At 38.2% G+C, this 144,179-nt stretch overlaps 1 pseudogene; it reads right to left on the bottom strand.

Annotated features, from left to right (window-relative positions):
- Nucleotides 1-59,642: 59,642 nt before the first annotated feature.
- Nucleotides 59,643-112,967, bottom strand: LOC133770472 (heterogeneous nuclear ribonucleoprotein M-like; annotated as a pseudogene).
- Between the last annotated feature and the right edge of the window lie 31,212 nt (nucleotides 112,968-144,179).

Below are 144,179 nucleotides of genomic sequence, written 5' to 3'. Positions count from 1 at the left end.
TAAAGGAGTGACTGGACTGGGTCCTCAGAGGGCTTCTTCTACAGCATTAGTTGTCTTGTAGTTCCTGAACTGGCTACTTTTTGTGAAAATATACCAAGACATATGCTTAAGAGTTCATATATATATATATATATATATATAGATGTATATATATATATATACACACATATATATATACTTACACATACACATATATACATATATACATATCTCTATATATATTTGCATTATTAAAATGTGGGGCTGGTAACTCTTGGTGACAGAGGTTGCTCTTGACTGCAGGATGTTTAAGAACATCCCTGGCCATCGTCTACCAGATGCCAGGAGCATCTCCTCCCCAAATCCTAATGACCAACAATGTCTCCAGACATTGCCAAATGTTGTCTGGGAGATAAAATTGTCCCCCAGTGAGAACTACTGCCTTAAAATAACTGGAACAAAAGGGTCATGATTTACCAAGGTTACTGATCAATTATGCCATCCACATATTCTTCTGACTGTTATTAAATGCCGAGAAGAATTTTAATAACTGTCAAATTGGAATCAGCTTGGAAATTAAGAGACAGAGTCATTCACATCCAGGAAATAGAATTATTCATGTTACATGTTGTGCAGATGGGATTAGAACAAAAGAAGACTCTAAAAACCACCTCAACATTCCCTTTTCTGAGACAATTACATGATAATTGGAAAATAATGGACCATGTCTGCATCTAACTCTAACACCATAATTTGGAAAGATGAATATTGGAATGGGAAACTGGCAGTAGGTTAGATGAGAATACTCATCTCATGAAGTCTCTTTGGTCACTTCAATGTGTTGTGAGATACAGAGGCCCAACAGGTAAAATGTTACAGTAAAGATTCTTCCCAACACCAGTTGAGCACCCCATATTGGTCTCAGCTGCAGAATGCAAAACTCACCCCTTTTAATCTGACCTTAAATAAATCAACCATGCAAGGACATAGTTACCCACCAGCCCAGCTCTTGACCTGTCATTACCTCAGTAAACTTCTCCACCCCAAACAACTCTTGAACCTAAGATTTTGGAGAACAATTTAGAACAGTGTTTTCCAGGTGAAATATAATGCAAATCACATATGTGATTTTGTACATTCTAGTTGCTGCATTCAACAATGAAAAAAGAAACAGGTGCAATTGATTTTGATACTAAATTTTGTTTAACCTAAAAAATGCCAAGGTATCATCATTTCAATGTGTAGTGAATAGAAAAAGATCATTAATGGTGTATTTTCATTGTTTTCCCATTAAGACTTTAAAATACAATGAATATGGGAAGGCTGTTGGTGCACTGTTTTAAACATCACCTGAAACATCTGTATTCCATGTTGGAGTGACTGGGCTTGACTCTTGGCATTTCTTCCAATTCCAATTTCCTGCTAACACACATCCTAGGAGGCAGCAGGTGATGGCTCAGTTACTAGAGTCCTAGCAACCCAAATGGGAGACCCAGTTTGACTACTGAGTTCCTTACTTCTGCCTGGCCTAGCCCTGACTGTAATGGGACTTTGGAGAGTGAACCACTAGATGGAAAAAAATCTCTGTCTCTCTCCCTCAGTATCTATCTCTGTTTCTATTTTTTTTTTCTTCTTGACAGGCAGAGTGGACAATGAGAGAGAGAGACAGAGACAAAGGTCTTCCTTTGCCGTTGGTTCACCCTCCAATGGCCACTGCGGCCGGCACACTGTGCTGATCCGAAGCCAGGAGCCAGGTGCTTCTCCTGGTCTCCCATGGGGTGCAGGGCCCAAGCACTTGGGCCATCCTCCATTGCACTCCCGGGCCACAGCAGAGAGCTGGCCTGGAAGAGGGGCAACCAGGACAGAATCCAGTGCCCCGACCAGGACTAGAACCCGGTGTGCCGGCACCACAGGCAGAGGATTAGCCTATTGAGCCGCGGCACTGGCCTGTATTTCAATAAATATAAAATACAAGGTAAATAAAATTCTTTTAAATTTAAAAATGTAATGAATATAACATCATGACCCAATTCAAATTAGCCATATTTCAAGTGCTCAGTAGCCACATACTAGTCAGCACAGGTTGATAATCAATAATAATGTAGACAGAGTAGATGTCTGGATAAAAATAATCCATTTTTGGAGAACTACAAGTGGCCATAAGCTGTATATCATAAAATTATCAATAAATATAAAATAAGTTTGAGATATATTCTTACAGTTTTTATTTCAATTCCTTTTATGATTTCCATTAATTGCTTCATCAACATACACATTATATAGAAGGGTGTTTTAAAATTTCCAAAGTCATTGGAAAAAGGAAAATACAGAGGGAGGATGTTCTACAATTTTTATTGATTTTCAATTTTATTTAATTGTAGTTTACATTACACAAGTCTTTGCTGTTTTTTAATTGGAGCTTCTTGATCTAGGAGATGGTCCTTTTAGTTTTTTAATTTTTAAGATTTATTTATTTGAAAGAGTCGAGACACAGAGAGAGAGAGAGAGAGAGAGAGAGAGAGCGAGCTTCCATCTGCTGATTCATTCCCCAGATGGCCACAACAGCCATAGCTCGACAAGGTTGAAATCAGGAGCTGGGAGCTTCTTCCTGGTCTCCAATGTGGGTGGCAGGAGCCCAAGCCATTAGCAGGGAGCTGGATCAGAAGCAGAGCAGCCAAGACCTGAACTGGCGCACCTAAGAGATTACAGCATTGTAAACGGTGGCTTAACCCAGTACACTACAACACCAGCTCTTAGGACATGGTCCTTCTAACAGATGGGTTATATACATGTTTGGAAAGAAAAATCAAGATTGTTAATTATATTGCTCAGCTCTTCAATATATTTCTTAAATTTTGCTTGATTAAAAGAGTCAAAATTTCTGCTATATAGTTTTATCCATTTTTGATAACTGTATTAGTATTTTCTTAATTTTTGGAGAGGCTATCTGTAATTGCTAGTATTTGGTCATTTCTTAACCTAGGAAACAGTGCTTATATACAATTAAATCTAGTAATTTCAGCTGCCATTACACACACCAACGTTTAGAATCTTTATATCTTTGTAGTGTTTTGTTCCTTTTATAATAATACATTGACCTTTAATGCTGAAGGGTTTTCTTTTTTTATTTTTATTAGATTATTTGTTCTTATTGACACACAATAGTTGTACATATTTATGGGGTGATATTCCTACATATACATACATTTTACGATCAAATTAGGGTAATTGGCTTCCATCAATTCATATATTCAAGATTTCTTTGTAATGTGAACATTCAAAAGTCTGTCTTCCAGCTATTTAGAAATATACAATATGTTATTGTTAACTATTGTTACCCTATTGTGCAGTAGAACACCAGAAGGATTATTTTTATAATAAGGAAAAAATACTATTTAATTCAAGAAAAGTAAACCTTTCTGAGGTTTAATTAACTTTTTATTTTTAAGCATTTTTTGAGAAACTTAATTAACTTTGAAGAAGAAACCAATAATGATACATCTTTTGCCAGCCCTTAGATATAACTTTAGCTTATGAGACATAAGAATTTCCTCCCCTTAATACACTAAAATGAAGTAAATCTTTGAGAAGAAGTTTTACCACTAACTCTCTTAATACAAATCTTTGAGGACAGAGGTCTGGCCTGGAAAGTTAGTGCACAGTGACTCCTGTTGTTAATTTAACAGTGAACACTCTCATGTATGACATCAGTGATTACCCAAGGCTCTTGACTTGAGCTGCCTAGTCTGTGAAAGCATTTGAATCCGCAAACTTCTTCAGTATTTAGACAATGCCATGAGAAAACTGGAAGTCCTCTCCTCCCTTCAGAGAAAAGTACATCTTTCTTTGATGACCACTTCTTTCCACTGAGGTCTCACCCACAGAGGTCCTTCATGTAGGACACATTTTTGCCACAGTATCATGCCTTTCCATGCCTCAAATGTTTGCCTGAGCTTTTCAGCTAGCCTGAAGGACTGATTCTGAGGTCATAGGACTATTTTAAACTATTGTCATTCTATGAGTCTGCTGTATGGACTGCTTCCCATGTTGGAGCATTCACTCCTTTTAATTCTGTTATTCTTACCAAACACTTAATCCTATTTATAGGATCACTTTAACACTTAACCCCACCCATATGTTCACTTTAACAATTAAAATGCTATTTTTATGGACTTACTTCTAAGGGTACAGTTTAAAAATTTGCCATGGGAAAGATTTTCTTTTAAAACATTGCACAAGGTTTAAACATAATAGTTGATAGGATTATTGGCATCTTGGTTTTTTTTTCTTTCTATTGTGTTTTTCTAGTGATCACTTTTTAACTTACTTTCTTCATTTCTTGTTTTCTATAGGACTGATCATTCACTTTTGATTGCAAAATTACATTGATGTCTACTTGGGTAGTGATTATTCTGATTTTTAAAAAATATATATTTGTTGGGAGAGGGAGTAGGAGATGGGATGGTTTGCGGGTGGGAGGGTGGTTATTGGGGGAAGAATCTCTATAATCCAAAATTTGTACTTTTGTAATTTATATTTATTAAATAAAAGTTTTTTTATTAAAAATATTTATTTATTTGAAAGGCAAAGTTACAAACAGAAGAGGGAGAGAGAGAGCGAACTCTAGAGAGATCGTCCATCTGCTGCTTCATTCCCCAGATGGCCTCAATGGCCAGGGCTGGGCCAGGTCAAATCCAGGAGCCTAGTCCATCTAGGTCTCCCACATCAGTGACAGGGGCCATCCTCTGTTGCCTTCCCAGACAAATTAGCAGGGGGCTGGATCCTTAATAAGTGGAGCAGCCATGACTTGAACAGTGCTTTGTACTCATAGAGTTACCAATGTCACAGGCAGTGGCTTAACTCACTATGCCACAATGCTGGCCCTGATGTAGTGATTATTTTTAAACCACTGTCATGGATTCTTGATTTCAAATGTAAAGGAAATTAACAATTCTGGGAGCTGGCACTGTGGCATAGTGACTAAAGCTGCTGCCTTCAGTGCCAGCATCCATATAGGGCATTTGTTTGGTGCCTTGGCTGTTCCACTTCCAATCCAGCTCCCTGCTAATGTGCCTGGGAAAGTAGGGTAGGATGGCCCAAGTCCTTGGGTACCCTGTACCCACATAGGGGATCTGGAGGAAGCTCCTGGCGTCAGATTGGCCCAGATATGGCCATTGCTGCCATTTGGGGAGTGAACCAGTGGATGGTAGATGGTTCTCTCTATACCCCCCCCCCCCGTAACTCTGTCTTTCAAATAAATAAATAAATATTTGAAAAAATTCTGGTTATATTAGTAATTTAAATATTTCAAAACAGTTTACCTCTAATCACAGATCTCCTATCTACCTTATTTCTATTATTTTACTTTTTTACCAAGTTTTTTCTTATACTCCTGAAATTGCTTTTGTGGTGGCTGCGATTGTAAACATTGAATGCTTTGCTAGCTTATGATTTATATGACTTACTCATTCTCTGCTCACCAGAGTTACTTCCACTGAGATAAATTTTCCTGTTCCTCAAGATTGGTCTTTTTATTTCTTTCATTGAAATATATAGTCTTTAATGTCTTTATTTTTACTTTTCTTTACTGTAATACTTCATTCCTATATATAATTCTACACTGGTTGTTATTTTTTGTTAGTATTTTGCAGGCACAATTTGCATTATTTTCTGGCCTCTTTCATATATTCTTGTCAATCAAATTCTAGTTTCTTTGTAAAAGATCTATCTTTTCTCCCTAGTTGCTGTTTAATTTATGGTTGACTCCCTAGCTAACCACAAGGTTCAGGGCTGGGTCAAGCCAAATCCAACAGCTAGGAGCTTTTTCCTGTTCTTCAACAGGGGCGCAGGCCCTTGGGCCATTTTCTGCTCCTTTCCCAGGCACGTTAGCAGGGAGCTGGATCAAAAGTGGAACAGCCAGGACTCGAACTGGTGCCCATCTTGGATGCCAGCACTTCAGGAGGCAGCATAAACCACTGTACCACAGCACTGGCCCTTTAATTTTTTTAATCTCTAGCTTTAGTGTTCTGCAGTTTCACTAGAGTGGATCTGGATATTGACTATTTTTTTTTATTCTGAGTATTTTTGAAATCTCAAATCTCAATTCTGGTAAATCTGCAGCCATATTCCTTTGGAATATTGCCTGGCAATGATTATATTCTCTTGTGATGAACTCTTCTAAATATGTTGAGCCTTGTTTTATCCTATATGTTCACTTACCCTTTCTTTTTCATTCTTATTGAGGTTCTCATGTGAGGATTCATTATTTAGTTGTGCCTAAATAGTTATTTAATGTATTGATTTGTTTTTTAATTTCAATGATTAATAGTTTCATTTTCTAAATCTGTTCCTTATTTCATCATTCCTAGCTAATTTTTAATTCTTTATTTAATATCTTAATCAATTTTTTTTGACAGGCAGAGTAGACTGTGAGAGAGAGAGAGACAGAGAGAAAGGTCTTCCTTTTGCCGTTGGTTCACCCTCCAATGGCCGCTGTGGCCAGTGCACCACGCTGATCCGAAGGCAGAAGCCAGGTGCTTCTCCTGGTCTCCCATGGGGTTCAGAGCCCAAGCACTTGGGCCATCCTCCACTGCACTCCCTGGCCACAGCAGAGAGCTGGCCTGGAAGAGGGGCAGCCGGGACAGAATCCGGTGCCCCGACCAGGACTAGAACCCCGGGTGCTGGCCCCACAAGGCGGAGGATTAGCCTATTGAGCCACGGCGCCGGCAATCATTGTTAATATACTATTTTGTTTTATGCTTAAGCCAAATGTGTTATTTTTCAAGTTCTTTGGGCTCTAATCATTCTGCTATCTATTACATAAACTGGTAAGTTTTAAGAAGAAATTTGCAGTTTGTATTGGGAGATTATTATTACACTGGTTCAATTTTTCACTAGAAACCTATATAACCAAGGGTTTTAAGAGTGCCTCTTAAGAACAACTTTGTGTTTTTAAACTGCAGACCTCAGTAACATTACCAGTCTGGAACAATTTTTTAAAAATCTTTTATTTATTTATTTTCATTTCCTTGAAAGGGAGAATCAGAGCAAAGGAAAGAGCTAGAGTGAGAGCGAGTTCTTCCTTTTGCTGATTTCATTTCCCAAATGTACACACCAGGTCTGAACCAGGCCAAAGCCAGGAATCAGGAGCCAGGAACACCATCCGGGTCTCCCATGGGTGGCAGGGGCCCAAGCACTTAAGCCATCATCACTTTCTACCTCTCAAGATCATTAGCAGAAAGCTGTACTGGAAGCCTGGCTCCTGGCCAGTGTGCTACAATAACTCACCAGGGACCAAAATCTGTGTTAAATATTTTGATTTCTTGTTTGTGATCCATGTGGGTAACAGAAATTCAGACCTCAAATCTATTTTTGATTTTTTATCTTTTAGTAAGATTTCCATATCTCTTCTCTGTCTCTTTAAAGCAAATCTGTGTCTTCACCCTGCTTCACTGAGTAAAGGCTGAATACAATGGAGATGAAGCACTTTACTGAGCCAGATTCATGAAGGATTCTGACTCTGCAACACATGCCTAGCTTAAAAGGCTCCAGTGCTTTGTGTCTCTTCCTCAAGTGTGGTGAAACCAAGCTGCTTTTGCTCTGATGACACAGCTGTTCAAAGGCCTTGGTTTCACGTGGGAATTTTACCACCATATACCTTCAAAAGCATTTAATAATTTTACCTCTGTCTCTCAAGTGAGGGGACATGAAAGCTAATCTTACCAGCTATAAGCTGATGACATATTAAGTATGAAATATTAATATAATGTATTCAACCTTTCACTCCACAAAAATCACAGGTTCAACATGTGCACACAATTCTTATTTGCAATTTTACCTTTGTTCATTGCACCTAAAGATTTTTTGAAAATTTAATTATTGAAAGTTCAATTATACATTAGCAAAACGATATTGTTGCTGCCTAGTTACCTTGGTTTGCCATCCTGTTAGAATCCTAAATGCCCTTTAAACTTTGTGTCATCTTCAACATCCATGAGGTCTAAGACATACTCCTATCCATAATAGTTATTGGTATGCAACAAATTATGTCCATGTAAGGAGCATATAGTTACAAAGGCCCCTAGGGCAGTGCCTCTCAATCTTTAATGGACTTTGGATTCACCTAGGAGATCTCATTAAAATATAGATTCTGGATCAGGAAGCAAACCATGTGATGCCAAGGCCATAAAAAGATTCTGATATGCACTCATTAAGGGGTCATCTCCCCATTAAATGCCTGCCTATCTCAAGTCACTGTTTAAAGGAAAATGTTTTGCAAATACACTTAGTGTTGATGATCAGTTCATCAAAATGCTATTGTATTTCCTTAATAATACCAGCTAGTTCTCCTAAAATTTCTGATCCTGTTCTCTTGTTGTTTAGGCATTAAAATTTCACTTGTAACACTATGAAGAGATGTACGAACATAAGTTATTTCATGTATTTTTTGTGTGCCTCAGTTTCCAAAAACTCTTAAAGTAAATTTCTTAATGTTATTGATAATCTCTGCACTTTCTGCATTCCCAGTATTGACTATTCAGGAAGAACCACAAAGAAGGCACTCAGTACATGATTTTTGATGACCAAAAATGAGCTAATGTACATTATCCAGAGATGGACTCTGCCCTTGGCTTTGTTCTACAGTTTCATGGAGAGAATTGCTCACTACCAGAAGACTATTGCCTGTCTATTATCTATGCAGGGTGCTTTAAAAATGAGGCACAGTCTGGAGAGAAGACACAATGGGGAGTAAGTCTGCTCCCCTCACGGGTTGTCTGTCTCACATTCCTCAAGGTGAACATCTGGCCTAGAGGGAAGCATAGTAAATCACTTCTCCAGCTGTGATGTTATCTAAGGACACAGTTTCTGAGTCTACTGGCTTTGTTACTCTCTAACCTGGTTGCAGAAGAGACCTCAAAAGAACTTTTATTGGAATTCTCTTTACCTTTCTATATATTCTAGTGTATGTTATACACTGTTTCTACAAGAAGATTAAAAGGTAGAAATAGGTTTGGTTTACAAAGCTGAATCTGAGTATCCAAGAATCAAGATTGTGTCAATCCCCGTCCAAAGAAGTACAAAGGATATTTCAAACAGTTAACTGAAAATACTATTAAAAGATAAGTTGTTTTGCTGCAAATGTTTTTGAAAAACACACATCAGAAGGGTCTTCAAAAAGTTCATGGTAATGAGCATGAAGGAAAAATTATGAATGAATTTGAAAGCTTATTTTTAGTACCATTTTCTACAATCTTTTTGAAGTACCTCATGTTTTAATTGTTCCTTTTATGTTTTCATCACTGAGCTCCACGTACACTGATGATATCTGATAAAAATGATGTGTATGCATTCACATGTGGATGATACACACATTTTAAACGTCCATAGAAAATGAGCTTTATCTTTTAATTCCATTTCCCATGACATTTTCGAAGTCTTTTCTTACAAACATTATATATACACAGTATACACATACACATATGCACAGATATATACACACGGGGACTTCAAAAATTGTGTGGAAAAATAATAGAATTTACTTTGATACAAAAAATTTAAAACCCATTCAGTTCTTATAGTAAGCATTTTCTATGAGGAAGACTGCTCCCACCCATGTCGGGGGGAAGAGAAAGGGAAACACACACATCATACACAAACACACACACAGATTTGAAAGAATTAAAATGGCTGGCTTCCATTCCCTTCCTTCATTCATTTTAAATCTTATATCTCTCTGTAGTTTTAAGAAAGTGCTTTAGATCTCTCTCTCTTTCTCTTTCTCCCCCTCCCCCACATCCCTCTGATTTAGTTGTATTTAGAACAATGTAGTGCCACATGAAACAGAAGCTTCGAAGAGTACAATTTGTGAAATTAAGAGATATCTAAAAAGCTAGAACTGGGTTCTCATATTCCTAGTCTTATGTATGTTGGATCAACACAATAGAAAGTCTGAGCCATCCAGGCTCTCTGTTGTACTCCCCATTCTGTGCTTCCCTTGTCCAGGTCAGTTTCACTGATGTCCTACAGTAACTGCGGTGAGAATACCCATGCTCTCTTCCTAGGGAGGCAATCTCAGAGGATTTCATTCAGCACAGAGGGACACTGGGCTATACTGGACTTGCATGTCAGTGTTGCACAATGCATGCACAATGGCTGTACTTTACCTAGCCTTGCCAGAACCATGTTGTAGTGAAGAGTTGGCTATACTCTTACTTCAGATACATTTCAACTCATTCTCTGAGTGGTCCATTCTCCCACTGGAGATATATTGATGATGTAACTTGAATGTGCTTTAAAAAAGGACTAAAAAGAAAAGAAACTTCGGTCAGTGCACCATTCTTCAAGTAGAGATGAAAATAAGAAAGACTGTTGATTCTTCTAACCTAAGGATTCACCTGTTCACCTTTGTAGGTTTATTGTCACTGTCAGAAAATTCTCTGTGCCTGGAGACAAGACACAGAGCATCACTTTATGGATCATTTCCAATCCCACTCTCTGTTCTGTCCCACAGTATGGTGGAAGATCTCGAGAGAGTAGAACTTCCCAGAGGTGTCAACTACAAGAATGAGAGAACCAAATGTACACAGAGAACAAGTAGCTACCATGTTATCAAAACCAGACAACTCTGTGTTACAGTAAACTCCTGGTTCCTGGCTTCCCTTGGCCTTCGAGAGAACCCGCTTAGCAGGAAGCATAGACACAGCCCACCAGACTCTGCCCCAGCGGACAGAGATGTTTCTGATTTAATTTGATCCCATTATCCAGCAAATGATAAGTACTCACTGTACACTGAACCTAGTTTTACAGTAGGAAAGAATTGGGAGAAGGTAGAACTATTGAGATATGATTATCAGATTATGCATTAGATTTCGTTTCTTATTGATGGAGCAGCATGGTGACCTCTGTTTTTAATTTCACAAAGCTGCTGGCATGTGTTGAGCATTAGAGTATACTCTTGACTGATCCTTTATCACCATATGCCCTAGTCACCCATTGAGGTCTGAATTGGCAGTTTACTCAGTGTGCCCCAAGTATAACTTCATGACCACAGGAGCCAGTGTTTTCTGTAATTATGCTCCTGGGCTGTGAAATCTGTTCCCTGTTGAGATTAAGAGAGGAGCATCTGTTGTAGAAATTAGGTTAAAGTAAAGGAGGTAGATGCATTTGTTGACATCTTTAATTTTTACTTTTGTTTTGATTTTCATTGGATTTTGTTTAGTCAGTACATCACCACATGATGAAATGGTAATAATTATAACTATAAGCTGTAATTGGCTTTATTTTGTAGGTAAAAACTGGGGAGACAGAGGTTAAGTCACATAGTTAATAAGTAACAGAACCAGGATTTAATCTAAACTGTCTATACTAAGATAAATACATTTCCACTTTATGTATCATTATATTGTGCCTATATTTTCAATGTACAATGTATGTATATTAAAACAGACAACATTACAAGTTTGAACAGTGACTTATGGAAATTGTATTTTGTAGAAATACATGACCAATTACATAGCAACAATCACCTCCATCTTCCAGGCATTATATTGTCTGATTTATGTGCTATATCTTAACACATACAAGTGAATTTCCATCTCACAAACTAGGTAATTGACTTTTTACGATACTCTCTCAAGGTATCTCCTAATAAATGACCCTGTCATAAATCAAACCCAAACATCCCAAAAGCTACATCCTCAGAAAATACCAATGTGTAACAAATTTTAGCCATATAATATTCAAAATATAAGAATGGTTCATTAGGAATATGAATTGAATGTTGATGAGTTAGGACATATTTGGCAGCATTATAGACCTGGGGTCTAGTCTCAGATTCCTTTGTCTCATTCTACATTTTCATAGCCACAGGCTGAAGTCATCTCCGTATATGTGGTTACAATCCTAACATACACACAAGGTGTGGGGGGAGGGAAGGATAGAAATAGGGAGGAGAGAGGAGAGAGAGAGAGTGAGAGAGAGAGAGAGAGAGAGAGAGAGAGAATGAATGAATGAATGAATGTTGTAAAATGACTCCCAAAGAGTGACAGAATATAAGACCTTGAAAGGAATAAGAGATGAGAGTCTTAGGGAAAAGAGCATTGAGAGTGTCATCTGCTGGGAATGCCTAGTGAGCATCACCATTTGTCTTTTTTCTTTTTTATTTAAGATTTATTTTTATTTATATGAAAGAGTTACACAGAGAGAGAAGGCGAGGCAGGGTGTGGGGGTGGGAGAGGTCTTCCATTCTCTGGTTCACTTCCCAGATGGCTACAATAGCCAGAGCTATGTGGATCTGAAGTCAGGAGCCAGGAGCTTCTTCTGAGTCTCCCATGTGGGTGCAGGGGCCCAAGGACTTGGACCATCTTCTACTGCTTTCCCAGGCCATAGCAGAGAGCTAGATGGGAAGTGGAGCAGCCAGGACTCAAACTGGTGCCCATATGGAATACTGGCACTTCAGGCGGCAGCTTTACCCGCTATGCCACAGTGCCAGCCCCTGTCTTTTATTTTTTCAAAAATCACATCTTGACTAAAGAAGAAGTAGTGGACAGTGGGAGAAATGGGATTATAAAATGTCATATACTGTGCCTAGATACTGTTCAGAAATATTTAGGCTTTGATGATGTTGAGCTTGTTTCAATAACAAGTAAAGAATAGTTTTTATAAGCATTCCTTTAAATGTAGGACAAGGGGTTGTTAGTTCAAGTTCTTCTGGAATGATGGTATAGGAACATGTACAAAGCAACAGTTGATAGAAAGAATCAAGCTTCCATAGCAGGCTTGATGCAGTGTGTACTGCATAGACCATTTCATTGACATGTGGGTGGCCTCAGAGAGAACTCTGGAGACATACAGCAGCTGCATCTTACCTAGGCCCACTGACTGCCAACTTTATATCCTTGATGTTGTATTAGTTAATTCTTTTTTTTTTTTTTTTAATTTTTGACAGGCAGAGTGGACAGTGAGAGAGAGACAGAGACAAAGGTCTTCCTTTTGCCATTGGTTCACCCTCCAATGGCTGCGGCGGCCAGAGCACTGCGGCCAGCATACCGCGCTGATCTAAAGGCAGGAGCCAGGTGCTTCCTTCTGGTCTCCCATGGGGTGCAGGGCCCAAGCACTTGGGCCATCCTCCACTGCCTTCCCGGGCCACAGCAGAGTGCTGGCCTGGAAGAAGAGCAACCGGGACAGAATCCGGTGCCCCAACTGGGACTAGAACCCCATGTGCCGCGCCACAGGCGGAGGATTAGCCTGTTGAGCCACGGCGCCGGCCTTAGTTAATTCTAAATTCAACATTTCAGAGTGTATGTGTGTGTTTAATCCAATACAGACTCCATAAAACAGAGGAAACAAAGATTTTTGAAGGCCTTTAGGAGTGGAAATATTTGATTAGTTTGAGAAAAGGAAGGAGGTTTAGTGACTGGGATTGGTAAGCACATAACAGAATGGCATTCATGAGACTAAATATGATAAAACTAAATAGGAAAGCACAAAGAACATGCCAAACTAACTTTTCTACCTTCCTGATGCAGAAAGTAGCTCCATGGCTATCCTTTGCCACCAAGAGAAGTCTTAGTTATCTAGCATCACTTGTCACAGGAGGTACACAAAGAAATGCTAGTCTTATTAGTAGGTCATCTACTTTCTAGTCGGGAACCCATAGAAAGAGCACAAAATGGCTTTTTCACTTGTGCTATTGGAAAGGTCAGAGCTATATCATGGAGGACACGGGGAAATAATGGTTGAAAGAAATCCTGCAGGCCAGATACCAAGTGGGATCCAAGAGATGAATCTAAGATGAGTCTTGTTTCCAGGAATCCCAAGACTTCGGGCTCCAGAATCCCCATGCCTGAGATGGATGTGATGTTAGGGTAGAGTCAGAAGAGGGAGTCAGTGATTAGGGAATAGTCTGATAAGGTTGATAACTTCCTGGTAAAGGTGATATTTGAGATGTATCTTTGTTTTTATTTTCTATTCTGTGTAGTACCTAGAGTAACAAGGGCATGATGACTGGTGTAAAATGGAATGGTCTGCACTATGAAAGTTGGAGGGTTTGTGTTTGTTTTGCATGTTTGTTTCAAGTGATATACTGAGGTATAATTGACATACAATCAATGAGGTATGTCTAATGTATATGATTTTATAAAGTTGGCATAGGTGGACACTCATAAGACATCACAAAAACAGTATAATGGAAGTATTTATGATTCACAAAATCTCATATCTCAATCTTCCTATTCTCTCATTCCCCTGTCTCCAATCAACAGTCAGTCACCTCTCTGTCACTGTAGATTAGTTTACACACACACACACATACACATACATTTAGACTCATACAGTATGTTCCCTTTTTGTGAAATTTTGTTCAGCATAATTATTTCGAGTCCACCATTTGTAGTACATATCAGTAGTTAATTCCTCTTTAATTTTGCACAGTATTCCATTGACTAGATACACCACAATTTAGTCACCCATTCATTCACTGATGGACATTTGTGTGATATCGAATTTTTTACTTTTACTCTCATATATGCTCTTCTGGCTTGTACTGGTGTATATTGGCTGAGTTCTTTAGCAGGCTCAGCACTTCTGTGTCCTTATTATATTGTGGTTTTATCCTATTAGTCTGAAGCTAGAAAGGCAGGCTTGATCTATCCTGCTTAGTGGCAATTAACTTGCAAGTTGTATATCACTCCATTATCTCCAAGCAAGTAAAGGGTCAGTTACATTTGCAAGGCCAGAGGTTTAGGGGATCTAGTGTTCTAAATTTTTTGAATGAAAATTCATTTTCATATCAAATTTTAAGATCCAATCCCTTCCAAATCAGGGTTCTTGTATGATGGGAACTTAACCTTTCCTGCAACTTCAGTTTTTATTTCCTTCCCAGCTTGTACCAGCCTTTAATATATCTATATATAAACATATATTATATATATATATATGAATATACACAAAAATCCAAGTGAAATAGTCAACAGGTAAATATTAAGAATAAGGTAAAAAAAAATAAAGAAAAATACTTATTGCTAATCTCAGCCAGATCAGTGTGCATCTTTTTTTTTTTAGAAAACTTTTATTTAATAAATATAAACATTGAAAGTGCAACTTTTGGATTATAGCAGTTTTTCCCCCCATAACCACCCTCCCACCTGCAAACAATCCCATCTCCTACTCCCTCTCCCATCCCAGTCTTCATTAAGATTCATTTTAATTATCTTTACATACAGAAGATCAACTTAGTGTATAGGAAGTAAAGATTTCAACAGATTGCACCCACACAGACACACAAAGTATAAAGTACTGCCTGAAGACTAGTTTTACCATTAATTCGTGTAATGCAACACATTAAGGACAGAGATCCTACATGGGGAGCAGGTGCACAGTGACTCCAGTTGTTGATTTAACAGTTGACACTCCTATTTATGACATCAGTAATAAGCCGAGACTCTTGTATTGAGCTGCCAAGGCTATGAAAGCCTCTTGAGTTCACCAACTCTGATCTTATTTAGACAAGGCCATAATCAAAGTGGAAGTTCTCTACTCCCTTTAGAGAAAGGTACCTCCTTCTTTGATGGCTCGTTCTTTTCACTGGGATTTCACTCGCAGAGATCTTTCATTTAGGTCATTTTTTTGCCAGAGTGTCAATTATTACTAGCAGATACTGGTCTTATTGATGTGAAATACCACCACACTTGTAAGTCAGTAAGGCAGACAAAGATGCCTTTTCCAAATGCATTTCATCTTCAAATGGTAATCACTATTTTTTTCCTTCTAATATATTTTCTTCTGGTCTTTGCTTGAATTCACATGTTTATCTTTGCAAAATGTGCTTCTTTGATATAAAGTTTTATATCCTACAACTTGACCTGCCCTTTTATCATAACCATTTCCATGTAACATTCCAAACATCAATTTCAGTAAATGTAAAATTTTTCTTTGTGGAGTTTGTATAATCAACTCTTGATTTTCTAACCTAATGGAAACAAATTTATATCACAAATAAAATTGCTATATAATGCCTGATAGGATAACTTGAATATGTCATTATTACTTGCATTATAGAGAGCTAAAAGGGAAAAAGGAAATGTTGAATCCAAATACACAATCTTGAGTTACTTTTTTCTTCTCAAAGAATTTATTGGTTAGCATTTCTTTGATATTAAATAGTGATGGAGATTATAGCAAGTTGCCTAAAGGTCTTAAATTAAGGAATGATTGATTAATATTTTTATATAACTTTTCCCCATCTCTTTTCATCAATATGGCACTTTAGGCCTTTTCTCTTTTGCATCATTATGCACTGACCTTTCCATTGTTAATGCTTCTATTCTATGCCTGAGTAGAGAGAGTATTTTCCCTCTTTACAGAGATTAGCTGCAAAGAAAATTTATGTGACATTCAAAAGAATTATTTGCAACCTACCCTTTCAAATGCCTTTCTGACATCTAATGATGTAATTGAACTATGTTAATTTTAGGTAGTACTCATATTTGCATAATAAAACTGATTTTAATGTACTTCAAAATATGCATTGCTTCAAAATTAATGTGGAATTTTTTTTCAAAAGATACTATACAACATTTAGTTTCCTTACTCTGTTACATATATATTTTTAAGACTTGTTTATTTATTTGAAAGTCAGACTTACACACACACACACACACACAGAGGTCTCCCATCTGCTGGTTCACTCCCCAGATGGCCACAATGTCCAGAGATGCGCTGATAATGAAGCCAGGAGCCAGGAGCTTCTTCTGGGTCTCCATGTGGGTGCAGGGGCCCAAGGACTTGGCTCATCTTCTGCTTTCCCAGGCCACAGCAGAGAGCTGGATGGGAAGTGGAGCAGCTGGGACTTGATCCAGCACCCATATGGGATGCCTGTACTATAGGTGGTGGCTTTACCCACTATGCCACAACACTGGCCCCTGTTACATATATATTTTACATGTTAAAACTTATAAAATGTGAGTCCATGTCAATACTGTAAGGATTTTTATTCTTACCCATCATCAATATTTTATTTTATTTTCACTGAGTCATTTATTGATGTTTAGGGTACCTAATGCTACCAAAATATTTTTAATACTGGTTACATGCACAGTGACATTTGCTAGGCCCACACTTCTCAATATCTGTTCTTTGTAAGTCCATTTCTTTGGATCAATGAAGGGAAGTATGTGAAATAAAGATTTTGATAATGTAAATTATGAGAGAACTAGATTAAACATTATGTGTTTCTGTCTTACTACTTCTACTTGGAGTCACTGAGAAACAATAGACTAAGAATGAGGAATAGGTAAAAGTCACCCTGAATCATCATGCTATCCTCCATCTTCTCCAGCCATTTACCAGGGAACCTTTTCCTTGCATCATAGCACTGAGTATTCTGGACTGCACTACTGTAAGCAAATCTTGACTATTTCAGGCAACATTTTTATTTTTTGAGTTTTCTGTTTGTATGGATCCTAACCAGTATGGTAAGAATATTATGAGTTGTGGGAGAAAGAATGGTCTGCAGCTAAAAGGGGATAATATAAATGTGTACCAGGGAAGAACTTTTCATTAAGCATCCAAAAATGACTGTGTCATATGCCTCTGTCACACAGGTCATTCCATAATTTCTGTGCAAATCTTGTTGGAGATGTTTCCCATTTATAGAAAGTTTAAGATTTTTTTTTTCTTTTTGGGGCATTGGTGTTCAACACATATTCTGACTCAGATTATTTCTTGGGATTTTGAGCCAAGTTCACTACAGTGTTAAACTAAGCCATCATCATTTCTATAAGTACCTCAACCATGGTCTTTAATAGGTCTCTAGACTTCCATCATGACTCCTAGAATCTGTTCTTGACAAGACAGCCAGAGTTCTTCCTTTAAGACGGAAGTCAAGTCTAGTCTGATCTTCTAATGGCTTAGAATGAAAATCAAAGCCTTACCATGACCTAGAAATACATGTCTGATCAGCAGTTGGCCTCCCCTAACCTTAACTCTCTCAAATATTCCATCTCAGACTGTTCTTGCTATTCCTTAATTACACTAAGCTTGCCCCACCTCTATGTCTTTGACCTTGTTGTTTTCTTCCTGCAATGTTCTTGCCCAAATATCTGCATGGCTCATTCACTCAGTTATTTAGGGAGTAAATGAATGGATAAATCAGTTAATTTATTTTTTTAGTTGCTATTTTCAACTGGGGAAAGCTGACATATGAGACAGAGTAGACAGCACCTGACTGGCCTTAACGCTATGATTATATACATTTATAAGGAAGTGAGCTAACAAAAAACCAAAACCAAAAGTGATCCTAATACAAACATGAAAAATACTTAGAGAACAAAATTAAAGAGAGAAAAAGGGGCTGGTGCTGTGGCATAACAGGTAAAATCACTGCCTGTAGTGCTGATATCCCTTATGGGCACCGGTTTTTGAGTCCTGGCTGCTCCACTTCCCACCCAGCTCTCTGCTATGGCTTGGGAAAGTAGTAGCAGGTAGCCCAAGTCCTTGGGCCCCTGTACCTGCCTGGGAGACCCGGAAGAAGTTCCTGGCTCCTGGCTGCTGGTTTTGGATCAGTACAGCTCCAGCTATTGTGGCCATGTGGGAAGTGAACCAGAGGATGGCAGACCTCTCTCTCTCTGCCTCTGCCTCTCTGTAACTCTGCCTTTCATATAAATAAATAAATCTTTACAAAAGAGAGAAAAAAATTCTGAATAATCCAGTCCTCCACTTATGATAACATAGATGATAATAGACTGAGGGACCGATGGAAATCTCTCTGTTTTCCTTTTCCTTTTGATTGGTAGAATCCACTGTGGTAGAGCTGGAAATGATCTGGCACATCTACAACACACTCCCCATTTTCAAAGTGAATACAGATAAAGAAAATTAAATGATTTCCCCCAAATGTCATAGCCACTATTAGAATAATCATTAAGAGGATCCACATTTTCTGTCTTCTAACTCAGCATGCTTTCCTTGACCCTGTGTATTTTATACTTGGTGCAATACAGTAAGATATTCAGGGGGTATAGGCATTGACCTTGGGCCATCATTGTATCTTAAGGGTAGAAATGAAATAAACATTTGGGTGGGTTTTTTTGTTCAGTGTTGAGAAAAAAAATCTGTTAACAAGAGTATTTTCCTTCTTAGAAATCTCTTCCAAAAATGGCTCCCAGCTTTGCTTTACTTTCAACAAAGTTTCAACTTAGTAGAAAAGAACAGAAAACTGCTGAAGAGACTCACAGTCACATCTTTTCCCATATCAACATTCTTTATGAAATTTAAAATGCTTTAGTAAAAGGTCTATCAATCCCTCTGGCAGAGCTTCAAGCCACCTTTCATGAATAACTTCTGAGCACACCGAGGAATATTTTCATGTGTGAGACACTCCTTAAAGAAACAGAAAGTTTAACAAGAAAAAAAAAAAACATTTTGTTTCTGAGAAAATATGTGATTATTTTTGTGTCCTTCCTCCCGTGCTCTCGCTGATTCTGGTTGATTTGATACTTCAGCTTTTAAGAGGACACTCTGGAGCTTAGTTACGAATGTTTTTGATTTTTAAAAAAGTTATAGTGTACTCAGCCATCCAGTATATAAACCGATTGTAACATTCTTTTCTTCTCTTAGAATGCTTGTAAGTCTCCATTTTCAAAGGACATTAGCTGCCTCTTATGACCCTCAGCTAATGTAGCAGAGAAAAATATCAGAAGTACAAACTTGAAAAACTCTTATCACAGTCGCTTGTAAATCAAACCAAACTTGAGGGCACAAAATATTCTTATGAAAGAAATTTTGGTGAACTCTAAAAGTAATTTGGTTTCATTTTCAAGAAATCATCATGGGTTTTCTTATTGGTGCCTGCTTCCATTCTCATTTTGAATCTATTCTGCAGGACTACGTCAAAGAGGAATAAAGTTTAAAGTAATTGCACAAGGGCCATGTTCTTACTTCATTGTATTGGTCAATGTGCACATGATCAGGTTCATTTCTGTTTTGGGGAACTTATCAATTTTGGCTCCTGTAGAAAATTTTAATAATGGTCATTCAGCATTATCAGCATTTGTTTCCACATGCCAGGTAAACAGAAGCAGTGTTGTATAATGCAAAGTCCATTACAGTTTGAATGAGGTGGTATCCATATAACTTATTGCCACGTGAAGGTTCAGCATGCCTCTCCAGGACTGCCTGGCAATGTTATCTGCTCACTTCAGGAAATCTGTTATATTGAGCTTCTGTCATAATTTGTTAAATCCCCTAAATTCTGCTACAGGATTACTGCTTTCTAAATATTTGTAACTGTAAGTAAAATAGCTGCTCTTCACCCAAGAAATAACCAGAATTATGACTGGAGGAGCTAAATAAATCAAGATGACTGTTTTCCCATGGTAACTTAGGTATGTATATATTTCTATGTACACACATATATTTACCCACACACACACATGTATAACTAGTCAAATCCCTGAGAATTTCAAAGACAGTGAGAATGATGATGTTCTTACCAGAAACCAGAAGCCAGAAAGAGATATGTCAGCTACTAGAAAGGCTGTTTTATGTGAATAATTATAAATTCTATAGATTTGAATAGTCACAATCTTAATTGGAAAACTACTATAAAGATTATAAGAGGTCAAACCCTTTTTTATTTTATTGCTCATGATTATTAATTTTCAAAGAGGCACTGCTTAGTAGTAAATTTAAGAAAGAGGTGAGTGTCCTTGTATAGCAAATGAAGCCACCACTTGGAATAGTGCATTACATATGGGAGTGTCTGAGATTAGGTCCCCTCTCTGCTTCCAATCCTACTTCCTGTTAATGCACACCCTGGGAGGTAGCAGAAGACAGTATAAGTACTTGGGTCCCTGCCATTCATGAGGGACACTTGGCGGGGGTTACTGGCTCCAGGGTTCAGATTAGCCCAGCCCCAGCTGTTGGCAGCATTTGGAGGGTAAACCAGTGTGTGGATGATCTCTCTCCCTGTTTCTTTATCTTTCAAGCAAATGAAAATAATAAATGTTAAAAATAAACTTCGTGGAAATAAGAAAGAGGCCTACTATTTGGTAAAGCATCTTGTAAGACAAAGTGGAATTTCTGAGAGTGCTTCAAGAAGAGTGCATGAAACAGAGATTTAATTGTAGACGTGGTGTTGGTGGTTTAGGCTCCCTCTCTCCCTGCTCTGTCCTTTCCTTTTTCTTCATTTCCTTGTTCTGTTGATAAGAGTATTTCACTTCTTCTGAATAAGACAAAATGTGCTTGTCTCTTATTTCTCACTTACAATTGAGCCAGAAAGGTCACAAAGACATTTTAAAATAATACTTCTTAGCAATATTTTAGGACTGCTGAAATCTCTTAATTCTCAGAGGTTCTACCAGAATCACTAGAATTTTTATTTTATGACAATCTGCAAGAAGAAAAACCATTTTCCTTTTTCTTCCCATTTTTATGTAAGGGAAGAAATAAAGTATCAGAAAGAATAGGATCTGATGGTCTAGGTTAGCATTCTGTCCAGACTCCAAACACTGACATGTGAAAATCTGTTTTACTTATCAGATCACATTCAGAAAGGGGTCATATAGTTCAAACATAGCCTTTAAAATTAAATCAGAAGGTTATCCCCATTTCAGCTCTCTCTGAGAAGAGTCATATTGTACCCTAGGTGCATGTTGATCCATCCTGTCTGTGAAAGTAACTTCATCTTACTCTCTGAAGTGGTCTGCAATCTGGAGAAATTACTACATATTTTAGCTTCTTCCCTGATCTTCTTTCTCACCTTTGAAATCCATTCTTTGCCTCTGATCTGTAGATGGGCATACTTAAAATGGTAAGGTTAATTGGAGTGAGGCTTTTGAATGTCTTCCTCAAAGATCTTTAAATCCTCAAACAGTGGTACAAATAAGTGATTAACTTCTGTCTTCTAGAGCTTACCATCTGATGGCTTACAACTTTTGGCTCAAGGATGAGTTCAAAAAAAAGAAAAGAAAAGAAAAAAAGAAAATATCCAGGTGTCATCTTCGTGTTTACTTGATTTTATTTTTGTCTGTTTTTTTCCATAAAAATTTCTAATTATCATTATTTCATGCTGTTTTTACCTACCCTATCTGCTCCTGGTGACACAAATTATAAATAAACTCTCAATAGGGAATGAAATTGGGATTGTAGTTGCCCTGCCTCCCATTTTTGGACTGAAACTGAAGTTGATCAATGGACCAGTCGGGTTCATACAAACATCCTAGGAGCAAAGAAGTGGAAGCAGTGGACAAAGTAGGCATGGTGATCCCTGTTTTAAATGTGGTATCATATTTTGCCTTTGCAACAGCTCTTTAGGTTAAATGATCCCCACATTGTAGGTGATAAAATTCAAAACCATAGTCAGTTATTGTGACACCCAAGACCATAACATGGAGTTTTGTTATGGATTGAAGTTTTGTGTCACCATCACACAATCAACTCCATATGTTGAAGCGCTAACACAACAGGGTGATGGTGTTTGGAGTTAGGGCCTGTGGGAAGGCATTAGGGTTCAACAAATTCATCAGCATAAGGGGCCTCATAATGGGATTAGTGTTTTTATAGAAAAGGACACCAGATCACTCTCTCTTATTTCTTAAAAGACACAGAGATCATGAGAAGATGTGTTGAGAAAGCAGCTGTCCACAACCCAAGAACACAACATTCACCAGAAACATACCGCAAGATAGCCTAATCTTAGAATTCCAGCTTACAGAACCATGAGAATATAAATGTCTGCTGTGTAGGTGCCCCAGACTATGGTATTTCATTAGAGCAATCAAAGCATCTTAGGCAGGGGATTTCCTTGGTGTTCTATTTAGAAAGAGTTGGAAATAATCTGTGAGACCAGAATGCTATTACAGAAAGTATGGAAGACAGTAGATAGTATCTAAAATATGTAAGGGAAAATTCTGGTTTATAGAATGTTTTAAAATCCATTTGCTGTAAAGAAACTAAGAGGAATCCTCAGAGACCCAAAATCTAGAGATAGGAACACAAGAAAGTGTGAAAGTACTGGAGCAGGATTTTGTCCTCAGGCGTCTGATGAATGGAATGATTGTTAACTGAATGAAAAAGTTAGGGTGTAATCTGGGACCCACCCAAGATAGAAGTCAGAGACCTGAGACTAAAGAGACAAAAAAAAAAAAAAAAAAAAAAAAAGCTACATAACCACATAAGCTAAACACAACTCTCTCTCTCTCCCTCTCTCTCTCTCTCTCTCTCTCTCTCTCTCTCTCTCTCTCGCCTGGCCTCCTATAGAGAGCAAGGGGATAACTATCTGTCTTTACCTCAGCTCAGAGTGAAAGTTGTCTTCCATTAAAATTTCTAAACAAAGACCTATCCTTGGGCAGGTGGAGGCCAGAATTCTAGTTATTTGTGTAGTTTTTACTTTCTCCTGCCCAATAGAAAAACAAACTGGATAGTGACTTTACGTGGTTTTGAGTTGAGCTTTAGGTCATCTTGTATGGTTTTTATCAAAGTTCTGCATGTCAAATCTTGGCAAACCAAGATAAGGGCAGAGAACTATGCTATACAAATATAGAAATGAAAGGGAAGAAAAAGATGGAATGGAATTGAAAATTAGTGATCTTTGAAATGTAGTAGATGTTCTTTGCTAATTACTTAATTCTCACATCCACCTATGAAATAAGCATTGCATTATTCATATTAATATTAGGTCACTGGAATTCAGAAAGGGCATGTAACCAGCTAAGGTACACACAGCAAGGATAAAAAGAAGTCTCAATGGTGACTTGGTTTTGTGATCTCCAAGACCTTTAATTACTTACAGAAAAAAACTATGTTTTGTGATAACAGCCATAACATGTATATTAACGCTTGATGAATGAAGAGTATATATTTCACCTAACTGGTCTTTTGTTGTTTCTGTAGTTGTTTTTATTACTATATTATCCTCAGGCAGCACTGCAAAAATCTTTTAAAATTCCAGGTCCTCAGGAGGTCATTTTCGTGGCCCTGGAAATTGTAAAACAAATTATTGTGAATGGGCTTTTTAAATTGTTTCTTGGCAGGGATTGAATAATCAAGTGCAATGAATTTAATTGATTACAGAAGAATGTTCCCTTGAGCTGATGCCACAACTGTTTTGGATCTGTCTGTGGCTTGAAATGTGAATTGATGCAATGACTACACATTTAGGTTTTGCTATTGGAAAAGTCTTCAATGGGAAAAATTAGAAATGCTTAGAGTTCTTTGAGTTGTTTCTTAAAGGAAATCTTCCAGTATATAGAACTGGTCATCTCCCTACATCCTCCCTACTCAGATCTTACCTTGCTTGCATTTTCTCAATCTTGGGATCTGATTCTCACTGTGAAGACATGACTTAGATTATTCAGGTACTTGTTATTCTCACTCTGCAGTATTTAGATGTAGGAACTCAGTCCACATGCCCAACTCTCCTGCCTCAGTTCTTTGCTTTCTAAATTGGGAAAATGACAATAAAATTAATAACTCAGCATTATACATGGATCATGACAGGTGTTCCATAATTACTAATAAATATTATTACTAATAATAATCACTTTTAGCACCTCTCAGGTGCCATGAGGACATCTGAATTTACTGAAAATTTATAGATATTATCCTTGGAGTGGTTCTAGAAAAATTTTTCAAGATTTGTACAAAAGGAAAGAAATATGTAATAACTGAAGTTAGTAAAAGATGACAGGAAATACTGTTCTGGAAACCTGGGTGTGTATACATGGACACCAGCAGCAGAAGTCACTTCACCTGAATGTCTGCTATGCCATTTGTCTGTCTCATGCTCTCTTCCAGTCAGGCTGGTGCCTGCCCTCCTGTGCTAGTTTGATAGGGCTGCTGTAACAAACTACCACTAACAGTGTGGCTGAACCACAGGACTTGATTGCGTTATAGATCTCGGGCTTGGAAGTCTGAGATGAAAACATGGGTAGGGTTAGTTCCTTCTGAGGCTACTTCAGGCCTCTCTCCTTATCTCACAGATGGCTGCCTTCATGTTCATATGACGTTTTCTCTTTATCTTTAAATAGTTTTTCCTTTGCATATTTACGTGTCCAAATTTCCCTTGTTATAAGGACACCGTCAGATTAGATCAGTGGCCTACCCTAATGCCCTCATTTTAATCTGATTATCTCTGTGAAGACTATCTTCAAATAAAGTCATCTCCTGAAGTCCAGCAGGGTAGGACTTCAGCGTACTAATTACACAGGGACAGAATTCATCCCATACATTCTGCTCTGGGTTCCTGAAAATTTGTATCTTCCTCACATGTGAAATATATTCATCCTGTCCCAACATCCTCTAAAATCTTAAGCCAGAGCCACATCGACTCCAGGTCCAAAGCCTTCTTCATATCCTCTAAATCAGCTACAGGTGATACTTCAGATATGCTTCCTCTGAGGCAAGATCCCTCTCCAGCTGTGAACCTGTGAGAAAAGAAAACAAATGATATGGCTTGGGATCACAGAGTACACGTACAGATATTTAGAATGTAAGCATTGTCCCATAGGGGAGCCGTGTGGTCTGATGTGTTTGCAAGATTTTGTAGAATAATATAAATATCCTGCTTTCCCCCACTAAATACATTTAATACAAAAATTAAAGATGGGGAAGGTATTGCATATGTCGGGAGGAAGAGGGACATTTGAAGCCACATTCTGAAAAGCCTGATGTATAGAAAAATCATTCTTAAATACAACATGGAGTCTTAAAGAGAATTACATCTCCAATCAAAGGCTGGATGACACAATTCTAAAGGGTTTAGATGCAGGGTATTGTATTGATCAAAAAGAATGGTCATGTAATCACAGAGTACCTAAAATCTTGAAAACAAACTCACTAGTCCCCTTCTTCTTGAACACAGTTTCTTACAGAAGGCACCCAAACTACCTAATATACAATTTTGCCCACATAATCACCCTGAAAGCATTTATGTAATCAAAAGCAACCTCTGGGAATGGAAACTGGGATCTGGAAGTGAAACTCAAAGATTTCATCACTGCACAAACAATTTCAAATTAAGCACTAATCAGAGGGGAAAATTAGGTTTATTCACAGGGGCCACTCAAAATAACCCTCTTAATAATGTAGAAATTGGTTGCAGCTAAAGCCCCACAAGTCTAGAAACAAATACAGCAAAGTTGATCAATATAAAATGCAGTAAATATAAGAAGTCAATATAAAATAGATTTCCCAGGTATGAGGAACATGGTTCCAGGACTGTGAGCACACTGCTCAGGAAAGAAAGGATCTTTGGTTTAGCAGAATTTTAGAGTTGTAAAAAGTTATTTGTTTTTTTTTGTTTGTTTTTGTTTTGTTTTTTGTTTTTTTTTTTTTTTGACAGGCAGAGTTAGACAGTGAGAGAGAGAGAGAGAGAGAGAGACAGACAGAGAGAAAGGTCTTCTTTCCATTGTTTCACCCCCCAAATGGCTGCTACAGCAGGTGTGCTGCGCTGATCCCTAGCCAGGAGCCAGTTGCTTCCTCCTGGTCTCCCATGCGGGTGCAGGGCCCAAGCACTTGGGCCATCCTCCACTGCACTCCCGGGCTACAGCAGAGAGCTGGACTGGAAGAAAAGCAACCGGGACAGAATCTGGCGCCCCGACCAGGACTAGAACCCGGGGTGCCGGCGCCACAAGCAGAGGATTAGCCTATTTGCTTTTATTAGTGTCTTAGTCTTGAAATGTCTTTTCATTCTTCCATTTCACTGGTTAGCACAAGTACAAATACAAAGTGATGACTAACCTCTGAGAGCCTATCAGTCAAGTGAAAAAGAAAAATAAAGGTAGCCTAAAGAAAAGAAAAGGACACAGAACAGAAGTCAGTCCACTTGAGGTGGCTTTAAACTCACTTGGAGTTTAATTCAATGCTTAGTGATACATGTAAAAAATGGATTCTCCCACCTGCTCACCACCAGAAACATGACAAATCCTGATACAAACAACTATGAGTGATTAGAGTGTTCTGCTAAGAGTCTGACTTCCTGGGAGTAGGTAAGCAGAGACCCAGCTATGCTAGGGCCATTGTAATATTCTTGCTATTAGCATGGGTGTTCTGAATCTCTCATTTCCCTTTTCATTTTCCTTCTACTTCCCTAATACCTTTTTGGTCACTTTCTTTCCCTTCTTTTCATGCCTCTTCTGGCTCAAGAATTTTGTACCCACAGTGTTCATTCCTGTAGATGATTAAAGAGGTAAAATTTTCAAATACACCTCTCCAATGCCTGGCAAATGAGCCCTTCCTGATCCTCTGTTTATATCGGGGTACCTTTATCCTTAGCCAGAGAATATTTGTTCTCTGGACAACTAGCAAAGAGCATTCTGTCTTCAGAGAAGACACTGTGCCCTTTTGCCCTGAAAGTCCTTTAAAGTTGAGGGGAAAAATTTGTGAATGATTTGAATTCAACCTTATAAGCTGGATCAACTTCCTCTGGTGATACATGATTTTAATAACAGAAGAGACTAGCCAAACTAGATGTCAACAATATCTGATTAATACTTATAATACTTAGAGATAAATAATTGATCTAAAGTTGCATTGGCCAGTTTAATCCTCATAGGCCATAGGTGGCTGTTTACATTTATATAAGTGGAGGTTTAATTTAATGAGAAATTCCATTTCTCTAGATACTTTCCACGTTCTCAGTAGCCAAATAGTTAGCAGCTGCTGCATTGATTAGTACCAGTGTAAGACATTTCCAGCATCTGAGGAAGTTCTATGAGACAGCACTGGAAAAATCTGTGGACACATTGGGAGGGGGTGGACAGACAGGGAGAAATAGACAATGATAAATAAATAAGAAGGAAAATAATTAAAATAATAAAACTGTAGGTCTGAGATGAAGGTTATTTCTCTCCAGGCTCAAGTCAGTCTATAATAGTCCTGGGAATAATACCTTATGAAGAGCACATGTGCCAAAGTACTTGATTTTAAGAGGCTATCTTGGGTCTGAGCAAAACGAGTATAGGTTCTTACTTATATGAGAGTTTAGAATTCTTGTACAAATTAGTTGCTTTGAACTGAATATACTAATTTTCATTTAGGCTTTATTTTTTCAGCCTACCCATGAGCATCCTGGATCACTCTCACACCTGCTTCTTCCTCTGTATCTGAGAATGACTATGGTAATGAGGCTGGGACAGCACATGCATTAGAAGTGAAGAGCATCACTGAGAATGTAGAGACTATGTCTAGTTTGGAAGAACCCAAGGGAACTTCAAGAGAAGTAGTCAGAGTGAGTAGGGAAGGATACACAATGCAAAGTGTTCCCTTCAGGAACTTTACTTCAGCAAGAACAAGAGAATTCCCCCAGAAGACAGGAGTAATGTCAAATGTAACTGTTCACTATGCTTCTTCAAGGCACCAAATGGGCTTTTAAGACACACATTCCTGGGGGACTTAACAATAGATTCAAAATAGGAACTATAAATTTGTTCCCTTTCTACATTTGAGAAGCAGACATTTGTGCAGCTTGTCTTGTAGGTCTGGTTATAATCTACCTGGAAGTTTGTAAGAAAAATGGATGGGAGACAACTCAGAAGTTTCAGCATTTTTTAAAAATTTATTTGACAGAGTTAGACAGTGAGAGAGAGAGAGAGAGAGTCAGAGAGAAAGGTCTCCGTTCTATTGGTTCACCCCCCAAATGGCCACTATAGCCGGCGCTGCACCGATCCGAAGCCAGGAGCCAGGTGCTCCCTCCTGGTATCCCACACGAGCGCAGGGCCCAAGCACTTGGGCCATCCTCCACTGCCTTCCCGGGCCACAGCAGAGAGCTGGACTGGAAGAGGAACAACTGGGCTAGAACCTGGCACCCATATGGATTAACCAAGTGAGCCATGGTGCCGGCCCCTCAGCATTTTTTATTAGTTTATGTGGTTGAGCAACAGGGCCCAGAGTAAAGACACTCATAGCCTCTGAAGTTATTTACAGAAGGCAATGTGGAAAATAGGCTTCCTTTATGAAAAATAGGAATAAAATAGATATAATTTTCATTTATATTTCCTTAGAATAAACTAGCCTATATTTTAACCATTTCTTCAAAGGGAAAATCAGGTCAAGATATACACACTATGAAGGCAGAAAAAAATAACCACAATTATGCCCAGATACTGCCGGAAAAAGAATTAATCTCAAAGTTCTTCCTCCCTTCTCTGTACCTCTGCTTCCAAAACACCACTTGTAAAATCTTCACTATAACTTTTGAAAAAGGAGTCCATTGAACAACCAGTTATCAACAAAAACTTCTTGTCACACATACACTGCTTCCTGCTATTCCTAGTCAAGATGGTTGTCCTGTTCTCCAATAAGCTGAGATTCTGATTTCTTATCACCTTAAACACTGAACATCTGGGCCAGGATAAGCACAGCATAGTGAGATTAGTTAGAGCAATTCAGTAATTCATTAAGGGCTCTGCAGTCACATGGTTTTGACTTGTCACGTGATTGACCTTGAGCAAGTTATTTAATCTCTCTAACCTTCAGATTCCTCCTCTGTAAAATAAGGTTGTTATGAGGATTGAAAAAGTTAATATCTCTGAAGCACTTACTGCTGAGAGATGATAGAGAGATAGATGATAAATAGATGATAATGATGATGATGATGATGATGATGATATATAGATAGAGAGGCAGCTGGGGCACATTGTCAAAGTCTGACATTTACCCTTCTTCATTCATTTGTTTCCTATGTATATGGGTACTAAAGAATGCAAAGAATGCACATGTGGCTAAGACATAGCCAATGCACTTACTTAATTCAATGTTTATCAGGAGACAGACATTTGTAATTGAAGTTTCTATAACCAATAGTATTGGACTATTCATGCTGTTCCATTGGGGCATTTCAGACTAGACAATCAACTAAAGTTACCATTGCTGTGTTTCCTGTATGGATTTTTTACTTCATGTGCAGACCCTAAATCTAGTATGAGTTCCTTGCAGACTAACTCTGAAGAAAGGCTTGAATTCCTCTTGTGCCATATAGGATATGATGTTCTAATAGCCAATGTTATTTTCAGAATCCTTGCTGTGTATCTTCTCTCACCTCAAACCACCCACCAAGAACAGTTAGTTTCTGCTGACATTCAATGATAGTGTCAAACATTCGGTTTGGCTCCTGTGTTCTTCTGGTAGCCAAAAGAATGATCTCCATTGTTTTGTTCTCCAATGCTGCATCTTCCCGGGTGCCTCCAATCTGGAGAGGCAAGAGTAATTGCCAGGAAAGTTTGCTAGGGATGCCTCATACCTTAGGCAGATATTGTTAGGATATCCATGAAATGGTAATGATGCTTTTGTGTCCACTGGCTCTCTCCAGCCCATACTAGGTGGTGAATGACAGGTAACTAAAACATTCATCTCCTGCTTTCCTGCAGCATCTAACTTGGCACTCATTAAAATGTAGATCAATGGGGGATTTTGTCTATTTTAGATTAACAATCTTTTAAAAAGATTTATTTTTGTTTGTTTGTTTGAAGGCAGAATGAGAGAGGGCGAAAGAAATCTTTTATCTGCTGGTTCACTGCCCAAATGGCTGGGACAGGCAGAAGCCATGAGCCAGAAACTGTATCTGGGTCCGCCACATGGGTGGCAGGAGGCTTTTGCATCTTCTGCTGCCTTCCCAGGTGCATTAGAAGGGAGCTAGAGCAGAAGTATAGCAGCTGGAACTTGAACTGGTCCTTCGGTATGGCCTGCTAGTATCAAAATGGCAGCTTAACCCACTGTGATACAACAGTGACCCGTTCAGCAGTAACATTAGCAATGATAGCTGTGATTGCTCTCATTCTTTGAACACCTACTGTGCTCCATGGCTTGCATCAGTTGCTTCTCATGTCATATTGACCAAAACATTGTTCCCCTTTTTCTCAGCTGGGCCAGACTTCAGACAGCCTTCGTGTTACCCCTAGGCCCCGAATCTTCTTTTCCATAGAGCGCTTACTTTGGGAAATTTATAATTATAGATTCTTTCTCAGCTCTTTTGAAATATAAACATTTTTAAGCTTCTTACTGCATTTAGGATTCAGGAATGTCTTTCCCAAGGTCCTGAGAGCCTGCTCTTTGAAATGTAAACCTCAAGGAAGAAAGCTGCCCTCCCTCCCTCCTGTGGGATGTTAACTCACCTATCTCCCAGCTTCTGTGGGATGTTAGACTAACTTTGGTGCTTGCTTTGTGCCAAATGATAAAATTGCTTTCTATCATGAAGGCTAAGGAAAGTTTATTCTTCCTTTGAGTAAAGTCAATTAGCAAACATAATTGCCTACGATAGCACAATCGTAGCATTTAAAACTCTCCAGCCCTTTTGCTCAGTGGAATTGAGTTATGTCCCTCTCTTCTCTACTGTAGGAGTCTTGAATTGAGTCTGTGTTTCTTGTCTGCTTAACTTTATCTCATGCAGTTTTTATGGTGGTACTATATTTATTCTTTTTTTAAAAGATTTATTTATTTATTTGAAAGGCAGAGTTACAGAGAGGCAGAGAGAGAGAGAGAGAGAGAAAGAGAGAGAGAAAGAGAGGGAGGATGGTAGGGAGAGAGGTCTTCCATCAGCTGGTTCATTCCCCAGATGGCCGCAATGGCTGGAGCTGCACCCACCTGAAACCAGGAGCCAACAGCTTCTTCTGGGTCTCCCACACTAATGCATGATCCCAAGGACTTGGGCCATCTTCTACTGCTTTCCCAGGCTAAAGCAGAGAGCTGGATTGGAAGTGGAGCAGCCAGGACTGGAACTGGCACCCATGTGGGATGCCAGCACTGTAGGCAGCAGCTTTACCTGCTATGTCAAAGAGCTGGTCACAGTACTATATTTAGTCTTTAAAAGTATCATTTTAAAAGTATCATTGGCAGGGGGCTGGCACTGTGGCGTAGTGGGTAAAGGTGCTGCCTGTAGTGCCGGCAACCCAAATGGGCTCCAGTTCAAAGCCCGGCTGCTCCACTTCCAATCCAGCTCTCTGCTATGGCCTGGGAATGCAGTAAAAATGGCCCATGTCCTTGAGCCCCTGGACCTGCATAAGAGACCTGGAGAAAGCTCCTAGCTCTTGGCTTTGGATCAGCAGAGCTCTGGCCATTGCAGCCAGCTGTGGAGTGAACCAGAGGATAGAAGAACTCTCTCTCTCTGCCTCTCTTTCTTTCTCTGGGTAATTCTGACTTTCAAATAAATAAATAAATTTTTTTTTAAAAAAGGTATCATTGGCAGATGATTCTACAAGTGAGGAAACTGAGATCAGGAGTTGTTAACTGTCCCAGGATCCTGTGCAATATAGAATGACTTCAGCGCAGCACACTTCCCACAGACTCTACTGATGGGCCTGGCACTCATTCCCCTATGTCACACTAGAATTGCTGAATCTTTGTTTCTCTGAACGTGGAATGGGGATTCTCTGGAATAAATGTTGCTGCCAATGTCATGAGAATGCTTCTCTGAGAGTCTGGGTTCATGTTCACAAGAATGCACAGTTTCCTTAATTGTATTACTGATCTTATACTCCACTAACTCTTGTTTCTTTTCATTCTTTTTATTCCTGGGCCATTTTGCTGAAAGTATCAATTTTTAAAAAAAAATGAATGTGTTGAAACTCAACTCTTGATCTTCCTCACCAAACATCATCTGCCTTCATCACTATTGAAGTCCAAGCCATCCATTTGTCCAGACCCAAATTTCTGGCAACATCTATGGTTCTTTAAGATGTCTCAGCTCCTACTTCCAATTCAGTAGCAAATCCTGTTGTCCCTCCCTTCAAAATATATCCAGAATGTTGCTGTTTCTCTCTATTGCCACTGCTGTGACCCTGGTCTAAGTCACCAATATTTTTCACTTGGGTGATTATGTTAATCCTAGCAGATCTCCTTGATTCCATCCTTCTACCTCTATAGTCTCTTCACAGCAACCAGAGGGATTATATTTTAAAAATGAAGTCAGGTCACATCACTCTAATGTCTTCCCTTCTCACACAAGGCAAAAGCTAAAGTTACCACAGTGGTTACAAGGCCCTGCATGATCTGGCCTTTAAGTGACCTTATTTTTCTGTGCTCTCCTCACTCACTCTGCCTTGGCTATACAGGCTTCCTTGCTGTTCCTGAAACAGGCCAATGTGCCCCCTGTGGGTCTTTGCATTTACTCTTTTCTTAGCCCGCACCACTCTTTCCTGTCCTTGGCAAAGTTTCTTATGTCTTTAAAGAAATCACTCAATGGCCATCTTTTAAACCAAAGGAAGACTTCCTTGATTACTTGTCTTCCCATACCCAGTATACTCCAGAACCCATTTATTTCATTCTAACATTTTCCCAGTAGCACTCCTCACCTTCTAATACCATATATTTTTTTTAACTTTTATTTAATAGATATAAATTTCCAAAGTACAGCTTATGGATTACAATGGCTTCCCCCCCCCCCATAACTTCCCTCCCACCCACAACCCTCCCCTTTCCTGCTCCCTCTCCCCTTCTATTCACATCAAGATTCATTTTCAATTCTCTTTATATACAGAAGATCAGTTTAGTATATATTAAGTAAAGATTTCAACAGTTTGCACCCACATAGAAACACAAAGTGAAAAATACTGTTGGAGTACTAGTTATAGCATTAAATCACAATGTACAGCACATTAAGGACAGAGATCCTACATGAGGAGTAAGTGCCTAGTGACTCCTGTTGTTGACTTAACAAATTGACACTCTTGTTTATGGCATCAGTAATCTCCCTAGGCTCTTGTCATGAGTTGCCAAAGCTATGGAAGCCTTTTGAGTTCACCGACTCTTATATTTAGACAAGGTCATAGTCAAAGTGGAAGTTCTCTCCTCCCTTCAGAGAAAGGTACCTCCTTCTTTGAAGACCTGTTCTTTCCACTGGGATCTCACTCACGGAGATCTTTCATTTAGGTCATTTTTTTTTTTTTGCCAGAGTGTCTTGGCTTTCCATGCCTGAAATACTCTCATAATTTTAAAATTATGATTAGTGTTCGTGATAGGTTTTGTCTCCCTTAGCATGTGAACTTTATCAGGAGAGGAGTTATGTCTGTGGTGTTCACTGATGTCCAGCATTTAGAACATTACCTGGTTCATGACAGGTGTTATAGACTAAATTATGTTCCCCAAATTTATGTTTTGAAGCCCTAACCCTCCAGCAGCTCAGAATGTTACTATATTTGGAGATGGCATCTTTAAAGAGGTAGTTAGCATTCAGTGAGGTTATTGGGAGATGCTAGTCCAATAGGACCAGTGCCCTTATGAGAATATTAAGACCTTCAGACACCAGAAAGATGTGTGCATGAAAGGACAACCATGTCAAAAGGCAGCAAGAGGGCAGCCATGTGCAAGCCAAGGAGAGAGATCTCAGCGGAAACCACCCCTGCCTGATCCCATACTTCTAGCCTCCAGAGCTGAGCTGTGAGAAAATTAATTTCTATTGTTTAAGCTACCCAGTCTGTGGTATTTTATTATTGTAACTGTAGCAAACTAAGAGAGTGAATAAAAATGAATTAAATATTTTCTGAATCACAGATTCTTTAAGCAGCATAATTCTGCATATTTTAAAATTTGACAAATTACCTTTTGACAAATTTTCAAGATACCTTGAAAGTAAGATTGCTGCAATAAATGATTTAAGAATATGGAGTGACTTTCCCATCCACCATTTGTATTTGAAATTATTTTCTTCTCTTTCTATAGACATACACTACAGCACCAATTCTAAGGATCCTTGTAAGGTGACCAAATCTGTTTGAATGCTTAGACCTACCCAGACACTTCCAAAATGTCTGCATTCTCCTAGATGAAAAAACTGTCTGCTTTGTGAGCTACTCTGAATCATCGATAAATGTATCAAAAAATGCAGTGTGCTTTGAAATTCCATAAGAAAAGCTGGCACTTGTCCTCTGCAAGTATAACTTCTTTTGGTCCCCTCTGGAAAACTTGGTTTTATTCAGGCCATCTGAACTAAAGCAAAAGTGTGACTTGGTTGATATTTCCAAGTCAAATCGCTACAACTTTCCTTTTGCATTGATGAGTGTCCTCCACCTGCCTAAACACCCACAATGAATTCACAATGCACCAACCAGTGCATCAGGGGGTTATTTATGGATGGGTGGTGTGCTTATCTCCACTTATGTTGTGCCATGTGCATGCCAGAGGATCAGAGATGTGTTATAGGGCCCTTCTTGTGCATGATTCCCACCCAGGGTTGATCACTGTTGTTGATTAGTTGTAAACTGGTTTATCTGCAATTTATTTTTAACATAGGAAGCATTCATTTGCTCTTTTTCGAATTAAAGTTCCTGCTTATCCATTACCATGTTTTGCCATGAATCCAATGGAACTGCCTCTAGGCCTAAACTGTGGCTTAGTCACCAGCCTTTATGGGTTACCTTTTGCTGTGAACTTAATCAGTCTCTTATCAGGCTCTCCCACTAAAAAAGGCAAATTGCTGAAATAAATGGTGCAGTATCTTATTCATAGTGTTATCTGTGTGTTTCAAGTGAGGAAGAATGCAAAGGAATCAGCCCTGTTGTGGAATTGTTCTGTGGTGCTAAAAATAGTGAATGTTCTACCTAGCAGTTGTTAAGATACCAGAGTGCCTGGGTTCAATCCCATCTCCTACTCCGGACTCCAGGTTCCTGCTAATGTACACCCTGGGAGGAACAGTACTTGGCTTCCTGCTGCCCATGTGGGAGGCTTGAATTGAATTCATCCTTCCTGGTTTCAGTCTCCACCCATTCCTGGCCATTGTGGGCATTTGGGGAGTGATAGTTCTCTCCCTCCTCTGTCTGTCTTGGTCTCTCACATTAGTTAATTATTTTTTAAATGGTAGGGCATTATGCCTGTGGAGACAATGTAGTACAAAACCAAGCCTTATAACATCTGATTGTGGTTTATGAAATATGAAATTAATAGTTAAACTCCTGAGTTTTAGCTGGCAACCATTATAGACGTTATCACAGACATGGTTTTTAATGAAAGGGAATGGATAGGTAATTCTAAGCACAGGCAGAAAAAAAAAAAACAGGCTGAATTAAATTGAAGATCTGTTCTTCAAAACAATTGAAACAATTTTTTACCCTAAACCAAGACATGCAGCTGAATCATGAGTGCTATGGAATAATCAATAATCAAAGACAGAAATGTTTTCAATGCCAAAAGTTTCTGAAATAATAACAGAGAAGGGGAGGATGGATTGTCAAAAATAAATGGAAGAATAGAGGGGCCAGTTCTATTTTTAAAATGGTTCTTAAATGCAGCCTTTATCTAATGATGCTTGACTACCATGTCAGAAGAAAAAAAATGGAAGAAAAAGAGTAACAACACCCACAAAAAGTTTCTTTTGATTGTATTTTCTAAAACATACAGCTTTTGCAACTAGCTTTTCTTTGAAATAGCTATGGTAAAGTGTTGGAGTGTGTGCAAGAAATCCAGTGTAGGCATTTTACTTTTTCTGTGCCTTTTACTTCTGCTGGACTTGAGGCTATACTGATATCCCTCTAGGTTAATACCTTACTGTCAAGGAGGGTGCCCCATAGGGAAGTTCAACCACTTCTTTCAGAAGTTCTTTCAGATCCTACCACTCACTGTCAAAAATTCTGGCATCTTCTATTGGTTTTTCATTCCCTTTTATGTATCTTCTTTTTATTGTTTTTTTTTTCTCCTTCCCTATATGTTTTCCCTTTCCTCCCTGCTGTTCTTATTATCTCTAGTCCCACAGGTTCTCAGCTGTAGTCTTCTTTGTTTTCTATGTTTGACTGGTAACTTCTTTGACTCCTTCCGAGTATCACTAGGATTTTCTTTCAGCATTTTCTTTCCCTCCAATCAATGCCTTTCGTGTTTAAAGCTATGGTGGTCTTTGGTTTGTCCTGTGGGCTATTTGCCTAATTGTGGTAAAACGATGAATTGAGTTCTGCTTCTTCAGCATACTCAAACTGTTGCCATTCATCAACCTGTAGATGAGTTAATATATTTGGGATGTCAGAGGCCAGAATGATATTGAATAAATAGGACTTGGCTGAAAACTTCTGATAAAATTGCCCTTTTCATATGTGGAGTGCAATCCTTTGGTGGTAGTATATGCCAGAAGAAAAATTGTGTTTTAATAAACTTTATTGTTATTAACATAAGCATTCAAGCATTTTTAGAGTATAAATAGGAAATAAATAGAAATACATTTTATATATATATATATAATTTGCTGTTATATAAACTGGTTGATCTTACATTTGTGCAGCTGTATGTAACTGATGTCATGAGAATTCTCTGCAAACACATGTATAACATGAACTGACTTTATTCTCTAAACTCTGTATACTATTCTGGCTCTTCAACAGTCATGTTTGTTGACATGAGATATTTTATTTGTTTGGTCAATTCCCAATTAAATGCTCATCTAATGCAGTGTTTTCTGTGATATAATTTAGTTTTAAATATCTGTCTTTCTCAGTAAGTATTCACTAAAATTAAATGATAATCACTTGTCAGTCAATGATTACAGCCTGTGCTCTAATCTCTTTCTCAGTTATTCCTCTGGCCCTAGAAATCCCCAAGGGGTCTTTCTCACTCTTGTTTCCTCAGAAGCAAGAGCAGCAGGGAAGGACGATTCTGCCTGTGCAACTAAAAGTTCATTGGCAGCAAAGCAGCTCAGTCTTGGACTGGTTACTTTCTCATGAGCCATGATGCATACTCATCTTTGTGTGTACCTCTCATGACAGCCTGTGAGTCAGAAGTGTGACTTCTTCTTACCAACCTCCTCTCAGCAAATTCTGAGAGCTGAGAAGTAGCTGGGGTAGTCACTTCCCTATATCTCTTTTTGGACACAGTCCCTCAGTACTTCTTCAGGCTCTGTTTATTTGGAGCACTCATGAATCTCCAGACTTCTGAGACCACTAGTCTCTAAGCCCGAGAATAGATGCCTACTGCTCAGATAGCCAGTGAAAATGAAAATACAGCACCTCTTGTTCAAAAGTTGTTGAGAACTCCCCAATGGCTACTACAAAGCATAAACTACACTTCTGAATACACCTGTGACCACACAGGTGCCACATCCATGCTATCAGCTCTCCCAGTACTCCACTTTCTGCATTATAAAGGAGCTCCTCCAAGTGCTTGCTCTAAGAACATCCACTCCCATGCCCTCTACCAACCTGTTTATTACATATCCTTGGTGGTAAACTGATTCATCTTCTCCTAAATTGGACTTTATCTGAGAATATCAAATCATCAGTTGAGGTATCTTTGAGCTTGGGTGGTGAGGTATAATGAAACCTGTTTTCAGAAATGCACAATTCATATCGTGGATATATTTGCAATAGTTGATGGTTTTGTTGTTTCTGTAATTGTTATTATTTGGTAAGCTATTTATCTCCATACTCCATAGCTACCATTACATTTTAGGATGTTGGGGAGAGGCAGATACCATACCAAAAGCAGTATCTTAGACATAGAGCAAAAAGAAAAAGGAGACCAATTACATTTTCTAGTCCAGTAGTTATGGTTAAAAATGTGCATACATAGAGAAAAAGGAATGACCATAGTGTCTTCTGCTCTCATCCTTACAGGTTTATTTTGGAAAGGGGATATTGAACCTTTTTCTTGCTTTCTGTCTGGGACTTGAGAACATAACTGCTGTGGAGCATAGCTTCTCACATCCTATCACAGAAAAAGAGGAACAAGCACTGAGGTAAGGTGGAGAGCTCACCTGGCTTGGATACCTGCAGAAATGTGACTTCTAGGTATATTAATTTTAAGAATGACTGAACCTGTCTTTAGGCCCAACCTAATGGACCTGTGGGGAAAAGTGGTAATTTGATCCTCTGACAGATGGTAGGAAGTGGACAGGCTAGGCCTTTTGCCATACAAGGGCAAAGAGACTGATAAGGGTTTGCAACGGTCTCGAGAAAGTAGGAATGGTTAAGTCAGCATGGTAGTGCCATTAGGTCCTGAGGAAGTTGAGAAAGACAGTAGGAGTTGATTATCCTCAGATATCCCTAGTAGGCAACAGCAGAGCCCTGTTTTCTGGATCAGACAGCTACCTTTCAGTGGGCATGAATCAATACCAAATCCAAGGGACAGCACCAGCTCCAGGGATCAAATCCTCCTACTTCTACAAGGTCATATGAACCTTGCCCATGAAACAAGATGATTTTAGAAAGAGGAGGGAGACAATTTCTCAGATGTTGCTGAGCCACTTATATGAAATGAGTTATTAAAAAAACATACATTAGAGTAGCCCAAATAGATCATTAGATGTCAAATGCTCCAATGTAAGAGACTTGTTTAAATCAACATTTAAAGAAATAGTGCCTCAGAGCAAGGTACAGTTGAGTAAAGAACTAAGGAATTCTCAGCAGAGAGAAGAGCAAATGCAAAAGGTTTGATCGTGGGGATGGGGCAGGGGATTTGGAGAGTTGGAGATGACTAGGATGGTCAAGAAATAGCAAGGAATTTCAGGTGGCCACCTGAGGGGCTGAAGGAAGGCATGAGTAATAGGAGAAAAAAAAATTTTTAATGGGGCATCAATACCAGAATAGCCTTGTCAACCACATGAGGACATTGACTTTTAATCTGAGAAAGGAGAACACAGACTCCAATTTAAAAGGTTGGCTCATAGGTGTGACCTGATCTGACCTGAAATGGTAGGAGTTAAATAAAGGGAGGAACACAGCAATTATTTCAGAAGATATTGCAAGAATCCAAATGAGAGATGGTGGAGACTTGAACTGTGTTGATTATGATGGAGGAGAAAGAATTTAATTTGGGGGCATGTTAGGTTTGAGGTACTGATCGTGCCTTCAGGTAATGCAACAAATCTGTGACTTAGCAAAGGAATCTGGACATTTTCAGCTTGCAAATGATATTTGAAGCCATGACTGTATGAGCTCATCAAAAGAGTCAGTGTAAAGAGAGCCCTGGAGCAATTCTCCATTTGGAGGCCAGGAAGATAAAAAAGAACCAAATGAGGAGACACATGAAAAGTGTTCAAGAAAGTAGAAAGAAAGCTGGGTTAGTGTTGATGCTTTGGACATGAAGTAAAGAAAAACTGTCAAAGAAGAGAAAGCTGAAATGTTAGGTCTAATAAGATGAAGACTAAGAATTGGTTCCGTTCAGCTACATTAAGGCCTTTGGTGAGCATAACATGATCAGTACTCCTTTAGAGATGAGGAGGGGCAATTGGTGGAAGATTTAAGAGGAACTAGAGAAAGTTGGAAATGGTGAGCGTATACCACTCAAGGTACTCTGATGTGAAGAGAAATGAGGGAACAGCTTGTTAGATAAAAGTGTTTTCAAGATAAATGATAGCCTTTTTGTATGTTGATGAGTGATTTATTAGGGAGGAAGGTTTTATAATGCAGAAGAAAGAAGAGAGAATTGCTGGAGAGGAAAAGAAGAGATGGCATATAGTATAGAAGTGGAGGAGTTAGCTATAAAAAGCTGCCAGTCAACTCATACATACAACAGAGAGAAGGCAAGCCCTGGCATGCTTACAATTTTCCAGTATCCTTGAGATGTAACAAGACTACAAATACTGTCATTTTAGTTATCAAGGTGAAGAAACTTACACATCATTATTTTCAAAAGTTAAGGATGCAATTAACATGGTGGTTTTAAGAACATAGATCAAGTCAAATAGATGAGTTCTGCCTTTCTAAATTCAAGTTTCTTCATCTTCAAAAGAAATTGGAAGAGGAGATTTTGTCTAGCAGTTAAGTAAACTACATTCCACATCAGTGCTTGCATTTGATTCCTGGATCTGCAGACCTATGGCAGAAGTGATGTCTCAGTTATTGGGTTGCTACTACCCACGTGGGAGACCTGAGCTGTATTCTCAACACTTGGCTCAGGACCCAGGCCAGCCCAGCCATTTCAGGTATTTAGAGAGTGAATCAGAGAATGGGTTCCCTTGCTATCTCTTATAAAATAATTAAAATAAGTCATTTGGAGATCTTGATAGAATTAAGCACAAAGTGGTAGAGCCTAGTTTCAGTTGCCTGACACTATCTTGTCTACCTTAGTGCGGTGTTTTGCTGTGTTTTCCAATCATAGTTACTGATAGCTGGAGCCATGTGACTGAGTGGTGTCCACCTGTGAGCAGAGTGATAAACAGCAGTCCTAGATCTGGACCGCACCGACCCCTGTTGTGTTCTTCCTCCTCTCTGTTTCTTTCATCATGCTGCGTGTCAAAGGCAGGGGATGCACTGAAGGATTTTGAGGCTGCAGAAGCTGGCAGGGCCCCCAGCTGGAAAGAGGATGGACCCCTTCTGACTCAATGTGAACAGGAAATAAACTTAGTGACCTTTATCCAATAAGATTCTGGTATTTTTCATAATACGTGAAAGAATGAATTCCTCCAGCTAAATAAGTAAGTTCTTCATGAATGTTAAACATCATTCTTAATGTTGTTACCCAGACCACACATTAATTCATGATGGAGGTCTGCAAATGTCACTCTTGGTTAGTACTCTTCCATACCATGTATTAGATGATGTAATTTTGTCCACTATACATCAGAAACCATTATCTCTCCGAGAGCATAAACCTGTCTGTGTTAGAAAAGCAGGAGATACTTAGATCTTGTCAGAAACTTGATCTGAAGCCATCTTAAAGCAGAAAATATTATTGCTTTGACTCTTCCCTTTTAAGTTGAAATGTATCCTAAAATAAATAATTGAGGCTATGTATCACTGAATAAATCAGATTATGAGGATCTCATCTATTGATCTGAATATGTGGTGCTCTGAGGTTTATACTGCAGCTGGGTCACAAGGGAAAACATTTCCAGATATAATCTCTAAATTGTACGCACCCAGACAGTGGTGGACATTTTTCAATTAACAATATGATAATTGCTATCCTAGAATTTGCTTAATTTATCCCATTCAAAGGAATCCAATTTTCTTTCTTATACCTTTCTGCTTATTTAATTGGAACATAGCAGTACAAAAAACTCTTTAATATTCAGGAAGCATATCTCAAATAGCATCATGTCATGAATATTCCCCACTGTAAAGTCATATTTCTGCTTTGACCTTGTTGTCATTGTTTTGTTACATAAATTATTCAGCCTGGTATGTCTTATAGATTAAATACTCTGGAAACAAATTAAAAAGCATCCCAGTGGCTTAGAAATGTCAAGCAAGTCTTCTTTTCTCTGAATACCTCTTGTAAAATGGGAGAATAAAAAAATAACTGCACAAAACAGGCAAGGTAGATTTGTTGAGGGATCAAAATGCCAAGCGAAATAGGCACCTCCCCCCAACCCCAAAATATCTTCTAACATTTCTCATTGCTGAACTCACACAGGCATATGCAACTTGCCCACAGGTAGGGAGAGATGAGAAAACCGTACCGTTCCTGTCCCCCAAACCATAAGCTTTTTATAATCAGGGCATGTAGGCTGAAAGGAAAAGAAGACTTTTCCTCAGAAGGCAAACTGTTCAAAGCACCTTTTCCCATGAAGAGGGTTTCTAGAAAGATAATAGAGAGCTGGGGCAAAGCTTTTCAACAACAGAATGGGCTGTGATACTATGAGTCTTGGCCACTGGGGGTTTTCACCTAGAAGCTAGATGACCAATCAAGACCCAAAGTACTGAAAGGAGCCTTAATTGGACCAAAGGCTAATTTACTCATTCCTTCAAAACAAACCTCTGTTAAGCAACTAATTTGAGGATAATCACTGAGAAGTGACAATGACCCTTGAGAAAATACTGATACTTCCATGATATCATCCCTATGCCAGATCCTTTTCTGACTTTGTTAAGTATTAACTCATGTAATTCTCACAATAACCCTATTTAGGTGGTCTTTTTTATCACATCTGTTTCATGAGTGATAAAACTGAGACCCCGAGAGATTAAGTCACATAGACAATAAATGAGATGAGGTTTGAATGCAAGCAAGCTGATTCCAGAATTCTTTTTTTTTAATTTTTTAAAGGATTTATTTGAAAGTCAGAATTACATGCACACACACACACACACATACACCGAGAGGTAGAGGTAGAGGTAGAGGTAGAGGTAGAGGTAGAGGTAGAGGTAGAGGTAGTGGTAGAGGTAGAGGTAGAGTCTTCCATCTGCTGGTTCATTCCTCAAATGGCCTCAATGGCCTGAGCTGAGCTGATCTGAAGAAGCTAGGGTACAGGAGCTTCTTCCAGGTCTCCCATGGGGGATCAGTGGCCCAAGGACATGGGCCATCCTTCGCTGCTTTCCCAGGTACATTAGCAGGAAGCTGGATTTGGAAGTGGAGCAGCCAGAACTAAAACCAGCACCCATATGGGATGCAGACACTACAGGCCGGGGCTTTAACTCACTGTGCCACAGCTCCAGCCCCCAGGATTCTTACTCCATACCCTGCCTTCTCTCTCAAAGGCTCTGAAGCCCAGCAGTCTACCAGGGTGATCTATTGAGAAAGCCACAATCACATTTTGATAAAAGCAAGAATAAAGACACATACAAAGTACAAGGATACAATTGTCTAGGAAGAATTTCAGAGTTGCCTTAAAGCTGTATATCTGATTCTAAGACACACAGGCTATATCACAAAGAGCACAAAGGTAATTGATTTTTGACTCATGCAGTTTGTTCCAGACTTATAGGATAATTCTGTTCCTGGATAGTGTATTCCACAAATAGAACTGTCCTATTTATGCTGAGGGGTGTTCAGCCTCCTCCCCTCACAACTTCCTCACCACAGTTTGCAAAATCATGGAAGGCTGTTAAAGTCTACTAGGAACTCTGTCAGATCTCTTTTCCTCAAGGTAAGGAGAAACAGCCTCATTTAACCATGGTCTAGGGATTAGTTGATGATGATGGTGATGATGATGATGATAATGAAATAATTAATTTAAGCTCTGGAGATCAATTTTACAAGGGTACAAACTGACTTCAACACCATTATGACCAGCCATAGGGAAAAAAAAATGACCTATCCAATGTTCTTACACACTGACTCTCTGAGGTGGTTCATAAGCTCAGTAAGCCTTTACAAGGCAAAACCTGCAAAGCTCATCCAGTAAATACAACTTCAGTAAATATGCCTATTATATGCAAGCTCCACAATTCTCTTTTAGAAGTGCATTACACACTCTGATAAAGACTGATGTGCATTGTTCAATTCTTCCAAAAGTTGGCTCCTTCATAAAAATGGCTTCAGGTAGTTCTTACTGAGAGACACAGGCAGCGAGTTTGTTGGAATTTTTGCTTCACAAATAAACCTCTCTATTTAAGAATAATAATTACCATGGTAACCCTAACAGCTTAGGAACCATTCAGGCATGCAGTTTCTAGGGAGAAAAAAAAAAAAAAAAAACTCAACATTTCTGAAGCATGTTTAACCCTTCAAGATTCAGTGTCCATTTAGATGGCAGAGTCACTTTGGTTTAGCATTTTTCGTTTTAATATATAAGACATGTTTTCACTGGAGGCATCAGGAAGAGGCAGAATGCACAGAATGAGAAATGATATATTTAATAGTAATCTAATCTCATTTAAAGAAGTACATGCCAAAGGTGGCATTTGGAATAGTATTTGGCTCAGACACAGGCAGCATTTTGTCTTGCACATCCAGCTCTGAGATGAGGTCAAGAGTAAGGAACAGCACTGTGATTACACAGTCATTGCAGATATCATACTGTGAGCCATCAAGATTCACTTTTTCCTCATGTAGTATAGAACCCAGATCGTGTAGGACATGAACAATCTTGATAACATAATTTGACTATACCTGAACCTCAGGAGCAGAAGTCCAAGGTTGGATCAACTCTTGTGAACTTTCTGTCTGCCTTTTCTTCTTATCTCACTTTGCATAAAGGCATTTTTCCAATAGTGCTAAATTTGAGAGCCAAATGCAACACTAAAATGTTTGCTGCATGTGAAAATTAATGAGAAGGAATGAATACCTCCCAGAAAAGCACAGTACAAAATAAACACTGAATGGGGTTTGCACAACCATATTAAAATAATGAACTATTAGAGTATAATGAACTAATAGACTTGTGCAAAATCTTAACAAATACTGGGTATTTTTTGCTAGCACTGCTTATTAATTGGTTGGAGAAATTCATTCTGATTCTCTCTTCAGTAATAATGGCATCCTGTTGGAGCATTTAAAAAATCAGAGCAATATCAGAGGAAGAAATGGAAAATTACACTGTCCATGTACAAGAGCATTCGTCTTGCCTGCAACTAAGTGCAAGCTTGATTCATGAGATTCCTTGGTTAATATATCAGAATATATATGTGTATATAGTTTTTCATTTATTTTATTCCATTGTTTGCTATTTCATTATATAATTTAAATTGTATTGTCTGTGAACTGTATAGCTCATCTGGTGAATTTGTTCTGTCAGTAAGATTATTTCTTTTTTGTGTGTCTATTAAAATTTTAATAAAAAGTTTCATCACTAGGCAAGCCAGCAGTACTTTCAGGGAATTATTTAGTCTACATTTTTCATGTCAATGAAGATGGAGAAAAGGCAGATAAAGGGTGAGAGAAGCTGATCTGTGTTCAGTATTCTAAAGAGGATTTGATGATAATGATGAATGCTATATTATTATTAATATTATTGTTTTTTGAGCATTTCCTTCCTCTAGCTATTCTCTCCAGAAGAAAGCAAAAAGGAAAATGTATTGAGGAGAATAGTTGGCAATTTCCTACCCCCATACACACCCCTTTATCTTCCCATCAAACTTGATGCACATCCAGGGCAATGAGCCTCTGAAAATAATGGTTTCTGGCCTTGATAACTGAAGGCAATAAGCAGTATAACCACTGCTGGATCTCATGATGGGAATGAAATAAACTTCTGTCACTACTTTTTATCTTTTTTCCCCAATCCTTTCACACCTTCAAATCATTCTTCATTTTCCAGCCTTTAGCGTTACACTTTATTATTTTTTTTTCTCCTAAACGTGTTGCGCCAGGGTCTACAGCCAGAGGAAAGCATTCTGGCAGACTAAACAAGATCGTTTTTCAAAACTCCTTTAGGTGAGCTTCTTGCCTTTCATTGGTTTGGACCTAGGAAGTTTTAATGGAACTGTATGCCAACCAACATGGTTTCCATCTTCCTGGTGAGATGAAGATGGTGTGAAAACAGAACCTTTCCCAAGTGACCCAAAAGTGCATGTGACTGGTATCCAATACTCTCTCACTTCTTTCATACCTTGTTTTTGTATTTTTCAACATATAGTAAACTGAAGAGATTGCATTATGTCAGGAGAGGTTGGACACCTTGTCTTAAGATTCAAAGAGATCTCGGTTGAGAAGTAGTAAGCAAGGGTACACCTTCACATCTCCTTTTCTTTTCAATGCCATCTTGCCTGAACTTCCAGTGTTACAGGTTCTTTCTTGAGCAGGAAAGCATTTTCTGCTGCAAGGTTTCCACTCTTAAAATGCAAATACCCTGGGGAAGAAAATGCATTAAGCTAGTTATCTCTACGAATCCACATGAATGGTGGCATCTCAACTCATTTTCTAACTTTTCCATACAACTTAAACAGAGAATTAGGAGAATGTGTTTTATTATTGAAAAAAAAAAAAAAAAACTAGGAAGGCTATTGTGATTATTTTAGAATGCTGGATGTTCTCAATGGCAAATATAATTAGGTGAAAAACCTCCATGAGAACTACTGGGGAATTTTGGAGACAAAGTTTGAAAGCAAAAAGAGGTCCAGAAGGGAGTTGGGAGATGAAACTGATGAAGATCACAGTTTTATTCTGTTACTTAGGGCCTTGGTCATTTTCTAGTACCTAGCATCAGGGGGTACAACAGCTCACTACAGAGTCCAGGGAAGAGAGATTTATACTGAAACCTCAGTGACTATTTGTAACATAATCATGGCATATTTGACATGATTTCCAAGTTATTAGAACCGCATATCTATTGTTATACCTTGGGCTTGTGAAACATATAATAACTGTATCCTTATACTGGAATTTGAGTTTTATCAACTTTTCTCTTTTGCTTCTACCAAAGTAGCTTCCCTAAAGTTAATAGAGACTAGGTCATCATATCAAAGTTTTCTGTAGTCAAAAAGAAAGTAAATAATTATATTCAGGCCCAGGTAATTTAATAAATTTTAAAAAGGCAGTTGGAGACATGCATTCTAATAAAGCAACTGGAAAAAATACATCTAAAAAGGGAAAAGTGGAAAACTGGATGACAGACATATTACAGAAGAACGAAAAGAGGAAGACAAGTAAGAGAAGAAAACTTGAGCACAACTTTAGGAGTGAAAAGTGAGGAAGGATGAATAATTTTTAATGAGCTTCCACCTCCTGCCAGGCACTGGGTAGGCATCCTACTTTCTTTTGTCACTAATTCTGACACCATTTCTATGATGTAGATGTTATTATTCTCATTTTAAAATGAAGCACATTAGTATTCATGGGGACAAAAGTGTATCCAGATCACTCAGACAGGAAGCAGCCAGCTACAATTTGAGTCAATGTGCCTGAGATTTCAAATTCTCTGATGTTTTCCTTTGTACCACTTTCACCTTTTTTTGCTCTCTGCAGACTTCTCTTTTGCCACACAACCATTCGTTACATAGATATCCAATCAAATCTTCCTTCTATTCCGTCGATTTAATTTTTTTGCTTTAGTATAAAATATGCTGTCCTTGCGAAACACCTAGTTCTGTGTTTAACTTTGTAAAGCAATGAGTTCAAGGAAAACCCAGCTGTGGGACCCAACCCTCGCTGCTGTGATAGTTGCATTTTATATCAAATAGTCCTCTAATATTCTCTTTGACAAGTAGAATCCACACTCCCTCATGTTAAATTGTTAATGGCTTCCCTTGTGGGTGACTGTTCTGATTTCATCATAATTTAGACTCCTCATTTTATGTCAGTAAAATGGTCTAGAATAACATCACAGCCCCTAGCTGGAGGCACTTGATATGCCCAAGAAACAAAAGTGTGTGCTCCCATAAGGATATCACTTTCTTTCTCATTCTTTCACTCTGTTTCTCTCCCTGGCAATTTTGTATTTTTGCTTTGTCTTTCTCCCACTCTACTTATAACATTTCTATTGGTTTTTAAAATATACTCCAAAGGAATCAGTGACATATCCATATGTAATTGTTTGACTGATATTCCAAAGGGATGTTCCTGATCTCCAAATCTTCAGTTGCAATTGAGTCTACATTTCATTATAAAAATGTGCGACCTTGTTTGGTTAATGTTTGGGATTTCGATTTTTGGAAAGAAGAGGAGAATATTAACACAGTATTTTCTTTTTTCTTTTTATTGCTCTAGGTGGTTTCATGTGTTTGCTTATTTTAAATACTTGCAGAATTCTGTTTGGATGATGGCCTTATTTTGAAAATACGAATTCCTCTAGTTTTCATAACAAGCACACATATTTTTGAGTGACCTTCTATAAAATGCAGCACAGGAATTATTCATTCCTCTCAACATTCTCTCAAAGGCTGAAGTTACTTAAAAGCAAAAGATTTCATTCTTCAGATGTACTGGTAACTACCACAGTTGATGTGGGAAACAAAAGTTTTTTCCAAAACACATATTGCCAATGTTCTTCTCAGACTCAAGGCATCTCAACACTAAATGCCATCCTAGTGCCAACAATAATCAAGAAAATGTAAAAATCAAAACACAGTTTTCCCTTGCATCTTTCAACTGGTCTGTTTGTCATGGATAGGTATATATGTTCCCATGAGACCCCTCCTTTCTCTATCTCTGTGGAAATTAATGTTCTGGAGTCCTGTTTAATGGCCAATCTAGAAAGGCACAGGACAAGGCCACCATCAATTATTCCTCTAAGTAGGATGATCACACAGCTGATCTCTACACCAGGACATTTTGACAGTGACATTGAAAGCTGTATAAACATGGTAGGAAAATAAGCATAAATGTGAAAACAAGTGAATAACTGAGACAAACCCCTAAATAAGCTGAGTTGCATTGCTACGTTGTCCTTTGGTGTAATTAACTTTCAAAGTGCCCCCATTTAGGGTAAAAGATTATGTTAGCGATTCCCAAACTCTTTGGTCTCAAGACTGCTTTGCCCTATTAAAATTAATTGGAATCCAAGCTTTTGTTTATTCTGGTTGTATTTCTCAGTATTCACATGCTATGAATTAAAACTGAGACATTTTAGAAATGCATATTCATTAATTCATTTACAAATAAAAATGCACTGTATGTCTATATTTTGGTCTTTACCAAAGCCAATCAGTGAATGGTGACATTGTTTGTTTTTGCGCATCTCTTAAATGACTGGCATAATAGAAGACAGCTGGAGTCTCATGTTTACCTCAAGATTCAATCTGTTGTGATATCACATGTTATGCAGCTTCTGGAAAACATTCACAAAACAATGAAAGTGAAAACAAATAACATCTTAGTATCATTACATAGTTTTGACCTTGCAGAGTGCCTAACTACACTTTGAGAATGGCTGGGTTATGATGTTTCTCCCCATAGGGGAAGAGGTTACCTCTTCATGGAGTTTCCTAAAACTGGAGGTGGTGGGGAACATGTGATTTGGGGTGCATGTCATGGCACAGCAGCGTGAATCACTGTATGGGACACCTGCATCCCAAGCAGAGTGTAAGTTTGTGTCCTGGCTACTCTGCTTCCCATCCAGCTTCCCGCTAATGTACCTGGGAAGGCAGGAGATAACGACTCAAGAACTTGAGTTCTTGCCACCCACATGGGACATCTGGATGAGATTCTTGGCTCCTGGCTTTATTCTGGGCCAGTCCTGCTATTGCAGGTTTTGGGAATTGAACCAGTGTATGGAATATTTGTTTCTATACTTTCCCTATCTCTCTTTCAAATTTCCTTTATAGGAGAAAGAGGGAAAAATAGAGAGAAGAGGGTGGGGAGAGAGGCATGCCCATATGGGATGCTGGCTCTGCAGGTTGGAGCTTTAACCTGCTGTGCCACAGCACTGGCCCCCAAACTACTTTTTGATGAGCCAATTAGGGATATACCTTATATTTATGTACTTAAAGTCAGAGCATCTATTTGTGATGGGCCAACGGTGAGGTTACTACTGTAACTGAATGTCTGACAATAAATCTCAAAATTTCAGACTAAATTACAATAAACACTGAGATATAGATCTAATTATAATAAATATAAAGTAAAGGCAGCCTGAATACTGGGAAAGTGGTAAGATTTCTAGAACACTTCCAGAAGCTTTTATGAATACAAAACAGCTGGATTGATTATAATAAGTATGCATTACTTGTCTTACATTACATAGTTCTTTTGTATCTTATCCTCAGTGAACTCTCCCACTTCTGAATTTCTGGACTACTGAGTGTCTTATATCCCCTAGGGTCCTTTGCAGATGGTGACCATATACTGTCCTGATTCATCTGCTCTGGCATATCTATTACTAAAGAATAAAATCGGAAGTTCTTCTCCATGGCAGCATCCTACACAAAAATTTGAAGACAAAAAATCTATTCCTGGATCTTTGCCATGTGTCCTGACCTGGACCCTTTGTGACAAGTGTTTAACCTTTAGCAACTTTGATACCCATGGGTATGCACAAAGGAACAGAGCTCCAACTCCACAGTACATTCTCAGCCTCAGGGTTTAGCCCACCTCATCCTCTTTGAGTTATGGATCCCTTTTCTTTTACTCAGATTTATGAATTCAGGCAGTGTCACAGGAATCAGGTAGAACACATAAATCAAATAACACAGGCACATAAGACAAGCTGCAAAATGATCACTGTCCCTTTTCACACTTCACAATGTCAGAGTGAGGATATGTCTAATAGTTTAGAACTTTCAAACACTTAACACCACTAAGTCTCTAGCTTATTAAGTGGGTTTCATTTAAGTATAAGGCATGAGACTGGTTTCATGGATTTCTGCATTCCAAGAAAAATTCATGACCTAATTGCACAATCTAAACTATATGACTCTATTTGTTAGAAAATTGCATTGAATTAGACATTTTCCAAGGTTTATTCTAGTTCTAAAATTCTATGATTCAGTGTGATATAATTGTATTTTTTAAACTGAAAAATAAAATTGTACATGTTTATTATGAACATGATGTTTTGTAGCTTACATTCATTGAAAGATTATTAAATCTAATTAATAGTTGAATTGACTTAACTATTTATTATTTTCGTGATGAGAGCACTCTCCACTGTCTTAACATTTTCTAGGAATACAATACATGTATTGTATACCATGTTGTATAATAGATCTATTTTTTAAAAGATTTATTTATTTATTTGAAAGGCAGAGTTATAGGAAGGCACAGGCAGAGAGACAGGACTTCCATCTGCTGGTTTACTCCCCAAATGGCTGTAATGGCTGGAACTGTGCCGATCTGAAGCCAGGAGTCAAGAGCTTCTTCCGTGTCTCTAATGTGAGTGCAGGGGCTCAAGGACTCGGGCCATCTTTTACTGTTTTCCCAGGCGATAGCAGAGAGCTGGATCAGAAGTGGAGCAGCAAGGACTCAAAGTGGCACTCATAGGGATGCAGGCACTGCAGGTGGCAGCTTTACCGCTATACCGCAGCACCAGCCTCAATAGATCTTTTAAGAGATAATATTTTAACTGTTTAATATTACTTGATAATAATGGCATTGATTATGTTAATGTCTTAAAGACAGTATAAAAACAATTTTTCTTATCAAAAATAATACTTAATTATTCTCAATTGTTCTTCCAAACATCAGCTAATCTTCACTGTTTAGAGACTAAACAGTGATAAGTGACAGAAGATAAACCATTATGTTTATAGTAACAGATTTTTAAAAGTATACATCAAAATAAATCCATGTAAGTGTAACACAGATAACTGATTTTCTACTAAGAATCTGTGTACCTGTGTATGGTTTTAAGGCTATTTGTGGAAACTGATTTTCCAGACAATGTTTCTTTTTCTTTCTTTCTTTTTTTTTTGGACAGTGAGAGAGAGAGAGACAGAGACAAAGGTCTTCTTTTTGCCATTGGTTCACCCTCCAATGGCCGCTGCAGCCAGCGCACTGCAACCGGCGCACAGCGCTGATCCGATGGCAGGAGCCACGTGCTTCTCCTGGTCTCCCATGGGGTGCAGAGCCCAAGCGCTTGGGCCATCCTCCACTGCACTCCCTGGCCACAGCAGAGAGCTGGCCTGGAAGAGGGGCAACCGGGACAGAATTGGTGCCCCAACCGGGACTAGAACCCAGTGTGCCGGCGCCGCAAGGCGCCGCAAGGCGGAGGATTAGCCTATTGAGCCGCGGCGCCAGCCAGACAATGTTTCTAAGTCCATGTTTCCCTGGCATCTATGTAGGTCAATGAAAGTTAGGCACAAAGAATATATACCTCTTCTAGGATTAGCCCATATAAAATTCCTGTATAATCCTTCATACACTCCATCTTGACTTGAGACATTTCTGTAACTATACACTGAAATTTATACTTCCCACCTTAATAGCAACCTGCCCCACCCTCAATTACTAATAACAACTTTATATGAGCAAGAAGTACATTTGTATTTTATAAGCCACTGACATTTTGGAGTTAGTCAAACAGCAATTACTACTGGTATAGTCGGTACAAGTGAGCTTATGTTATTTCTTTCTAAACAAGCCTAAACCAAAAACAGCATTATTTTCTTAATGTTAAAGAACATTTTCTTTTTTTTCCATGAATCTTGACGTGGACACAAATCTGTGAAAATCTAAAGGATGCGTGTTGATTAGAAAATGTTAAATTTGAGGGTGGGCATTGTGGCATAGAAGATTAAGGCACCTCCTGGGATACTTGCATTCCTTATGGGAGCCAGTTGGTATCCTGGTTGTTCCACTGCTGATCCAGCTCCCTGCTAATGCACCTGCACCCACATGGGAGACCCAGATGAAGTTCCTGACTTTGGCCTGGCCCAGTCCCAGCAGGTGTGGCCCTTTGGGAAGTGAACCAGTGAATGGAAGTTCTCTCTCTCTCTCTCTGACTTTCAAATAAATAAATAAATCTTTAAAAAAGTCAAATTTTGTTTAGTATAAGTGCTAAACTTACTTTAATACACTGGAAAGAATTTAATATTGACAGAATGAGGTCATAATAACCATTGAAAGGAAGGCATCCTCTAGTAGGTTAGACACCAAGTAAGTAGGTCTCATACACTTGTTTTTGTTTTTGTCTTTTTAAAGATTTATTTATTTGTAAAGCAGAGATACAGAGAGAGAGAATGAGTTAGAGAGACACACACACAGAGAGAGAGAGAGAGAGAGAGAGAGAGAGATCTTGCACCTGCTTGTTCACTCCCCAAATGGCCACAACTGTTGCGATTGGGCCAGGCTGAAGCCAGAAGCCAGGAGCTTCTAACAGGTCTCATATATGGATGCAAGGGCCCAAGTTTTTGGGGCATCTTCCACTGTTTTCTCAGGTGTATTATGCTGGTGTTGCAGTCCATGGCTTAACCCATTAGGCCACAATGCTGGCCCAGGTCTCACACACACTGAAGTGATGATATTTTCATCTAGGATCCTTCTGTGATGTCAATTAAACCAACTTATTTTCCCAGGTTTTTAAAATTAAAGCTGGAGTTAATAGTTCGTCTTGTCATTTATTTGTTTATAAAAAGTGATAAGTAGCTTTTTAAATGAACAATTTTAACCAAACAAGAGTTTTCACATCTGTGCAGTGAGATTAGACCCTCTCAATGCTGCCTCAGTATGAGCACACCACCAGCCTCCCCCACTTCCTTTCTTGTCTTTTCCTATCTTTGACCAGGCAGTCCTTAGCACCCTTTTGCGGCTCTATCAGAGTTTTGTTTCCCTGTTTTTGTAATACGAATTCAGTATTTTCCCAAATATGTTTTACCTTCAATATGTGCATTTCCTGTAGGAAATCTGAACACAAACTCTTTCTCTGGCTCTCTTCCTAACATACCTTGAATCCTTGGAATTTAGTACCTTTTTTGTTTGAGTTATGTCTGTTAGAGGATGGTGCTAAATCTTGATGTTACCTATATTGTCATATTTGTTTTATTACTTTACAGTCTCAATCTCACTTTTTATGTTGGCTATACTTTGGTAATTTATAGACATAAGAGTCACTAAATATTGTTTTCAATCCTCATGCCAATTATTTTCTTTTGTGAGCATTTTCTACTATCCTATGCTAGTATTGAATTGCAGCATATCCCAGGAATATATGGGATATTTTGTCACATGTGTAAAGAAATCAATTGTTATAAAACATTTTTTCTAAAATCTGAACCTACTAGTTATATTTTGAAGAGAAATCAAGGTTACTTTAACTTCAACAATCAACTTTGAAATTCTGTTATGTTTTCATTACCAACAACCCTCATACATTCTTTTCAAAGCTATTTACTACCCAACTGATATTAAGTATATGTGCCTAAATTTCCATATTTTTGTTTTTAGAAGAGTTGTATATTTGTCCATTTTCAGTCTTCTAACACTTTTGTGATTTCTCATCTTTCTCTGTGATTAATGTCTATGAAATTATATGCAACTTTAGGCACAAATGTATATGAATTCAGTGCTGTCTTTCTGTATCATGACATTATCTTGTCAACAATGTAATGGTCCCTTTCTTAGATGAAATTAAGAGAAAGTTGACTGAATTATGTGTTATCTTTTAGCATCTTTCCTAACAGCAAGCATACGCTATCATTATTAACTTCCTGACTGGAAGATAACTTTAAAAACAGTACTTTTAGTTGATGTTAATATTACTTGGTTATAAATAAATCATATGAAGTTCTAGCCAAATGGATGTTATTCTGATAGTTTCAGGCTTCTTTCTTTTGTCTCTGCCATGGGATTATGTGTAAGTTTTTCAATCACATGCCCATACTTTTTAAAGCTTCAGTTCACATCAAAGCTCTTTATTTATCATTATATGGGTTTAATGAAGGAAATTTTGGAAGGCTAAGAAGTTAAGTGAGAAAAGAATACGACAAGCAAAGAAATTTATCTATGATGCCAAAAGTGAGAGCAATCTTCCAGACCACATTCTTATGACCTTTGCCTGGGTTTTCCTAGTGTGCTTTTCTAAGGCAATCTCATGCCTTGCTATGTGTTCACGTAGCAAAAGCATTATGTGTGTGTATGCCCAGAGCTATGCATACTTGGGAATTTTAAGAGTAAAGGTCAGTGAGCTTCAATTACAACCATGTTCCATTACCTATTTGCCTTTCATTTCCCTTGCCTTGTTCAGTGTCAATGAAATTTCTATCTCAAGAGGCTTACCTGATTTCACATCAAGACTTGGAGAAGGGTCAATGTTGTAAAGCTTCTGAGGAGAGCTTAGGGTCTTTAAATTTGATACCTTTCAATGATTTTCCTAGAATCTAGAATTTTCCTTTAATGAGAAAGATATATGTCCCATAAACAGAAGCATTTTCAACTTTGTGACTTATAGTTCCATCAGAACTATATTGCGTTCAAAGGCACATTTTGATTTTGGTTTGCATCTTATATGTCCACCAGGCTCATGGGTCTCTGTTAGGCCACATGCTCTGTGCAAACTATTTCAAAGTGGAAAGGAACAAACACATTCATACTTTTCTTTAAAAATTTTAAGACATAAGGGAAAATGAATACTGGAGCCAGTAGATACGGTGACTGCAAGACAAGCTTTTGAGCTGTTGCTCCTGGCCATTAAAAAATATCACTGGCCTTTGTAATCTTAGTGGTCTTGTTTTCTGCCACTCCCTTACTGGTATTTACACAACTATTTTCACTTATGTTGTCATCCTTCTCAGAACCAGAAAATTACATATTTCTTTTCTCATTTTGCTCAATGTGCTAAGTGGAAACTCATTTTCCACAATTTGCTTGGAAACAAGAATGACTTTCTACACTCCTTCCCAAGCAAGATCCTAAAGAAACTGTATGCATGGCAATAATTTACACAAGGATTAGATATTAACCATGAAAGCAATATTAACAATGTATTTTCACTTCCCCAAAGCACACTGTTTTTAGGCTAGTAATTTATTTTAATTGAATGCTAAGAGAACTGCTGGCTGGAAAACAGAGAAACATAGTTTAGTTGGGTCTAGAGAATGGATGCAAGCCCAAATGCTCAGAGAGGTCATGCTGGAAACATAATGAGTGAAGTGGGTAAGATGGATTTGTCAGTAAACTGAACAGCTCCAGGCCTCATCTGAGGGGCTATTAAGAGCTAGGAGCTTATGGGCACTTTAGGGGACTTTGGGTTTTCAGATCTTCACGTTTTAAAGGAGATGCTAAAAACCTGGAATTTTATGTGAAGCATTTTGCTTTTCCAATGTTGGCAACTAATGTAAATTATTTTGAAGACTTCTGCACAAAAAAAAGGTTGGGGGGGAAACATACTTGACGACAAGTTAGAACTAAACATTTCCATTTTATAATCTGTTCTAGCTGAGAAAATGAATTTTCCTCTAGGTCAAAATGAATTTTAGCTTTTTGTTACAACTTCATTGTGCATTTTGCATTTTTCCACTGTATTCCCTGGAGTGTCACTATTTTAAGAGTTAAAGATAATAGGAAAATTTGTTAGTGAAAATAGAAAAACATAAATAAATTAATTAAAAGCACATATATACTTTGGAGGCTAGAGAAGAAAACAAGTGCTTCCTTTCTGGGACATTTTGAAGTATGAAAATTTCTTGAGCCTCTAAAAGGTGCTGACATTCAGGAGACACATGAACTCAAGTTCAGCACACTCCATCAGGTTGAAAGAAGGCCATCAACTCTGAGTCTGTGTGGTCTGTGTATTTATTTATAGCAGTAATCTTACAGCATTGGATATGCTCTGATTAGTTTGCACTGTACCATGGCAATCTATTCCATTGTGGTATTCAGAGGCACTTTCTTCATTTTTTTCTTCTTCCTTTTAAATCTCCATTTCAGAGATTTTCTAATTATGTGATGATGACATTATTCTGTATAGGTATAAAAATTTTCATACAGCCAAAATGGGATGAATAGATATGCACAGCTCTCTAATTGATTCTCATTATTTTTTTTTGCATCAGATAATATATATATATGTATTATGTACTACATGCCTTTTATAGGAAAATTAATTAAACTAGTTTACTGAATATTTTCTTATTGCTAAAACTTTTATTTTCTCAAGATCTGAACATAATAAGACTAAAATAATGACATAAATTAATTTGATAACTATGTATCCAAGGCTTATATGGGTTTCAGGTTCATTTTTCAGATTGCAAAGCAACTGGCTAACTTGGTCAACCGATTTTATAGATGTATCTTCAGGGAAAATAATTATCCAAATCAGTTCTACTTGGCACTTATTAATAAACAACTATAGTCCATTTACTCAAATATTTTGGATGGCATAAGCACAACTTTATGAATCAAATGGCCAGTTTATTTGTAGAACATACATGTCAATTCTTTTTAAATTAGGTTAAATAATTTTTAAAAATAAGTTACACTCTTTATATGATATAGATTTAATATTTTCACCTTTAATTTTAAATATTAAACTTGCTCAAATTTGTACAAATAATTTCCTTCCAATATACATATTTACATTTCTATGCTGTAATTTTATTTGGAATTCATCTTACTCATTTTTCTTCTCCTTAGCAGCATCATACATGACTTTTTTATTTTAATTTTAATTATTTTTAACAGATTCAATATGATTTGCAGATACAAGTCCATTAACATAATGATTTTTCCACCTCCTCCACTCCCTCCCACTTTTCTCTCTTTCTTCCCTCCATTAGTTCACTCCCCAAATGGCCGCCACAGCCGGCTCTGCGCCAATCCAAAGCCAGGAGCAAGGTGCCTCCCCGTGGTCTTCCATGCAGTTGCAGGGGCCCAAGCACTTGGGCCATCCTCCACTGCCCTCCTGGGCCACAGCAGAGAGCAGGACTGGAAGAGGAGCAACTGGGACTAGAACCTGGCACCCACATGTGATGCTGGCGCCTCAGGCAGAGGGTTAACCAAGTGAGCCACGGCACTGGCCCCTACTCTCCTTTCTTCTACCTATCTTTCTCTGTTTTTTTTTTTTTTTTCAGTTTTTGAGATGACGTATTTTAAATTTAAATCTCAATAAAAAGGCTTAATACTTCATCAGATAAGTTTAACAAATAAAAGGCAAGCAGACTCTAGTTTAGTGGGAATATAGACAATAGCTATAGACAATACTTGAATGTGTAAATGACCATTTCACTCATATGCATTTTTTATCAGTCATTCATAATTTCTTTCAATGAAATATCACCAATAACAATGTAACATCTAACTATTTCCTGTGTGGTTACAAGATAATAAATAAGCTCATTTAGACTTTCAGCCATTTCCTCTCAACAGCTTAAGCAGAGGAATAATTTTATGCAGACTGCTAAGCATATAATTATACATTGCATTTTTTTTTTTTGTATTCTATTAGTTACCACGGATCATGGAAAACATATGGTATTTGTCTTTTTGGGACTGGCTTATTTCACCAAGTATAATTGTTTCCAGTTGTATCCATTTTGTTGCAAAAGACAGGATTTCATTCTTTTCTGAGTAGTATTTCATAATATATATATAAAAATATGTGTATATATATATATATATGTACACACACCTGTCTCTCTCTCTCTCTCTCTCTCTCTCAATTTCTTTATCCAGTTATCAGTGATGGACATCTGGGTTGATTCCATATCTTAGCAATTGTGAATTGAGCTGCAGTAAACATGGGGGTTCAGATAACTTACATATGCTAACTTCATTTCATTTGGGTAAATCTTAGGAGTGGGATGGCTGGGTCATATGGTAGGTCTATCTTAAGATTTCTCAGGTGTCTCCATACTGTCTTTCACAATGGCTGCACCAGTTTACAGTCCCATCAACAATGGATTAGGGTACCTTTTTCTCCACATCCCTGCCAGCTTTCATTGTTTATTGATTTCTATATGAATGCAATACTAACTGGGGTGAGATGAAACTTCATTATCGTTTTGATTTGCATTTCCCTGATGGCTAGCAATCCTGAGCATTTTAACATGTGTCTGTAGGCCTTTTGAATTTCCACTTTTGAAAAATGCCTGTTTAAGTCATTTGCCCATTTCTTAACTGGATCATTTATTTTGTTGTTGTTGAATTTCTTGAACTCTTTAAAGATTCTGGATTTTATTTAAGGAACTTGTATATATTGTCAAAGTCTTATTCAATGTTAACAAGATGTCACAACTACAAAAAACAAAATGCACATGTTGCAATCTCAATGCAAACAGTCAAATGGAAACACCAGTCATTAAAAAAGTAATTCAGGCCGGCGCCGTGGCTCAGTAGGCTAATCCTCCGCCTAGCGGCGCCGGCACACCTGGTTCTAGTCCCGGTCAGGGCGCCGGATCCTGTCCCGGTTGCCCCTCTTCCAGGCCAGCTCTCTGCTGTGGCCAGGGAGTGCAGTGGAGGATGGCCCAGGTGCTTGGGCTCTGCACCCCATGGGAGACCAGGATAAGCACCTGGCTCCTGCCATCGGATCAGCGTGGTATGCCAGCCACAGTGCGCCGGCCGCAGTGGCCATTGGAGGGTGAACCAACGGCAAAAAGGAAGACCTTTCTCTCTGTCTCCCTCTACTGTCCACTCTGCCTGTCAAAAAAAAAAAAAAAAAGTAATTCAAATTATCCCAAAAAGCAACTGAATTTTTAAACCTTTGTATATCCAGCCAACATGTTAAAATGGTTAACAAGAAAAATTACAAATTTAGAGGTCTGGTGTCAATGTTTTAAAAAGGGAAGTGCTTAAGCATTGCTATTGATTCCAACATCAGTCTCTCAGCCATTCAGCTTCATATCATTCATCATCTGGCAGGCTCGCTCTGCCACTTTTGTCTATTCAAACTTAACCTCACCACACCCTTTGGACTTCCCATTCTCCATCTTTGTGTCAGTATACAGCACATGGCCACATTTGTTGAACTTGTCCTTTAGCATCTTCCATGTAAAAATAAAAGGGAGATTTCTCACAAAGATCTGGCAGGTTTTCCTAGCCACCCCAGTGCATGGCCTCCAGTTCAACCAAAGGAACCTGTGAAGCTTCCTCCAGCATTGCCACATTCCATCTCAATGGCACCACCACTGCCACCCATGAGCAGATGCCAGTGCCCAAGGCTGGGCCCATAGCAGGCCCCATGTATTGCACACTGTTGGTGTCCATGCACTCCAGGCCAGCGGCCATGCAACACATCACAGGGCCCATCTACTCCAGGCTGGCCCCTATTCCTGCCAACACCATGTGCTCCAAGCTCAGGCCTGTGCAATCACTGGTAGGGCCCATGTGCTCCAGGAAGAAGCCCATGCCAGCACTCCACACCAGAGCCAATGTATTCCTTGGTCTGATCCATGTGCTCCATGCTAGAGTCCATGTGCTCCACTGAACCAAATCAGTTCATGACCAGGCCCATTTGCTGGATCTCAGAGCCCACAATTTTTCATGCCATGGCTCAGACCTGAGCCCATGCACTCCATGTCAGCACCCCTGATTTGATCAATGCCTAAAATGCTGCTTTTGCCTCCACTTCCTCCCTGCTTTGCAGTGATCTCTCCTCTTTTTAGTGCATTACTTAGGATTTCATTTATCCTGTCCACGTTCATCCCAGATCCAAATTGCCCCATGTTTTCCATACTACCACCAAAGGGGCCCTCCATGGCTCCCATTTGATTTATCCCAAATCCTATGCCTTCCACTCCCATTCTTGCAGGCGCTATGCTTCCCATCTCAATGCCTTCATTCAGGTTATTGGTAGCAGTAGGCTGCTCTCCTAGTCCTAACCCTATGCTGATGCTACTAAGTCTATGGAACAGTTGTCGTGGATGCTCAGGAGAGAAAAAAAAAAAACTCCCTTTGGTAAAGCCCTGTCATCAATTTTGATGTGCATTGGTCTATCATGCAGCAATTGGCATTAAACATAGATAGAGTTTGTACAGCTTCAATGGACCATTCAAAAGTCACAGTGCCTGCTTGACTTTTAGCAGCTTTTTCCTTCAGAATGTCTGCTCGGACCATCATATTAGCCATACTAAATATTTCTTTCTGTTTCTTCCTGTCAAGTTTATAATCCAGATTTGCTACAAATACTGTGCTTCCAAGCCTGCCAGTCATTTGCCTTGCTCTCCTGGCATGCTTACCATAGGATCTTCTGTTACTTTCAGTGGCCATCCACTCAGACTGTGTTTAGAATTTCAGCAGCATTTTTCATGCTATCTGCCATCTGGAATTCAATGACACATCCCCTTGACTTTCCTCCAGTGTCCATTAAGAGCTCCACATTTTACCCAACCAACTTTTTCTTTAATCAAGTCTTTAAGTGACTGCCATTTCACATCAAAAGGTATGTTTGTGATGAAGGCTTGGCATTTCTTTATTGGATTCACATATGGTTCAAAGTGACTGCCTCCTCTTTTTATGTTTTTCCTCCTTTATCTTCTCATTCTTAGTAGGGTATCATCCTTCATTCTGGCCCCAGAGCCCCATTGCCACTGGACATGTGGGTGTGGGGCTCTCCTCCTCCATTTTGGGCTCTATTGCTGCCACCTCTACCCCGTTATCATTTTCTTCATATCTGGGCTTTGTGTAGATTCTGGATATTAATCCTTAATCAGTTGCATACTTTGCAAATATTCTCTCCCATTCTGTCAGTTGCCTCTTCACTTTGCTGAATGTTTCCTTTGTAGTGCAGAAGCTGCTCAGCTTGGTATAATACCATTTGTCTATTTTTGCTTTTACTGCCTGTGCTTCTGGAGTCTTTTCCAAGAAGTCTTTGCCTATGCCAATGTCTCGCAGCATTTCCCCAAAGTTCTTCTCTAGTAATTTGATGGTATCATGTCATAAATTCAGATCCTTGATCCATTTTGATTTGATTTTTGTATAAGGAGTAAGTAGGGGTCTTTTTTTATACTTATGCATGTAGAGATCTAATTTTGCCAGCAGAATTTTTGGAAGAGACTACTTTCTCCAGTAATTGATTTTAGCTTCTTTGTCAAAGATTAGTTTGTTGTATATTAGGGACATTGATTTCTGGAGTTTTTATTCTCTCCCATTGGTCTACATGTCTACTTTTGTCCCACCAGGCTATTTTTTTTCTACTTTTCTGCCCTGTACTATGTCTTCAAATCTGGTATTGTGATTCCTCTGGCTTTGTTTTTTTTTGTTTTGTTTTGTTTGTTTAAGATTGCTTTAGCTATTTGGGATCTCTTGTGTATCCATATGCATTTGAGCATCATTTTTTTCTAGATCTGAGAAGAATATTATTGGTGTTTTGAATCTTCAATATTCCAATCTCAGCAGAATTTTTCATCTATTTCATATATAGATTTCTTTGTTTCATGAACTTGTTTCTCTATGATTTTGAGTAAGCTTATGATCATTTTTTTTTTTTGGACAGGCAGAGTGGACAGTGATAGAGAGACAGAGAGAAAGGTCTTCCTTTTTCCGTTGGTTCACCCCTCAATGGCTGCTGCGGCTGGCGCACTGCAGCCAGCACATCGCGCTGATCTGAAGCCAGGAGCCAGGTACTTCCTCCTGGTCTCCCATGTGGGTGCAGGACACAAGCACTTGGGCCATCCTCTACTGCACTCTTGGGCCACAGCAGAGAGCTGGACAGGAAGAGGAGTGACCGGGACAGAATCCAGCACCCCGACCGGGACTAGAACCCAGTGTGCTGGCGCCGCAGGTGGAGGATTAGCCTAATGAGCTGCAGCACCGGCCGTGATCAATTTTTGAATTCATTTTGAAGCATTTTGTCAATCTTTTCATCTTCACATTATAATATACAAATATTATGTTACTTGTGGAGATCATATTACCTTCCTTGTTCTTATTTCTTGTATTTCTGCATTTACTTTTAGGTATTTGTGGAAACACTTGTTGGTTTTCTCTTCTCATGGCTTTTTTCTTTGCACTATTGCTCTGTGGCTTAGTGGAGTGTCTGCTCCTTTAGTAGATATCTAGATGTATGTTCTGGGTGGGGCCAGGGAGCTCTGGTCAGTGCTCAAGGATGGGGTAAAAGTCCAGGATTACACCCAAGTTGTATGAAATAGATCTCCTCTGTTGCTAGCAGGGGGAGGGTGTAATCATGTCTGCTGGCATACTCACACCCTTATCTCCTCTCTTCCAAGGTGATCAATGTATTAGTTCACAGTGGCTACAACCCCACCCATACCAATTTGCCTATTTTAAAAAAAGATTATTTATTTATTATTTGAAAGGCAGAGTCACAGAGAGGAGGAGGAGGAGAAGGAGCAGGAGGGAGAAGAGGAGGAGGAAGAATTGATCCTCCATCCTCTGATTCACTTCCCAAATGGCCACAACAGCCAGAGCTGGACGAGGCTGAAACCAGGAGACATGAGCTTCTTCTGAGCCTTCCACGTGGGTGCAGGGGCCCAAGCATTTGGGCCATCTTCTGCTCCTTTCTAAGGTGCATTATCAGGGAGGTGGATTTGGAGTGAAGCAGCCAGGTCTCAATCCAGTGCTCATATGGGATGCCAGTGTCACAGCCCAAGGCTTAACCTGCTGCAGCACATTGTTGGCCCCAGATTTGCCCATTTTTTATTGGCTGTTTTCTATTGAACTTTGTGAATGCTACTTATTTCACTTATATAAATTCTTTATTAGATGTTAGTGGTTTCTGAATATAATCTCTTGTTCTAATATTTGTCTTTTCTTAAAGCAGAAATTCTTAATTGTGATGAAGTCCATTTTGCTACTTATTCTTTTATGTATTATCTTTTTATGTTGTATTTTAAAAGCAATTTATTAATCTAAAATCACAAAGATTTTCTTCTAGAAATTATATAATTTTAGATCTTACATGTATACCTCTGATGTGATCTGCATTAGTTTTTGTATATGGCTTGAGGTACTTTTTGATCAAAGTTCAATTTTGCATATGAATACTCAAATACTCCAACACAACTTGGAGCAAAGTCTCTCATTTGTCATCTTACAGCCCATGGTCCATCTTGTCAGTTTTGGTGCTTGACTAGTTTTTTAGTGCATACATTTGGAATCTTTCTGCCTTAGGAACTGTTAATATGTCACAGTCACAAGTTTAATAGTTCAGAATATCTTCTGATTTTATCATCAGGATAAACATATCATTTACTTTGGGAGAGTCATTATGGTGCAGTAGGATAAGCTGTTACCTGGGACACCTACATCCCATTTGAGAGCCACAGCTCCACTGCTTCTCTGCTTTCCTCTCACTCCCTGCTTATAGGCCTGGAAAACAGTGGGTTATGGCTCAACTGCTGGACTTCTTGGTCTCCCACATGGGAGACCAAGATGGATTTCCTGGCTCTTGACTTCAGCATGGCTCAGTTTCATGTTAAGGCCATTTGTGAAATAAACCAGTGGACGGAAGATTCTCATTCTCCCTCTCACTGCCCCCAACAACCTTTCAAATAAATAAACTAATACATAATACATCTTTTTTGAAAAAGAGTCTTCTTTACTTAAATGTGGCTCACTAGTTGAGACTTGAAAAACTTTTCACTGTCCTTTTTGAGCCTTCTTTCCAGGTATGAAATTCAGTATCCCTACCCCAGAGCACTAAATATTCTTTGTGGAAAACATGATTTCACATTTTGTTATGTGGATGATATGTGTACCAGGGTTATGCCCATGTGATTATTTAAAGTATATGCCAACAAGGAGACTCTGCTTCTGAACTAAGACAACTACACAAGAATCTTCTATTATTTTCCTCTCTGTGAATTTAAGGTTGGATACAACCGATAATTTTTCACTGTACTCAGATATTTCCGTGCAAAAACTATTTATCATTTTGCAATATAGGTGTTTGGTGAATCCTTGAGCTTTTTTATATCTAAGAACTGCACATAGAAAATTAAACAGCTCTGGTTCCTACCCACTAAGAGATTATAATCAGTTACTGCTATAAGAGCAAACATTAAATTTACTCTGCAGAATTGGAATGTCAAGGAATGAGTAAAATAAAGCTCTTTAAAATAATGGTACATATTGGTGAAATATTGCCAACTAAATAATTGTAAAATGACTTACTGGTTTTTCTTTTATTTTAGGCAAGATATATTTGATATTTAAAAATAAAGGTTGAAAGATGATGTAAAAGAAAAAGCATAAAATGAAAAGATTCATACTTAACGAGGTTGAATGATCCTACTCTCAGTAACAGGGAGCTTTCAAGGACAGGATAAAAAGATGTGCTGAATGCAGACATTCTGCATTAAAAAAATAACTAAGATAGCAATAAAAGTTTCTGCTAATGTTCACATATGAATGCCCTGCAAAGTTTTTTGTTACTGTGGAGGAACCATATCCTGTTGTCAAATGGTCTGCATCTAAATAGACAGATGTAATTAAATCATCTTATCCTATTTTAAATAAGAAATATACAGAACTGCAGTTGAAACCACTTGTGAACCATGACTTTCATTAAAGAATAAATAGGTTATGAAAATTTTGCATGTCTGGGGCCAGTGCAATAGGTTAATCCTCTGCCTGTGGCACCGGCACTTATATGGGCTAGTCCCGGCTGCTCCTCTTCCCATCTAACTCTCTGCTATGGCCAGGGAAAGCAGTAGAAGATAGCCCAAGACCTTGGGCCCCTGCACCCATGTGGGAGACCTGGAAGAGGCTCCTGGCTACTGGCTTCGGATCAGTGCAGCTCCAGCTGTTACGGCCATTTGGGTAGTGAACCAGCAGACAGAAGACCTCTCTCTCTCTCTCTCTCTCTCTCTCTCTCTCTCTCTCTGCCTCTCCTTTCTCTTTGTAACTCTGACTTTCAAATAAATAAAAATCTTTAAAAAAAAAGAAAATTTTTCATGACTATTCTGCATATGTTACAGAGAATAATTGTCAAAGTGTCTACCTATATTGTTAAAGTAAGCAGATGTGTGGTTCCCAGAGTCAGATTTGACAATAGAATGGGATAGAGCGGATTACCAGACAGACAGCTCTGGTAGACAAACACCTCAGTTTCAAAAACTTGCAGCCAGTTACTCTTATCATGATGAAATGTAAGGTTCCACTGAACAACTAAAAGCAATCTACTTGGCTCCAGATGTGAGAGTCAAAAGACCTACTTGCTGACTCTGAAAAGTGGGAACTCAGTTCTGAAGAGGCCGACTTATAGGATCTTAAACTACTGAGGAGGAAAAACAGCTGTTGAAACATGGAGATACTTGCCCAACTGAGACAGCTTTCGCTGAGTTTTCATAACCTCTGATTCCTAAGTTAGCATTAGGAAGTTTTAGGATTCAAGTGCAATTAATAGAGGGTGGAAAGGGGTTCTCATATTAAGTTGGGAATTAGATTAAATCCCCAAGTTCATCAGGGAGAGGAGACAAAAGTGTAGTTAAAATTTGCTGAACTCTTAGGAAGATAAAACCCTTTTTAAAAATATATGCAGGTATTTCAGGAAGGTGATGAAAAATGGAATTAAAAGCTAGGTTTATTTTTGGCACAAAAATTTTGAAACTCATGCATAGTATTTTCATAATACACATTTTCCATGGACCTTTTTATACCCCTTATGAAAGAAATAGGAAGACTATCTTTCTTTCCTTCTAAGAAAAGGGTTAATCTATTTTAGTGTCCTTAATTAATTATTTATGCCCCATCCCTTAATTGATTACCAACATATTGTTTTATCACTCATGGACTATTCATTGTATATCAAGTGGCACACTGTGTCAGTCTTCAGTAAACTTGATGAACAATATCTACATTTGGATAGTGTGCTATAATTTGAAATTGTTTTTTTTTAAAGATTCATTTATTTATTTGAAAGGCAGAGTTATACAGAGACAGGGAGAGACAGAAGCTTTTTGTTTCGTTTGAGGACATAAGAGCAGGAATTGTCAAGCTACAAGCTACCAACCACAGACTATTGAACAAGCAACCTGTATTGATCAGTATTTATTGGGATATAATCATGCTCATCCTTTTACCTGTTGTCTATGGAAGCATTTGTGAAGAGCTGACTGTTTACCACAGAGACTGTACAGCTTTCAAAACTGAACAATTTATTATCTGGCCCTTTATAGGAAAAGTTAACTAAACCCTGCTTTTTGACTCTGTGTTGGTACCTTCTTTAAATCACTTCTCTTGCTGGTACATTTTTTATTATGATATTTGTAATTATAACATCATTTTCTAAAGCACCAGTGACTTGGAGGGAAGAGCTGTGATTTGCTAATTTTTATACTCACTGAAGTGTTTGAAAAAGTAGATGAAAACGTATTGTTATCTTATTTGTTTCTCCTAAAAATTCTGACATTGCAATCCTGATTTTTTTAGATCTGGGAATGAAGTGAAATAAAGTACAGTTTTTCCTGTTCTAACGTCTAACTGGTTTTAAAATTCCATTCAAATACAATGAAACATATTTTTACTTTATTTTCAAACATTGTGGAACGTAGCATGTTAATTATGTTTCCAGACAATTTGTTGATGGTGTTGTGCTTTGCATCTGTACCCAGAACTTACAAAGTCAATGCATAATCAATATTTCATTACCAACAGCTGCAATAATTGTTCCAGAAGTTTTCTCTAGCTCTGTGTATATATGTACTAATTAGACTCTTTAGAAGAAGCCTCTTGTTTTTTGAGCTATTAATAATAATTATTTGCTATCAATAGGCTAAAGAGGCACCTTGATGCAAGCTGTGAGTCATCAGCAAAATTAACGTCCTCATTGTGGTCCCATTGAAGATAACCTGTTCCTATACATTCTCGTCTTTTTTCCCACCCTGCAACCCATCAGCACCTATGGGCTCAGGTCAAAGCATACTAAGCAGGGAAGTAAAAAAAAAAAAAAAGATAGAGACCAATTCTCTATAATCTCTCTGTGTATACAAAAGCACCCTGTGAGGTCAGCATTATCTTAATAACAAACTCAAAAAAGATATTACTAGAAAGGAAAAGTGTGATCTACTATCTCTCATGGACAAGGATTCAAAAATCCTCAGCAAAATATTATATGAAATCTAAGAGTGGGTAAAAAAATTTGCACCATGACCAATAGGGTTTTAGTTGAAGTATTCAAGGCTGAATCATCAGATTACAAAATCCTCTAATGCAATTTATCATATCAACTGGGTGAAGAAGGAAAATCATAAGATCATATGAATAGATGCAGAAAGAGAATTTAACAAAATCCAACACTCATTCATGACAAAACCTCTCAGAAAACTGGGAAATCTCAACTTGATAAAGAATATTTATAGCAGTGTGGATATTTGATGCAGCAGCTATGATTCTGCTTAGGATGCCTGCACCCCTATCAGAGAACCTGGGTTTGAATACTTCTCCATTTCCAATTTCAACTTCCTGATAATGCGAATCCTGGGAGGCAACAAGCAATGGCCTAAAGCACTTTAGCACTAGGCCCCCGGTAGAGCCAGCTCTTTCAGGCATTAGGGGGTCTACTAGCAGATGAAAGATTCTCTCTCTCTCTTTCCCTCTCTCCCTCACCTCTCTCTCCCTCTCTCCCTCTCCCTCCCTCTCTCTCTCTCTTTCAAATTAATTTTTGAACAATTATTTAATTTCAAAAAATTAAACTGTCAAAAGCAAAATCTACAAAAATCCCTGAAGCCAACATTATATTTCATAGTGAGAAACTATATGTTTTTCCCCTAAAATTAGAAACAAAACAAGAATCTTGCCTCTTACCACTGCTATTTGTCATAATTGGAAGTCCAATAGGAAAATAAAAGTGTATACATTATGAAGGAAGAGAGAGAATTCTCAACATTCATTAATGACATAGCTGTCTGTGTAGAAAATTCAAAGGTCAAATGAAATAATGAAATTAATAAACAATAACAGCAAGATTACAGGATACAAGGTCAATTTAGAAAACTTGATTTCAGGGCTACAATTGTGTTGTGGTGGGTTAAGCTGCCACCTGCAATGCCAGCATCCCACAGGGCACCTGTTCATGTCTCAGCTACTCCAGTTCCCATCCAGCTCCCTGCTAATGGACCTGAGAAAGCAGTGAAAGATGACCTGAGTGCTTGGGCTCCTGCACCCAATGGGGACCTGACCCTTGCAGCCATTTGGGGCATGAACCAGTGGTCTTTGTTTTCCCCTCTTTCTCTTTAACACTCCATTCATATAAATAAATAAATATTTTTAAAAAGAAAATTTGATCTCTTTCCTATATCAATGAACATTTATAATTTAAAAAAAATAAAATTTATTTATATAAAGGGAATAGATCTCATGTATTTCATGTATACAGTTTTAAATACATAATAATTCTTTCTACCCTATCACCCTCACACCTCCTTCCGTTCTTATTTTTCTTTTAATATTTGCAGTTACATACTTTCAATTTGCTTTATAATCACAAGCTTAATCCTCCATTAAATAAAGAATTAAGTAGTAAATAGAAAATAAACATAATTCAAGTCAAAAACAAAACATTATTTGCAACAGCATTTCAAAATCAAGCACTTAGGTTTAAATCTAACAAAACATGTATAATATGTACTTAAGGAAAATTGTAAACTTTAATAAAAAATCTAAGTATTCTGATAAATAGATATCCCTTGCTTTTGAATAAGATTTATTAAATTCAATGTAATCCCTATGAAAATTCCAGAAAGTTATTTTGTAGATCTCAACATACAGGTACATATTAGAAGGTTTATACAATAGGCCAAAGACAGAATAGTCAACATAATGCTGAGGGAGAGCCAAGTCAGGAGAATGGTGCTACCCAACTTTAATACTTACTACAAAGTCACGATTATCAAGACAATGTGGTGTTGGTGAAATACTTAATAAATATATCAGTGGAACAGAGTAGACAGCACAGGAATAGGCCTGCACATTTATAGTCAACTGATCATCTGATCCTTGAAAAAAGAGCAAAGGCAATCCAATGGAGAAACTAAACATATACACGCATAAAAACAAAAATGAATTTAGATACAGACCTTAAGCCTTTCACAAAAATAGCTCAAAATTGATCATAGACTTAAAATAAAAATTTCAAATTTCTAGAAGAAAACATAAGGGGAAATTAGATAATTTGAGTTTGTTAATGACATTGATAACAGCAAAAACAAAACTCATGAAAGGTAAAATTGATACATTGGATTCATTAAATTTAAAAACTCCTTAAAACTGTGTATGTGAAATATATGAGATTTATTCCCTTTAAATAAATAAAAAACACTCTTTTGAGAAAGAGATTGTTATAATATTGAAAATATAAGCCACAACTTGGGAGAAACCATTTTCTACACATTTGCATGTAATCGAATGAGAGCTGCTATCGAAAGTAATAAAAGAACTCTTAAAAACTCAACAGTAGGAAAACAAACCTAAATGGATTATGGGGGCCGGCACCGTGCCGCAACAGGCTAATCCTGCGCCTTGTGGCGCCGGCACACTGGGTTCTAGTCCCGGTCGGGGCGCCGGATTCTGTCCCGGTTGCCCCTCTTCCAGGCCAGCTCTCTGCTGTGGCCCGGGAGTGCAGTGGAGGATGGCCCAAAGTCCTTGGGCCCTGTACCCCGTGGGAGACCAGGATAAGCACCTGGCTCCTGCCATCGGATCAGCGTGGTATGCCGGCCACAGCGCGCCGGCCACAGTGGCCATTGGAGGGTGAACCAACAGCAAAAGAAGACCTTTCTCTCTGTCTCTCTCTCTCTCTATCTCTCACTGTCCACTCTGCCTGTCAAAAATAAATAAATAAATAAATAAATAGAAAGAATATGAGAAAATGATCTATCTGAATGGACATCTTATCCCCTCTACACACACACACACACACACATAAAAGCATACAGATAACAAATGTGCATATGAAAGATGCTTGCCATCACATTGTGAGAAAATAGTAAATTAAAACAAAAATGTGATACCACTACATACAAATGAGAGTTTCCAAAATCCAAAATATTGACAACAGCAAATACTAATGAGGATATGGAGCAATAGGGATCCTTTTTCATTTCTGGAGGGAATGTAAACAGTATGGCAATTTTGTACAAAATTAAACATAGCTTTATCACACATCCACAGTTATACTCCTTGATATTTACCCAAGCAAGTTGAAAACTATGTCCACACAAAAATGTTCACACCAATATCCATGGTAGTTTTGTTCACAATTGCCAAAGGTTGAGGAGAAAAAAACCAAAGTGTTCCTCAATAGATGAAGATCCAATCTCTGGTATATCTTGTTAATTGAATATTATTCAGCAATAAAATGAAATGAGCTGTCAAGTTAGAAAAGACACACAGCAAACTTAAATGCATATGGCTAAGTGAATGAAGCCAGTCTGAAGAAGCTACACGTTGTATAATTCCAAATGTAGATGATTTTCTACAAAAGGCGAAACTATGAAAACAATAAAAAGATCAGTGGATGCCAGGAGTTCAGGTGGAAAGAATGATTCGTGCGAATAAGTCAGTTTGAGGACAGTGCAACTACTCGATATAATACTGTAGTAGTGAACACAGCACATTATGTATTTATCAAAAATCATAGAACTTAACAACACAGAGTATACCCCATCATGAACTATATGATCTTTAGTTAATAGTGTCAATATTGCTTCACTAATTACACATATATATCTCATTAATCTAAGATACTTATCATGGAAAATAGGGTAGGGAATAGATATGGGAAATCACCATACTTGCTGCACAATCTTTCTGTAAAGTTAAAAGATGCTGTAAAAATAAAATTTATTAAAATATAGAAAAGATTTTACCTTAAGATTAAATGTCACTTGCACTAATAAAATCAGCCTCCAGTTCTGATTTCCCAAATCTTGTCCTTGACAATCTTGACCTTTCTTTGTATATGGACTCCTCAAGAAATGGATATTGTGCTTGACAGCCTAGGGAACTTTCAACCTTTCTCACCTAGCCAAATGTCAATCTTAGCTTTGGGCTCTCATGTCCAAACTCGTTTGGATGATGAATAGTCATGACCATCTTGCTATACCTCAAACTGAGAGCAAATAAGTCTGATCTGTGGATCTGCCTTTTAGACTCCCAGTGTACTGAGCACCCAGAGATGTCACTGAAAAATCACTATTGACTAGGTCCCTGCCCCAGAAATAGTAACAGCTGATGCTTTCTCCCTTATCAAAGGCTACACACAGTTCTTTGGGTTCTAGCAAATCTTGAATTGATGCCTAGCCTGTCTATGCACAGTCCTTCAGGCAGCAATTCACTGGAAGTCATAGGTTATTCAGATCAGTCAGGGGTAAGTAAAATACAGTTATGCTGGTATTCAAGAGAACGTTGTCCATTCTGTTCTGAATGTATTTGTCAAAATAATTATTTCAGTTTTCTTGGACAAGCTACATTTTGTTATCTTAAGTCTTTTTTTTTATTAAACTTTTATTTAATGAATATAAATTTCCAAAGTATAGCTTGTGGGTTACAATGGCTTCCCCCCTCCCATAACTTCCCTCCCGCCCACAACCCTCCCCTTTCCCGCTCCCTCTCCCCTTCCATTCATGTAAAGATTCATTTTCAATTCTCTTTATATACAGAAGATCAGTTTAGTATATATTAGGTAAAGATTTCAACATTTTGTCCACATAGCAACGTAAAGTGAATAAACTACCATTGGATTACTAATTATAGCATTAAATAGCAATGTACAGCACATTAAAGACAGAGATCCTACCTAATTTTTTTTTCAAATTAATTAATTTTCTATGCCATTTCCATATGCAACATCACTTTGAGCTGCTTTAGTTTTCCGTTCATCTAGCATCACTTAGATTTAAAGTTCAACATTTTATTAAAGCATTTTCTCCTATACACATTAAAGCATTTCTCCTATGTGTAATTCCTTATACTAGCTTGCTGACATGAGTTTTCTTTTTTTCTAAATAATTATTTATGGGGCCAATGCTGTGGCATAGTGGGTAGAGCTGTCGCCTGTAGCACTAGCAACTCGTATAGGTGCTCGTTTGAGTCCCTGTTGCTCCACATCTGATTCAGCTCTCTGCTATGGCTGGGGAAAGCAGTAGAAGATGGCCCAAGTCCTTGGGCCCCTGCACCCATGTGGGAGACCTGGAAGAAGCTCCTGGCTTCTGGCTTTAGATTGGCCCAGCTCGGGCCATTGCAGCCATCTGGGAGTGAACCGGAAGATGGAAGACCTCTCTCTCTCTCTCTCTCTTTCTCTCTCTCTCCCTCTTTCTCATACACACTCACTCTCTCTCCCTCTCACATACACACACACACTCTGCCTCTCTGTTACTCTTCCTTTCAAATAAATAAATAGATATTTAAAAAAGGATTATTTACATCTATTTTATTTATACAAAAGGCAGAGTGAAAGAGAAAAAGAGAGAAAGAAGGAGGGAGGGGAGGGAGGGGAGAGAAAGAGGTCTTCCATCCATTGATTCACTCCCCGAATGACCACAACAGCCGGGACTGGACCAGAAACCCAGAATTTCATTTGGGTCTCTCATGTGGTTGACAAGTGCCCAAGCACTTTTGATATCAAAATAGATTTTTTAAAAATATCTTCTTGTCAACAGCCTTTGCAAAATGAGTATTTTCTTAGTGCTACTATGCACCAGAGCAGCCTTCACAAAGTGCTTTTCTGACCACTCAATGCTTCAGTGTGCCTTCTGTTTCAATATATTTGTGTGCCACAGTCTTTATGAAGGGGTTTTACGTCAGCTTCTAAGTACAAATTGGCAGAAAATAAATATGGCTGAGAAAAAGAAATATGCACCAATAAAAAAGCTCAACGTGGTTTCTGAGATTGAGTAATGGAATCAAGAGCCCAGTCAAGGAAGCTCTTTGCCCAAGAGCAGAAAGTACTCTCTTTCCTGAGAGAAAACAGTGGTTTTCCCGGTTGCGAACATTGAAAGCAATGTGTGCTGCAAGAATCCTGTAATGAAAAAAAAGAAATCCTGTAGAACAGTCATGGAACAGTGTCTTATGCAGCATCCCTCAAAGCAAATACAAATTAAAGCCTTTTATGCAGCTGTTTGTCTATATCTGCTTTTTAAAGGTAAAGGCATAATAATTCATTTAGTGTTATTTGAAGAAACAAAGGACCGATGATTGTGGCTTTCTGATCCTATCATTAATGAAGATTAATTGTTGTAGGAAGCCTAGAAGTAGTAAAAGATGGTGTCGTATTATTTATTTTTCAACTATTTGGGCTAGTGACTATAAATATCTGTGAGATAATCCAAGATTACTCTCCTTAGAAAGAATATAGGGTAATGATAACTTGTGATGACTTAGGATAAATCTCAATACTCCAAATCACAATAGAATAAATGAAGAGTTGGTATTCTAGGATTTATATTGAGCATATAAAGTCAGATTCTTGTTGATCTGTTATGTCAGTTTTTACCTCTGTGTGTGAATGTAGACTACAAGAACATTATCAAGTGAAGTCAACTTTTTCCTCAAGAAGTGATTTGACAAATATTTTAGCACTTCTATCAAGTGTTTGGTTTAGACTATTATATGCAATGCCAACTGAATTTTACTGGTATATTTAAGGTCTATTTTGCCTGGATCAATGAGTTAGCATTTAGAATTTCAGAATTGAGAAATCTGTCTTTTCATTGGAGTTTATACCTTAGTTGAGGAAAAAGGTTATACACCTATACCATTAAAAATACAATGCAAAAATATGTTAAATATGTGTGGTAAATATCAAATGAGTGAGCATCACAATTTTATGTCAGTTAACTGCCCACTATATTTGAAGTTTATCTTTAATAAAACAGAAGACATAGTTACTATTTGTTACACAAGGATACCTGAGTAAGAGTGGGCAGCTGAATTCTCCTGGTTGGTGCCGGGGGCAGCTCTCTGTGACCCCTTCATTCCATTTTGCGAGGGGGGGATCATGTGGGGACAGCCTCCTGGAGATTATCCCGGTGTTCAGGACAGCTACATCCCACTGTGCTGCCCGCTTGTATGGACTCTCTATAAACTCCTATTGTAGTCTCTCATTATGCCTTAAAATCAATAATCCTTACATTATGCATAATAAGAAATAGCTATAAAGAGAGACACATAAAAACATATTCATGAGATTTATGTGTAATCAGCTCTCTGACTTAGTGCCTTATTAGAAATTAATTTTAAGGCATTTCCTAATTTCCCAGGAGAGTGAAAAAGGCAATAATTTATATAGGAATGAAAAGAAGGGAACAATTCCAGAGGATCAAGAGAGTGAAGCAAACCTTATGAGAGAAAGGGAACTTGAACTAGACTTTGGAGGAAGGAGGGGATTTAGTTAAGCAGGGAGTGGGAGGCACCAGGGAGCCATCACTACTGTTAAGTTTGATGAAACACTTGAATTACAGCTTCCAGAAGAACATTGACTTTCTTAATCCACATTTTAATTTTTATTGAGCTAGCAGAAAACTCCTCATTAGAATTATCTTGTTCACCTCAAGTTCTCCTTTCTCCAATCCATGACAGATCACCGTCTGTATCCCCATCCTGCCCCTTGCTAAGCCTCGAGAATCACAAGGCAAGTGAGTAACCTGAAAGTTTTATTTTGTTTTGGTTTGGTTTCTTGGTCAAAATGGTGTTTTGATCCACACACTAGAAGCCCATAAACTTCACTGACATGATCTTTTACTCCTGCTGCAAATGCAAATGCCAGGATTTCATGTGAAGAACAGAGGCAGGCTTCCTTGTAAAAATCAGATAACTTTTGTCCTAACCCATTCAAGGATGCAAAGTGCTCAACTTGGCATGAGAATTTCAAATTTCATCTTCCATCATGCTCTTCAAGTTGCTGCAGTCTATAATAATTTGGATATGTATTAGTATATGCCCGCCAAGGGCAGTCAGTAGTGCACACGTGCTCCACCTGCAAATGGATTCAGGGAATCATGAGTAAGCCATATGGTTTAAAAGAACTTTTCAGAATTCTATTCCCTACAGTGAACAATAACCATGTTACACTTGAAGCAAGAATTAAAACTTAAATTTGGTTCAGTGTGCAGCATAACTGTATCTGTCTGCTTTATTTTCTATGCTACGTTGGAGAGCATTAGGCATGGAGGATTTAAAGCAGAGATGACTGTGGAATAGAGAAACATGCTTAGGTCATGTAGTTACCAGGCTGGTTTATAGAAGACTGGACTTTAGTCCAAAGGAAGGGTAGGTGGCACAAATAAGTCAAAAGTTAATATGATAATATTTGGAGACCTGACTTGGGATTCTGTCTCTACCATCCACTAATTTTGTTACCTTAGCCATTTGTGACTGCAATTAGGCTCAAGGGGGAGCAGATTACATTCCAGTATTGGGAAATTCCTGAGTTCCCAAAATTCTTGGATGTCTATGTCTGATCTAAATGTGACTGAAGAAATATTATTATTGCTTTTCACAGTTCCTCTAGATCTTTAGGTACTTTTTCTGTGATAGAGCATAAAATGAACAGTTTTAAGTTTACAACAATGATAACATGTTACTATTTTAAATTTGTAGACTTTGAGTCTGTGGAATTTCCTACATGAGAAAATTAACAAGTTAGGACAGAGGAGATCTTGCTATCTTTAAAATTATACAAGGCATTATTGTTGCATTAAAAATGAACTTCTAATGCTTAATAGGTATTTACAGATGAAATGATATGATATTGGAATTTACTTTAAAATGACAATTGAAGGAGAAAGAGCATACACATGAAAGAGGACTTGTCAAGTATTAAAGCTTTGTGGGGCATAGAAGGATTACATTTTGCTATTTTATCCAGTTTTGTTTATGTTTGAAAAATCAATAATAAAATGTTTTTCTAAAAAAAATTTGTACCCTATTGTGGATAGGACTGAAATATTGCATGAAGTATATCCTATATAAACTACTTCTATATCCACTTCTTTCTTTACATCCACCTAAACACATTTATAGATTTAATCAATTATAGGCAAGTCAAACTTTAGAACACAAAATTTGTTGCAAAAGTTGCATAATAGTTTTGGCCCAAAATGTTAAAATTGTGATTCAATCAGCCACAGTACTTGGTTGGCTTTTTTGTTTTCATTTTGGCCATAATAGCCAGAAACAATGGGTGTAATGCCCATCCAGAAAACAAAGTTACTGAGTTGGATATCAGCCAATACAAAATTTTCTGCATTAAAACTAACTATAAACAAATCAGGCATATTATTATAATAATAATAGTAGTCATCTCATCATTATTACAATCTTTGTCTTTGTACTCTATCGAGATGAACCTGTTAGGGCAGCCAAAACATCTATTCAACCTCTGACATTCTATTGTTTTCACACTTATTTCATGATGTTTAAAATTCTGAGGATGACTATAGCTGTAAGTAAAACATCAGTCTCCTTAATTTACCAAATTTTCCTGGGAGCCACAATTAGAACTCTCCTTCATCATCTTGGCGAGCAGATCGTTCACTAAGATTACAGTGTGAACACCCTGTACTTCAGCCCCTTATCAAGGAAAGGTTCTTTTCCTGGATGATTGTCCCTATCCAAATATTGAAGATGCCACTATCTTTATTTTTACATCCATTTCCTCCAAAACAGTTCAAGTTAAATCTTTTCCATCAAGCATTCACTGAATAGCTCATCCTCCTCGCATTTCTTTTGCATATTTTGACATTCTTAAAGCATTTCAGGGGCAGGTATTTGGTTTTGCATAAGGCCCTGGTTCACACACCCCAACCCCCATAGGAGTGCCTAGGTTTAAGTCCTGGTCCTCTCTTGACTCCAGGTCTTTGCTAATACAGACCTTAGGAGGCTCAAGTGAATGGGTTCCTGACACCCACTTGGTATATCTGGATGGAGTTCCTAACTCCTGACTTTGGGACCTTTCCCAGATTACAACCATGGTCAACATTTGGGGTCTGAACTAGCAGATCAGATGTCCATTTTTCTGTCTGTCTCTGTTTATCAACTAAATAATCTTTAAAAATCATCAACAATTAATACATACACTCAAACATGCACACACATATGCACCTGTGCATGCTCACCAAGCACAGTGACTACACAGTCAATGTTCAGTTTAAGTTCATAATTGATAAAAAAAGATAGGATTAAGTGTCAAAGGGATTACATAAATAAGACCAGTGTCTGCAAATAATTGATAGAATTAAAAAGGAGAGAATGATCCTACATGGGAAGCAGGATACACAGCAGACTCATAGAATGGCAAATGCCATTCTGAGCACTCTGGTCTCAGAATCAGCCCTTAAGGCATTCAGACCTGGCTAAAAAGCCCATGAGGGTTTCACAGGGCATGGAAAGCCAAGACATTGTGGCAAAAAAAAAAAAATGACCTAAGTGAAAGATCTCTGTGAGATCCCATTGGAAAGAACGTGCCATCAAAGGAGGAGGTGCCTTTCTCTGAAGAGAGGAGAGAACTTCCACTTTGAATATGGCCTTGTCTAAATAAGATTGAACTCAAGAGGCTTCCATAGTTTTGGCAGCTCATGACAAGAGCCTCAGGTGATTACTGATGTCATAAATAAGAGTGTCAATTGTTAAATCAACAAGGGAGTCACTGTGCACCTGCTCCACATGTAGGACCTCTGCCCTTAATGTGTTGTACTATGCGAATTAATGGTAAAACTACTACTCAAACAATACTATATACTTTGTGTGTTTTTGTGGGTGCAGTCTGTTGAAATCTTTACTTAGTATATGCTAAGTTGATCTTCTGTATATAAAGATAATTGAAAATGAATAGTGATGAAGAATGGGATGGGAGAGGGAGTGGGAGATGGGATGGTTGCAGGTGGTAGAGAGGTTATGGGGGGGGGGGGGGAGAGCTGCTATAATCCAGAAGTTGTACTTTGGAAATTTATATTTATTAAATAACAGTTGAATAGAAAAAAAATTACCTAAAATATTTTTGATTCATTTAAATACACAGATTCCTTGCTGAGGTTTAAAAAAATGTCGTGAGGGTCTGGCACTGTGGCACAGCAGGTTAGGCTGCCTTCTACAGTGCTGGCATCCCATGTGGGCACTGGTACAAGTCCTGGTGCTCCACTTCCAATCTGCTTCCTGCTGGTGCGTCTAAGGGGTGGGTGGGGTACTGTGCCAAGGTGGGTGGCTGGGAGGAGTCTCCTGGCTCCTGGCTTGGGCCTGGCACAGCTCTGGCTGTTGCAGCCTTTTGGGGAGTGAGCCAATGAATGGAAGATCTCTCTCTCTCTCTCTCTCTCTCTCTCTCTCTCTCTCTCTCCAGCTCTGAATTTCAAATAGAACTTTTAAAGTTGTGAACAAAATTTGCCATATAATATTAGAATGCTATTTTTATCAAATAACTGTTGGCATCTTAGTGTATCTAAACAAAAATAAACAAATAAGAAATGAACTCCTTGGTAGGTGCTGAACATCCAAAGACCAAGCAGAAATGTATATGATAATGAAATGAAGTCTGTTACTAGCAGAGCCAATGGAGTTTGAATAAAAGAGTAGGTAAACTCAATAATCTTTCTTGGATGTTGCTACCCTGACCTCAAATTGATCCTATAGTTTTCAGGGAAAACCTACTGAGGAATTCTTGCCCCTCCCACCCCATTGCCAATTCAAGTGACCTTCTGAGTGATCAGGATGTCATACAACCAAACACCAGTTTCCTGCCTCTGAGACTGAAGGGAAGCTGCCTTAGAATGTGAATTAGTAGCAGTTTTGCCAGTGACTCTCAGTCACTGGTTTTTCCCCAGAAGCCATGAATTTAATTCTGTTAATTGCGAAGAACAGCAGGAATCCTGGAAGTGCTATATCATCACTTTACACAAGTTGATGGTGTTCTTGACAAGTTTGCAATGAAAAAGTGTCTTGGAGATGCAAAAAATTGAATGTGTTTGTTAAGACATTTAGTTCTAGTCTCAATTAATTGGTTGAGAAAACTTTCTTATCTTCCAGAAGAGGTGAATACATGAAAGATAAATTCCTTAGCCCAAAGTTTACTTAGAGCTGATCTCTATCTCATTTCTATTACTTTTAATGGACTTGTAGCTTACTTAGACGTGCTCATAGATTTTCTTCTAAGAATGAAATCTGAATGAACTTCTAATCTATTCCACAGCACATGGATGCTTGGGAACTACTAAAATGACATAAAAATAGACTTTAAGCATGTGGTAATCTGACTGTGTCAATTTCTATGTATAGAAATGTAATTGAAGGTTATTGATACTTGAGAACAATTTTTTTTAAAAAAATCAGAGAATTTCCTTAAATGAAGACCTGAGGAGTTTAGTTTTGAGCTGAAATTGCTATATTTTAATACTTAGTTTTACAACACATAAGTTTAGATTCTAATTGTGAGCTAATACCTTGAATAAAGACTAAATGAAATGCTTCTTTTTACAAAATCCTAATACCACATCTTGCTACAATTCTCACTTCATGCTTACTTACTCTTGCAAGAATAATATTTTAAATATGCTAAGGTATCACTAGTTCTCTCAAAATCTTTATAAATCCTTTAATAATGAAATCATTTTGACTTGTTGGTACAATTGGTTTGCATTGGATTTTCCAATACTCATCAAAAACCTGATAAGTGCAGGCATAGTGGAAAAGGGTAGATATTAGTGTACATAGGGTTGTTCAAGTGAGAGATCATTTTATAAATCATATCATAAATAAAACATAATTCTCTTGAAGTAAACTTTATTTTTTGCATTTTCTGTATATGGAGAGATTAAAATAAGAGTCCTGACTGCTCAGATGACAAGGATGCTCTTAAGGCATTGTGAGAAGGAGAACTGAGACCCATAGTTACCCCACTCTCTGGGGGTGTTACCTGCTCACAACTGGCCTCTTCCCAAAATTTCTCACCACTTAAGGACCTCATTATGTCTCTTCCTGGGTCTTAATACTTAGTATACTATACTTAGTATGTAGAAAGAAGATTAGGAAATCCACTTCAGTTTGGGGCAATTCCAGCTTAGATTTCACCATGGAATTGAGACCCTTACTGTAATTTCATCACAACTTAAATTTTTCTTCTACCCAATGCTATCTTCTTCACTCTTTTATAGGTGTTCCAATGAGCAGTCCCTACTATATCTCTGAAGTCAAATTCTCATCTCAGAGACTGTTTCCAGTGAACCTGGCTATCGGGTGCCCTGAGTGATCTTAAGAAGTAGTATCTGACATAGGAATTTAGACTAGACTCAACTACCGTCAGGCTGTCAATGCAGGACCATCACAACTTATAGACGTAATACTGACAGTTCTTGGCATGAAGTGGGAATAATTGTTAAAAGAGTCACCAGCGGTGAGTGAAATTGGATTTACAAGAATGAAATATGCTGGCAAGAGGCATATCTCAGTTGCTTTATAATTGCTAGCCCTCTGAATTCTCTAAACATTCTTACAATGGGATCTCCTGATACACTGGGGAAAGAGGTGAAAAACTGTGGGCGAATATTATTTAAAATAAAATATGAAAGCAGAGGGTTTCCTTAGCTGAAAGTCAGGCCAAGTAATGTTTATTTAAAAAAAAAAAGATTTATTAATTCACTTGAAAGGCAGAATTGCAAAGAGTGAGACAGAGAGGAGAGACAGAGAAAGAGGACTTCTATCCGCTGGTTCACACCCTAAATGGAGGCAAATGGTCAGAGCTGTGCCAGTTATGAGCCAGGAGCCAGGAGCATCTTCCAGGTCTCCCATGTGGGTACAGGGTCCAAGGAACAGGCCATCTTCTGCTGCTTTCCCAAGTGCCTTAGTAGGGAGCTGGATTGGAAGTAGAGCAGCAGGGACTTGAACCAGCACCCATATGGGATGCTAGCACTGCAGGTGGGAGCTTTACCTGCTGTGCCACAGTGCCCAGATCCCTTAATGTATATCTTTTAAATACATGTTTATTAATACTAGATTTTTAAAAATACAATATAGCTCCAATGAATATTGCATTTGTACCATTGGCAACTCTGTTATACCAGCTTAGCATATCATTAAGATAGAATGGGACCAAGGATTGGTATGGGAACTCCTGATCAATAAATTTGAAAATTTTGAAATTCTAAGTGCTTTTGACCTCTTTGAATATGAGAACTTATCAACTTCTCATTGATAAGGGTGGGTCCTCTTTCACTACTCAAAGTTATCCATAACGCTCTGCTTTGTACTGTAACATACCCTGTGCTTCCATGATCTACCCCTTCTTTCCTCCTAGACAATAGAACAATAACTAAGATCAAGTCATAGCAAAATCCAGTTAGGAATGTGAAAGGAAAGGGGGTTTAACAAAAAACAAACAAACAAACAAACAAAAACTCTGGGACCTTGTCAGTATGTACTAACAGGCTGAGAAAGTATAATAGATGGAAACCTAAAGTTAAATACAGAAGAGTTTTTGATAAGGAAGCACTTGCTCATGATATAGGAATCAACACCCTGGCAAATACCCTGGAAGCTAATGACAGCACATCGTTAAATTGCTCTTAAAATCTTAGTGGAGGGGCTGGAGCCATGGCGCAGTAAGTTAATCCTCCGCCTGCAGTGCTGGCATCCCATATGGGTGCTGGTTCTTGTCCTGGCTGCTCCTCTTCCAGCCCAGCTCTCTGCTGTGGCCTAGGAAAGCAGTAGAAAATGGCCCAAGTGCTTGGGCCCCTGCACCCACATGAGAGACCAGGAAGAAGCACCAGGCTCCTGGCTTTGGATCAGCACAGCTCCAGTCATTGCAGCCATCTGGGAGTGAACCAACAGAAGGAAGATCTTTTTATCTGTCTCTCCCTCTTACTGTCCGTAACTCTACTCCTCAAACAAATAAATAAAATCTTTTAAAAATAAAAATCTTAGTGGATTCAGATTGGCATTTGGTCTAGAAGTTAAGACACCAATTGAGACTGGCACCGCGGCTCACTAAGCTAATCCTCCGCCTGCGGCACCGGCACACCAGGTTCTAGTCCTGGTTGGGGCACCGGATTCCGTCCTGGTTGCTCCTCTTCCTGTCCAGCTCTCTGCTGTGGCCCCGGAGTGAAGTGGAGGATAGTCCAAGTCCTTGGACCCTGCACCTGCATGGGAGACCAGGAGAAGCACCTGGCTCCTGGCTTCGGATCAGCAAGATGCGCCAGCCGCAGTGGCCTTTGGGGGGGTGAACCAAAGGAAAAAGGAAGACCTTTCTCTCTGTCTCTCTCTCTCTCTCACTGTCCACTCTGCCTGTCAAAAAAAAAAAAAAAAAAGACACCAATTGAGACACCTGACTCCCATATCAGAGTGCCTGGGTTTGATGCCCAGTCCCTGGAGCTCCTGATTCCAGCTTCCTGTCAATGCCAACCCTTTGGAGGAAGAAGGAGATGGCTCAAGTAGCTGTATCCCTGCTATCTAAGTGGAAGATATGGATTGACCTCCTGGCTCTCCTGGCTCTGGCTTGGTACAGTCCTGGCTATTGTAGGCATTTGGAAGAGTTAGCCAGTAGACAGTAGATGATATTCTCTCTCTCTCTCTCTCTCTCTCTCTCAACCCTCCCCGCTTAAATAAAAGAAAGAAATTGAAGACAGTATGAGCATGGATCGAAAAGCTCAAAGAATGAATATATTTATTGCTTCACATAATGAAATCCACAGATGATTGGCTTCAGCCAACAGAAGTATATTTCTCAGAGTTCTGGAGGCTATATGTCAAAGATCATGGTTACATGGCACCTGAGACTTCTCTGCTTGGCTTGTAGATGGCTGCTTTCTTGCTCTGTATCCCTTTGGCCTCTACTCTGAGCCTTTGTGTTTGTGCATCCCTGATATCTCTTTGCATGATGAAAATTCCTCTTCTTATAAGGACACCTATCAGATTGGATTGGGGACCAGACTAATGGCATTTTGACTTGATCACACTTTAAAGCCCCTCTTCCAAATACATCACATTTTAAGACTCTGGAGTTATGGGTTCAACATTTGAATGGGGATATGTAACACAATTCAGCCCAGAATACCCCATAAAGTTGAAAACTCATCAGCCATTTATATTACAGAAATGGGTCCAGAGTTTTATCAAAGTAATGATGAATATGCTGGTGAAAAGGGCATCTGTATTCTCAGTAACACTGTGCCAGCACAGGTGACATAGAACAGAGTAAGGACTAAGGAGCAAGTTTCCCAGGCCCTTATTGTATACCCTCTTCTCGCACTGCTGTCCCTTTTTCAAATGACCCCCATGTGGTCATATGGAAGGAATCCTATGATGAGCAGATCAAGGAAGAAAATCATCAAGAAAAAGTGCTACTGCTATTGTAGCATGTAGACCTGCTGCTTAGGGACCTTCCTGAAAGATAGTGGTAGGGAAAGATTTCACCTAATTGTCCACTCTCTGTGGAAATGGGAATAGCCTGAGGAAAGATACACATGGGGGCAGGAGGTTGGCACAGTGGTTAAGCTGCCACTCAGTTTGCCACCCAAGCTTCCTACTAATGAGCACCCTGAGAGGCAGCAGGTGACAGCTCAAGAACTTGAGTCCCTGATACTTATGTGGGAGATCTAGATGGAGTTGCTGGATCCTGGCTTAAGCTTGTTCCAGCCCTGGATATCATGGAATTTTGGGAGTGAACCAGTGGGTAAAAGATCTGTGTGTATATATGCATGTGTAAACGTGTGTATCTATCTCTGCCTTTCAAATTAATTATTTTTTTAAAAAAGAACACACATAAATTCATGGACAGTGATAAACCAGTAGAATGGCCATTCACAGAGCTTAGAGGAGAAAGACTGGAATATTGCACACAAGGGAATAAAGACCTCTCATTATTAATCCCAGGGACTTACTTGAAATACTTCATTTTTCTCATCCCTAAAATTCTATGCTAAGAGGGACCAGCAATCCTGGTTACTATGGTGAGGTCACCTCCACTGAGAGCTTTGCAAAAGTTCCATTGAACTCTAAGCTCCTTTGCCACCCAGTTACTTTAGGCTCATTCCACCAAGAAATCCACAAACAGGAAAGGCACTACCTTCCTAGCAGAGATGAGAACTTTATGTTTGCCTCAAAGTGACTGGTACTTTTCTGCACAATTTTAATGTTAAATGGACAAGCACAGCAATCTGGGCCTGAGAAGGGCATGATGACCAGTGCTTAGGTCCCTAAGAACCAGCAGTCAGGGACCTGTTATCCAGTAAGCCAATAGATCAAAAGCATTGCCAGCCAAGGGCAGAGAGCATCTAGATTGGGTAGAACATGGAGGAGAGAAGATGACAAATATTACTTGCAGTCCCCAAATCAGCTGTTATAACAGGGAATGTACTAATCTCTTTTTGGGGGAATTTTGCCTAGTTAAGGAGACCAACCAGAATCCTGAAGAAGCATTCCCAGATTGGGAAAATAAAGCAAAATCTGAGCAACACAAGCAGTGAGCTTTTGTCAAAGATACGGTGTATGACACTCAGAACATTCACCCTAAAATTCCTGCAGTGCTAGAAAACTGCCTTGCCTAGCATTATGCCCCTGTGCAGGAACAGCCCGTGTCAACTGACCCACGGAGAGTCAGTCCAAAAGACCCTGGCTTCCTTGCCTCCATTCAAGACAAGGTGAGGCCTTTCACAGCTCCAGAGAGCTCCCTGAGACGACTGAATCCCTGGTCACAGTAGTATCTCAGCCAGTTCTGTTCCTGTCACTGTATTGTACTGTTTCAGGAATTGCTCCCCAATAAATTTTGGCATACAAGTCTCTGTCCCAGAGTCTGTTTCAAACTTTTAAGACACTGCTAATCCCACCACCATTGTAACACTATCACCACCACAACAAGTGCAGCTAGTACTGTGACAAAATGCTTACCAATTATGAAAATGCATATTTATTTGAAGAGTTAAAAATTGTCACAGCCAAGTATGTTTTTTTCTTTTTTAATATCTGTTTGCAATTACTTAATCGTAACAGCTAACATTTATTGAGTGCTAAAGATGTGCCAGGAAGAACTTTGCTTATATTAAGTCATATAATCCTCACAACTCCATAAAGGGGTTTTATTAATAGTCCCTTTATGCAGAAAAAGAGACTGAGATATTATGAGGTTAAACAAATCACCCAAAATTGCACAAAATGTAAGTGACAGCTGGAATTTAAACACAGAGATGTTTTAACTCCAAATTCCAGGCTCTTAGACAACCTCTCCTCTACTTTCTCTCTGTACTGTATAAAGTGACTTTGTGGTTTGACAAATTTCTTTCTAATCTCATCATGATATTCTACTTATGCTTTTCTCATCTTGTTTGATGGGAGAGCTGAGGTGCAAAAATAGGATATCTGCTTTATCAATGTGGACTGTACTTGTGGACTATTCCTTCCTTTATGGGAGCCCCATCTTTTCTCAAGCTACCTTCTTGTTTGCCAGAACAGATCACTCCTTATGGCTACATAGGAGTTACAGTCTATTCTGTGTGCTGGTTGAGGTTTGAAATTATTCACTTGTAATTCCATATTTTAAGAAGCCTCATGGTGGTGGTTCGAGTCCTGGCTCTCCACTTCCAATACAGCTCCCTGATAACGTGCGTGGGAAAGCAGCAGAAGTCTCTGATGGAGCTCTGGGCTCTTGGCTTCAGTATGGACCAGCCTTGGCCATTGAGGCCATTTGGCAAGTGAGCCAATGAAAGAAAGATCTCTCTTTCTCTCTCCCCCTATCTCTCTTTCTCCCCACATTACTCTGCTTTTCAAATAATTAAATAAATCATAAAAGAAGCCTCATAGATTAATTCTTGAGGCTTCATCTCTGAGCAAATATGAAGTTTGGTGTCTCGGTCTTATGATTCCATGTAGGACTGCAGTAACACCTTTTCAAATCTGTTTAGTACATGGGAGTGACAGATACACATGATCAGTGGAATTTTTCATTTTTAACACTTGGCTCTATTTGCTACTTTTCTTTGCAACTAATGGAAATGTTAACTGCCAGCCAGTGGCATGACATAGCTAATGTGTAGTGTGTATTTTGCTAGCATATATTTTCTCACAAACACTTTTTATGCCTTATGCCTTATTACTGGGTAATGCTGTGAGCTATTACAACCAGAATCCTTGCCAAGACTATGGAAGAGAAAAGGGAGGGCTTTAAAGAGCCACAAACATAGCACATGTGGACTAATATGGAAGGCAAAAACAAAAGAGAAACAGTCTCCACTGCAACCAATTTTCAGTTCAATTTTGTCTTCCATACCAGCTGGCTTCTGAACAGTAGACTGCATCTCAGCCTTGGGTGCTAAGTCTTTGTGGGGTCTATTGTGAAAATGCTTTCTACCATCGTGGGTTCTGAGGGCTGCCCTCCCTCCTGGAATGCATCACAGTCTGGTAGCACTCAGAGCTTTTAGCTTGTTAGTGCAAATCAACTTTTATTGCCTGTGTTGGGGAGAAAAGGACAGCAAAATCGCACATCCATACATTATTTTGGCTATCTGTAAAAGGTTAAAAAAGAAGGATGGAGGCGAAATCAGCAGTATTTTCTGAGGGCTTAAGTAATGTCTTTGAAACACATGTGCACACGCACACACACTCTTGTATGCATGCACACTTAGCAGCGTAGACACAGCTGGGAGTGGTTCCTGATAGCACACTGGAGACAAACTAAACGTTAGCTAAGTGATTTACTGTCAATATGGGATGACACTTTGACATGCACTGTTTTTATGTTTCCGCATTTCCTCTGTGAAATTTGTGGAACTTTTAAAGTTGTTTGACCTCAGAATCCCATTTAGCTGTTCTGACCACGCAAGCCCCGCAGACGAGAAGTGGCAAGAGGTGGTGAAGAACTGCCCATAAATTGGGAGGTGAGAAGCTAGAGTGATGAGTGAGGCAAGGGTGGATATTAGAAACTTTGATTTGGGAGTTTATAAAGGTAACTGAATGTGGCATTCCGTCATCCAGATTCTGAAATGAGGGAGTGCAAGGATTACAGATGATAGCTTTTAGCGAAGGGAAAATCTTTTAAATCTTTTATGGCTGAAGTTTCAAGGTAAAGTCAAAACTAGATTAGAAGATAATCAATACTTTGAGACTTACCAGGAGGTTTAGAACATTTTACTCAGGCTACCTATCTTAAGAAATGCCTTTGGAAAACAATGTCAGATAAGACCCAGTCAAAGGGACTTTTTAAAGATGACAAAAATCTGTTTTAAAAACAAGAAGGAGGAAGGGTTATAACCGTCTTATTTGTCCGTATAATATATGGACAAAATGAATGATTACCTTTGTGTAATTAAGACATTCCTGCTCTACATATATCCAAAACTTTCACTGTGTAAATTCTCCCTCCCCAGCTTCATGTGCACAAATGAAAAGATTAAGGCCACTGGAAGGTACATAAAGCTGACTTCTTGCCTAAGGTCTTGATTGCACATTCTCTAGGCCAAGGTGGAAGCAAATTGGCAAATGTTCTTATAATTGAATCTTTGAAAACGCAAAATGTGTTTTTAATTAGCTAGATGTGAAAACTTATCTTTGTTTTCCATCTGAAAATGAACTGTGAGTGAATCTACAGTTCTACCTAAAGTTGCATGCAGTGAGCTATTTGTTCAACAACATGCATTTAGCCTCTGGCAAAAGCCAGGGACAACCTTATGTATGAATGCTTTCTAAAGCTTCCAGCATATTCCTAGAAACTTCTGGCTCCTCAAAAACCTGTGTCCTATACTTCCCCAGCCTCTCAGGACATGACTTTGTATCACACTAAATAATAAAATCTAAGTATCCTATTATCCATAACAAACTATACAAATCTCCCCACATCTGTGTGTATCCTTACATCATCCTCCATTGTTGAAGCGTCCTTCCTCTATCAAAGGTCAAATACCCCAGTGGTCCAGCTTTCTCATAGCCTTTACTTCCATTTCTCGAATATGCCATCAAACTCATCCTCTTCCATGGTTTTCCTGTCAGCGAAAATCATGTGTGTCTTTACTACTCAAGAATAGAATCTGAGGGGGTAGGCATTGTAGTATAGCTGTTTAAGTTGCTGTCTGCAATGCCAGAATCTCATAAGCACACTGGTGCAGTTGCATTCCTGACACAGCTTCCTGCTAACATACCTGGGAAAGCAGCAGAGGATGGCCCAAGCACACAGGCCCCTGCCACCCTTGTGGGTAACCTGGATGGAGTTCCTGGCTTCTGACTTCAGACTGGCCCAGCCCCTGCAATTGTGGCCCTTTGGGGGAGTGAACAGATCCCTCTCCCTCTCTCTCTCTTTTACTCTTTCTCATCTCTGCCTTTAAAATAAAAAGTAGAAGTCAATCAATCTTAAAATGGAATAGACTCTGAGTCTTGTATTACCCTCTTTAACAGTATTACTTTTATTCTTTCAAGTTTATTTATTTTTATTGGAAAGGCAGAAAGAGAGAGGAAAAAAAAATCTTTCATATCCTGGTTCACTTCTCAAATGCCCACAACAGCCAGAGCTGGTTCTCCTCACTGCGTATCAGTGGTGTCGTGGTACAATGGTTTAGGCTGCCTCTTGTGATGCCAGCGCCCCATATCAGAACATCAGTTCAAGTCCAGTTGTTCTGCTTCTGACCTAGCTCCCTGCTAACACACCTGGGAAAGCAGCATAAGATGGCCTGAACACTTGGGACCCTGCTACCCATGTGGGAAACCCAGATGGAGTTCCCAGCTCCTAGCTTCTGCCTAGCCCAGCCTTGAGTGTGACAACCATCTGGAGAGTGAATCATTGGGTGGAAGATAACTTTGTGTTTCCCCCTCTATCACTACCATCCTGCTTTTTGAATAAATACATAAATCATTTTAAAAATAAAGAATTTGTTTATTTTTTACTTATTTGAAATACAGAAATACAGTGAGATTTCCTTTGGTCCCCAGATGCCTGAAGCAGCCAAGGCAGGGCCAAGCCAAAGCTAGGAGCCCAGGACTCAATCCAGGCCTCCAAGTAGGTAGCAGGAACCCAAGTCTTTGAGCCACCACCTGCTATCTCCTATGGTACACATTAGCAGGAATTTGCTATCAGAAGGGGAGCCAGGACTGAAACCAATGTTCTCTAATATGTGATGTGGGTATCCCAAGCAGCATCATAACCACTGTACCAAATGCCTGGCCCACCATCCATTCCTATGGCTCTGAATACCACATTTTATTTCCAGCCCAAAGATTTCTTCTCAGCTCCTAACTCAAATGTCCAACCACAACCTAACATCTCCATTTAAAAGGCTCACAGATATCCTACCTAAACAGGTTTAAGTGAAATCCTTTGTTGACATCTACTCCTTATCCTCCACGCCTATTTCTTTCCTAGACTTCACTTTCTCATAGCTTGATACCAATACCCAGTTGTTGAAGCTGAAAAACTGAGAATCAGTATCTATATCTCCCTCTACATCATTTCCTACATGCACCATCCACATATAATGACACATCTGCTTTCAAAGTGCATTTTAAACCTGTAATTTTTCCCTTGATATCTGTTCTCACAACCCCTAGTGGATAGTGAGAGAGAGAGAGAGAGACAGAGAGAAAGGTCTTCCTTTGCTGTTGGTTCACCCTCCAATGGCCGCTGCGGCTGGCGCACTGTGGCCAGTGCACCGCGCAGATCCGAAGGCAGGAGGCAGGTTCTTCTCCTGGTCTCCCATGGGGTGCAGGGCCCAAGCACTTGGGCCATCCTCCACTGCACTCCTGGGCCATGGCAGAGAGCTGGCCTGGAAGAGGGGCAACCGGGACAGAATCTGGTGCCCTGACCAGGACTAGAACCTGGGGTGCCGGCGCCGCTAGGCGGAGGATTAGCCTGTTGAGCCACAGCGCCGGCCCTTACACCTGTTTTTAAAATAGCCTTCATTAAGCAATGCAACTTTTGTGCTTTGTATTCAGTTTTAAGAGTTAATCAAATGTTAAACCTGATAATGGAAGTTTTACAATTACACTATTTTCCTGGATTCTATCTTTTCTTAGCAGTTGAGTTATTTATACAGTGTACCAACTGACAATACAAAGTCTAAAGGTGACTAAACTGAATCACAACTTTTTAGGCAAGCTACTGATCAGCCCCTTTGGACAACTGAATATTATTAGATGTTAGAAACGTTCATATTAAGTGAAATTAGATGAAAAAAGTCTCTGATGAAGTTTAGACTTCAGTGTGTGATACAGATCCATCTGGAATTGGACAGATTTGGTCAAAGGCTGAACCAAATGCAAGCCAGCCTTAGCCAGTGAGGATCTAGAAGAAACCTCACAGGAATTGTAATCAGCTCTTTCAATTCTTTACCCTTTTCATTTGTTTTTTGGGTCATCAGCAGGCCATATTGATATATGACTACTATTTCCATTAAATCAGAGCTTTTATTCCTGTGATCTTGAAGTCAATATCTGCACAGTCTAATGTATTGAGTACTCAGTCAATAAAACCTAGAGCTGGAGAAGAAACTGTTCATCTGGTGCACATTTCTAAATGCTAAATTTTACCATAAAAATCTGGATTAAATTAATTTTATTTAGCAAACGTCTGCTTTATCTCAGTATGCTTATATGAGAAAAAAACAGAAACAGCAACCAAAATCATATTTATGAACTTAAAAAGGAGCAAGGCAAAAAGCCTTAATAGATGCTAATCTGGAACTCTGCTTGTTGCATGCCCTACAGCACTTCTATATAATAACTTTCAACTTCCCATCTATAGCGTAAGCTCCCAAAGGCAATGTTGTAAATTTCATTACTGTCAAAAATACTCACTGTTCCTCACTTCTAGTCCCTTTTGACAGGATTATATTTCCTACTCCATTGACAATTAGCTGTGGATGTGACTTAACATAGTCAATGAAATGGGAGTGAATGTAACATATGCCACCCCCAAACAGAAATTTTAAAAACCAGCACATGACTCAGCCATTGCCATTTTCTCATTACACTGAGACCAGCCTGAGTAGGACTGGGGACTATTCCTTTAGCTTCCATTGCAAAATGGAAGGTTTATATGGAGCAGACTCAAAATTGATCTTTAAAAGTTATACAATTCATGAAATAAGTAAGATTTTATCATTGTGATCATCTCTGACTTTTGGTGACTGGAGTAGAACTCATATTAGAATAATACGAGCAATGTCTACCATATCTATCACTATAACCTCAAGTCCTGGAAAATTGCAAAGAACAAAGGAGTACGTGTAGTGCTGAATAAATAAATGAATCAGAAAAATAGACACTAGATTGAAATTCTGTTAAATGTAATATTTTATTCCTTTACATAGCACTACTAGTATAGTGATATAATACATTCTACACACTAAGACAAAAAAAATGGAGTTCCAAGGTGGAGATGTAGTTGAGAGTAAGCTGTTACAAGCATGATATCCCATAGCAGCAATTTTGATACTTACAGATTTGAGATTTCAAGGTTTTAAAGCACAGCAAAATGTTCAAGAATATAAATTAAAAGTACTATTCAATAAAGATCCCAGTTCTTGCAGATTAAATGGTAATCTCTATCTCTTAATTTCTCCTGCCTGGGGAGCTTTGATAAAAATAAATGATGTTGTGCTGCCCATGCTTATCAGACATAACCATACGTTTCCAAGGAGAACATCCATCAGGCACCCCTACTGCCTGTGGGGGTTATATTCAATGTAGTCTTAATTAACCCTGCATTTAATTTTGGTAAGTTCTTTGGGATCCTTATTTCTGCCCAACTTGGATATGTGAAACTGTTAGTATTTCTGTATCTATCACAAGCAGCATCCAGAGGAACTTTTGCTCTCAATGATCTCTGCAACCCCTTTGTTATCTCTATTGGACAGTATATTGGTGACAGAATCTTGTATATCTCACCTTGGTTTCTTATGAGAAGCGAACATGCATTCGAATCATATAAGATGCAGGGGTTTAAATCTGAATTTAAATAGTGCAAGGTAAATCAGGAATTGGACATTTTACAATTAAGTTCATATCTATATACTAATATATTAGAATCTAAGTCGGGATGTCTACAAGATGACTCACTGCAGGTTATAGATTAGCCCTCATAAAGACTTCTGGAGTATCACAGACAGCCATTGAGAGAGGGTGATCTTTGTATATTCAAAGAGAAATTTATAAATTTAACCAAGCATGCTACTAGGAAGAAGAAATCTGTACTTTGTTGGTCTCAACAACTCATTCAGGAGTAGAGTTAATCATAAGGAAAATGTTCCCTCCACTCTTTCCTGTCATCTTCAACAATACTTGGTTGCAGAAAAGAAAAATTCAGATGGAGTCAAGAAAAGAATGAAGATCCTATTCTAGTCATATAGCAACATGATTTACTGTACTGTAAAGAAGAGTATGCCTCTGGCCTTACTTAGTTGAAAATATATAAGAAAAAGAAAGAAGCCAGTCTGGCTTCAGACAGTACTAAAAACCCAACAACCTATTAATCACTTGTATACAAACCATCTGATGTGAGAAACTTCACAATAACATTGAGGTTCAATCCTTCTGTTTTTGTCTCCTGACAAAGCACAGTGAAGCCCTTCTTTGGTATTTTTCCTTTCACTGTATTCCACTCGTGATTGAAAGCAAGTAATTTATAATGAATGATGCCTTCAAGGTGGAGTGAGATTGCTACCTTACTTTACAGCTGGTAATGGAAAAACTGCAGACATGGTGGGTAATAACTTACCTCATTAATTTTCTCAGACATGTTTTAGGCAATAAACATCTGATCTGAACTGTTGGGTGTACAAAAGTACCTTGGCCTTCAGTGGAACATATCTCTCCCAGAATACTCCAACTCTGGATACTTTTCCTATTTCTTAGTCTAGTGAAATAGGACATTCTAAGTATGGTTTTACCTTCTATGGGATAATATATGTATGCCACTTTGCACTTATATTCATTGTGGAATTACATATAATGAGAAAAATGCATCTGTGTGGTTTGTGAATGGAATACAAAGGTAATTTCAGAACATTTGTCTATAATTGGAGGGCTCCTGCACATGAAGCTACAAAGACTGGATGACCTTGCCAACTCTTATTTTGACAAAGTAACTAAAGTGCTTATATTCAGCCACTGTCAATATGTGAAAGCTTGCTCTGTTGGGTGATTCAGAGAATAACAATAATGATGATAATGACAATGATGATCATAATGAAAGTCAGAGTATTTTTGGAAAACAATATTCTGCTTACTCAAAGCTAACAAAACAGGGACACCAGGGGATTCTGCTCTGCATTGAAACTGCCTACAGAGTCCCTATGCCTATTACCCTTTTTAGTCAACCCTGCTATGATTAAGTTCCCTCACACCTTATTCCAATATTAATAGAGCTCAAAATATTTATTTTTATAATAAACAAAACAAAGCAACCAAGACTTTCCCACTATTAATGGATTTTCTCTTTAGTGAGATAATATTATCAGGGTACCATTATCAGGGTACCTTGAAGGTTGGTTTTCCTATCACAGCACACTACTTCCAAGGGTTTCCCAAGGGTGCTTCCTCTCTCCTTAGAGCCATAACCCAGAGGGGTCCACTTAAAAAAACTGAGAAGACAGTTTTATGTTCATAGCAGGAAATGAGATGTATTCAGGTTACAATAAGGAGCCTCAGTTCAACACTGAACATCAAACTCCAAAAGCAGGAAATAATTTGCACTTTCTCAGATTTAAGTAGGAAGGTGTCTTTATGCCTCACACAAAGAGCTCAAAGATGTTGGGTCTTAGTCCACCCGTACAAGGATGGACTGGGTCCGAGGAAAGGTAAGTGCGCCGCTCGCCCGTTCCCCAGCCTCCTGGTCCCGGAGACAATCAGACGCAGCGGGGAGCCAAGTCTAGCAAGGACTCATTTACTTCCTGAGAAACAGAACCTTTTATAGCACAAAACTGCAGAGTCATTGGGGCAGGGCTAAGGACCAGCCAATCACTTTACACAGTCACCTTACGGGGGGATTTCTATAGGACTAGCCCTATGTCTATACACTTGTTACTAGTTTTGTTACCTCCCCGGATGTTGCGCAGCCAATTAGCTTTAGTGGTAAACAACTTTGGATTCCGCCCATCTTACTTCCTCTGGGCGCCATCTTACTTGGCTCCACACGGCTTCGTTCCGCGCAGCTCGGGCGGGGGCACCCTGGAGCAGCTGCGCATGCGGAGCCCCCGGGCCGGGCCTGGCCTGGCCTGGCCGCGCTCATGCCCCACACAAAGATGTCAAATTAATTTCAGGGGATGGACTTCTACATCCTTCTTTTATCTACATTCTTCCTATATTTTTCTATATTCTATATTCTTCCCTCAATCCTGCTAACACTTTTTAGAGGAATATATTTTCAGAAATATTTCAGTATAAGATAATAAAATTAAGAACATGACAATGATTCAAGCTACAAAATTCAATAGTACCACATACAAAGTCTTAAACATTCTCATGATATCACAAATGGTGGCACGCTTTTTCTTCTTTTTCATTTATCTCATAAAGACTACAACATCAAAAACAAATAAATCCAAAATCTCTTATTATTTCCGGTGTACCTGACAAATTTATTACTATTCCATTGACCATTTATTTGTACAACAGCTATTCCCACAAAGCTATCAAATTACTGCTTCGTGTTATAAATGTGTGATGTTCATGTTTTTGTTCATCTTGGGACTTTTAACAAGGGAGACAAGGAGTTAGAGGCTTGGACAGTTGCTGACAAAACAAGCCATCAGCAAAGGAATACAAATGACTATGATTAAATGGAAAATGGGTTGACTAACTTTGTTTCAGAGGTATAAAGAAGTATGTGAGATAGACAGCAGAATACTAAGGTTGTGTATGCAGTTGTGGGAAGAAAGAACAGAGTTGAGTACTGTCATTGGGGAAGCAATAGGGAGGTGGAGAAGCAGGCGTTGTTGGATAGTGCACTCAAGTTGAGTTTGTGTGGAGAAGTGGCTAGAGTTAAATTGACAAGTATATTTGGGCTAACTTGTTGAGGAACTTAAATTCCAAGTCATGAGACGTATTTCATTTCTATTCCCAGTGCATTTAACAGAAGCAAGGAGGAAGGTAGGAAAGTATGTTGGGGAAAAAGGAAGGAAAAAATATTTGGAGGGTTCTTTGTTTAAATTAGATAGGAAAACTATTAGTAAAAACCAAGTATAGGCGTTTTCTTTGTGATAGAGCATCCAAGTATGTGGTGGGTCCCAGAGAAGACAGAAGAGAGTGTTTTACAAAAAGAGCAGTGTTTTACAAACCAGCCTTCTCATGAGCATCACATTCTGTAGATCACTGATCCAGCCCAGGTTCCTCACTACCCATCGGCAGGAAATGAGCTCCAAGAGGGCAAATGTGTGCCTGAGTCCAGAACTGGGATCTGCCTCCTGGCTGCCAGTCAAGGGCTGTTTCCACTCTCCCAACATGCCAGTTAATTAATAGTGCACGTGCCTGCCTGTCTAGAAGAGACCAGTAGTGATAAATGGAAAAGTCAGTTACAGACTGATTGTTCAAAAAAGAGAGTAATCTGAATGGGCAGGAATAATGGGACAGAAGTAATTCTTCAGAGTGCTGTTTAAAGAAGAGTTATAGATATGTTTTTGGTTTTCAGCTTCTCTGTGAATATAATCTTTTTAACCTTTCTCTAGCACTAAACTGTCTTTAGGACTTGTGGTAGAATGAGGTTTGAGGGGAGCATGCATTTTGCAATATGTAGAGAACCAGTTCTAAAGTTAATGGAAATTCAGCATAGTAATGGGTTTTCTACCCTTCCTACTGAGATACCAATGATGAGTGTGTGGCCTCAATAGCTGACCTGGAGGAATGTACTGTAAGATTTATTTCCTGCTCCTCTGCCCCTTATTTTAATGAAAGCTTAATTATTACATGGCAGGATACACACAGAAAAGTAGTACAATATAGTATAAACAGAGCTATCCTCTGATTTATGACATAAGATTCTTCTAATCTTATGTTATTGACATTTAATTTAATTTTAACAATGTCATATAAAATTTCATACATTTATGATACTTTATTTACTTAAATGATTACAATTTTTAAGAGGAATGAACATGGATGTAACCTTGGTAAAACTGCTGAGAAAACACATACTGTAAAATATTAGAAAATGATTATACACATTATAAATCAAATAGAAACGCTATCGTAGAGACAAATAGAAAATATTGGCAGCAGGTGTTTAGCCTAGTGGTTTTAACATGGGTAAGAGTCTTGTGTCCCACTTTGGAGTACTTGGGTCCCACTTTGGAGTACTTGGGTCCCACTTTGGAGTACTTGGGTTCCATCCCCAGCTCTGGCTCCTGATTCCAGCTTCTGCTAATTTAGTCCTTGGGAGGAAGCTGTGATGGTTCAAGTGACTGAATATTTACCACCCACATGGGAGACCTAGAATTAATCCCCATCTGGCTTTATTCCCCAGTCCAAACTCTACTCTAGGCATTGCAGGCAGTTGGAGAATAAACCAGAGAACTGATGCTCTCTACTTCTCTTTCTCTCTGCCTCTCAAATGAATAAATTAAATCAACAAAAAATTTTGATTGAAAAAAAAAAAAAACTAGAAAAAAGGAAAAGCCAGAGTACTAACAAACAGTTGAATGGATATAGTCTCTGTAAATTACTAAATTGCAATATGTAAGAGAGAATAAAGTGAAAATGCATGTTTTAAATGTAAGCACTGCCAGGAACACACTTTTGATGGTTAGATCATTAAATCATTTGTTTCATTAGAAAAGTAAATGCTTGCCTTTATGGTGAAAAATATTTTCTATTTGTTTCTACAATAGAGTTTCTATTTGATTTATAATGTGTATAATCATTTTCTAATATTCATACCATTGATACTGGATTAAGATATGCTAGAATGGTATGTTATGCCAGCTGTAATTGATTAAATTTTAAATAAATTGTACCAAAGATTGTTGTCGATAAACTTTTACATCATGGAACTTTAATTTGGTCAGTTTTTGTTGTATTCAAAAGTTGGGCAGAATTGCATATTTTACTAATGTTTATTTGTTTTTATTTATTTGAAGGGTTGAAAGAGAGAGGGAGAATCTATCTGCTGATTTACTCTCCAAATGCCTACAATAGCCAGTGCTGGGCCAGGGTAAATCCAGGTCTCCATTGTGTGTAGCAGGGACATCCGTACTTGAGCCATCATCTACTTCCTCCCATACTGTGCATTAGCAGGAAGCTGGGTCAGAAGCAGAGGCTGGACTTGCTCCCAGTCACACCTAAAAGGGATGCCAGAGTCCCAAGCATGGCTTAACCACTGGGCTGCAACACCTGCCCCAGATGGAGCCATCCTTTAACACTATAGTTCATCAGCAATGGGAAAACACAGAGAATTTTAAGCACAAAGTGATGTGGAGTACACTGGGCTTGAGGAAAGTTAGCCTGACAAGCTGGCAAAGTTGTGCAAGAGTCCATTCGATTCTCCCTGGACTGAAACTACCCTCCTTAGCCAATTCTGGATAGTTTCTTATCATTCTTATCAGCATTCCAATTCTTTGGTCTTAGTCTACCTAAATGTCCTTTTTCCCCAGTTTTATTGGGGAGTGGCTATGGGTGTATCTATATTTTTAAAACTTCAGGAAGAAACTACTAATTTTTTTCACCCCTGCCCCTGACTTTTCCAGATTTATGAATGTGGAGTTTAAAACCACTCTTCTGCTAGTAACTGCATTCCCCACTGCTGGCACTATCTCAGCACAGTAGAGAATATACAAGTTGCCAGCTCTTTCTGTTCTTTCTCATATTATGTCTTTGATCACTGCTTCTCTAAATAATACTAAGACATGTTCAGGTTTAGGTTTTAGTGTCAGTTTATCACAAAAGAAGTCCCATTGCTTGTTATTGGTTCAAGCTGCACTACTATGGAGGTCTATTCGTGTATAAAAATTATTAGCTTGACAAATGAGAAGGCTTTAGTGTATCCAAATGCTATTGCATCACTGGGAAAAATTAACACAAAGAATACATTTAGGTATCAAACCTTTGAAAGTTTTCCAATTAAGGAATCTCCAGTTTCCTACCTCTCAATTGAAAGAGAGAAAATACTTTTAATTTAAGCTTCTAAGTTTCTTTTCAATTCCCTCGGCAGAAGATAGAGAGTAAAGAAAAAGAGAAGCTTTCAAGGAGATCTGTATCTCTTTTGCATAAGATGAACCAACCAGCGATAATAAACTATAGGAGCTTTACAAGTTAGCTGATTCAAGACATATAAACTTACCCTCAAATGACAATGAACTCTCCCAGAGTCCCCTGAAACGTTTAAATAATATCTGTTAACATGACAACAAAACTGACTAAATAAAGGAGACTTCCATATGTTAGTCATACCAGGTCATAATCCTTTTTCTACATAGGATGTATAGGTAAGTAAACTACTATTACAGTTTTGTGATTCCTTCCTTCTCTTTTAGTGTGCCCCCTCCTTCATTCTTCTCTTCTTCCTTCTTTTTTTTTCTTTTATATCACTCTTTCTTTTAACATTAAATATTAAAGATTTGCTAAAGAGCAATCTACCCCCAGGAATAGTGAAACAAGTCGGAATACAGATTTGGAGATATGTAGTTATCATATGGTTTTACAGAACAATATTCAATCTTAAAATATCCCCCCAAATAATTGATTTTCACATCCTGCCACCTTAGAAAATAAACTCTACATTCAGGGTTAGTTCTATCTAGTCTAAAGAGTATTTCAGTTGTGGTTGCTTTCTGTCTAGTGAAAAAAATTCTGCCCCTAAATCTGTGTATATGAAATATATGAAACTGTATAACTTAAATAAAATTAACAACAAAAAATTAAAAATATCATCACGTATAGTTATTTGGTTATGCATTTTCCCATATTTTGGTAACCAATCAAAAGTTTAATTTTTCAACTGCTTAATAAAAGGAAGAGCTGAAAGAGTTAACTCACTATTCTTTTGTATATGTGTTTTCAAATGCTGTAAAGCTGCTTAAAATACTATAAAGCTTTGTATTTACAAAATTTTTAAGAACTTTCTAATTGCTAATAATCAAGCTACCACTTAGTAATAATCATATTCTCTATAAAATCCATTTTAGACCTAGGGAATCAGCAAATGTATTATTTAAACCACCTAATGGTGTAACATTTATAAAGGGTCAGGGTCTATTAAAGCAATATTTCTCATTCACCACAAAGTTTGAAAGCTGTGGATTTAAAATATTCTTCTCAGCAAAGAAGAATTAAAAAGAAATCGTTTTGTTTCAAAAATGACTTTGCTGTTGGGTGGAATTTAAAACATGATTTGAATATGGTTGGAGATCTCAGGAAATAGAGGAAAATCTAGTGTTGGCTTTTAATCAGTAAGTAATTCACACTTCAGACACCTTCTTTGCTGATCCCCGGTGGAGTGGACATCTTTGAACAAAGATTCCTAAGGGCTCATTAGAGCTTTATCTTTCTGAATGTGAACTCATTTCCCAAATAGGAGAAAAAGCACAGGAGGAACACTGGGGAATATGTGGTAGGCAGTGAGTTGCCCAATGGATCAAAGACATTAATGGAAAAGTTCATTATACATACAGATAAACACTGAAGCACTAGATACAATGGGGGACAGTATGTGTGACCTAGAGTATACTAGCATAGTAGAGGTTTTTCCACATATTCTCTGGTAAAAATATTAGGTAGTCTACTAAAAAAATTTCAGTTGTCATTGAATATACAAAAATGAATAGACTAGGTAGCAAAGTCAACTTGAAATTTTGAAAAAGAAAGAAATTTTATTGTATAACCTCTGAGACTTGGTGACATGATTCATGTCCTTAGTGAGACAATGGAAATATATCACCTCTTCTAAAGATAAAGTTTGGCAGAGGGAAATTTTATTAAGAGTAGCAGAGTCTGACACCTCTATGTCATAACCACATGAGAAACCAGCCATTTGGCCAAAAGAATCTAAGGTTTTATTCCTAGTGATTTTTTTCCATGTTTCTCAGTTAGTTGATGCCCCAGGCAAGAGCAGACAGAGAGTGTATCCCAAATATTTTGTCACTATCTACATGATAATAAACTCCTTAGTCTCCTCCCACTCTGGTCTCTCACCAATACTGCTTTTTCAGCATTTATATGTAGGAAAAACTTCACAGTTTTTCTGAAAAGTCATCTTTAATATTCTAAACTGTCTACGCAAAACTCATTTATTCAATCTAAGTCTCAGAAATTCTGAAAATAAGTAGTACATAGTGTAAAAGATTCTTTTATATCACCTATGACCTTATTTGCTGAATGTGTGTGAGGAAAAAGAAATGAGAAGGGAAGTGGGCATTTGGGACAACCATTAAGAAGTGTTTGGGACGCCTGCATCCCATATCAGAGTGCCAAATTTAAGTCCTGACTCCTCCACTTCCAATCCAGCTTCCTCCTAATGTTTACCCTGGTGGGTGCAAGTGATGTTTCTAGTAACTGGGTCCCTGCAACCCACCTAGAAGACCTGGAATTCTGGGCTCCAGGCTTTGGCTTGGAGGCTGTTGCAGGCATTTGTGGAGTGAACCAATAGATGGAAGATCTCATTCTGTCTGTCTCTGTCTCTACTTTTCAAATAAAAATGAAAAGAAACTAAATTTTTTAAAAAAAAGAGTGGGAAGAGAATTTGATTAATCAAGTGTGTCTAAAAGAAATTTCCTAATTCAGTGACATGGAAATAAAAGGACAAATAAGAGCCAAATTGAATATAGTAGTATTTTATGTTGTCTAAAACAATTGAGGTAATAAAAACACCTAGTAGAATATTTGCTGTAGCAGAAACTTAACAAATTGTAGTTGTCTACCCTCACTTTCCCTCTCCAGATATAAGTTCCAAAGTTTGAACAGACCAAGTAGCTTTAACTGTACTGGAAAAATAAGTAAAAGCATGAACTTGTTAAAATTTTAATAAAGTTATTATCTCATAGAAGAAAAAAAGTAAGGAAAAATTGTATGTATATTACTTTGTTTTTAAAGGTACAGGAACTTGAGTAAAAGTGACAAAGTTAATGAGAATTTCATAATAATGAGTAAAGATAACATTAGATGTGGTTGAGTTTGTGAACAATGTAACAGAGTGGAAGTGTGTGACTTTGGAGTTGAGAAGACCTTGGGAATTTACTTAATGTGTCTTAGTTTTAGATTCTTCATAGATAAAATATGTGAATTTTCAAAGCCACTGTAAAGATTAAGTGAGATACCATTGAGAAAATCTGGCTACACAGAGTATATTGCAATGGCGCGATTCACTTTATTTTTCCTTAAGGTTAAGAAAAGACATTTCAAATTGGTTAAATAAGAATTAATTTGGACGCATCATAAGAGAGTTTGGGGTAGATTGTGGTTTATAGAAGAGATTTGAGAAAATGACACTGGGAGTACATAATTTTAAATGATCCGTGAGGGAAAAAAATGTATTCAAAGAAATCCTACAGTTGCTCAGAGGGCTATCTCATTAGTTTAAATTTTAAAAGTACATGGGCATAATTTGGAAGAGGGATACAAAACCAAAAGTATGTACAGGAGGCATTAACCTTTGAAATATATAAAAAAGAAACACTCAAACTGATCAAGATTTGTGGGGGGCAGGCATTGAATAAGAAAAGAAAGCAAGACTTTTATGTCTACATTCTCAGCAGGGTGGCTAACAAGGAAGAGAGGAATGTGTCTGGCACTGAGGTGAAAGGAAGTCAGGGCATCAATGTCAGGGGAGACACAGCAATAATCACCTTCAGGAATGTGAATGGCTTTCAGACTCCGAGCAGAAGAGCAGGGTGAAGAGGAATTACACCTCAGGACAAGAGAGGAAAGAATTTAAGAGCAGCATCCCATTTCAATTCACTCTTAGATACTTAGATGTACTAGGCACGTAGAGGTGCTGGTACTGAAATGAAGAACAAAAATATGTAGTTGCTATTTTCATGGAGCTTATAATCCATAGGGAAAGGATAAACAAGTCATCACTAGATAGACATATACAGTTCTGTATCTGAAAAATGCTAGGCCAGAGCATTGCAAAACTCAATTTTTAAAAAGATTTCAGAGGCAGTATATGAATATATTGTCTTTAAAAAACAGGATTTTGACAGCCCTTCATAATGACCCACATTAAAGTTCCCTCAATAAAATGTATGAATAATTACATAAAGAGAGATGAAATCTATAAATATTATTACAAAATAAACTGATAAATTGAAACAAAAATAGAGATATACATATATATTGCTTGTTACTTCTGTTTTTTTTTTTATTTCAAACACAAAATCAAACTAACTAAAGGTGTTAACATAAATGCTGTTTGCATGAAGATCTTAAAAGGTCTGTATCAATGTAACCAAGGTGATATACTATTAAGTTGGGGTGATACATTAAAACTCCACAGTCAAAAGGCAAAATGTCTCATTCAGAGAAATTATAGCCAATGTATTTCCTTATACAAGAAGCTCGAGAGAAGAATTTGTGTCCAGAAACAACACATTTTTACAGATTTTTCTTGCAATGAGATTGTATGTCTAAAAAATATTTCTAATTTTCATATTAATGAACAGGTAAATTCCATACCTCTTTCAAATATCTCAGATGCTAACCTTAATACCTGACATCTTCATTTGATGTCTGCCCATGGCACTGAATTCCAAGAAATAGATTGCTTATATCTGATCCTGTTGCTGTTCTATCATGGGCCAAGTTTAAGGTTTTGTTGAAACATAGCACCAGTGCATCAGAAGTACAGATTTGTGCAGAATTCAGGTAATATCATTCTGTCAAACTCATCAGTGTGATTTTCAGCTGCATCAAACCCATTCTCAACAGGTTTTCTGAAACTTTCACCATGTCACTTCTTAAATTTTTGTCTAGACAACTCTAAAGATTTCTCTTATCTTCAATTTCTGTTTTACTTGTTGTACTCCACTGAGTTAAGGATCAACAAATCTATTCTTATTTTCTCCTCCCAATGTCAAACTTCCTTCATTGATAAATGGTTACAATATTTAGGTTTCAACCTATGACATTTTTATTCTATTTTTCATTATTTTAAATTTATCACTGTCACTGAAAACTTTCAACAACCTTTTGTTTTTTAAAAGACTTATGTGGTAGTGGTTCCCACACCCCACTTTTCAGTGACGTACCACATAGATATACCACATTGATGAGTCTTACAATTTCAGTGCTATTCATATTGACATATGCTTCCTTTGCTTCTTCTCACTGTTAACCACGGGAAACAATTTATTCCCCTGTCATTTCTCAGTGCAGTTATACCCAAAGTTACAAATCACACAAAAGAAAGCCACAAAATATCCATACTCAGCAAAAGCATGCAGGATATGGTAGTGCATTGAGATATGGTTCAGATTAAAAGAGAAACTTTGAAGATGGGTGTATGCCTGAGTTCCAGTCCTGGTTCCACTTCTGGTTCCAACTTCTTGCTAATGTGTTTGTGGGAAGGAGCAAGTGATGGCACAATTGGTTGTGTCCCTGCCACTCATGTGAGATACCTGGACTAAGTTCCATGTATTTGGGTTCCTGCCACTCATGTGGGTGAAATGGATTGAGTACCTGGCTCCTGGCTTTGTACTGGCCCAGCCCCAGCCAATATAGGCATTTGGGGAATTAACCAGCAAACAGAAGGATGACTTTCTGTCTCTTTCTGTCCCTTTGCCTTTCATATAATTACAATAAATCATTTAAAAGTTTAAAAAAGAGAAAAAAAGTTAGTACTAATTTTAAGAAAAAAATTCAGTAGTTTGGAGCCTTTTGGATTTTGAGATTCTGGGGTTCTCTGGGATCTTTTAACCAAACTAATGGAATGTAAACCCAAAATGAGTTATGCCAATGGTCTGAAATGATCTGCACATACAATCTTATTCACTGTTTAGAATTATTAAAAAATCATGGACATTTCAAGATGGTTGTTAGGACCAGCAATGTGCAAAAGCTCTAGTCTCTCAAATGGGAGGAAAATATATTGCATACAAAAAGTTACAGAGCATTTTTTTTTAAATTAGTAGCAGCCGGGACATGAACCAGCATGCATATGGGATGCCGGTGCAACATGCAGAGGCTTAGCCTATTACACCACAGCACCAGCCAAAACAAATGAATTTTAACTGTGCACACTCTCCATTACTCAGGACCAGTAAGTCCATGTATAAGTGATGGTAGGAAGGTAGGTGTTCAGCACAGTGCTAAAGACACTTCTTGGGGCATTTGCATACCATCTCAGATAGCCTACTTAGAGTCCTGGCTCAACTTTTAAGCCAGCTTCCTGCTATTTAGCAACCTAAGAAGGCAGCAGATGATGGTTCAATTACTTGCATCCCTGGCACCCATGTGAGAGACCCAGATTGAGTCCCAGTCTCTTGGTTTCAGCCTGGCACAGCCCTGACTGTTGTGGGCATTCGGGGAGTGAACTGGTTAATGGAAGAAATCAATCTCCTTCTCACACACGTCTTGAACTCTGTCTCTCTTTCAAATAAGATGAAAATAAATAAATTTTAAAAATAATATACAATGCTAGAGCAGAAATTGATTTGACCACAGGTTTATTTTGGACTCCTCCCCTAAAATGGGTCCTTTCTTTTCTGCCTACTTAGCAACTGACCAAAACCATCCATTCCTCCTAAGTCCATTACTTTACTTTTGTCATTTCCTGAACGTGGAAGTTCTGTCACCATACATCTATCTAGTCATTTCTTTTTTTTTACTTTTATTTAATGAATATAAATTTCCAATGTACAGCTTATGGATTACAATGGCTTCACCCCCCATAACTTCCCTCCCACCTGCAACCCTCCCCTTTCCCTCCCCCTCTCCCCTTCCATTCACATCAAGATTCATTTTCAATTCTCTTTATACACAGAAGATCAGTTTAGTATATATTAGGTAACGATTTCAACAGTTTGCCCCCACATAGCAACACAAAGTGAAAAAATACTGTTGGAGTACTAGTTATAGCATTAAATAAGAGTGTACAGCACATTAAAGACAGAGATCCTACATGATATTTTTAAAAATTAATTAATTTGCTATGCAATTTCCAATTTAACACCAAGTTGTTTTTTTTTCATTTTCAATTATCTTTATATACAGCAGATCAATTCAGTACATACTAAGTAAAGATTTCATCAGTTTGCACCCACACAGAAACACAAAGTGTAAAAATACTGTTTCAGTACTAGTTATAGCATCACTTCACATTGGACAACACATTAAGGACAGATCCCACATGAGACGTAAGTACACAGTGACTTCTGTTGTTGATTTAACAATTTGACACTCCTGTTCATGGCGTCAGTAATCTCCCTAGGCTCTAGTCATGAGTTGCCAAGGCTATGGAAGCCTTTAGGTTTCACCGACTTTGATCTTATTCTGATAGGGTCATAGTCAAAGTGGAAGTTCTCTCCTCCCTTCAGAGAAAGGTACCTCCTTCTTTGATGGCCCCATTCTTTCCACTGGGATCTCATTCGCAGAGATCTTTCAGTTAGGTCTTCTTTTTTATTTATTTATTTATTTTTTGACAGAGTGTCTTGGCTTTCCATGCCTGAAATACTCTCATGGGCTCTTGAGCCAGATCCAAATGCCTTAAGGGCTGATTCTGAGCCCAGCGTGTTGTTTAGGACATCTGCCATTCTATGAGTCTGCTGTGTATCCCGCTTCCCATGTTGGATCCTTCTCTCCCCTTTTGATTCTATCAGTTAGTATTAGCAGACACTAGTCTTGTTTGTGTGATCCCTTTGACTCTTAGATCTATCAGAGTGATCAATTGTGAACTGAAATTGATCACTTGGACTAGTGAGATGGCATTGGTACATGCCACCTTGATGGGATTGTAGTCATTTCTAAAGAAACAACTGATAAATGTGTAATAGCTCCAGGGAGGTAGATTTTGAAATAACTGCTTTGTAATTCACTGTTACTGCAAGTATTCTGGTGGAAGTAAATTTCTATTTAGCAAGGATAATGTATATTGGATTCTGGCACTGGGTGTCTAAATACATCTCTAATTTCCCCTAAAAAACTGAACTACTATGAATACTAATATAAAAATTCCCTGCCAGTTCAAAAGAAAACCAGACAGTAAAATAGCACAGGAGTAGAAAAATAAAACTACACCCATCACATAAAACTAATGCAAATTGCAAATAAAGAAGGGGCCATGGGCCCATCTTTGGCAAGAGCCCATCCTTTCCGCTGGCCCACACTGATGCTTTCTTTTGGCAACCTCCCCTGAGTCTTCGGACCACTCTGCTCTGTAGCACTCAGTGCCTGATTCACACGGAAGCTTCAATTGAAGGAAGAAACTGGGGGGAGCATTTACATCCCTCAAAGAATCTTGTCATTCTGATCTTGGAAGGTCCCAGTGATAATATTTTCTTACATAAACTTTTTTTTAAAAAAGATTTATTTTTTTGTTTTCTAAAAAAGATTTATTTATTTATTTGAGAAATAGAGTTACAGAGGGAGAGAGAGAGAAAGGTTTTCCATCCTCTGGTTCACTCCCCAAATGGTTGCCACGGCCAGCCAGGTCTCCCATGTGGGTGTGGGGCCCCAAGCCATCTTCCAGTTGGGCCATCTTTCACTGCTTTCCCAGGCCATAGTAGAGAGCTGGATTGGAAGTAGAGCAGCAAGGACTTGAACCAGTGCCCATATAGGATGTCAGCATTGCTGGCGGAGGCTTAGCCTACTGTGTCACAGCACCAGCCCCTCCTATATGAACTTTTAATTTTGGGATGAAATACTAATACTATTTAAATCACTAATAAAAATGCATTTAAATAAGAATATAAAAACAGCTTTCAAATGCCACTCTAAAATCATTTTTCAAAGCAGGCAAAAGGTAAAGTTTTTCTTATTAATAAGAAACTAAATTAGTAAATTAATAGGAAGCTAAGTTAGTAGGAAGTTAGATGTGAAGGCACAAAAATATGAGCATCTAAGCAGATGATGCATGAGTTGGCTAAGTCAAGAATAAAGGTACAAGAAATACCCGTGAACCTAATTTGCACGGGAACTCAAAGTGTCTTTTAAATGTTAGCCATTAAAGAAGCATCATAGTCAGTATTTTTATGTACCTCTCCATTTTATAAAATAGTTGTCTATTTGTACACAAGTAATATAGGCGATTCTTTCATGTCTCCACAAAAAATAAACCAATCAAGCAAAAAAACAAAACCAAAATAGTAATGCCAATTATTTGGTAGATTTAAAATTAAGAGTTTCCATAGGTGAGAAAGGCTGAAGCTGTTATTCTACCTGGTCTTTCTCTCATTTACCATCTTAACTATATCTTGGCATATAACCTTAGCGGAGACTATAAGTTTATAAACTCCATAGATAATCCATAAAGAGAAATGCTTATGCATACAAATTTTTGGTTGATTGGACTTCAAGCCCTAAAAATATTATGCTAGTGAGAACTTGAAGCTGGTATATATAAAGGAAGCATAGAATTCAGGTGTGGTCTTCATATCCTGACAGCTCTGCTTAAGCCAACAACAAAGGAAAGTGCTAACTTTCTGCTACATATATCTAAAGTAACAGGTGCTTTCTAAATGAACAATATTGATGCTCCAAAAATCCACCATAAGAAGGCAAATAACACAATGCAAAAGTAAATTGGGGATAGCTATAACTTAGCAATTGTGAAATATGTGTACAATTTTTCCTCTAAGATTGTATATCAATAGTTCAAAACTGTTGGTTAATAAATTTGAATGAGTTGTATTTGAATGCTAATTCACCCCACTAGTTCTCTAAAATGGCATAGATGGCATGCTTTTGATATATTTGGTATTAAGAAGGTAGAGCTAACTGATCATGCAGTTCTATTCAGCAGAAATATTTTCAGAACAAACCAGCAAAGAAAAATAAGTATGTCTGTCTGATAAAGGACTTGGAACAAATGTGAAGAGTGAGATGCATTAAAGTGCAGCTCATCATTACAGTGACAGATATTGCTGTGCATGCACCAGTTAAACATCTTAAATTACTAGAATTTGTTATGCCTGGGATGCTTTTGTTTAGAATAGAATCATCTTGGATACCTGTAGCACAAACTTAGAAAAAAATTTAATAGATAATTACAAAGCATTGTTACTATGGTTATTATGGATAAAATAAAATGTGAAAGACGAAAGAATAGCTACTGGTAGTCTCTTCACAGTCAGTAAGTAGAAGCCTGTAACCTTATTTTTATCAGGCTCCGCCAACAATATAATATTCTATTTTAGATACTCTGCACATTAATGTTCAGAACATTAGTGTCTCCACTGTATTTTCCACTTTACCTGTGTTCTTTCCCTTGTCTTCTGCTAGTCCTGATTGCTTCTGAATGTGCATCACAGAATCTGCTCCTGATGTATTTCAAAGCCAGAAGTACACATGTGTTCACTGAAGCACATTACAGTATCCTCAGAGCCCTTTATTGCCTTTCAGTTCCCTCCTGAAATCATTACAAAATATTCCATCTCTTGGCTCTTCAGCTCCAATTTCTTCTGCTAATTTCATCCCAAGACGAAAGCAAACCATGATCTAGTGGATGGAGCACAAGGTGTGGCAGGAGCTCATTTGATGTCTCTGCTCTGTGAGTAGGGACTGATGCACTGCCTGGCCTTGGGCGAGTTACTTAGCCTCCATCGCCCCACATGAACTGGAGTCTTAATAACACCTACCTCACCAGGGGTTATGAGAATTCATTAATAAACTATCATTATCAGTCTTCATTATGCACCTGAGTGCAACCCAAAACAATCCCTCTTGTTCTAATTGAGCAGTACACTGTGTGTTTTTTTCTGTGGTTTTATTTTTTATGTGAGGAAGGGACTTTGGTGTGTTCTCTCTACTCCTGCTCAAGACAGTTAATAAGAGCAGACCACTTTATCTGGGTAGTTTGGCTTAGTGGAATTTTTTTTTAAGTCATGCAGTAAACATAGATGTTGACACTGAGAAATTAAAATGATGATTATTAGTCTGGGTTTCCATCCATCGCGAAGTGACGGCCCATTTTTCTCCCTTCACAGCTGCCAGCTAGCTGGCCCCTTTGCTTCTCAATGCAGCAAAGTTTTAAAGAACCGAGGAACATTACCCAAGCCACAGTGCAATAACTCTAATAAACTGCACCTGTGGATGACTCTCTGGTTTATTTATATACTGTATCACAGGTCATTAACAGAAAATAACCCACTGAGATACAACATTCTTGTTTACAGTGAGGTTCTGGTGGTGACAGCAGGAATATAAAACACAAAATCAACAGGGAACACTGAACTAATAAAAAGACAAGGGTCTATAAAGCATAGAAAAAAACAAAGCCAACTGTGCAGGCAAAAATAAAATAAAATAAACTTCCATCATAAAACAATCAAAAGCAATGGTATATTTATAGAGACTGGGGAACCCAAAGACCCACTGAGCTGGAATATTTATGGGTGTCAGACTGAAAGTCAAGAAATCTGTGTGCTGTCAGGAATGAAAACTTGATGAGTTGGAGATATCCTTAGAAAAACACATTTGTTTCCCTTTCTTTCAAGTATCCTTATCATCCTTTCTAGCCAATACATTTTCATATAGTGTGGGTTTTTTGGCCTGAAATTAAGCTTTGTAAAAGTTATGTAGATTGAGTTAAGAAAATGTTAAGAAATTCTTATGCTCAAAAATAAAATTTTGACCACTCAGTTATTATTATACTACGTCTCCACCTTTATTGCCAAGAACAAGGACACCTTTCTTTACAATGCCATCAATCACTATTTGATGGTATGATTTTTTTAAAACTTTATTGAGTCTATTTACCTTCACAGGACTTCCCCTATCCTTGAATCACAGTATTCAAAATTCTATACTTTTTAAATTTTTTTTTTTTTATTTTTTGCCAGGCAGAGTTAGTGAGAGAGAGACATAGAGAGTTATAGACAGCGAGAGAGAGACAGAGAGAAAGATCTTCCTTCCGTTGGTTCATTCCCCTAATGGCCACCACAGCCTGTGCTGCCCTGATCCAAAGCCAGGAGCCAGGTGCTTCCTCCAGGTCTCCCATGCGGGTGCAGGGACCCAAGCACTTGGGCCATCCTCCACTGCCTTTCCGGGCCACAGCAGAGAGCTGGACTGGAAGAGGGGCAACAAGACTAGTACCTGGTGCCCCAACCGGGACTAGAACCCGGGGTGCCGGCGCCACAGGCAGAGGATTAGCCTAGTGAGCCACGGTGCTGGCCCACAATTCTATACTTTAATAATATACATCAACTTTATATCCTTCTACCATTGTTTTTAACTGCTGTTACTTTTAGAAAGAATACTGCAAAATTCACAACAATTGTTATTACAATAAGCATTTAGCTTTTTCTGGAAAAGAAGAAGACCAAAGGAAGGAAGGAAGGGAGGAAGCAAGGGAGGGAGGCAGGTAGACGAAGTAGATTCCTATAAGCAAGCATTTTTACTGCCAAATACTTCATAGGACCAGCTTTAGTCAAATCCTTTCATAGTAGGTACAGTGGCAATGATGCATACAGCTGTTACTTTTTTAAAAGTTTATTTATCTACTTGAAAGAGTGCAGAGAGAGGTCTTCCATCTGCTGATTCACTCTGCGAAGGCTTGCAACAGCTGGGGCTGGGCCATGCCTATGTCAGGAGTCAGGAAGTCCATCTGAGTCTTCCATGTGGCTGGTGGAGACCCAACTACCCGAGCCATCATCTCTGCTTCTAAGGATGCACATTATCCAGAAGCTGTATAGGAAGCAGAAGCAGTCTTGGTCCTAGGTACCTAAATGTTGGATGCGAGCATCCCAGGAGGAGGCTTAATCCACCAAACAACAATGCATACTCTCAGCCATTGGTTTCAATTAAGTTATTGAGAGAGTTTTTACATGACAATTCCTAATCATCTTTATTATACACCTGAAGTTAGTCTTATTGCTTTACATTTCTATAATTCACCTTCCAACACAAGTTTCTAGTTATTCAAGAACTATTTATTTTTTTTTTACTTTATGGAAAAAAAATAAAAATAAAATTGATCCCATCTTCAAAAAATGTGTCATCTATTTAGATGCTAAGTTCATGAAGGTAGGAATGCTGTTCTGCTCACTGATGTATCTCCACCACTTAGAATAATGCCAGACTCATAGTTAAATGAAGCAATAAATGAAGAAATGAATGAAATAGAGATGTGAAATTACATTAGGCCTACAGAAGGCTGATCACAGATAGATTGCCTGTAATAAAGAGCCTGGTCCAATATCTGTCACATATGTTTGCTCAACAAATAGTGACTGCTCACATTTTAAAATGGAAGCAAATAAAAGTGTTATTGGAGAAATATTTGTGTTGAATGTAGTAAAGTTTCTGGATCAACAAGAGAGCTGATTCATGATAGACAGAGATTAACAAGACAAAGCAATGCAGGTCTAGAAATATCATATTATCTAGGCAAAAAGTGTGTAGTATTTCACAAAAGTAAATTTTTCCAACTTCTATAAAAGAGTCATAATTCATCTAGTATCCAATACTACAAGTTTCAACAAAATTCCATTTTTTAAGAAAATTCAGGAACTTCAGCTAATAAAAGCCACAAATACTTAAAATAGTCCCATCCTTATGAGTTTATTAGTTATTTATATGTGCACATGATTCTTAATGAAGTAAGGTTGGCCCCAGTTTTGAAAGAGCAGAAGGGATCGATCATACTGATTTGTGATAATATTTTCTCTGTAGTCAGTTTTGGGGGTAATAAAACAAGTGGTGTCAATTTAAGCAAACAGGCAAATAAAAGAAGAGCCACGAAACCTAGTCAATGCACAAAGGTTCAGGTTTTGTGAGCAGTTCACAAAATAGGAATCCCAGAAGTGACCACGATCTGGGGGAGGGAAAATTATTTTCCCTCTAGCTTTCTGCTTTACACTGTTTGTAGTGCTTGTAACAAAATACTCAATATTGGCTAATTTATAGAAAACAGTATTGTATTTTCTCATAATTCTGAAGGTAGGGAAGTCCAAGATGGAAGTACCAGCGGGTTCAGTTTCTGCTGAGGACTACTCTCTACTTCCCAAGTTAAAATGTTCCTTCTGCATCCTTCAGAGGAGAGGAATGTTGTGTTCCCGCATGACAGAGAGCAGAAGGCCAAGAGAAGCCTACCTGATGTCTCTCTCATAAGGGTCTAAATCACATTCTCAAGGGAGGAGCCCACATGGCCTACTCACCTTGTCACAGGCCCTGCTTCTCAACACCATCATGTTGGCAACACCTGGATATTGGAGGGGACACGTTCAAACCGTAGCATCTCTTGAATTTTCAGCTGAGACCCCTTTAACAAAAAACAGATTAACAACAGAAAACCAAAGGAAGTTTATTAACTCATGTATCTCATAAATACATGTTACTCAGGCAGAGTAACCTGTCACCAAAGAGGTGACTTAGAGCTTCATCTTATATAGTGTCTTCATCAACAACAACAAAAACCAGCAACTTTTTAAACAGTGACAAAAGGAAAGGACCTGGAGTCCCAAGGAGCAGCAAGCCATTTGTAGGACAACTATTTGGGAAACTCATGGTAGATAAAGGCTAGAGACGAACGTTTGTTATGTGGATTCCTCTGGTGCCATCTCCAGGCTTATATGGCTCTAAAGTCATCTCCAATGATAAGCTTTTGTCTTTGCTGGCAGAAGAGAAGGGCACCTTTGTAAATTTATGTCCTGCTTTTAGGCAAATGGGGGGAGGACAGAGAGCTCTTCTTATATCTGTCTCTTCTCAATTGCCTTCTGCTCAAAATAATTCTTATGCCAAAGTGGCATATTTTAAGGTGACATATTTTGCTATCCTTCAACAGTAACTGGCAAATTGCAAGCACTTGATATATTTGAATAAATGAAAGCATAATCAGTTCAAACTCTTTTCCTTTACGTAGGCAGAAACTGTAACCCAGATTGCTTATATGGCTTTGCTGAGAGCCATGGAGCTTTTTAGTGGCAATGTTAGGCCAACTGTTCTGTCTTGGCTCAGTGTTAGTCTACATTCCTCTGTTTTTCCTAGTTTATAGTTATGCCATTAAAGGAACTGGACCCACTAGCAACTGTTCTCCAGCTAGGTTCCTGCTATGAGTCTTTAGTTACAAGACATAACATCTCTATTCTTGTTTCTGGTGAGAGATGAACTGGCATCCGTGCGCTTGTTTCTGAAGAGGAAATCATTGTGAGTTAAAACACAGCCAGACTGAGGAAGTCCTGCTGAGTCTGAAGGAAGTTCACTCATCCTTTGCAAATGCTCTGGAAGGAAGGGGGGAAAAAGCAATTCTTGTCTTCGCAGTGTTAGCTAGCAAATATTGGGCAGCAACCCCACTGGATTATTTCCTATGCACCTGTATGTAAATAATCCAAGTGGAACTGATTAACATTTAAATTTTAAGTTACTGAAGTATCTGAGGAGAAATTGATTGGATTGACTTGATTTGGTGCCAATATAGTAAATGCCTTAATTTTTAAACAAATTGAGGCAGCAATCTTCCATGATTTTCAAACACCACATTTTCAAAATCTTCACTTTGAAAACTGGAAGAAACTATGTGATTTCAAGCAGTTCATTTCCCTTCTCTTGAGTATCAAATAAATGTTAACGTTTATTTTTCTAGTCATGGAGATAATAGCCATGGGTCACCACTCTGTTCTCTAGTGGATTATTTTTAACCCAGATGACTTTTTGTTGTTGTTATTGTTTGAAGAAACCTGATGCCTCTGGGGCTCAGCGTGCTTGGAAAATATGTAATGATGGCTTTCCCCTGTCAATCTGGGAGTGACAATTCAGTAAACCCTTCATCCACATCATCTGTAGCATAATAGCATTTTAATTTAGAGTGAACCTTTTTGCTTAGCTCTTATGTATCTTGTGCATTTTAAAAGAAACTATTTACAGAGAAGTATAAATGTCCCTAGAGATGCAGCATCTCGTTTTCAATTCTGTTGGCAGGAATGCTAATTGCATTATCACGTATTCAGCAGCATTCAGCAAAGTTATTTATTCATTCATCTTTAAGACCTGGGATGCCTACCAGGTCAGTTTCAATAATCAGTACCTTGAGACTCTCTTCTGATGGAATACACAGATAATTGGGTATAGAGATGTAAGAAAAATCTCACCCCAAAAAGCTCAGCCTTGGAGATTTGCCTGTTTTCTCATTCTTAAGGTGAGACAGAAAATCCAGTAGTTGCTAGAAATGAGTAAACATTTATCACTGAACTCCCACTCCTACAAGTTTGGTTTCCTAATTGAAGTTTGGTTTCAGTTCTTAGAATAACAAGCAAAGTTGCTGACAGTTAATATTGAAGTCTGAATAAATGGTCTTCTAAGAAGGTTATTGTGAGTATAGTGAAAATATTCAGAATTTACATTTGGAACAATTTTGTCTTCAGATGGTTTAAAAAGTTTCCAGGAGAAGCACCTGGCTCCTGCCATCGGATCAGCGCGGTGCGCCGGCCGCAGCGCGCCTACCGCGGCGGCCATTAGAGGGTGAACCAACGGCAAAAAGGAAGACCTTTCTCTCTGTCTCTCTCTCTACTGTCCACTCTGCCTGTCAAAAAAAAAAAAAAAAAAAAAAAAGTTTCCTATTTAGTGCTACTTACCTTTACCTTTGAAATCTTTAATAATCATTGGTAACAATAATGATTTGTACCACACACCATCTAATAATCTTGCTCCAGTGAGAAGTTAAAGCAACTAGAAGGATGTAAATTCACATGTTTGAATACATATGTCAAAATTCCCTAGTGGTATCAAAGGTGTTGAGAAAATGAGTACCTGACAAAGACTAGGCCTTGGAAGAAAATAATTTTGCAGCAAAGGATATGATCCTTGAAATTGCCCAATTTGACAAAACAAATGGTAGCTACGCTCTTAGGGCAGGATCGCAGCAAAACTGTCATCTGATCCAGGCCACTCAAAATGTGAAGAAAAAGGAAAGTTCTCATAGATCACAAGGCAAATTCCTAATGGAGTTATTACTGTCTGCCTTTGTCTCAGGTTTAGATTTTCTCCTTTTTAATTTTTTTTTTCTCAAGGGATTTGTGAATGACCTTGGAGTAGCTGTGATACTTGGGTCAAATCCCATCCCACTCTCTGTCCAAGCATTCCTTCCTTTAATAGAAGAAAAATATATCTTCCCTCTTCACTGCAGGGCCTAATGTAAATTTAGATGTAGGAGAAAAGTTTCATTCTCAAGGTGCTGCTACAATTTCAGTGCCAAAAGAAATTTGAAGCCCAGTAAGAAATCTGACTTTTTGCACATCTTTAATGTCATTTTTCTTTAGGAAGAGAAGATGAAAATGAGCAGGCAGAATGAACCCACTGGGAAATATTTCTGGGAACTAAATGCTATTATTGAAACTGGTAACATTGGAAATCTATTCCTTAGAGATTTAAAGTTCTTAACAAAGATCCCAGTATGCCAAAGCTTTCTTGATAAAAGCAGATGACAATGGAAAGAGATTTTCCATTTTCTGAGTTTCCTTTCTTAATGACTATTTTCTTTACTATAGATAATAATGACCTTTGGGTCAAATAGTCAGTCTTCTTAATATCACAAGTAAAAAGGCCAGAGAGAATTTTATGTGACCAAAAGTATATTTAATGTCTCCTTGTAAATATTCTCAAGTGTACAAGCATAATATCTTCATTTTTCTGACTTTCTATGATTCATTTGTCTCTTATGAATGTAACGGCAGCTCACACAACACTGGTTGTGAGAGAAGTAAGCTGTATTCTTCCAAGCTGCTGGATCCAGGAAGACAGTTAATGTAGTTACACAGTTAAGACTGCATCAGGACATTTTACTTCTGGTTAATAGGATGGAATGTAATCTCTTCCCAGTGCAATGGGACCAAAATCATAACAAAATGAGACAGCAGAAAATTCTTGTTGAACACACAGAAAGACACAGGATCACGCAAACAGGTGTGCCTCCCCTAGGGTAGTAGTAACAGATTAAATTCTGGAGTTTATTTGGAATGAACTAAACAATCAGTAGATGCTTGATATGTGAAGTCAAGTTTCAATGACTGCAAAATGGAAGTCTTAAAATAATGGTTCTAAAAGGCAATACTGGTGCTCCAACAGCCTTATATGACCCTCCAGATGGAGTGCTACTTAACTTGTTTCTTAAACTGCAAGAGGATATTCTCCAATTCTTTATTTGATATAAAGATAAATAAAACTTTTCTATATATTTTGTATGATTGTGCTTAACAGTGAAATGTGTAGAATGGTAATTATTTAATATGTTAGTTCATTCCAGTGAATCATTTTACTGCTTTAAATCCTGTAGCAATCTGGACAGGGAAGGACACCTCATTATTGCACTGAAGGTTATGATGCTAGAATTTTATAAACAAGGAAGCAGCTCAACATTTAGAGGGCTCTGTATTGTATTTCTACTCATTTTATTTTATTTTTAAAAGATTTATTTATTTATTTGAAAGGCAGAGTTACAGAGAGGCAGAGGCAGAGAGGCAGAGGTCTTCCAATCACTGGTTCACTCCCCAGATGGCCGCAATGGCCAGAGCTGCGCCAATCCAAAGCCAGGAGCCAGGAGCTTCTTCCAGGTCTCCCACATGGGTGCAGGGGTCCCAAGGACTTGGGCCACCTTCTACCGCTATCCCAGGCCATAGCAGAGAGCTGGATTGCAAGTGGAGCAGCCAGGACTTGAACCGGAGCCCATATGGGATGCCAGCACTGCAATCGGTGGGCTTACTCACTATACCCCAGTGCCAGTTCCTATACTCATTTTATTTTTAAAAATATTTTAAATTTTATTTTATTTATTTGAGAATTAGACAGAAAGACATAACTCACATCCACCGGTTCACTTCCCAAATGCCTACAGCAGCCTAGGACAGCAAAACCTATAGCTGGGAACTCCGTCCAGCTCTTTTGCGTGAATCCAACTATTGCGTCATCACTGCTGTCTCCCAGGTTCCTCTTTCAAGAAGCTAGAATCAGGAGCTGGAGGCAAGAACTGAACCCAGATACTCCAATGTGTAACACAGCATCCTAAATGGCATCTGAACTGCTAGGCCACTCAGTCACCTCTCTATCCTTTTTATTTGGGAATAACAGTTAGACAGACTTACGAGGATAATGGCATTTGAACAAATAATTTGAAGACATCAGGATATTTTTCCAGCAAAAATTCTTTTGAGTATATGCTTCTCTTTTTTATTTTTTATTTTTATTTTTTAACTTTTATTTAATAAATATAAATTTCCAAAGTACAGCTTTTGAATTACAGTGGCTTTTCTCCCCCTATAACTTCCAGTTTTTAATGACTTTTCTAAGCTTATTTGGGACAACGCTATTTAGTTCAGATAGGATGTGTGTGTTTATGTTGTTATATATGTGTGTGTATGTAATAGAGAGAGACACAAATGGGCTCTACAGATATTGGCTCAGGAAGTGTTGCAGTGAGACAGTATGCACATTTTGAATTTCTGTTCTTGTTATTTTAACTTTGTGAAATGTAAATAGTAGCCTAATATAATGTTATAATAATATAGCCTATGAATAAGGATTTATCAATAGTATCAGTTGTGCTTGCTTTAATAACCAATTTCTGAACATAGTTCAAGAAGTGGGGTATTTTCTATTTTTTACATAGTGGAGTGTTACCAGAATAGTGTAGTATCTTGGATGGAGTTTCAGTTCCAAAGTCAATCTTATCTTTTAAAATTTCTTCTATCACCCACAGAAAGGTAATATTAAACTCCCTCAATAAGCCCAAGTAAAATGATTTTTTATTCATTAAAACCAAAGACCACTATTTTCTTGGCCTGGACTCACATAAAAGAATTTACCTGCACTTCCAGGGGCAGTGCTGACCAGGAATGTGATCTTGAATCACAGGAAGTCCACTCGTTATTCTGAGATTCTTGCATTGTGAGAGTGTTGTGGGAACTCCATTCTCATCACATGATCACGTGGGAGTGTTCCTTCATCGAATAGAATGTCAGGTGAAGACAGTTCACTATAAAATTGATTATTGTGTGGTGTGTTCTCTTTAGCTGAGCATGTAGTGTAAATACGAGGTATGAACTCAATGCCACCACAATGGGTTCAGTTTAGTCACTTCAGTGGGCACTCTCTCTGTCTCTCATAGACTTAACCAGTCTGTTTCTGAACCACATAGACTTTACCTAATGTTTATTCAAATTTACCAAGTTTAAGAATATTCTTTGGGAGCCAGCGCTGTGGTACAGTGGCCTGAAGCGCTGGCATCCCATATGGGCACTGGTTCAAGACCTGGCTGCTCCACTTCCTATCCAACTTTCTGCTATGGCCTGGGAAAGCAGTGGAAGATGGCCCAAGTCCTTGGGTCCATGCACCCATATGGGAGACCCAAAAGAAGCTTCTGGCTCCTGGCTTCGGATCAGCAGAGCTCCGGCCACTGTGGCCAGTTGGGAAGTGAACCATCAGATGGAAGACTTCTCTCTACCTCTCCTCTCTCTGTGTAACTCTCTCAAATAAATAAATAGATCTTTTTTTTTTAAAAAAAAGGAATATTCTTTAACTTTCTACTTCTGATAGCCCCCACTGTTCCACCTGCTGAGACTCAAACAAACACGAGTGTACCTTAAGAATGTCTGTGTTGCTGCTACAGTTAGATGCTACCTCAGGGACCCTAGGAATAGCAGCAACCCACAAAACTCCATCAATGTTATAGCTACCTGCATGAGCTTTGGTTAATCTTCTAGAACTTGGAGTGAGGTAGAGGAAGTGAATAACAACACATGTAAAAGTTTAATTTGGAAGAGATCAGAAGAGTTTTTATCTATATCTTACCAGTAAAGCTCCTGACTTGCTGTACCTTTTCAAATATTTTCAGGCCTGTTCAAAATAAGATCATGATAGTCCTGCCTCATGGAACATTTTCTCACTGTTTCAGAGCTTATCATTAGAAATAAATAGACTACCGAGCATGAATCCACTTGAATTGTGTAAAAAAATTAGCCACTTTTATCTAAACAAAAATTCTTTAAAGATTTATTTGAAAGAGTGACAGAGAGAGAGATGGAGAGACACACAGAGAGATAACTTCCATCTGCTGTTTCATTCCCCAGATAGTCGCGACAGTCAGGTCTGAGACAGGCTAACACCAGCAGCCGGGGAACTCCATCCTGGTCTCCTGTATGGGTGGCAGTTCTACTGCCTTTTAGCAGGAAGCTGGTTCAGAATTGAAGTAGCTGAGACTCAGCACTCCAATATGGGATGTTGATGACATAACTAAAAGTTTGACATAATACTGGCCCTATCTAATAAAAATGTTTCAGTGCCCATTATGTCTTATTATTAGTGCCCTGGATGATAATGTGGTCTTAGCATGAGTTTCTAAATAGGAAAAGGTTCATTTCCTAAGTAAGCTCTGATGAGGAAATAGTCCTTTCATAACTGATGACTGATAAAATTCAGTGAACTAGGGCTTAATGTAGGCATTCTGGCCTTGTGTTATAATCTGATAGTGTAGACTTCAGAGCTTCCAACAGTTAATGGTAAGAGATGCCACTCATGTATATTGAAAAATAAAAATGATAATTTTTTACTTTTAGTTTTTTTAAAGTTACTTTTGCAAAACTAACAACCATATTTGCATTTGACCTGAACAATGATTACATAAAGAACAATCAGTAAGATCCAATAACCTTTAGAAGTTAATAAATTGTAAATGATATGCAAATAAAGAATGAAGACTGTTTATTTTTAAAGGGATAGTAGATGAAGTAAGCATGAAATGTATGAATTAGAATGTATTATATCTGGGGGCTGGTGCTGTGGCATAGTAGATAAAGCCACTGCCTGCAGCACCAGCATCCCATTTGGGTACTGGTTTGAGTCCCAGATGCTCCACTTCCAATCCAGCTCGCTGCTAATGTGCCTGGGAAAGCAGCAGAAGATGGCTCTAGTCCTTGGGCCCCTGCATGCACATGGGAGACCCAGAAGAAGCTCCTGGTTTCAGCCCAGCTCTGGTCATTGGAGCCATTTGGAGAATGAACCAGTGGATTGAAGATCTCTCTCTCTCCCTCTGTCTCTATCTCTGTCTCTCTCTCCATAACTGTACCTTTCAGATACATAAATAGATCTTTAAAACATTTTATATTCCCTTAGTCTAAACAGAAAAAAAGGAGAAGAGGTGGAAGAGGTAGAGGAGGAGGAATGGAGGAATAGATGGAAACACGCTTAAGCTGTATTTCAATTTGAGTTAAATTACACTAAGAATTTTGTAAAAGAAGTGTAGACATAGTCACACTCTTTATATTTAGAAAAGAACAAACCAGTAAGAGAAATGTGTTCATAGGAAACTTTTACCATCAAGAAATCTTAGTTTTAATATTGGCAGTATACAATGTAGTAAGAAGAGGATGGAGCATGAAATCAGTAGAAAAATATTTCAGTTCCAACTTTGGGTGACATTAAGCAAGGATCTTTGCCATTGAGTCTTTTTACTCACACAAAATGTATCACTGTCTTACAGAGTTCAGTTATGTTCAAATTAGAGTATGTATATCCAAGTACTCCACAAATTGTTCTTTGTTAGTAAAGGGAACTTAATGGAATATAAATAGATTCTATTCACTACCACTGGCAAGACATGTGATGAGGCAGTTCCTTGCTTCTTCAGAAACATGGAGAGGAGAGAGTAGTATTATAGATTATCTATGTGGTCTCTTCCAATTCAGAGCACTGATTACATCCCATAGGAACTACAGGCCAGTAGCTCTACCAATTCTCCCAGAAACTAGTAAATTTCTAGGAAAAAACAATTTTAAATGCTCTTGTGGCCTGCAAGAGTTAATGTAAGTCGCTAAACCATCTCATGACAGCCTGAGAAAAGTGATACCTGGTTGACTGTGACAAAGAATCTGATCTCCCCTCATTTGCAGTGCCAAAGTGGTATTGCATAAGCTGTCAAGCCCCAAGCACCAGAAGCCTATCACCAAATATTAATTTACCTGTTGTGTGCATCTAATAACTGACAGCTCTGAATCCCATATCATTTTTGGTGGCCTTCCCACTGACATGTTCTTTCATTAAGAAAATAGTCAGTCAGAAAGCCAGTGTGTCCCTAATGTGGCCACCTCAGTTTAACCTCCTTATTATGCTGCAATATTTTCCCCTAAATTAGATTTCCTGTCTTCATAGTGGCAGTTTACATGAATTTAATACATTATAAAATGTGCAGTCCCCTTGAGATTCTGTGATAGATTGTGATATTTGAAACTCATATTTTCATGGGAAATAAAAGCCTAGGCCATGGCCAAATATTTTATCAGCTTAGCATTATCTTGAGATAATGACACTATTAATGCTTGTCACTCCTATCTGCTTCCCAGGCCTTGTGTTGGCTTTCTTACTTCTGAACAAGGTACTGAAAGTCTTAGAGTTTTGAGCACTGCTAGCAGTAACCAACCTAGAGAGGTACCCTTTGTTCTACACTCTCTGGCATATAATCACACACAATGGGCCCCTCCATTATTTTCCCTTACTGATAACAAATCTGATTACCAATTATGGTACATGGCATGAGATTGACATATATTATAGCTTGGCTGTGATGGGCTTCTGGTGTAGTGTCAAGGGATGACAGCACAGCTGTGAACTCTTACTGTAGGAAGGCTGGAAAAAGGGAAACAGTGTGAGAAAAAGGCAGAGCACAAAAGCCAAAGACTCAGCAATGTGAGCAAACCAATGAAAGTAAATGAAGTCTAGGGGCCGGCGCCGTGGCTCAACAGGCTAATCCTCTACCTAGTGGCGCTGGCACACCAGGTTCTAGTCCCAGTCGGGGCGCCGATTCTGTCCCGGTTTCCCCTCTTACAGGCCAGCTCTCTGCTATGGCCCAGGAGTGCAGTGGAGGATGGCCCAAATGCTTGGGACCTGCACCCCATGGGAGACCAGGAGAAGCACCTGGCTCCTGCCTTCGGATCAGTGTGGTGCACTGGCCGCAGCGGCCATTGGAGGGTGAACCAACTGTAAAGGAAGACCTTTCTCTCTGTCTCTCTCTCTCCCTGTCCACTCTGCCTGTCAAAAATTAAAAAAAAAAAAAGTAAATGAGGTCTAAAGCCATGGGATCATTAAGTTACCAGCAGGGAAATGTCAGAAGCTCCCAAATTAAACAAAAAAGTGAGTGAATAGAAATTAATTTTTTTATCAATTTATTCAACTCCATTTATCTATGTGTAGAATACAATAAATAAGAGTTATAGAAGAACATATAGTTTGGTTGACTCTCTTGTCCTCTTATGCATCCATCTTCACCATATTTTAGCTTTTTGTCTAGAAGTTGAGTTTCCACAGGTGGAGTCCTGGTTTTTGACTTCCTAATTGTCAGTCTTTTTTTCTTGTCACTTTCCCAAGATAAAGCTTATGTTTGGACAAAGGGTACATTGCTCCCTAAGGTATTCAGAAAGTGACTTCTGAGTACATACCCTGCTTTGCTCTTGTTTCTAAATCCAAGTGCCTTAAGAGTCACCAGCTAACTTCTATTAGTAGGCTGTGTTCTACATAATGACCAATAATCCAAAATGAGTTTTTCTATCTTTAGTACTGTCCCAACCATGATCCAGACAATAACTTTGTATGTATATGCATGTCAGTACTTCAGGTACAGAGAGTGGTCCTTTAGAGCTGAAACTTTACTCATTAAGCTAATAGATAACAAAGGCATAAAAGAGCTGAAATCAAAGAGATATTAGATTCGTAGGAAATCACAAAGAGATTGTTTTTATAAACAACATGTTAAAGGCAAAAATTAAAATTTAATCATGTGCCAAAATATGACTTTGAAAATGTGGGATCTGGTTTTAATCAAACATCATCAGAACTGGAAGAAGACCAAGATAAATATATTCTGTAACTGCGATGAGTCAAAGTCATTTCCTTTATGTGTTCTGGGTAGTCTCAAGTGATTTGGACTGGAATCATTCCTTCATTTTCTTGGAAAATTTGCTCAAAAATATTGTAATGTATAGTGGTTATACATCTAACATCAGTTTAAGGTAGTTAGTTTAAGGGAGATAAAGTAAATATAAAGATAAAAGCAAGATAAAAGTCTTACTTTCTCATGGTAAGAATTTATTTTACTTCAAAGTGAAAGTAAAGAGAGAGGAAAATACAGAAGAGTCACAACATGTGTCTAACTTTAGCACTTACATTAGGTACTGCAAGTTTCTCTGAAAGAATGATAGTGTGTTTCACAACGAACACAGAGGAACAAGCCATATTCTTCTGATAAGCCATATGATTTGCCATGGGATGATCGAACGTCACAACTCAGTTCCTTGGGAAGCAGACTCTGGGGCAGAGGTTTTCACGGAAGGAGTTTACTGAGAGACGCTCTTCAGGAAGGCATAAGGGGAAGAGGGAAGCGAAGAACTGTATGGCAGTCCCAGCCATAGATGGTACTATTGAGATCTCTGTAGCTGAGATGCTGCTCAATGTGACCCTAAAATAAAGGGAAATGCTAGGCCTTTATATTTCTACAAGGACCAACCACTGACTGTGGACTGCACTGGGAAGGGGACACCTCCTTAGGTGAAAATGCTCCCCCAGTTAAGGGCAAATCCCAGAAAGGGTCACAAATAATACTCTCAACAGCCAACATCCTGACCCCTGGGAGAATGGGTGTCTCAGTTCTGCTGGGCAAATCTGGGTAGCACATCACAATATCTGCTCCAGGAAATGTCTGTAATAAAGAGGCAGCACAGTAGAGTTAGGAGCATAGGACCTTTTTGTTCTAATAGACATAGTCCAGAGATTGAATTAGATATCGACAAATGATGACAACACTGGCCAACTTGTTTGACCTCTAAAAGTCCCAGATTCTTCATTTGAAAACTCAGATTATCTCCCTAGCTCTGCTGGTGTGATTATTAACTTAGACAGTATATGTAATGTGCTAACATTGTGCTGATACATATTACGTGTGCACTAAGTATTGATTATATGCTCCTTATCACCCTTTCCACACACAAAGAAAATTAGTCAACTAATAAATACTTTTAAGTACCTGCTATGATAGTAATGTTAAAGAATGAATATAAAACATGATCCTTATCCTAAAGATTTATACTTAGTTAGAAAATTTGAGATCAACACATAAAAAAATTAGCAATTAATCTAATATTAAATGTACAGTTATGGGGGAAAATCAATGACAGCCAGACTACTCATCCAACACACAAACAAAGAAGTTTCATAGAAGAAACAATTGTTCTATGAAACGAGGACTTTAAAGGACAGGTTAAATTTAAATGCTTGGCAGGAGAAGTAAAGGCATCTGAATGAGGGAATCCTTGCTGAGATAGATGAAAAAGAGCAGGACTTTCTCTGACTTGAGTGTCATTGTGTATGGAACTATACAATTTTGAGTAGCCATTCATAAATTGTCACCCTGCAGTTCAGTCTAATCCCTCTAGAGCTATTTCAAAGCTGTCTCTTTTTAGCCTCTTAAAATAACATAGGGCTAGTGAAAATGAGATTCTGTGTGACAAAGAGAGAAGGCAAGATTTATTTGTATGATCACACATTGATCTTTGACTTCTAGTGACCTTGATATTACATCCTACTTCCGCATCAGAAAAGTCACTTGCCCTTTAAACGTGTTGTTTTTTTTTTTTTTTCCCCTCAACTGAAATACTGAATCCTAGGCTGAATTGTGTTAGCATGGGTTGAGTACAGGTAAATTCTCCACCTACTTCCAACATATCTGGCACTGGTCTGCTACTCTTAGTACCTGATAGGCAGGGGCTGTGTTTTGTTCATTTCTGTGCTCCTAGCATCTTAACCCTTTTTGTGCCATATGAACAGAATATTACATCCTGGGTAAATCATTAAAAAAAAAAAAAGAGGAAGTTCATTTGGCTTACAACTCTGGAGCTTGAGATATTCAAGATCAAGTGGCTGCATCTGGTGAGAGCCTTCGTGCTGCCGGACAATTAAATTTCTACAGGAATTGTGGAGGGGAAAATCAAATCATAGAACCCAGTATCCAGCATAAGATGATAGGCTAGTCAGTACTGGATCAAATGAATTTAGTGAGAGTGAATGGTTTTGTCTTCACAAGGTTGTAAAAGGACAAAAGATCAGACAGTTGACAAAATTATGAAAGACTTTTTTTTTTTTTTTAAAGACCTTGAGAACTAGGTAGAGTAGGTTAGACAAAAAATAGCAGTGATCTTGATTTTGGATAAGAAGAGTTGTATAATAAACAATGTTTATGGTGAAATACACTAATAGTGCATTACATGATGAAAGAGAGAGGAGTCATGGGAAGATGTGACATAATCTGATGAGTAGTTGGGTAAAGAAATGAAACAGCACAGAGGCAACTCCTAGATGAGAGATCAACATAAAATAAAATTCATAAGTCATAGTAAAAACTGACAGTTGGAACCAGCATAATAAATGTGGTTTTTCAAGAATGAGAATTAGAGGCTGGTGTTGTACAGTAGCTGGTAAAACCACCATCTGTGACATTGGCATCCTTTATGCGCACTGGTTCGTATCCGGGATGCTCCCATCTAGTTCCTTGCTAATGGTCTGGGAAAATCAGCAGAAGATGACACAAGTACCTTGAAGAAGCTCCTGGCTCTTGACATCAGCGTGGCCCAGCACTGGCTGTTGTGTCCATATGGGGAGTGAATCAGCAGATGGAAGACTCTTTCTCTGTATCTCCCTGTCTCTGTAACTATGATTTCAAATAAATAAATCTATTTTAAAAAATGAGAATTAGAGAAGGAAAATCAAGAACTATATGCATGAAGAAGATTTGACATCTAAAAATCAAAATGAACAAAGTGGTTCCATAAGGGTGAAGGTGGCAAAGCACACTTTATATTGCCAAAGGCCCGGTGTAATTACATTGTCATTGGAGTTAATAACAAAGAAGTAGTCTTTTACACACTTTGAGAAAATGACATTTCAGATTAGTAAGTGGAACTGAAATATTTAAATATGGAGGTAATGGGCATTGTGATGGTTAATTTTTTTTGTGCCAACATGGACAGGCTGTAATACCAAGTTTGTTCAAACACCAAGATAAATATTGCTCAAAGATATTTTTATATGTAATTGACTTTTAAATCAGTAGATTTGAAGATGTGAGTGAGACTCATTCAATCAGTGGAAAGCATTAAGAGAGAAGATTGGGGTTCTGTGAAGAAGGAATTCTGTCTCTAATATGTTGTCAGATTTCAGACTATCATGGACTGTTCCTTGGGTCTCCAGCATGCTGGTCTGACCACAGACTTTAGATTTTCTGGCTGCAACAGTCATTTGAGACAAATTCTTTTTAAAAGTCTCTCTGGGGCCAGTACTGTTGCGTAGAGGGTACGGCTGTCACTGCAGTGCCAGCATCCCATGTGGCCACAGATTTGAGTCCTGGCTGCTCCACTTTCCATCCAGCTCTCTGCTATGGCCTGGGAAAACAATAGAAGATGGCCCATGTCCTTGGGCCCCTGCATCCATATGGGAGACCTGGAGGAGGCTCCTGGCTCATGTCTTCAGATCAGCACAGCTCCGGACTTTGCAGGCATCTGGGGAGTGAGCTGGTGGATGGAAGACCTCTCTCTATCTCTCTGCCTCTGCCTCTCTGTAACTCTTTCTTTCAAATAAATAAATAAAACTTAAAAAAAGCTCTCTCTCTCTCTCTCTCTCTCTCTCTCTCTATATATATATATATATATATATATATATATATATATATCCTATTAGTTCTGTGGTTCCGGAGAATCTAACATGCAGATTCGAGCTATTAATAAGATAAATTTTAAGGCAGAAAGAAAAAAATGGAAGAACAGGAAATCAAAATGCTATTGTTTCTGAGATATAGAAGATAGATAGCAAGATGACTTCAGATCGCATTTTGCAACTACCTATTGTTGCCCAATCTCCTTCCATCAGTAAAGAAACAAAGTTGACTCCATCCATTAAGGTCAGAGTATCCCCAAATCCATACTGAATGAAAAGCATATCCAAATCAGCTCAGGCCAAGGTTTAATGGATCATTCTTATCATAGGATCTTATCACGGCTAGATCCACAACACTTACTCCCTCTTATTCATTATAGTACTTTTTTATGTGTTAAATATAACCATGTTTATATGCTGTGTCTATATTCTCTCCTTTATTATACTCAACACTTTTCCTCTACAGAAATTTCAGATTTCATACTAGTGACCAAACCATGTCCAGGTTAGATTTTCTTGTTTTGTTGTCCTAAGCACGTTTACTTTCATTATTTTAACATCTGTTATACTATATTATCATTGTTTTTACTTTATTATATCTCACACTAGACAGTAAACTTCATAAGACCACAGGCTATATTTAATTGTGCCCTAATAAACATTTAACAGATGTTTGCTTTATGATAAATTAAGTGAACAAATGAATGAAGTTTTAGTATAGCAATTAATACCTCTATCAGTTAAGTTTTAACAGGAAATTATATACTCAAATCAGGAAAATTCTACCAGAGTTCAATTACAAAAGAATAAATTGCAATGGAAAAGACAGGACATAGGAGAATATAAATGTACAATGCAGGAACCTGAGACTCTCAACAGAAAAGTTGTTGCCATCTTCAGTCCCAGAGCAAGAAGGTAAGAAAAAAATTACTACAATAGAACGAGGAAAGAAACATGGTCAAAGATAGAACAAGTAACATTATGAGGAGTCCAAATTATTTGTCAATGTATGCAATAAACTGGGGACTACCTCCTAGGCAGGGAACCAGAAGAAGAAATGTCTTGATTTCCCTCCTCCCTCCTGTTATCAGGGTTTCCTGTTGGGTGGATCCTACTAGAAGCAAGAAATCATAAGAACATCATGATTCAGTGCATACAGGCCAAATACTGAGGCAGAGAATAAGGTTAAGAACATAGCATAGAATGGATATAGAAGGAAAGCAGATATCTATGTCTCTGGCTTAACACCATTTACAGTTGAGCCTCATACCTTCCCAACAATGCCTTCTAACACTAAGTTTAGCGAATAAAATTTCCAAAGTATACAGCTTCATGTTATCTGCTTGGAATATATAATTGCCTTATTCCCCACAAAGAAATTGGGTTAATTCTTCAAGACCTGGGTCAGAAGTATTTTTCCTAGTATCTACTTCAATCCTCTCTCAGGTTATATGAATTGTAATGTATACAAATAATGCCATAACTTTGTTCTGGAGTTGATGTGGTAATAGTAATGGTGGAAATAGTCATACTAGTTCACACATTAAAAATGGATTATATGCTGGACAAGATCTTTGTTTTTTTTTTTCTTTTTTCTTTACTTATACATGTGCATAAACTCATTGAATTTTCACAACAATCCATGAGACATATTCATATTATGCATATAAAGAAACCAAGGATGAGAATTCATTTTACTTAGTTTAATCTTTACATATTTCAAAGGATCAAATCAGGATGTAAAGCCCTCTTTGTCTTATTCTAAAGCCTGCGCTTTTCAACTACTCACTTTTGTGGACGCACAGTTGTGTGGACAACTTCTAAACTGCCGGGTCCTCATTTTTAAATTGTAGTGCCTTGTATAATGTCTGTTCCATAGCAGACATCCATAAATGTCCATAGAATTAAATATGAATGATGTAGAGGAAAAAAACAAAGCAGGCTTATTGAATTAAGGTACATTTATCAACCATAAATAATAGAAAAATATAAATATAAAACATAGGCAAAGCAGGCAAAAGCTGAGAAAAGAAATGCATTTATTTTCCTAGACATGTAGAAGGGTTACTTTGATCCAGTTCTCTCAGCTGGATTCAAGTTATTATTTCTTTTTACTCACTATTTTGCCAAGAGACATGAGATCAGCCTTTTATTTTTTTATTTTTGAGTTTGAAACAGCCTGGTTCCTCTTTTTGGTAGGGTTGGGGAAGGGAAGTCTTCTCCTGAAGCAAAAAATCTACTCTCTGGTAACAAAGCCTCTCTTTTAAGTTCTTTGTTCTGCCAATGCTGAGTGCTTTTGAGTCTCTCTGGAGCCAGTCTGGAACCGATATTTCCCCCTTCTTTAGAACAGCTGAGCAGGTTGTTTCTTGTTTTTGTTGCCCTTACTGTGCTGGAGGCTTCTGTCATCATATATATCTCTTTGTCTCAGCTTATTTCAATAAACAGCCTCTAACAACAGATGGTTGAATACAAACAGGTTGACTTTTTTAAGAGAAAGATTATTTTGATATAGAACTATTATCTTTCATACTACACTTGCTTGTAGTAAAATACTTCTTGGCAAACAATGCAGATATAAGACCCAACTTCAGTGGTAAGTTGAGAATGATGCTAGTGCTTACAAATTTAATATTTGGAAAGGATTTAGGCATCTTGCAGACCAACTGCCTATCTATTGAAGAAACTCTTCATTTAATAAATTGAGAATTAGTTGTCAGGGATGTCTTTTCTACTTTGAAGGAAAAGCCAAGTCCTATGTTGGGCAGCTCCATTAATAGTGCTGTCTTAAATCAAAATTTGCTTCTCTAGAAATTTTATTACTCATTTTGAACTAACATTTCCTAATTATCTGTGCTAGACTCTAGAATTTGCACTTATCTGCTAAAATGACATGCAACAGATCTATAGAATTGTATCTGTCATCAGTTGAGTGTTACAAAAGTGGACTTGGAGTACAAGAAGGTAAAGAGCCCATTGGTGAGGGTAGTAGGGTATGATGTGACATGTTATTATGGAAGGAGAGGTGAGAAATGGAATCATTTTCACACGATGGAAATAGAAAGCCATAGAACAGTACATCAAAAAAGAGGTAGAAGTGGAGAAGACATTTGGGTGTGGGTGGTCATGGCTTGAGTTAGGTGTGAATTGGATGGTGACAGGCAAAGAGAATAAGCAAAATAAATTCTATGAGTAGAATTTATGCTGAAATGGAAAGGCAAATAAATCTCCCCAGTTATAGATCTTGCAAGAGAAACATTTCATAATTTTGTAAGTTACTTCATAAGTTTTCTCCATCACTTTTTCACATAGTAACTATTTTCCACCAGTTTTATGGAATTAGACCTAATTCTCCCCACCAGAAAACATTAAGGATATTGGTGGAATCTGAAAATAACAGGAGTTTCTTTTTTTCTTTCTTCCTTTTTTTTTTTTTTTTTTTTTTGGACAGGCAGAGTGGATACTGAGAGAGAGAGACAGAGAGAAAGGTCTTCCTTTGCCGTTGGTTCACCCTCCAATGGCCACTGCGGCCGGTGCACCGCGCTGATCTGAAGACAGGAGCCAGGTGCTTCTCCTGGTCTCCCATGGGGTGCAGGGCCCAAGGACTTGGGCCATCCTCCACTGCACTCCCAGGCCACAGCAGAGAGCTGAACTGGAAGAGGGGCAACCGGGACAGAATCCGGTGCCCCGACTGGGACTAGAACCCGGTGTGCCAGCCCCACAAGGTGGAGGATTAGCCTATTGAGCTGCAGTGCCAGCCAGGAGTTTCTTAATCCTGCTGTCAGCCCACCAAGATTACCTGGTCCCTGGGGCCATACAACTTTGATCTACTCAATTGTTCTCCTCCCATTTCATTATAGAAATAGCTACAGATATGGATCAGTGCGGTGCGCCGGCGGCACTGCGCCAGCCGCGGCGGCCATTGGAGGGTGAACCAACGGTAAAGGAAGACCTTTCTCTCTGTCTCTCTCTCTCACTGTCCACTTTGCCTGTCAAAAAAAAAAAAAAAAAAAAAAGAAAAGAAAGAAAAAAAGAAATAGCTACAGATAAAAAAATTCTTATTGCTACCAAGTAGGAGTGGCCCTAATGGATAGCAAGTACTTTCATTTAATTTAATTTAGTTTCATTTCATTTAATTTCTATTTTTAAAAGATTAAAAATTCAGTATTTGAAACCAATGTCATTCCCAACAACATGAATTCTTATTAGTTTGATTATATTTGTATTATTCTTTATCTTTATTACCTATTTAAGATATCTCCTGACACTAGTACCTTCATCTATAACCTCAAGCACAAATCTATTTTTAAAAATCTAGCTTTAAGCATATTTTATTGCCCTTTCTATAATTTCTTAGCTCTCCCGTCCCTCTCGACCTACTCCATTCAAACCATTACAATTTCATTGAGTTCATGTATAACACAGTTGTATGTTTATTGTTTTTCTTTAAATTTAACTTGTTTGGATGTAATGAGAGTGATATGGTTTGAATGTGGTTTGTCCTCTGTGAAACTCATGTTTCAATTTGTGTAATTATTGGGGAAATGGGATCCAATAGGAGGTGCTAGGTCTTGGTGTTGGTGCCTTCATGGTGTATTAATGCATTTGTTGAAGGAATAGATTACCTATTGCAGGAGTTGGGTAGCCTGTTCTCTCTTGCCCTGTGCCTACTTCAATTCTAATATGTGCTATGAACTTAAACAGCATGAAACACCTAACAGATGTGCCAGTCGTGGACTGCTCAGTCTCAGGACCATGGTCCAAAATATACCTCTTTTCTTTACAAATTACCCAGTCTCAAATATTTTGTCACAGCAACAACAGCAAATGGACTAAGACAAGTATTAATGCCACAGCATTCAAAAGTATTCAAAGTGGTATAAAATGAAATGTCTGCCCTCCTTTTAATTCTGTCACTCAATTCTCTTCCCTTGATTAATATCTAGAGATATTGAATGCACACACAAGTGATTTTTTTTAAAAAAGTATTGTCTTCAAATGCTGTCAAGCACTAATCTCATTTCATTATTTCACTTATCATATGCTATGATCTGTCAAAATTAGTGCTTTGAAATCCCAACCCCCAACGTGATGGTATTATGAAGTGGCAACTTTGGAGGTGATTAGGTTATATATGAATAAGATCTGTACCCTTATTTTTAAAAGGCCCACTCAACCCCTCTATCATTGACGACACAAGAAGGCATCATGTATGAACCAGGAAGTGGAACTCATCAGCCATAGAATTTGCGCCTTCACTTTGGATTTCTCAGGCTCTGGAACTTGAGAAATAAATTTCTGCTATTGATGTTACCAAGTTTTAGTATTTTGTTTTTGCTATCTCAAGGGACCAAGACACTGTATCTTGAACATAATTTCATACAAGTGCAGAAAACAAAATTTCCTATTCTCCTGCTCTCCTGTTTGTTTCTGCATTGCTTATTTAATTGGCCCAAATATATTCCAAACAATGCAACACTAATAACTTCCCACATACCATTTCTCACATGTTGGAGCTTATAAGATATTTTTTAAATAGAGATGTTAAGTTAAAAAATGTACATCTTCAACTTTGCCATACATTCCTAAATTGTCCCACATGTAAGCCATACCAATTTAACTGTCTCCCAACACATTTGTCACTGCCATGTGTTATCAGTCTTTTAATATTCATCAATCCAAGAAGTAACATCCCAGTATAGGTTTAACTTGAATTTCTCTTATCATGAGTGGGTTTGTGCAACAATTCACTTGTTTAAGAGTCATTTGGATATACCTTTTTGCAAACTATAGCATTCTCTTTTCTGGTTATCCTCTTGAAATGTTGGACCATTGCACTAATGATTTGTTAGCATTACTTTTTTTTTTTTTAAGATTCTATTTATTTATTTGACAGGTAGAGTTACAGAAAGTGAGAGAGAGATAGAAAGAGAGAAAGGTCTACCTTTTCCGTTGGTTCACTCCCCAAATGGCCGCCACGGCCGGAACTATGCCAATCTGAAGCCAGGAGCCAGGTGCCTCCCCCTGGTCTCCCATGCGGGTGCAGGCACCCAAGCACTTGGGCCATCTTCCACTGCCTTCCCAGGCTACAGCAGAGAGCTGGACTGGAAAAGGAGCAGCTGGGACTAGAATCTGGCGCCCATATGGGATGCTGGTGCCTCAGGCGGAGGATTAACCCAGTGAGCCATGGAGCCAGCCCCAAGCATTCTTCATACAGTAGAAAAACTAGCTCTTTGTGATATGATTTGTAAAGATATTTTTTCCAACTTAGCCTTTGTCCACTTTCCTTGTTTATGCTGTAATTATTGTACAACGTTGTTGTGGTTTCTATTGAGATAAAGGTCATTTTTCAAATTAAAATTATATTTGAGAAGGAGAGAAAGAATGACAGCGAGTAAGAGAGTGAGAGAACGAGAATGAGAGAGAGCGAGCAAGAGCAAGAACGAGAGCGAGAGCAAGAGAGAGAGAGAATGAATGCACTAGACAGAGCTTCCATCTATAAGTTCACTCCTTAAATGTCCACGCAGTCCAGAGCTGAGCTAGTGCCAGAGCTGCGATGCAATCCAATCCTCACTTGTAGGTGACATGGGGCCCAATTAACTGAGTTGTTACCACTGGGTTCCACAGTTTGCATTAGTAGAAAGCCGAAGTCTAGAGCTGTAGCTGATAATCAAAGCAGGGAACTCCAGTGCAGGATATGAGCAGCTTAGTGGGTAGGCTACATGCCTGTTCTGAGGTAAATGTTTTAATTATTCATTTTATGGTTTCTCTGAGTCACACAAAGAAATTTTTTTCTTAATGTAAGGTTGCAATAAAACAGTCACTCGATTGTTTTGTCCTATATCTTTATGGTTTCATCTATGCTCGTTTGTCTAGAATGGTTGCTTATTACTTTAATTTTTAGAATATTTCTGAGAAATATTGCTTGGTTATTTTTTCACATAAAATTTAGAATCACACTGTCTGGTTCCTGATATAACCTGCTTCTTTTGTTTATTTTATGTGAAATTCCTAGATTAAACTAGGGAGATTTTATATCATTATGACGTTTAATCTTGTTGTGTTCATCTATGGTGTCTGTTTCCTCAAGTTTTCTTTAGCAGCAAAATCAAACAATTTAGTGTAAGGCTTGCTATTTTCCCATTGACTACATGTCTATGTACTTTTATGTTATTTATGATATTAAAAGGAAGAGCTTTTTTTTTTTTTTCCTTTCCCTGATTTGTTTTCTTATCTGGGAGGCAGAGAGAAAAAGAAAGGGACGTGTAAATGTCCAGAGAAAGAATTGCTATCCACTGGTGGACTTCCCAAATGTTTGCATTGACCACTGGCTGAAGCCAAAGCCAAAGCTGGGAGCTGGGAACTTACTCCAGGTCTGCTACACATTGACAGGAACAAAACACTTGCGTCATCACTGCTACCTTCTAGGATCTGCACCACCAGGAAACTGATATAGAGCCAGATACCAAATCCAGGGACTCTGATATGGAATGCAGGTATCTTAACCAGAGTCCTAACCACTAAACCAAATGTCCATCTGTTTATATTTGCTAGTCTTGATATTTGAATGCAAAAGACTATTAATTTTATGTATAGCTCTTTTACTGAATTATTTTATTAATTGTGGTTATAATTTAGGTAGATTACTTTTGATACTAGAAGTATAAAATCATCTTACCTGTAATGATAATTTTAATTTCAATTTGTATACCTCTATATTCTTTCTTCTTACCTAATAGCTTTGTGTAATTCTTTTTTTTTTTTGGGGGGGGGGGCTTTGTGTAAATCTTCAGGAGAATGTTAATTAATAGTAGTGCTAGTGGACATTCTTTCCACATACAGAACTTTAAGCAAATCTCTAATGTTTTCACATTAATCATCATGAAAATTGTAATGTGGGGATTGGTACATGTTGTAAAGATATTGCATAGCCTATGTTATTACATTTTTATCAGGTATGGACATGGAATCTTTGTTGAATGAAATTTTAATGTTGATAGTTACTGATTTCATAGTTGTGTTTCATTTTTTTTTTTTTTTTGGACAGGCAGAGTGGACAGTGAGAGAGAGAGAAAGGTCTTCCTTTGCCGTTGGTTCACCCTCCAATGGCCGCCGCAGCTGGCACGCTGCTGCCAGAGCACCACGCTGATCCGATGGCAGGAGCCAGGTGCTTCTCCTGGTCTCCCATGGGGCGCCAGCACACCGGGTTCTAGTCCCGGTCAGGGCACCGGATTCTGTCCCGGTTGCCCCTCTTCCAGGCCAGCTCTCTGCTGTGGCCAGGGAGTGCAGTGGAGGATGGCCCAAGTGCTTGGGCCCTGCACCCCATGGGAGACCAGGAGAAGCACCTGGCTCCTGCCTTCGGATCAGCGTGGTGCGCTGGCCATGGCGGCCATTGGAGGGTGAACCAATGGCAAAGGAAGACCTTTCTCTCTGTCCCTCTCACTGTCCACTCTGCCTGTCAAAAAAAAAAAAGAATTTTACATTTAATGTTTGAGAAAAAAAAAACCAAAAACACAAAAATTACCTTCTTGGAGTAAAACAGAGTAATATCTAATTTGTGATTCCTCTCATAAAACTTTCACAAATAGTCTGTCCTGTTCAAGGAGTCTGATGTGAGTCAAACTATATATTTGCCTTAAATAAGATAATACTCTCCCTCCACGAGAAATCAGAGATTGTTAAACAATTCTAACATCTATCACTTTTATTTCCTCTCCTTGAGTCATAGGGTACATTAATTTATTTTGTGTTGGTGACTCAATAGAGATCTTTTTTGTGTTCTTTAAGGGATTTGATTTCTCTTCTAGCTTCTCTCAAACCTGTATTGGGAAAAAATGCACTTTTGATGCCTACGAACTCACTCTTCTGGATGTAACTATGGCAAGCCTAAATATTACTCTGTGATGAGATGTTGGTCAGCTGCAAAATCCTTAGTGGCAGTTTGTACTGATATCCACTTTTTAAAAGTTTTCTTACTTATTCATTTTATTTTGAAAGTCAAAGAGACAGAGAAAGAGAGGGAGAAATAGAGAGATCTTCTATCTGCTGGTTTACTTTCCGAAAGCCTGTGGGAGCCAGGGCTGGGCCAGGCTGGAGCCAGACACCATGAACTCCAGCCAAACTTTTGATGTGGGTGGCAGAAACCCAAGTGCTTGAGCATCACCTCAGCGTCCAAAGTGTGCATCAGTAGGAAGCTGGATATGAAATAAAGCAGGGGCTTAAACTCAGGCCCTCTCATGTGGGATGCCACTGTCCCAAGCAGATCTTAAACACGGTGCCAGTCTCCCTGTTGTTAAGCTAATTTTACTGAATACTGAACAGCTGGCATTGTAGTAAACCCTTGAACACATTTCACAGTGTTACAATTTAGCATATTTAAGCCCAACAACAAAAATACATAGGTACTTTCAATATCCACATTTTACAGAGGAGGAAATTCAGTTCCAAAAAAATTAACTAACTTGCCTAGGATCACACAGCTAGGGAGGGCAGAGCCATAATTGAAAGTAAGACACTGTGATTCCAGAAGCCAAACACTGTACTGTTATTTGAACATCCTCACCCGACCGTATCTAGGATGACTGTCATTAATATACCTTTTATAGCATATACATTGGATATCATTGACAGAGGATTTTGTGGCTTATCAACTCCACAGATTTCTTCATTGTTGTTCCTAGTGACAGCATTACGACAATGGTTACTACAGAAAAATCGGTACTCTCCAGTCAAAACAATTATTTGGACCATGCAGCTGTTTGAATTTTTCACTCTTTAATACATTTTTTGGGCATAAATATTTATATCTCTAGTGAGATTGTTAAGGAATGAAAGGTAGACACACACAGACACACAAACACACTCAAGCGGTGCACAGGCAGGCTTTTGAGAATGGTTTCATAAATCCCAGATCCGTGCAAACCTCTTTTTATGCTTCAGATTGTGTAGAAGGCAAGACTTTGTGTGCAGCCTGGTGGTTTCTTGCCTTGCCTCTCACCTGTGTTGATTGGAAAACAGTGGTAACAGCATCATGATCACATTCTTATGGTTTTCAACTCAGGGCATGATAAAGTTGCAGTGAGTGCAATTTCTTCTGGGAAAATAAAACTTTTGCTTCCTCTCTAGAAATTTGCAAAAATGAATAAAAGCAAAACAAAGCAGAAAAAAAATGGAGTGAGTTGCTCTGAAAAAATGGGCTCCAATAGAGAAAGGCTTTAAAAAAACATTGTTATCAGATGGAAAATAACACATTTGAATAAATATTTATGTATGCTCCTGTAGTTTTCTGGCTTATGCTTCTTCGTGTACCTTGTAGGCAGTTAAAGAAACAACCATAAATCATAAATAAGGAAGAAAATGAACTCCATGAAGTCTCTGATTACTCCATTACTGAAATCCAGCTTAGCAATCATTTCCTTCCCTTCTCAGTGTATTTCTGTAAACACTCCAAAACAAACCTGTAGGATTTTTAGAATATATTTAATATAAATGAAAGTAGGACCATGCATAGAACTAGAAAAAAATTAATTCATATTTCCCTCTAGCAAAGAAATATGTGATTGGGAAAAAAAAAACTTAACGAAAAACACCATTGAAGAATTTAAAATAACTTGAAATAGACGGTGTAGGGTGTTTCTATGAGCTATAAAACAACTTAGATGTCTATAGAAAAAGCACTTTAATATTCATTTTGACCATTTATTTTTGTGTGATCTTGGGAACATAATTTTACCTTGATTTCTTTTGATTAACTGAGCATGAGCCAGGCCAGATGAAGGAGTGACAGAAATTAATCTACCAGAAACCAAAATGTAATATATATATCATATATATGAAACAATCTATCAAGGATGAAGAGCTTTTCTATCATAACAGGAACCACCAAAGATCATACAGTAGAGCCCAGCTCTTCCCTGTGTAACATTACTTCTTTTTCTCCCAGTTTCACAGAAGAAATCTGAATCCTTTGTGTTACATGATCTTCCAGACATCTCTGCCTTGCCTCTGTGTGTATCTCCTGTGACTAACCCTGCAAATATCTCATTTATCATGATATTCTATTTACTCATCAAATTTAATACAAAAAATCAAGTGACTTGTAAATGATAAAACCGCATCATAACCTTATAACAATTTGATCTAGTATTAATTAAAGATTATAAATAATTTTAATTAGGTTCAAATGTATAAGAACAGTTGATAATTCAAGGTGGTCCTGATGCTTCTTATTGTGGAATTGTAATTTCAAATAAATTCAGTTACTACCAAAAATGTATCTGCGAAATAACTGAATATTGGCTCTATTTTTTGAAAAATAAGTTGAGGCTTTTATAGTGAGTTCACAGCAAGGTGGAAACTCATATCTATTTTTCTCAAATGTGTTAGACAAGGCCACCAGAAACTATGTTAGAGGCTAAAATTAGCCATTGTAATAAAACATAAAGCAATATTGTTTCATACTGTCACTGTATTCCAATATATAATATGTTTTGATGGAATTCAATAGTTTTTATAACTAGGAATCATTCAAACAGCTTTTTTTTTCTTTCTATATATATTTGATGCTAAAAAAACAGTTTGATAGTCATAGAACTTTTAAAAAAAATTGTATTTACTTAAAAGGCAGAGTCAGACAGAGATATTCTCTGACTGGTTCACTCTCCAAATACCTGCTACAGCCATGGTTGGGCCAAGCCAAAACCAAGAGCCTGTGACTAAATCCAGGTCTCCCATGTAGGTGGCAGGGATCCAGGTACTTGAATCATCACATACTGCCTCCCAGGATGAGCTTATAGGAAGCTAGAATGGGGAATAAGTTGAGACTCAACCCAGGGCACTATGATATGACATGAGATTCCCAAGTGACATCTTAACTGCTGCGCCAAATGCCTGCCCCAGAACTTTTCAATTGAGTGCTTTAGCATAATGCAGGAACAGTCTTTCTGTAATTACTATGATCAATCAAGCACAAGGTATAGGGGAGGCAGTTACTGCAAGTTAAGTCTCTGAATGACAAAGCCACATCCCATATCACAGTGCCTGGGATTGAGTTCCATCTCCATTCCAATACAAATTCCTGCTTATATGTCTCTGGGAGGAATGACAATGGCTTGGTGCTGGGGTTCCTGCCACACACATGAGAGACCTAGATGGAGCTTCTGATTTCTTACTTTGGCCTGACCTGGCCCTAACTGTTGCAGGCATTTGGGGAGTGAACTAGCAGATGGAAGATCTCTTTTTCTCTCACGTGCTTGCCTATAAAATAAATAAAAATGACACAAAGTAGAAAGTTATAAAGTATGTATGTATAGAAGACTTGAAATGTTATGTGCTTTTCCATTGAATTTAAGGCAGTTTATACGTAATGGTTGATGAACACCTCTTTTTTTTTAAGAAAAGTGAAGGTGTGATCAATTAATGAAATCAATTCTGCTAACCCAGAGAATTTCAAATCAAAGTGACAAATTGTATTGCACATTGGAGACAATGAGGAATACACACACAAGGAATAACCCTAAAATCCAGCATCAAAGTAATTGAAATTAAGATCATCAGTGGAGTGGTGATGGGAGAAAATATTACCATTATTGTTCTCTATGAATTTTTAAACAATAAACACATTCATTTATTGAATTTAGTGATGATCTCATCTAGAAATGAAACAGTCTTAGGTTCTATGCTTCTAATTCTATGCCAGTTAAAATTGCAGTACTTCTTGATTCACAACTGACACCATGGGCCCATCTTATCCATCAAATCCTGATTTACCAGAATTATTACAAAAGTCTTTCAAATTCCTGTGTACAGGAGTTGTAGAATACATGAATCACACAATACAATTATTGTTATTTTTCAAGGGTATTTAGTCACTCTTGTGTTTAATAGACAACAAGTTCATTAAACTGTCTTGTAGAGTCAATGTGTTCTGAATTACACATGGTCTACTACAGTTCTCAGCCTCCACTGCAGATGGGTTAGTACCATTTGACTAGCCTTGGCCAAAAGACTATAAGAGCACATGGCATAGGTCACTATAGGGACAAGACAGTTAGAAACTGCTGTACTTACTCCATTTCTCATCTCTCCTCCTACAGTGACTTTAGTGTCCATGCTTTCCAAAAGGCATAGACGTAGAATGTTGGGATGTCACCTGACCTGTTCTGGTCTCTACCTCAGTGAGAAAGTTACCTGTTGTCTTCTGCAAGGCAGCAAAGATTTAAGGTTTATTTGATTCAGCAGCTAATGCTGATTATGTTGACCAATGCAATAGATAACACAGTCCATAAAGACATTTTTGTCATATATTTTTCTCAATCAATAAATACCAAAAGGATGAATAACATCATGTAAGTTTATTTTTTTATTTAAGAGACTTTGTATAATAAAAGATATAAAAACACTAAACTCTCCAGATTTAATAGCAAAATGCACCATATGTTGAGTTTTAAGATTTTTTAAAAAATCTTTTTATTTTGGAATAATTTTAAGTTTACAAAACACAAATTGTAAAATAGTACAATGAATTACCAAATATGTTATACCATTTCCCTATTGTTAACATCAAATGTTAGTATATTTATCACAATCTATAAACCATACCCAGCTTCCTCTATAATTAATATCTCAAGTTTTTGTAATCTATTTGTCACAATTAATGAACCACTTTGGATTTTCCCTATTCTTTAATCCAGACTTCTCCTATCTTTCCCACCACTAGATTACATTGATTGTTTAGTGATTGCATTGATTTAGTAGCACAAAAAATTCTGCAGTGTACTCCTCTTAATGTTTTCTCTATGTATTATTGGAAATAAGTATCATATGGTGCCACGTTAAAGATTAAACTGGAGAATCTGATCAGAATTAAGGTGTTAACTAGGAAGCATATGAAAATATGCTCAACATCTCTAATTAGGAAAATACAAATCAAAACCACAATGAGACACCATCCCACACCCATTTAGATGACTGGAAACAAACAAACACAATAAACAGAAAGTAACAATTATCAGACAGGAGGTAGAAGAATTGAAAGCCTCATGCACTAACAGTGAAATTGCAAAATGGTGCAGTCCCTATAGAAAATAGTATGATGGTTCCTCAAACAGTTAAAAATAGAATTATTACATGACTCAGCAAATCTACTAATGGTTATATACCCAAACAAACTAAAAAGAATTCCCAGACAATTTTATACTCACATTCATAGTGGCACGATTCACAAAAGCCAAAACATGGAAGCAACCCAAGTTTCTACCAACAGATGAATAAACAGACTGTGATGCAAACATACATTGGAATGCTCTTCGACTTCAAAAGAGAAGAAAATTCTGACACATGTTTCAACATATGTGAACCTTGAGGACATTAAGTGAAATAAGCCAGCCACAAAAAGTCAAATCCATTTCCAAGAGTTGCTGAGAGTAGTCAAATTCATAGAGACAGAAAGTAGAATGATGATTGCAAGGTCGAGGGGCAGGAAGGAGAACAGGGTACCGTTGCTTAATGGGTACAGGGTTTCAGTTCTGAAGGTGAAGAGTTTTGGAGCTTGTCCACAAAAATGTGAATGGACTTAATACTACTAACCTGTACTTTTAAAAATATGTGATGTGGTAAAGATATGTTATATTTCACCACCATTAAAAATAAAAGTACACATGAGGAAAAAGAAATAAGGTGTCAGATTGAACATTTATTCATTTCAGATCAGCAAATAGACAAAACCTTATAAGGACCAACTGTCAGTCACACAGAGAGACACAAGGGAACTGGGACCATAGAATTTTAATGAGAATAGAACAAGTTAACCTGAAATGATCGTCCAAATCTGTCAGCATTCTGAAGAACCCGGGTCCTGGCCAATTATCCCTTTTATGGAAATGACAACATTCTTTACCAAGTTCAAAACTCTGAGGAAAAAAAACTAATCTCTTAATTTGTGTAAATCAGCCTTACTTAATCATTTAACTAATGAATTTTAAATTTTTTACATAATATCTATTAATATTTATGGACTTATACTTCCCCACAATGCTCCTCAAAATGCTAGAATAGCATATCCAAAATAATGTGTTAAATTATTATACCCACTTACAGTGAATGTATTTATAATCATGCCTTAAAGAGCAAATTGTTAGCCTTCATAATCAGGCCTAATACAGTATCATGGGAGTTGATCTCCTCCTGTCAGAGAGACACCTGAGTTTAAGTGCGCATATAAGGACACACATAAACACACATTACATGGCCAGCATTCAATCAAGTATTTACTCTGAGCCTGTTATTGTTATGCACGCTATGTTATTGTTTTGCATGTAGTTCACCTCACCTAATCACAACAAACCTATGAAAAAGGGTTGTTATTATTATCAGGATTGTGAGGCGCCTAAAGATTTAGAAATTTGCCCAAAATTATATGATCAACTAATGCATGTAGCTTAAATTTCAGCCCAAGCTATGACTCTGGCACCAAGCCCTGAACCGTTATTTTATATTACAGCCCTTTTTCACATGTATAGATTTGAGCCTTTTACAAGTATTTGGTTCTTAAAAAAAAAATCCAACCTATCATGATGGAAAAAGAAAAATAAGCACCACCAGCAACAAAAATAAACTCCACAACACAAAAAGAAATACGTGGACATCACCAAAAAAAATAGTTTCCTAAACTCAAATTGCTCTTGGAAGCATTTAAAAGTTAGTGGCTAGCTTCTGTCAACCTGAAAGTTGGAGAAAAACTAGACTTTTTAGAAAAGGCCAGTTTGTAATGTTTTGTCTGAAATGGCAGAGCATTGGGTTATGAACGGAGTTAATTAATTGAGGAACTTAGGTTGTACTCCTGGCTCTGCCACTAACTGACCCTTATATTGCAAATATCTGTGGCTATTTTTGTTTCTCGGTTTCCTCTTTTGAAAGGTGAGAGGACAAACTAGATGATCTCTAAAGCTTCTTCCACCGAAACTTGAGGCAATTTTATGAATGTGGTGGATGGGGGAAGATCAGGGTTGGAGAATCTACAGGGAGATGGAAAAGGTGTTCACCTTAAATTTGATACATATCAGCTTTTTTGAAACTGAGGAACAAGCTATCTCCATGCTGAATCTTTGTGGAGTCATTTGTTTCATTTTAATAAAAGTTTATATCCATAAGTGAATACAGGGACAGAACAGCTACATAAGGAGAAAGCAGTATGACTGAAGGAAGTCATTAGCTTTCTCCTGCTGCTGTGCCACTGGTGCCTGAGATTCAGCTTGGAAAGGAGCCCTCTCTTCACCCAGAATGCCTTTCTCCCTTCCCATCCGCAAACACATGGGAGGTGATAGCATGATGAAAGGAGAATGCATGTAGAATCCAGAATATGGGACTCGGAAATAAGTGGGTAAATGGTCTTTTGTTTCTGAGGATCATATAGAATGATCATGACTAGTAGAAAAGCAACAGGAATGAAGTATATGTTTTTCTTGTCACCACTGCATGGTGAAAGGAGTAGGAGCAAAAATAGAACCACCAGGACAGATTATATCCCTGTGTTATCAGGAGTTTTTATATCAAAGCAACATATCCGAAGACACTCAGACAAACGAGGAAAGTCTGGTCCATATGAAACAAAATGTGTTAAGGTAACTGACATCAGATAAGAGTGTAAGCAGCCAGAGTGAGCTTCTGGCCCTAGGTTACTCTCATATATTTTTCTCAAAAAAATCTAGATAGTATTTGGGCACACAAAAAAA

Source organism: Lepus europaeus, chromosome 11 (genome assembly GCF_033115175.1).
Source record: "Lepus europaeus isolate LE1 chromosome 11, mLepTim1.pri, whole genome shotgun sequence".
Taxonomy (NCBI): Eukaryota; Metazoa; Chordata; class Mammalia; order Lagomorpha; family Leporidae; genus Lepus; species Lepus europaeus.
This window is presented reverse-complemented; position numbering and strand designations above follow the sequence as displayed.